The sequence below is a fragment of the Carcharodon carcharias genome, chromosome 3 (genome assembly GCF_017639515.1).
Source record: "Carcharodon carcharias isolate sCarCar2 chromosome 3, sCarCar2.pri, whole genome shotgun sequence".
Classification (NCBI taxonomy): domain Eukaryota; kingdom Metazoa; phylum Chordata; class Chondrichthyes; order Lamniformes; family Lamnidae; genus Carcharodon; species Carcharodon carcharias.
In genome coordinates this window covers 226,599,286-226,743,464 of record NC_054469.1, presented here as the reverse complement: position 1 = coordinate 226,743,464, position 144,179 = coordinate 226,599,286, and the positions used below count along the sequence as shown (strand labels likewise).

At 42.4% G+C, this 144,179-nt stretch overlaps 2 protein-coding genes across 5 annotated transcripts; one reads left to right on the top strand and one right to left on the bottom strand.

The window, feature by feature from the left end:
• Nucleotides 1-44,714: 44,714 nt before the first annotated feature.
• Nucleotides 44,715-58,537, bottom strand: kiaa1143 (KIAA1143 ortholog). The gene is made up of 3 exons (XM_041183677.1): nucleotides 58,305-58,537; nucleotides 53,829-53,973; nucleotides 44,715-52,779 (listed from the first exon to the last, which is right to left on the bottom strand). Exons 1-3 carry the CDS (start codon nucleotides 58,410-58,412, stop codon nucleotides 52,574-52,576), a joined length of 459 nt encoding a protein of 152 aa, XP_041039611.1. The 5' UTR covers nucleotides 58,413-58,537; the 3' UTR covers nucleotides 44,715-52,573.
• A 347-nt stretch (nucleotides 58,538-58,884) lies between these two features.
• On the top strand, nucleotides 58,885-143,810 carry kif15 (kinesin family member 15). Of its 4 annotated transcripts, none has more exons than XR_005942666.1 (36): nucleotides 58,885-59,024; nucleotides 65,157-65,193; nucleotides 67,221-67,407; nucleotides 69,469-69,545; nucleotides 71,481-71,518; nucleotides 73,317-73,417; nucleotides 74,090-74,269; nucleotides 74,946-75,155; nucleotides 76,217-76,342; nucleotides 76,653-76,775; nucleotides 77,480-77,603; nucleotides 77,996-78,096; nucleotides 80,205-80,414; nucleotides 81,866-82,043; nucleotides 82,255-82,396; nucleotides 91,287-91,428; nucleotides 93,265-93,462; nucleotides 97,503-97,610; nucleotides 99,819-99,924; nucleotides 101,446-101,611; nucleotides 103,722-103,881; nucleotides 104,889-104,974; nucleotides 106,439-106,517; nucleotides 109,799-109,885; nucleotides 112,470-112,574; nucleotides 113,990-114,112; nucleotides 116,502-116,648; nucleotides 117,836-117,937; nucleotides 119,179-119,343; nucleotides 120,712-120,809; nucleotides 121,964-122,033; nucleotides 122,258-122,295; nucleotides 134,516-134,681; nucleotides 139,947-140,078; nucleotides 141,601-143,000; nucleotides 143,453-143,810. XR_005942666.1 is itself a non-coding variant. In XM_041184950.1 (36 exons), the coding sequence occupies exons 1-35, from the start codon at nucleotides 59,006-59,008 to the stop codon at nucleotides 141,727-141,729; spliced, it is 4,260 nt and encodes a 1,419-aa protein (XP_041040884.1). In that variant the 5' UTR covers nucleotides 58,885-59,005; the 3' UTR covers nucleotides 141,730-141,732; nucleotides 142,847-143,810. The 4 variants fall into 4 exon arrangements, 3 of the variants coding, with proteins under 3 accessions (XP_041040884.1, XP_041040885.1, XP_041040883.1); XM_041184950.1 differs by having other exon boundaries at nucleotides 141,601-141,732; nucleotides 142,847-143,810; XM_041184951.1 differs by having other exon boundaries at nucleotides 121,967-122,033; nucleotides 141,601-143,810.
• Nucleotides 143,811-144,179: the final 369 nt, after the last annotated feature.

The window sequence follows — 144,179 nt, the reverse complement described above, 5'->3', positions numbered from 1 at the left end:
TAGAATAAAACGATGCTTTTAAGTCTAAATTGCTCAGTTTAGTAAGGTAGAGAAAATGTACAGGCCAGGAGGAGGGAATAAAAGCAGGCATATTTGTCAAAGTGAAGGGAAATTTTAAAGGATTATGTTTTTTTTTAATCAGGGTGCGTACTCCATGGGTGACCCCAAAGGTCACTGTTCCCTTTGTCACCTTGGTAACCAAAGTGAAAACTCAGCTTGGTTCTCGTTTCTCCAATTTTCTCTCATTTTCCACTTCCACACAGGAAGGGAGGGAAAAAAAAGGAAGAAAGACTTGCATTTATATAGCGCCTTTCATTGAAACCTCAAAGCACTTTGCAGCCAATGAAATGGAGTCACTGTTGTAACATAGGACAAGCAGCAGCTAATTCACGCACAGCAAGCTCCCACAACCAGCAATGTGATAATGACCAGATAATCGCTACAGCAATACTGATTGAGGGATAAATATTGGCCATGACATTGGGCATAACTCCCTTGATAGTCTGCCCACCTGAGGGGACCTGAGGGCCTCAGTTTAACATCTCATATGGGAAACAGTATCTCTGACAGTGCAGCATTCCCTCAGTACTGCACTGGAGCATCAAACTTGATTTTTGTGCTTAGGTTTCTGGAGTGGGACTTGAACCCACAACCATCTGACTCAGAGATACCACTGAGCACAGCTGACACACAAAAGCCATGTCCACACAAATGGGGAGAAAATTGGAACCCTGATCTTTCAAACAAAATTAATTATCAAACCAAGGACTCCATGAGGCTGCAGGATGGGGAGGGGCAGGAGAAGAAACGGAAAGTTTCTTGGCACTTTTGGGCTGATTTCTCAGGGCTAACTTTATTTTTGAATGGTAGGTTCCTTCAACAGCTCTAAGTTAAAATCTAGCCATACAGACCTGGAACACACCAGGTTCTCATCCACTGATCAGTGTTGAGTTATCAGATATCGCCCAGTCTGGGTTAACAATGTCAAAAATCATCCTGGGTTCCCCTTCCTCATTACTTGGAATTGAAGCCACTGATTACAGCAAGGTGCAACAGTCCCTCACGACTAGCAGTGAGCTCCTTCGTCAGGATTCACCTTCCTGATTGCTAGCAGACAGTCCTGGTGTTATTCTGTGCCCTAGGCCAGTGCTGGTCAGGGTTGTGATGCCGGCTGCAGTGTGATAGCCTGCCAATGCTCACCGGTAAAAATAGCGCGTACTTAATGGCATTTGGGCACAGTATCAGCGGGAGACATGCAGGGCGGAATTTTCTGGGCCCCTGTGCAGGCCAGTTTGGGGGCGGGGCTCAGGGCAAAATTTGAGAATTTGCTCACTGGGTCAGCTCCCCGACGCGTTCCTAACCCCCCAAGCGATCTTTTCGGAAGTGGGATCGCTGCACCAGTGGCTGCTCATCAAGCCGTAGCGGGTATCCACCCAAGCCAATTAGGGACAAATTGTGTGTTAGTTCCTGATGCCAGTGGGATCTTCCCAATGTCAGGCCAAGCCCCCTTCCCCCACCCCTTGAGTCAGGAGGCTGGCATCCACTTGGAGGCAGCCTCCGGACAGTCCCATGAATGCATTGCAAAAGTACAAAGGCCACAACGTAGGCCATAACCCTTCTTGTGGAGCGGTTTCCCTTCTGCACTGATGGTCCTGCGAACTGTTGGCCTTCCATTTCAGATTTCCGATGGTGACAAATCAAGGTGCCACATCAAAGGTTAATTCACGAAATAAGAGCTCGTGTATGGTGTAGGGGTAACATCTGAACATGGATAAAGGATTGGTTAGCTAACAGGAAACAGAGAGCAGGGATAAGTGGGTCATTTTCAGATTGGCAAAGCTGTTATAAGTGGGGTGCCTCAGGGATCAGTGCTGGAGCCCCAACTATTCACAATCTAAATTATTACAACCAGGTGAGGAAGGGTTGGATAGCTCCCCTCTTTGTCCTGTCCTCGTTTGACCGCAATGGACTTTTTTGTGAGAAAAAAATATACTTGCCAATTCAGTGACTACTTAACTGTTTGCATGCTGTGATCTTAAAAGAACCAATTTGACAGTGAGTTTAGCAATGAAAAAGGTTAGCTTTATTCTACTTAAAATGATCTAAGTAAAATAATGAAATATGCATCGACATTTGTACACCCACACACACACCCCACACACAACCACACACACACACACACACCTACACACACACACACACACACACCACACACAAATACACACACACATACACAAACACACACACACACACACACACACACAAATACACACATACACACACACACACACCTACACACACACACACACCACACACAAATACACACACACACATACATACACATACACAAAAACACACACACATACACACACAAATACACACACACACAGACACACACACACACACACAAATACACACACACGTACACACACATACATACACACACACACACAAACACACATACACATACACAAACACACACATACGTACACACACACGTACACGTACACACACACACACACACACACACACACACACCCACATACACACTCACATACACATACATACACACACACACATACACATACACACACACTCACCACACACACACATACATACGCACAAATACACACATACACATACACACATACACACACAAACACACACACATACACACACACAGACACACACATACATACACACACATACACACACAAATACACACACACACATACATACATACACACACACATACACATACACACACACACATACACACGCACACACATATTCACACATACATACACACACACACCATTACAGGGTGGGGATGGATAACATGAGTTGGTTGCTCTTTGGGAGATGATAGTATTGGGTTGGATCCTTTTAAGCAATCTTTGTCTGCAGCAGGGTTACCCTGGATGATCACAATCAGCAAACAGGGCTCGAAGATTACCAGGTGGGTTGGAGAATTAAGGAGGTGGGAGGGACCCCACTTTGGTCTTCTCCCTGAGCTGCTTGTCCTCAGTTCTGCTGAGAAAACATGTGTGTAAAACAAAGGATTGGCTTGTCATGTGACCTTCATCTCCAACTGCCAAGGGGATTGAAGAAAGACATCGTCTGTGCATTCCGAAGGTGATCTGATTAGTTCATGTCTGGAAGCTAACTTAGCCAGGGTCCCATTGTCCAAACGATGAGTCTTAATGGCCTGTCTCCAGCAGTTGAATACCTCAGGTGATTGCCATAGATGCCTTGCTAATGAGACAGGACATGTGAGTCCTTCACACTTTCCTGAAGTCATTGTATTTGTTGGATTTTGCAGACAGACTGACTCTGAATTAGAATGTAGAACATGTAGTAATGCAAATTGAGGTTAGCCATCTTGGGCTGTGAATTCAAATCACTTCTGTCTCTGTGTTTTTAAAAGTCTGTTTATAAACTTTCTATTCAGATTACCAGATACTGGATTAAAAGTCATTATTTGGCACAAAACACATCTTCATGATGGGAATATCAATGACTTAGATGAAGGGGCTGAAGGTATGGTAGCTAAATTTGCTGATGGCACAAAGATATGTAGGAAAGTAAGTTATCAAGAGGACATAAAGAGTCTCCAGAGGGATTTAGATAGGTTAAGTGAGTGGGCAAAAATTTTGCAGATGGAATATAATGTGGGAAAAAGTGAACTTGTCCACTTTGGCAGGAAAAGTAGAAAAACAGTATACTATTTGAACAGAGAGAGAGAGTGCAGAGTTCTATGGTACAGAGGGAGCTGGGTGTCCTGGTGCAGTAATCACGAAAAGCTGGTATGCAGGTGCAGCAAGTGATTAGGGAGGCAAATAGAATGTTGCTGTTTATTGTGAGAGGAATCGAGTATAAAAGTAGGGATGTTTTGCTCCAGTTCTACAGGATGTTGGTGAGACCACATCTGGAGGACTGTGTACAGTTTTGCTCACCTTTACTTAAGAAATGATATAATTGCATTAGAAGCAGTTCAGACAAGGTTCATTCAGAATGGAGTTGTTATCTTATGAGGAATAGTTGAAGAGTTTGGGCCTATATTCATTAGAGTTTAGAAGAATGAGAGGTGACCATATTGAAACATATAAGATCCTGAGGGGACTTGACAAGGTGGATACTGAGAGGATGTTTTCCCTTGTGGGGGAGTCTAGAACCAGGGGCCACAGTTTAAAAATTAGGAGTCTCCCATTTAAGACTGAGGTAAGGAGATTTTTTTGTCTCTCAAAGGGTGATTAGGTCTGTGGAATTGTCTTCTCCACAGAGGGCAGTGGAGGCCGGGTCATTGAATATATTCAAAGCTGAGTTAGACAGATTTTTGATCAAGGGAGTCAAGGGTTATGGTGGGGGGGGCAGACAGGAAAGTGGAGTTGAGGCCACAATCTGATCCACCGTGATCTTATCAAACGGTGGAGCAGGCTCCAGAGGCTGGGAGGCCTACTCCTGCTCCTAATTCTTGTGTTCTTCGGTGACTCCACTTTGAGGCATCCTCACACTTCCCTACCGTCCTCAGCCGGTGGAGCTGCCACTGGCACTGGTCCTCTTCCCTCGGCGACCTATCTGCTGCCCTTGGACAGTGAACATGGGGACAGCCTCTTAATAAGCCACCTCCTGGAAGGTTCCAACTTTCAGCGTACCTCTGACCTCTGCGGGTTGGGACCTGGAAACAATCCCGACGCCTGGAATTTTTCAAAGGACAGAAGGTTCCTCCTGCTGTGCGCACTCTACTGCAGTAACGATCTCGATGACATCGAGGGAGAAGAAGAGAGGGAGAAAATTAGAGGAAATTCATTGGAGATGAACAAAATTTTTAAAAGGAAACAGCAATAGTGCTCACTCCCCTTACCCCACGCAAGATGCTTATGAGACCAGTGATGCTTTACTTTGATGGAACGGTATAGGCGATACTCTCAAATATAAAGCAAGGCCCCTCTGGAGAACACCCTATTACAGATCACTGTCTGTTGTGTCATCTCTGATTCTGTGTTTAGCTCTTGTGCTCCTAGGTCAGGAAGGTTGCGGGTTCAAGTCCCGCTACAGTGCAAAAGTCTGGACTGACACTTGAGAGTGCAGTTCTGAAGGAGTGTGGCAGTGCCTCCAGTGCTGTCTTTTACCTGAAGCCTCAGAACAAATTCTCTCTCAGCTGGAGGGAATTGATCCCATGACACTACTTAGAAGAAGACTAGGTGAGTTAGCCCTGGTTTCTGCCCGATATTTTTTCTTCAATCAACATAACTGAAAGAAATTATCTGGACATTATTGCATTTCTGTGCGCAAAAATTGATTGAAACGTATAGAAGAGAGTTTCCCCCATCCCGGGAGGGTTGTGTGTGCGGGCGGTGGGGAGGGTGAGTTCCCTGAGTCAGGAGAGCGCTCTTTCGCCCACAGATGCGATAGAGCGCAGCAAACCTCATCCCGCCAGCGGATGAGGTTCCATGAAAATGCGAAGGCCGCCTGGGCCCTTCACCTGCCCTCCCGCCAACCTTAAGGTTGGAAGGGCAGTTTTCTCAATCGGCTTAATCAGGTAATTAATGGCCTTAACAGGCCTTTGACAGTTCGGTGGGCACGCAGCCAAGTTGGCGGCGCGCCTGCCAAACTGAAAATCTAAATGATGCGCAGTGACATCGGGGTGCAAGCCTGACATTATCCCGCGTCATTTTACGCCTCAGCGAGCGGGCCCTGCCCCCACTCGCTGAGCTGAAGATTCAGCCCGCAAGATCCTGAGGAGGCTTGACAGGGTGGATGTGGAAAAGATGTTCCCTCTTGTGGGTGAATCTAGTACCAGGGGTCATCGTTTAAAAGTAAGAGGTCACCCAGTTAAGACAGAGGTGAGGAAAATGTTTTTCTCTCCGAGGGTTGTGAGATTTTGGAATTCTCCTCCTCAAAAGTTGGTTGAGGCAGAGTCTTTGAACATCTTTAAGACAGAAGTAGATAGATTCTTGATAAATAAGGATGTGAGAGGTTATTGGGGGTGGACAGAAATGTGGAGCTAGGGTTAAAATTTGATCAGCCATGATCTTATAGAATGGCGGCGCAGGCTCGAGGGGCTGGGTGGTCTACTCCTGCTTCTAATTCATATGCTCGTAAATTGACTGCCCCATAACCTACAGTATACAGTATACCCCATTACAAAGTACCTCATTGACTGTAAAAAGCATCGGGACCTCCTGAGGTTGTGAAAGATGCTATATAAATACGTCTTTTTTTTTTCTGGGGGTCTTCCAAGCTGCTGTTGGCTGTCTGCTCACCTCTAAATGCACAGAGCCAGATTACACATTGCCTTTAAGCCAGAAACCGTGGGATTCCCGCCCTCAGTAGGCCTTTGCTTGAAGTGGAAAAACAGGCACATATGAAAGGCCAACACATGGACCTCTCCAATGAAGCACTGCTCCCCTGGGAGCCCTACTCAAATCTAAAAGTGCCTCGGCCCTTAACTGTATTCATTAGTGAGCGCTATTGACAAGACACAGCCCAGTACTAAACCCAAGTCTCAAATGACCTGATAATTGCTGTCAAACAGTACGAAGGCTGATAAAACCAGCTACACAAAGCCTCCAATTGGAGAACCTACTCCCCTCTGCTGCAAAACATGCCAAAGATTTTTGACATTAAAAATATAGAGTTTTTTTTTTCTCTAGTGTTTTTAATGGTTCAAGTTTCATTGCAAAGTCTCATGCTGGAGCTGTATAACACAGTTACAGCACATCCCTGCAAGCTGGTCACAGAGAGAATCTGACCTAAAATGCAATGTAAGGGGAAGAAGGAAAACAAAAACTTGTATTCAAACTGTATAGCATGACAACCTGACATCTCAAAGTGCTGTGCAGCTAATGCACTCAACGTAGTCACCATTGTATTGGAGGAAACACAGCAGCTAATTTGGACACAGCAAGCCCCCACAATAAACACCAATGTGATAATGACCAGATAATCTGGTTCTGTGATGTTGTTTGGGGGGATATATATATTGTCCAGGACACCAGGGATAACTCCCCTGTTCTTCCTTGAAATTGTGCCATGGGATCTTTTACATCCACCTGAGAGGGCAGACAGAGCCTCAGTTTAACCAAAAGACAGCACCTCTGATAGTGCAACACTCCGTCAGTACTGCACTGGAGTGTCAGCCTTGACTTTTGTGCTGAAGTCCTGGGGTGGGACATGAACCCAGAATCTTGTAACCCAAAGACAAGAGCAGTAATGTTTTTCCTGCCAGCGGGGAAAATAGGCCGAGTGGAATATTACCAGGGTGGGTGGGGGGGGTGGATGACTCACCCACTACCCCCCCCACATCCCACCTAAGCAAAGTTGGCGTGGAGCCGATCCACTCTGTACCAGCCCACCCGGCAGCCATAACACGGGAAGAAGTCCCACCCCTTGGAAGCTGTCAGCCAATCTGATTGGCCAGCAGATCCATCAGTCCCAGCAATGCCAAGAGATCGGTAGTGGGTGCTGCCAGGACTGCAAAAGGAGGAGAAAGAAGGCCCACAGATCCCTGGAAACAGAGACGCCCAGGGTCTTGGGCAGGGAGGGTATAGGCAGGTCAGGGAGGGGGGTTGGGGCTCGGTGGGAAGGTGGTAGAGTGGGCACCCACCCTATTTTATGTGCCCTCTGCCCCCCCCAGCCAAAACACACACCTGGCAGGGGCACGTAAAATGCAACCTGTGGTGCTGCTACAGTCTTGGTTTCTATAAAATGTGGTATTCATACATGCCAACCATTCACGTTTAACACAGACAGTCAGCATTTGCACAGTCTCCATGATGTCAACATCTGCCATTCAAAAACCAAAGAGGGGAATGGATGGAAATAATGAAGGGTGGGGAGGATGAACCCCAATGAAGGGGCAATTGATGGCAATGAAGGGGAGAGTACATTGGAATGAAGGGGTGCAGAGTGAACAGCAATAGAGAGAAGGGAGAAATAAAAGGCAATGGGGATGATGGAGGGGTAAATAGATGGAAGGGGAAAATCGATTGTAATGAAAGAGAGCGGGAACATGGCTGGAGTTTTGGGGGTGGGGGGTGGGATGCAAGGGAAGAAATAAAATGCAATATTGTGGTGTAAGGAGGAACAAGAGTGCTAGCACTAACTGAAAAGAAGTGTGGAGGGATTGTGCCAGCTTAAATAGTGGGAGGGAGGGCATAAGGGAATCGCCATGAACTGGAACAAGAAAGGTGCCAGTTTAACTGAGTTGGAGGGATAAAAGAGGGCAAGGTTGAACTGAAAGGAAAGAGGACAAGATTGCCAGAAGGAACTGGAAGAGTTGAAGAAGAATAGAGAATTGGATGAGATTCAGTCTCTCTGCAAACTTGGGCTGGAATGTATAATTTCTTTGTGATCTAGTGAGTGACCAGCAGTTAGATAGAGGAGTACTGGTATTGAGATGGTGGTGTGGTGTCCGTATCACTGGGTGTATAATCCAGTGGGCTAAGCTAATGTGCTGGGGGCATGGTTCAAATCCCACCATAGCAGCTAGTGGAATTTAAGCTTAATTAATCAGGAAAAAGCTGGACTTGAAAGCTAGGCATAGTGATGGTGCTGTGAAACTATAATTGATTGTCTCTTTAAAAAAAACCCTCATCTGGTTCACTAATGCCCTTTAGGGAAGGAAATCTGCTGTCCTTACCTGGTCTGGCCTACATGTGGCTCCAGACTCAGAGCAACGTGGTTGATTCTTAACTGCCCTCTGACGTTGCCTAGTAAGTCACTCAGTTGTGCCAAATTGCTAGCACTATGGGTGTACCTGCAGTGATCAAGAAGGCTGCTCATGACCACCTTCTCAAGGAAATTAAGGAATGGGCAACAAAGGTTGGTCTTACCAGTGACACCCACACACACACATTCCATGAAAGTTTTAAAAAAGCAACTTCTGGTTAAATGTTGGTGTGTTAATTTTCTTAGATTAGAAATCTATTAATTATGAGCTATAACAGTTCACAATTAATCAGAATGTGTCATTGTTCATGTAAATATTCTAATTATTTCCAGCAAAGTATGCCTCAGATCCTCACTACCCATTGTGCACCTTCAGTGTTTGACCTTCTACTTCAGGCTTTCTTGTGTTTGTACTTCTTTTGTCCAAGACATTTGGAGGAGTGACACCTATCATTTAAGTTACAAAGCGTGTGTGCAGTGTTAAATGACTTGTTTCATCTATGTTTGATTAAGCTAGTCTGATAACTGATCCTTGTATACTTGCTTGACTGCTTATGCCTGTAGGCACAGCTGGAGATTAAGAAATATGGGAATGTTCCAGAAAGGATCTGGGATCCAGCAAAGACCATGTAAGTTCTGAGATGTTTTAAAGTTCTGTAAATAAACTACTTGGATTTAGAACTAGAGTCATCTCTGCATTGCTCTGAGATAAATAAGATATGCAGCAAACCAGCAAATACCTAACACTGTGTAACTCCTTGATATGTACTTGAGCACCCTGATGGCTTACTAGGAGGTGGGGAGGGTGGGACCGAAGTTGAGAAAACTGGCAAGACCTGGGGATGTCTTGCCAGTCTTAATGACAGGGGCTCCTTAGCTCTGTCTCCACCTCCCTTTCCCTGCAGGGTTGCACAACCCTTTGGGACTTCATGCAACAGCAGTCAATTTCAATTTAATGCTTCCAATTCACTGTGAGAGTCTCATTTAAACACATCGATAAACATCCCAGCCTCTCTCTAGGGCAAGGCATGAAGACATTGCGGTGTCCTCCAGCATATATAACAGTGGTGGGTGCGTGTGTGGTGTGTCGAGTTGGAGTTAAGTAGATTTCGCAATTCAGGTTCAAGTCCCACTCTGGGGCTTGAGCCCAAAACTCAAGGCTGACACTCCAATGCAGTACTGAGGGAGTGTTGCACTGTTGAGGGCGTCATCTTTTGGGTGGGAGGCCCCATCTGGTTCCTTGGGTGGATGTAAAAGATCCTGTGTCACTATTTCGAAGAAGAGCGGGGGAGTTTTCCACTGTGTTCTGGCTGAGGTTTATGCTTCGATTAACATCACAAAAAACAGATTATCTGGTCATTATCACATTGCTGTTTGTGAGAGCTTGCTGTGTGCAATTTGGTTGCTGCATTTCCAACATTATAACAGTGACTACACTTCAAAAAGTACTTAATTGGCTGTAAAGCGCTTCAAGACATCCTGTGGTTGTGGAAAGCATGATATCAATGCAAGTCTTTTAAAAAAAAATTCTAGTTGGAAGGTGAGATCAAGTGAGATGTGCTCTCAAATGTCTCCTCCAACTACATCCAGCGGAAGGGAATATCAGGTGCATTCCCTGGCTGCTCAGTAATTCTATCTATTACACATGTAAAGCCTCCATGGAAACTTCACCAGCTGAGAGCTGGTTTGCCTTTCATGAAAATCCTTGGATGGCACCCAGAATTTACCACAGTAATCGAATACAGAGAAGATTAATTATCTTTCTTTACCGGCTTTATGGCTCCCTCAAGAGCCGGAGAAACATTTACCTACTTCTTTCATTGTTCCAGGAAGTGCCTTAGGGCCCTTCTGATGGAGTGCTGTGTGGTTACAGTCTCGTTCAGTTGAATAAGTTATGCAGTTAAGTGGGAGATCAGAGCAATTTACTCCCATATAAAACTCTGTAAAGTGTTCTGAACTACTCATGCATGCCACCTAGAAAACTGGCATAAACTAACTAACAGCTTGAAAATTAAAAGCTGGCACAGACCCGCCCCCGACCCCCGCCCCGAAAGCTGACAACTCAAGAACCACTCTGTCAGAGGGAAAGGAGTGGGATTGTAGTTTGAGGTACAGGCTGTGGCTGAGTGGGTAGCACTCTTATGTCTAAGCCAGATTCTGGATTCAAGTCCCACTCTGCCAGCCTGAGCGCAAAATCTAGGATGATGCTCCGGTACTGAGGCAGTGCCACACTGTAGGAGGTGCTGTCTTTCAAAGATGAGGCGTTAAGCTGAAGCCCTGTCTGCCCCCTCAACAGCACATAAAAGTTCCCATGGTAATATTTAAAGAGCAGGGGAGCCCTTACCAGTGTTTATCCCTCAACCAACATCATTTTAAAAAAAGCAGACTATCTAGTTGCAATTTCATTGATGTTTGCGTGACCTGGCTTTGCACAAATTGGTTGCTGTGTTTCCTACATACATCAATGGCTCTGATGTTAAAAGTACTTCATTGACTGTAAAGTGCTTTGGGATGCTCTGAGGTTGTGAAAAAGTGCTAGATAGATGCAAGACTTCCTTTTGAGTCTCTGGGATTTGGTCTGCATCTTTCTATGCCAGTGCAATAAAGTCCTCACACTTCCAGCAGTGAATGGGGTCATTGGAATCTTGGGGTTTTTGTCTATGCTCAGAAAGTCTGACTATTTTGATGAGGTAGTGGAAGACCACTGGCGCTCAAGATATCCCTGTTCTAAATTACCATAGCTCTTGGTATAGGCTATTAACATTTATCAGTCCCTTGATGCATAAGGCCAGCTCTAAGTCACTTCACTGCCAGGTAACATAGACAAATTTATGGGGAAGCTAGATAAGCACATGAGGAAAAAGGAATAGAAGGATATGTCAATAGGATTAGATGAAGAAAGGTGGGAGGAGGCACGACTGGACCATAAACTGTTGGGCCAAATGGCCTCTTTCTTTTCCACAGACGCTAGTTAATTCTATGCCTAAAAATAGAACAATTCTCTTCTTAGGATTAAAAGTCTTTTCCATCTGTTAGTTGCAGGCTGGGGAGGTCTTGTGGCACAGTAGGTCATGTCCCCTCCTCTGAGCCTAGAAGCTCTAGGTTCAAATCCCACTGCAGGACTTGATGGCCGAGGAAGGTGTATTCATTAAGTGGCCAAACAGATATTAACTTGCAAGGAGAGAAGCAGAGTTGACATTTTGAGCCTGTATGACCTTTCTTCAACAGACTCAAACTCTGTTTCTCTCTCCACAGATGGTGTCAGACCTGCTGAGTTTTTTCCAGCATTTGCTGTTTTTATTTCAGATTTCCAGCATCCATAGGATTTCACTTTTATCAACTTGTAAATCCTTCCAACACACGCCAATGGCAGGTAGTAAGAACCGGAGATTTTCCTGGTCAGCCATGTGATGGAAAGAAATTGGAGCCTCTACCATCACTACCCACAACTTCAGACCATAACATGCATGTAAAAGTGTAGGTTGCCACAGCAACTCGGACTCCTTGGGGAGTTGGTTGGACAGCTAGTGTGGATCAGATTGGTGCTAACAGTGTGCGATTTGATTTTTCTTCCAGCTTGGGTGGATTTGGGACCTGTAGTGTAAGGGTTAATATGGGGACTGGGGAAACAGTACCACCTGCATTATGCTGTAGAGAGTCACATGATAGTGGATTGCGTGCAGAAGTCAGCATGAGGACAGCACCTAGTCCGGGCTGTACCTTGGAGATGTATACAGTTACGTGTTACCAATAAACACTTAATATTCAAGCCTCTGAACCTCTTAGTGAGATAACAAACAACCTTACAACAGAAGCTGCCTCCTTGTCCTACCCCTGGTGGAGATCGTGGTGCTGTGGATCAGATCTGCCCTTGGGCAGAGAACTGAAGAAGGAGTTGTGGACTGATCTACATCAATGCAAGGTCTGGTTTAGTTGGAGTCTTTTAGTTGTGCCCATCCAGAGATAAGGATAGAGAGTACTAGATTTCCAAGCTAGCAATACCCATATCCCATGAGTGAATTAAAAAAGAAGTAGCTTGTTGAGAAAAGAAAGTTGGAGAATGCACGTGAACCGATATATTTCATGAGGATATGTCTCTGTGGAGGTCAATGTCACAGTATCTTGTATTCCTGGTTTTCCCGGTAACCACTCCAAATCCATGTTCCAGAGAGCAAAAGATGCTCTTAAATTGTGTCAACAAGTGATAGATCAATATGCAGTGCATTGATCCAACAGAATGAAGAAGCCAGCAAATCTAAATTTTCAGCTAATGCATGTTGCCACTTTTACCAGCATTTACAACAATAGAATCACATCTTTGGGCCATCTGGCCCCTCATAATTAACAGTACTATTTTCTGGCTGTCATAATAACCAATTAAGTGCTGTAGAACGTTATATATATCTTCATTTTGAGGTTTTTCAAACCAATACGTTTGCTGGTTTAAAATGATCATCTCTGTCCCAACATTTGTGCTTTACCTGCCCACAATAAGGTTGAACCGTATAAAAGCGATTTTGATTTTTATTCTGCTGTAATGGTTTAGGTATAATTTAGAATTGCCAATTGAAGCGTTTGGATGAGGCTCTCTCCCATCTGTCTGTTTCCGCTGCTTTGAACAAGCTGATTTCTCACCTAGAACAAATGTGCGGCTCAAGGAAGTGTAACTTTTAGAAAGAGTCTCTATTTTAATCTTCACACTGCTGGGATATGTTTGGTGAGGTTTCCAAATGTTATTAAATTTAGCATAAGTATTAAAGCAACGCAACAGCAAGGCTGCAAAACTGCATAAAGACACCATAAGGGTGAATGGAGAAGTAGCTAAAGGAGTGACGAGATTAAATTGGTTATTCAGTGCTTCTTCATTTGCACAGATGAGTTCTGAGGCCTGATTTTGATACGGACTGAGGAGTGCAACAAAGTGTTCGGCTCACCCCACCGCTGAGCTTGAAGCCCATGAGATTTTAACTCCCCGGTCTTAGGTAAATGACTGAAGTCACACTTATGGCCAAAACCTGGCGCGAATTCATACCTGGCTGGCTGATGGACGGAAGCAAGATTTTGGGCAAGGCCCCGAGGAAGCATGGAGAGTATAGCATTGGAAAACATGTCAAGGTGCTTTGCAGGAGGGGTATTGAACACAGTTTAACTCCAAGCCACATAAGGAGATATTAGGGCAGATGTCTAAAAGCTTGCTCAATGAAGCGGATTTTAAGGAGCATCTTAAAGGAGGAGAGAGAGGTAGAGAGGTTTAGGGAGGGAGTTCTACAGTTTTGGGCCTTGGCATCTGACAGAACTGCTGCAAATGGCAGAGCAATTAAAAAGATAGTCACTGAGAAATCCAGTAGGGAATTCAGAAGATACATCTTTACCCAAAGAGTGGTCAGAATATGGAACTCGCTACCACAGGGAGTGGTTGAAGTGAATAGTATAGATGAAGTTGAGGGGAAGATAGACAATGATATGAACAAGAAGGGAATAGATGGTTACGATGCTAGATTTAGATGAGGAAAGTTGGAAGGAGGTTCAAGTGGAGCACATACGGCCAGTTTCTGTGCAGTATTTCCTATGTAATATGTAATCCAATGTATAATCAGATATGTGTAAGAGGGCAGAATTGAAGGAGCACAGAGGTCTCAGAGGGTTCTAGGACTGGAGGAGATATGGAAGGGAAAGGCCATAGAGGGATTTGAAGACAAGGATGAGAATTTTAGCATTAAGTTGTTATTGGACCTGGAGTCATTGTGTGTCAGCATGTACAGGAGTGATGGGTGAATCCAGCCTGTAAACGCACTAATGTCCCAGAGTTTAATTGCCTTTTCTCTCATCAATCTTCTCCCTCTCCTTCCTCTCCTGGAAACTGCAGTAGGGTTTCACAAATACCAAACACTTTTGGATATCTAGGTCAAGTGGCCGTTATTTTGGTTCAGATGTCAGTACCCTCATTTCTAAATCAGAAGCTCGTGGGTTCAACTCCTGCTCTAGAGACTTGTACACAAATTCCTGGCGGACACTCAAATGCAGTACTGAGGAATGCTGCACTGTCAGTGACGCCATTTACTGGATGAGGCATTAAGCCAACTGACAGGTCAGTTTTACACAAGGGATGATCCTTGGTCTTGGAGCTGGAAGCTGCAATGCAGGAGATCAGATTTTGCAGTTGGATGATATCCAAAAAGAAACTTTTGCCAAAAACAAGTCATTCAGACCACAAAAAGGACAGAATACGTGTCTTATTATTTTATTCCCATATTTCAAGCAAAAAAGTGAGATGAGGTAAAGTAATCGTTCACTTGTTATCTTATATAGTAAGGCAGTTTAAAAATTCATATCAGGCCTTGCTCACTTAAGTGTTTCAGTTCACTTGCTGAAAGAGTCAAGAAATGTACATAATGGCTTGTGAAAAAGACACAAAATTCGGTTTAGATCATGGGGGCCGGGGTCCAGGGAGCGTTACTGTTGATACAACCTCTTTATCCTTCTCAGCCTCTGCTTGAATTCAAGGAAGCAACTGCTTTCTCCTCTACCTATCCAACATCGCTAGCTGTAAAGAGCTAACAGATTCTCCAGTTAAATGTTGGTCTGTGCACTGGAAGAGCTCCTGCAGACAGTCATTAGTGATATCTGTGAGTCGTGACATCTCATTAAAACAGCATTGTAATGTTTCCTGTCTGGCTTTAAGCTTTCATAAATATAAATCTACTTATCTGCATTAGGTTTGATTAAGTACCAGTAGATTAACAGCAGCATAAACGAAGCAACTGCATGTATCATTCATCTACACTTGCTATTTTGAATTTAAATTGTTCATAATATTCCAATATTTTAATTTATTCAGTGAAATCAATTATGCAATTCAGCTCGGTTTTCCAAACTAGATATTTCAGCATCATAAATATTTAATTTCCTAGTTATTTCTGTTGTTTTTATGCCTCCGATTTGTTTACACTTCATCGAGGAACGGTGGTAAAATGATAGGTTACTTTAATAGCACAGTACAATTTTCAATGAAATTTCATTGCAGGTGGGCTGCTGTCTTCAGAAATAGCATAACCTGTTAACAGTGCTAAAATCTCAGCACTGCAGTCTAGTTCTATTTTGATACTATTACCATGTAAGAGTAAACAAGGCCATGCATGTGACATTAAATCAGATGCACAAACCCAGACGCACCTAATTGGCTGCAGCCTGCATTTTACTTCACTGACATGCACAAGCCTCACTTATTAAAAAAAAGAGTCCATTTAAAATTAGGTCCCACATCAATGTTCCCTCTAATTTTTCTTTGTTGTGTGCAGCCTGCTTGTTGCACAGCGCATCCCTTTAAGACACGCAGACAGCTTAAAGGGACCATGGATTGTACATGGCCTGTTTGTTGCACTGTCTAGTGTATTCTGGATTGCTGCAAGACTGCACACCTGCGCAGCTTAGGGGGAACACGTCCCCCGTCAATTCCTGTAACTTAGAACAAAGTTCCGACTCGCCATGCACCTGCATTTCATTGTTTGTGGGACCCAGGTGTGAAAAAGAGCTTGCATTTAGTGACCAACAGATGTCTCAGTATTTTACAGCAAATGAATTACTTTTTGAAGTGTAGTCACTGCTGTAATGTAGGAAACGCAGCAGCCAATTTACGCACAGCAAGCTCCCATAAACAGCGACCTGACAATAACCAGATAATCTGTTTATATGATGCTGACTGAGGGATAAATATTGACCAAGGATAATTCTCCTGCTCTTCTTTGAAATAGTGCTATGGGATCTTTTACATCCACCTGAGAGGACGGCAGAAGGGGGGGCGGGGAGCCTAGGTTTAACATCTCATCCGAAAGTCAACACTTCTGACAGTGCAGCATTCCTTCAGCATTGCACTGGAGTGTTAGCCGAGAACTTATGCACGAGTCTTTAGGGAGACAGAAATACTTGCGTTTATAAAGCATTTTTCATGACTACTGGACATCTCAAAGTGCTTTACGGCCAAATAAGTACTTTTGAAGTACACTGTAATAATGCAGGAAATGCAGGAGCCAATTTGTGCACAGCAAACTCCAACAAATAGCAAAGTGATAATGATCGGATAATCTGTTTGTGTGGTGTTAAGAGTTAAATAACAGCCTGGACACCGGGGAGAACTCCCCTGCTCTTCTTTAAAATAGTGCCATGGGATTTTTTTTGCATCCACCTGAGAGAGCATACAGGTGCTTGGTTTAACATCTCAGCCTGAAGAAGGTACTGCCAACACTGCAGCACTCCCTTAGTACTACATCAGAGTGTCAGCTTTGATTTTTGTGGTCAAGCCGTGGGGTGAAATTTGAACCCAAAACCTTGCAGCTCAGAGAAGAGTGCTGGCTACTGAGCCAGAGTTTTTCCATGCAAGGGGCTCTGTGGCTGGTATGCTACTTTCATTAGACTGTGCAAAGAAGTGGTTCTGTACCTGGTGTACACCAGCAGGGTTGTCAACCCTCCAGGATTGGCTTGGAGTCTCCAGGAATTGAAGATCAATCTTCAGAACACTGCTGTGCGCAACACTGGAGAAAGATCACGGTGACATTGAAAAATTGTTGTTTTTGTCATTTTCTTCGAACATTTCTCTTTACCAGATAAAAAAATATTGAAAATGGGAAAAGAGAGGCTGTTTGGCTTGACAGTCAAGCATTATCCAATTGGGTTATGAGTCTTTTGTCTTTCTAATTAGCATAGGAATGCAGAGCGTGCTGGCCGACTAATGGCTGGAGTGTGGGGGCAAGTTGAAACCTCCAGGAATACATTAAATCACAGTAGGCAGCCTTTTAAAATCACACCGGCCATTTAAAAAAATCTGAACTATGGGCCAGCTCGCTTTGGGTGCGCTCCAAGTAATTGGCATCCAGGTGAACAGTGGGATTGGGGGTATTGGAGGTGAGAGGTAAGGGGAAAAGCACGACTGCTATGTTTGTACAGGGTTACTACCTACCCCACTTTCTCTGTGGAAAGAAGGCATTAACTAGAAAGATTGCACAGTTTTTATGGAGTGGAAGGTGGGGGTGGGGGTCGGGATGGGGGCGGGGGTGGGGGCAGGAGGCACACGTCACAGATTCAATTCCCATTATGGCAACTGGTGGAATTTTAAAGGTGGCATTGTGGTAATGTCACTGGGCTAGTAATCCAGGCTAATCCTCTGGGAATATGGATTCAAATCCCACCATGCTGGCTGGTGGAAATTCAATTCAATGTAAAACCAGCGTTCTGCACAGCAACCTTATAACAGCGTGGCCACAAGGGTTTGTGCTCAGTTAATGTTCAGGTGGGGATTTGATTTACTTGGGGCTGGAGGAGGAGGTTGGGATTGCTCCCCTTGGAGAATGGAAGGTTGAAAGGAGATTTGATAGAGACGTCAGAATCATGAGGGGGGTCTGGACAGAGTAGATAGAGAGAAACTGTTCCCACTGGCGGAAGGATTGAGAACCGGAAGGACACCAATTTAAGGTGAATGTCAAAAGAAGCAATGACAACATGAAGGATTGCATTGCCAAAAAGGAAGGTGTGGGCTGATTCAATCGTGGATTTGAAAATGGAATTGGACAAGCATCTTAAGGGGAAATAAAATGTTGCCCATAGTTCAGATTTTTTTTTTAAAATGGGCCGGTGTACACCAGGTACAGATGCATTCCGATGCAGGGTCTAATGTCTGGAAATTGAAAGCAGCATACGGGACCAACTATGGAAGTTGTGTGAAAAAGCTGCGGCTCAGTGGTTGGCACTCTTGCCTCCGAGCCTCTGGGTTCAAGCCCCACGCCAAGGCTTGAGCACTAAAATCAATGGTGCAGGACTGAGGGAGTGCTGCACTGTTGGTGGTGCTGCCTTTTGGATGAGTTGTTAAACCAAGGACCTGTCTGCTCTCTCAGGGCTACGGGGAAAGGATGGAGGAGTGGGACTAGTAAATTGCTCTTTCAGCGAGCTGGCCAGGGCTGTAACAATTCTATTATTCTAATATCACTGTTTGCATCAAAGGCTATATACTGTGATGTCTTTACTATTCAGTAGGCCACTATACACCATTCTTTATAGAAGAAGGAATGCAGTAACAGCAGATACCTATGGACAACTTCTACTAAGCTTTTAGCTCAGATGGGCCACTGTCCTTTGCATTACCAGGACCTCAAATTCTTCCCCATTGTAGGGAACAGGGTTGTCCACAAGTATCTGGTGTGCCATTGTGGGAACTTAGTTCAGCTTTCATTCAGACATCTCCTTCAATGGTGAGTTGCAGCCCTTTAACAGCTGCTATTACTCCCAAACCAAACACGTTATAGACTAAAAACAAAAAACTGCGGACGCTGGAAATCCAAAACAAAAATAGAATTACCTGGAAAAACTCAACAGGTCTGGCAGCATCGGCGAAGAAGAGAAGAGTTGATGTTTCGAGTCCTCATGACCCTTCAACAGAACTAGGTGAATCCAAGGAAGGGGTGAAATATAAGCTGGTTTAAGGTGTGTGTGTGTGTCTGTGTGGGGGGGTGGGGGGGGGGGGGGGGTGGGTGGGTGGGGGGAACACGCTAGTAAAGGAGACTATAAATTTGTATACAAAGAAGAAAGGAATAGTGTGGAGACAAGCCTCCACCTACACTAACTACCTAGAAAAATTCGGTCCTGCCATTTTTACATACAGGTATGGCTGTGAAGGTCTTGATGAATGGGCACAAAGCACCTCTCATGCACACTAATATACCTGCCATTTCTTAGTAGAGCCTCATTCTTTTTCCAATCATCGCAGATGGAGGCATTCTCATTGGAAACCCATTAAAGACAGCAATTGTATTGGTAACAAATAAAAATGAGCAATTGGTACAATAGTTAATGAAAACATAATTGCCATCACAAAAGTGAGGTGGCAGTGGTGGAAACCTGATTGGAAGGATTCAAACATGGAGTTCCAGGAAAGATAGGCACGGATTCGGTTGATGATGGTATATTCAAGGACTTTGGACAGAAAAGGGAGGTTGAAGTTGGGGCGGTACTTTATAAGGGCAGAGGAGTCAAGGGTTTTATTTTGAGGAGAATAGTGGTGATGGCAGGTTTAAAGGAGACAGGGATAGAAGCTGAGGAGAGGGAACCGTTAACAATGTTAGCTAACACAGGAGCCAGGAACTGAAGTTGGGTGGCTGAGAGATCATGAGGTGGGTGTCATGGACAAGATGAGGCCAGGGAGGGTATGACGAGAGATGAGAGAGAAACTAAAAAAAAACGATGGGAGTTCAGGACTAGGGCAGCGGGTGCCTTAGAGGAAGTTTGGTCAGCTGTGATAGTGGAAGGGAAGGAAGTGGCAGAGGCAGTTGATTGGATGGCCACAGTCTTGGAGATGAAGAAATATATGAGCTCCTCACACTTGTTTTCAGAGGTGATGGTGGGGGAAGCAAGGAGAGAGGGGTTTAAGAAAACGGCTTGCAGAAGAGAAAAGAAGCCAGAGGTTACCTGTGCATTCCATTGTCCGCCATATCCGTTCAAGTCTGCATCCCTTGGACTTAAGGGAGCAGAAATGTGGGCCATGCCAGGGGGAACAGCCAGATCGAGAAAGAGTAATGGTTTTAGTGGGGACTAGGGCATCAAAGGTAGAGATGAATTTATCAACTTACACAATATTAAGTAGACACAAAGTAAAAGTAAAGTTAAAATAATGAGAATAGAAGAGGAAAAGTGGAAGATGTGGCATATAAAGTTAGTGTTTTAAAATGTAATATTTTTATTTATAATTGTTTGTGGTATTTATTTTTGTCTTTATAATTAATGTCCATAAAGCTTCTCCTTGAATTTAGGTCGCTGATCAGCCAGACCCTCATTACACATGACAGACAGACAAACACACAGGGAGCGAGTGAGTGTGGACTTCATTTAAAACAGAGAGTGGGTGAGTGTGTGGACTTTATCTAAAACAGAGTGGGGAGACTTCATTTAAAAAGAGCGTGGAGAGCAGCTGATTGGTAAGCTGGATTGGTGAGTATTTCTATTCTTTAGATTAAAACTAAGGTCTATAGTTAGTGTTTAGATTTCTAGTCTTTATTTTCTCTTTCATAAAAATAGCTTGTTAAGTACAAGATCGATACTGGTGTAAATAATTAATTTCAATAAAGTATAAAGAGTAGGGATACTAGAGTAATTAATTAATAAATTAAGTAAAATAAGATAGCGATAGCAGGACGTGGCAGTGTTGCTGCTGTGGAATGTGGGAGCTGCTGGACACCAAGGTGATCTGGAGCAAACACATCTGTAATATGTGTTTGCAGGTCAAGGAACTTTGGATCCAAGTTAAGGAGCTGGAGTCTGAGCTACAGACATTGCGCCACATCAGGGAGGGGGAAAGTTACTTGGACACTTTGCTGCAGGAGGCGGTGACACCTCTCAGATTAGGTCATTCGAATTTGGTCTGTGATCAGGGGCAGGAGGGTGTGACTGCAGGTGAGACCCAGGAGGACCCAGGGGATAGCATTCAAGGAGCCTCAGGCCCTAAAATTGTCCAATAGTTACGAGGTTCTTGCAAGCTGCGTGGACAAGAGCAGACACTACAGGGAGGATGAATGAACTGACCACGGCACTGTGGTACAGGGAGCCATTCAAGTCGGGGGAGGAAATAGAAACATAGTAATGGTGGGGGACAGTGTAAATAGGGGGATAGATACTGTTCTCTGCAGCCATGAGCGTGAGTCCCGAAGGCTGTGTTGCTGCCTGGTGACAGAGTTAATGACATCGCCTCAGGGCTGGAGAGGAACTTGGAGTGGGAGGGGAAGGATCCAGTTGTAGTCATCCACATTGGTACCAACGACATTGATAGGACTAGAAAAGAGGTTCTGCTGAAAGAATTTGAACAGTTAGGAGCTAAATTAAAAGCAGAACCTCCAAGGCAATAATCTTAGGATTGCTACCTGAGCCACGGGCAAACTGGCTTAGGGTTAATGAAGTCAAGGAGTTAAATGCGTGGCTCAAAGATTGGTATGGGAGGAATGGGTTTCAGTTCATGGGGCACTAGCATCAGTACTGGGGTGGGAGTGAGCTGTTCCGTTGCAACGGGCTTCACGTGAACTGTGCTGGGACCAGTGTCCTGGCAAATCGAATAACTAGGTCTGTAGAAAGGGATTTTAACTAAATAGAGGGGGGAGGCTTCTGGAGGGGGGATAAGTAGGCTTACAAAGCAAAAGGATATGGGGGCATTGCAGGACAGCTACTTATGTAATGATTACACAGAGTGTGACAGGAAGGGACAAAGTGTGCAAACATAAAAAAAAAGCAGCATATAGGGTCAAAGGGGAAAAAAATGGTAAAAAGGCACAATTAATGGCTCTTTACTTAAATGCATATAGTATTCGCAACAAAATAAATGAATTAATGGCACAAATAGAGATTAATGGGTATGATCTTATAACCATTACGGAGACATGGTTACAAGGAGATCAAAGCTGGGAACTAAATATTCAGGGGTATGTGACAGGGAAGGAAAGGGTGGTAGCTTTGTTAGTATGAGATGGAACGAGTACGATAGCAAAAAATGATCTTGGATCAGAAGATTGGGAATCCATATGGTTGCAGGTAAGAAATAACATGGAGAAGACGACACTGTTGGGAGTAGTCTATAGGGCCCCTAACAATAGCTATGCTGTCGGACAGAAAATAAATCAGGAAATAATGAGGGCATGTAAAAAAGGCAGTACATTAATCATGGGGGACTTTAATCTCCATGTAGATTGAGAAAATCAAATTGGCAGAGGTAGCCATGAGTAAGAATTCATAGAGTGTAATCGGGACAGTTTCCTAGAACAATATGTTGTGGATCCAACCAGGGATCAGGCTATTTTGGTTTCTGGTAATGTGTAATGGGGCAGGTTTAATAAATGGCCTCAGAGTAAAAGATCCCTTAAGAAGCAATGACCATAACATAGTGGAATTTAGTATTCAGTTTGAGAGTGAGAAACTTGGTTCAGAAACATCTGTGCTAAACTTAACTAAGGGTAATTACAAAGGAATGAGGGCAGAGTTGGCTGGAGTGGACTGGGAAAGGAGTTTAGCAGAAAAGATGGTTGATGAACAATGGCAGACATTTAAGAAAATAGTTCATGACTCACAACAAAGATGCATACCAGTGAGGAGGAAGGATTGTAAGAAGAGGATAAACCAACCATGGTTAACCAAGAAAGCTAAGGATAGTATCAAAGGGAAAGAAAAAACATACAACGTGGCAAAGATTTGTGGTAAGCCAGAGGATTGGGAAAGTTTTAAAAACCAACAGAAGATGGCCAAAAAAGAAATAAAGAGGGAGAAAATAAATTTGAGGGTAAACTAGCAAGTAATAAAAAAAATGGACAGAAGGAGCTTCTTTAAATATATAAAAAGAAAGAGAGAGGCCAAAGTCAATCTCGGCCCCTTCAAGAATGAGGTTGGGGAAATAATAATGGGGAACCAGGAAATGGCAGAGGAGTTGAATAAATACTTTGCTTCAGTCTTCACAGTAGAAGACACTAATAGCATTCCAAAAATACTAAATAATCATGGGGAAGAAGGGGGCAGGGAAGGAAATAAATACAATAACTATCATTAGAGAAAAAGTACTAGAGAAACTAATGGGGCTAAAGGCCGATAAGTCATCTGGGCCTGATGAGTTGTATCCAAGGATATTAAAGGAAATACCTGCAGAGATAGTGGATGCACCAGTAGTGATCTTCCAAGAGTCCTTAGATTCTGTAAAAGTCCCAGAGGATTGGAAATCTGCCAATGTAACACCCTTATTCAAAGGGGGAGGGAGACAAAAAACAGGTAACTATAGGCCAGTTAGCTTAACATCTGTTATTGGGAAAATATTGGAGTCTATTGTAAAGGATGTGATAGCAGAGCATTTAGAAATACATAATATAATCAAGCAGGGTCAGCATGGCTTCATGAAGGGGAAATCATGCCTGACAAATGTATTAGAATTCTTTGAGGAGGTAACAAGCAGGATAGATAAAGGGGAACCAGTAGATGTAATATATTTGGATTTCCAAAAGGTGTTCGATAAGGTGCCACAAATAAGGCTACTTAATAAGATAGAGTTGGGGGTAGTATATTAGCATGGATGGAGGACTGGCTAACTAATGAAAGACAGAGGGTTGGGATATGGGGGCCATTTTCAGGATGGCAACCTGTAACTAGTGGAGTGCCACAGGGATCAGTGCTAGGGCTGCAATTATTTAAAATATATATTAATGACTTGGATGAGGAAAATGAATGTACTATTGCCAAGTTTGTGGATGACACAAAAATAGGTGGGAAGGCAAGGTGGGGATGTCACGAGGAGCCCACAGAGGGATATAGACAGGTTAAGTGAGTGGGCAAAAACGTGGCAGATGGAATATAATGTGGGAAAGTGTGAGGTTATGCACTTTGGCAGGAAGAATAGAGGAGCTGAATATTATATAAATGGAGAAACATTGAAGAAAGCTGTAGCACTGAGGGATTTGGGGGTCCTCCTACATGAATCCACGCATACAAGTTCAGCAGGTAACAGGGAAGGCAAATGGAATGTTGGCCTTTATTTCAAAGGGAATGGAGTATAAAATAGGAAAGTCTTGCTAAAACTATAGAAGGCACTAGTTAGACCACACCTAGAATACTGTGAACAGTTTTGGTCCCCTTTTCTAAGGAAAGGTATATTTGCATTGGAGGCAGTCCAGAGAAGGTTCACTTGGTTGATCCAGGGGAATGGAGGGATCTTCTTATGAGGAGAGGTTGAGTAGGTTGGGCCTGTACTCATTGGAGTTTAGAAGATGAGAGGTGGCCTTATTGAAACATCTGAGATTATTAGGGGGCTTGTCGGGGTAGATGCTGAAAGGTTGTTTCCCCTTGTTGGGGAGCCTAGGACCAGAGGGCATAATATCAGAATAAGGGGGTGCCCACTTAGAACAGAGATGAGGAGGAATTTCTTCTCTCAGAGGGTAGTCAATCTGTGGAATTCTGGGTAGTTAAGTATATTCAAGGCTGAGATAGACAGATTATTAATCAGCAAGGGGGTCAAGGGTTATGGGGAAAAGGCAGGAAAGTGGGGTTAAGGATTATCAGATCAGCATCATCTCATTGAATGGCAGAGCAGACTCGATGGGCCAAATAGCCTACTTCTGCTCCTACTTCTTATGGCCTAACAGGCTTGAGGGTCTGAATGACTTCTTTTTTATCTTTATTCTTTCATGGGTGTCTCTGGCAAGGCCAGTGTTTCCCTAATTGCCCTTGAACTGAGTGGCTTGCCAGGCCACTTCAGAGGGCAATTAGGAGTCAACCACACGTACGGCAGACTAGGGGAAGATTCCTAACCTTCAATTCTAGATCTTATTAATTAAATTCAAATTCCACCAGCTGCCATGGGATTTGAGCCCATGTCCCCAGAGTGATACCCTGGATCAAAAACAAAAATAGCTGGAAAAACTCAGCATGTCTGACAGCATCGGTGGAGAGGAAGACAGAGTTAACATTTCGAGCCTGTCTGTCTCTTCATCAGAACTAAAGAGAAATAGAAATGTGGCGAAATATAAGCTGTTTAAGGGGGATGGGACAGGTGGAGCTGGATAGAGGGCCAGTGATAGGTGGAGGCAAAGGAGAGATTGCAAAGATGTCACAGACAAAAGGACAGAGGAGTGTTGATGGTGGTGATATTAGCAAAGGAATGTGCTAATGGTGATATTAAGGGTAGAAAGCAGGACGAGCAAGATACAGATAGCCCTAGTGGGGGTGGGGTAGGGGGATGGGATCGAAATGGGCTAAAAGGTAGAGATAAAACAATGGATGGAAATAAATTTTAAAATAATACTAGAAATAGGTGGGAAAAAAAAATATTAAAAAAAATGATAATTATTAGAAAAAAGGGGATCGAAAAGGGGGTGAGGATGGAGGAGAGAGTTCATGATCTGAAATTGTTGAACTCAATGTTAAGTCCAGAAGGCTGTAAAGTACCTAATCGGAAGATGAGGTGCTGTTCCTCCAGTTTCAGATTTCCAGCATCCGCAGTATTTTGCTTTTATCTTAGTGATATCCTGGATCTCTGGGTTACTAGTCCGCTAACATTACCACTATGCCACCATCTCCTGTTCCTATGTATATGAATGGTTTATGACTGTAATATCACCATTAGTTTCAGTGCTGCAGTGCCAACTGAACCAGCAGGAAACATAGAGCTGCTAATGTTTTGAGTTAAAATTTTTCTGTTATTGAAAAAAAAAAGACCTAGTCATAAATTTGCCTTGAACGTTGAAGCAACTTGCATTGCTGTGACTTGTGAAACTATTGGGACTGATTGTGATTCATGGTAATGCATTTACAAGGAATCATTTACAACTCCCTACACTGCCAGCCTCATATGACTTCATCACTCACTTTTTGCCCTTATCTTTTATCCTCTCCTGAACCTATTAGCGTAGATTTTCAGTTGGCGTCCAGGTATAAAATTGCCTTTGTGGATCAGTCGTCAGTTATAGGAACTGTCCTAATTTCATCTCCATTGAAAACTAGCCGATCCCTCCTGGGGGCACTGACACATTTACATCAGGAGAGGAGGAATCTGCCAGTGCTCCCACTCCTGATCACTGTTCAGAGACATACACTGCAAGTGTGTATGTGTGTATAGAATCGGGATCTCTCTTCCAATAGCTCAAAAGCAGACAGGGACTCACAAGGTGCTGAAAGGGGAATGTTGTCTGTGGAACTGTCCCCCAGCCTGGCATCTTGAGGAGAGGAGGGAGAAAGACTTGCATTTCTACAGTGCCTCAGGACGTTCCAAAGTGCTTCACAGTCAATGAAGTGCTTTTTTGAAGTGCAGTCACTGTTGTAGTGTAGGAAATGACAGAATACATGAAAAATTAGTACCACTTTTCATCTGAAAACAGCTTATATATTTAAACGGTCAGCCATCTGAGTTAATTTTGTTGATTGTAAATGTCGCTCCGTACATTTCTCAAATTTGAATAGCTTAAATCACACAGATTTATTATGGAACTCAAATCTCTGTGAAAGGAATATACAATATCACTGGTGAGTTCTTGCTGCCTTCAAAGCTGCGGGTTGAAAGCACTTCTCTTTTATGTTTCACAATGCGCCAGCATGGATTGGAATAATTTAAACATTTTAAAATCACTGGGTTCACTCTTTTCTCGCTCTCATCCAAATCTCACAAGCATACTGGCAGTCAAAAGGGTCGAGAGATGACCTGTGACGTAAGCCTTTGAAAATGTCAGTCATCAAACCTCCACTTGGACAAGAACAACCATTTATAATTCCTGTTTGGATTTCCCCTCTCCCTGTCAGTAAGTATTGGATGGAGAACAGGACAATGACACAATGAAGACTGAGGCCTGAGAAAAATGCTCAAAGAAAAAAGACTTGCATTTATATAGTGCCTTTCATGACCACAGGACATCCAAAGCGCTTTACAGCCAATGAAGCACTTCTGAAGTATAGTCAGTGTTGTAATGTTGGAAACAAAACAACCAATTTGTGCACAGCAAGCTCCCACAAACAGAAATGTAATGATAAACACATAATCTGTCTTATGTGATGTTGATTGAGGGAGAAATATTGGCCAGGACACTGGGGAGAACTACCCTGGTCTTCTGAGAAACAATGCCATGGGACCTTTACATCTACACAGGCGTGCGGACCAGGATTCAGTTTAACATCTGATTCAAAAGGCAGCCCCTCCAACAGTACAGCACTCCCTTGGCACTCCACTGGAAGCGACAGGCTGGATTTGTCAATTCCTGGAGTGGGACTCGAACCCACATCCTTCCAACTCAGTAGACGAGAGCGTTATTCACTAAGGCATGACTATCTCACACAATTACAGAAATCCTCAGAACATTTATGGAGTGGATCCTGCAGTATTTGGAAATGTCATTCATCAACCTTTCACACGCTATGAATTGTTTGCCTAATGACTACATTTCTACAACAAAACAAAAACAGAAATACCTGGAAAAACTCAGCAGGTCTGGCAGCATCAGTGGAGAAGAAAAGAGTTGACATTTTGCGTTCTCATGACCCTTCAACAGAACTGAGTAAAATTAGGAGAGGGGTGAAATATAAACTGGTTTAAGGTGGGGGGCTGGGAGGAGAGAAGTGGCTTGGGGGTGGGGTTGTGGTTGTAGGGACAAGCAAGCAGTGATAGGAGAAGATAATCAAAAGATGTCACAGACAAAAGAACAAAGAGGTGTTGAAGGTGGTGATATTATCTAAACGAATGTGCTAATTAAGAATGGATGGCAGGACACACAAGGTACAGCTCTAGTGGGGGTGGGGTGGAATAAGACTAACAGGGCATAAAAGGTATAGATTTACAAATAATGGAAATAGGTGGGAAAAGAAAAATCGAAATAAATTATTGGAAAAAACAAAAACAAAAGGGAGGGGGAAGAAACGGAAAGGGGGTGGGGATGGAGGAGGGAGATCAAGATCTAAAGTTGTTGAGTTCAATATTCAGTCCGGAAGGCTGTAAAGTGCCTAGTCGGAAGATGAGGTGTTGTGCCTCCAGTTTGCGTTGGGCTTCACTGGAACAATGCAGCAAGCCAAGGACAGACATGTGGGCAAGAGAGCAGGGTGGAGTGTTAAAATAGCAAGCAACAGGGAGGTTTGGGTCATTCTTGCGGACAGACCGCAGGTGTTCTACAAAGCCGTCACCCAGTTTGCATTTGGTCTCTCCAATGTAGAGGAGACTGCATTGGGAGCAACGAATGCAGTAGACTAAGTTGGGGGAAATGCAAGTGAAAGGCTGCTGCACTGAAAGGAGTGTTTGGGCCCTTGGACGGTGAGGAGGGGAAGTGAAGGGGCAGGTGTTACATCTTTTGCGTTTGCATGGGGAGGTGCCATAGGTGGGGGTTGGGGAGTAGCGGGTGATGGAGGAGTGGACCAGGGTGTCCCAGAGGGAACAATCCCTATGGAATGCCGCTGGGGGGGGTGGTGAAGAGAAGATGTGTTTGGTGGTGGCATCATGCTGGAGTTGGCAGAAATGGTGGAGGATGATCCTTTGAATGCGGAGACTGGTGGGGTGATAAGTGAGGACAAGGGGGAACCTATCATGTTTCTGGGAGGGAGGAGAAGGCGTGAGGGCGGATGTGCAGGAGATGGGCCGGACACGGTTGAGGGCCCTGTCAACGACCCTGGGTGGAAAACCTCGGTTAAGGAAGAAGGAGGACATGTCAGAGGAACTGTTTTTGAAGGTAGCATCATCAGAACAGATGTGACGGAGGCGAAGGAACTGAGAGAATGGAATGGAGTCCTTACAGGAAGCGGGGTGTGAGGAGCTGTAGTCGAGGTAGCTGTGGGAGTCGGTAGGCTTGTAATGGAAATTGGTGGACAGTCTATCACCAGAAATTGAGACAGAGAGGTCAAGGAAGGGAAGGAAAGTGTCAGAGATGGATCATGTGAAAATGATGGAGGGGTGGAGATTGGAAGCAAAATTAATAAATTTTTCCAGATCCCGACAAGAGCATGAAGCAGCACCAAAGTAATCATCGATGTACCGGAGAAAGAGTTGTGGGAGGGGGCAGGAGTAGGACTGGAACAAGGAATGTTCCACATACCCCATAAAGAGACAGGCATAGCTGGGATCTATGCGGGTACCCATAGCCACATCTTTTATTTGGAGGAAGTGAGAGGAGTTTAAGGAGAAATTGTTCAGCAAGAGAACAAGCTCAGCCAGACGGAGGAGAGTAGTGGTGGATGGGGATTGCTTGGGCCTCTGTTCGAGGAGGAAGCTGAGAGCCCTCAGACCATCCTGGTGGGGGATGGAGGTGTAGAGGGAGTGGACGTCCATGATGAAGAGGAGGCGGTTGGGGCCAGGGAACTAGAAATTGTTGATGTGACGTAAGGTGTCAGAGGAATCACGGATGTAGGTGGGAAGGGACTGGACAAGGGGAGAAAGAAGGGAGTCAAGATAACGAGAAATGAGTTCCGTGGGGTAGGAGCAAGCTGACATGATCGGCCTGCCGGGACAGTTCTGTTTGTGGATTTTGGGTAGGAGGTAGAAGTGGGCCGTCGGAGGTTGGGCGACTATCAGGTTGGAAGCTGTGGGAAGAAGATCTCCAGAGGAAATGAGGTCAGTGACAGTCCTGGAAACAATGGCTTGATGTTCAGTGGTGGGGTCATGGTCCAGGGAGAGGCAGGAGGAAGTGTCTGCGAGTTGACCCTCAGCCTCCGCGAGGTAGAGGTCAGTGCGCCAGACAACAACAGCACCACCCTTGTCAGTGGGTTTGTTGGGGTTGGACCTGAGAGAATGGAGTGCAGTAAGTTCAGAGAGAGACAGATTAGAATGGGTGAGAGGAGCAGAGAAATTGAGATGACTAATGTCACACTGACAGTTCTCAATGAAAAGATCAAGAGAAGGTAAGAATCCAGAGGGAGGGGTCCAGGTGGAGTGAGAATATTGGAGGTGGGTGAAAGGATCCGTTGAACGGGGAGAGGACTCCTGCCTAAAGAAGTGAGCACAGAGATGAAGACGGCGGAAGAAGAGTTCAGCATGGTGCCAAGCCCGAAATTCATTGGGATGAGGGCGTAAGGGTATGAAACTAAGATCTTTGCTGAGCACTGAACGTTCAGCGTCGGAGAGGGGAAGGTCAGGGGGTATAGTGAATACACGACCGGGGCTGGGATTGGAAGATGGGGTGGGGACAGAGGGACAGGCAGGGGTGGAGGGTCCTAGATGGGTGTTGGTGTCGATGAGTTGTTGGAACGAAGCGGAGTGAATTTCGGGCTGGGCACGATGCTGAACTCTTCTTCCGCCATCTTCGTCTCCATGCTCACTTTTTTAGGCAGGAGTTCTCTCCCCGTTCAACGGATCCTTTCACCCACCTCCAATATTCTCCCTCCACCTGGAACCCTCCCTCTGGATTCTTACTTTCTCTTGATCTTTTCATTGAGAACTGTTGGCATGACATTAGTTGTCTCAATACATTTCTACGTCGTGTTAGAATCTCAAGGTTATCAACTCTCAGCCAGCAGAGATCCCCTGCAACATGCACAAGATTACAAGGATATAAAAACACCAGTGTCTCACCTTTACTCCATTCGTTTCCTTATTGCTTTGTCCTATTATCAGAAGCTTCTTCTGAATATCATCCTTTATAATGATGACTGTACAAAGCCCGACAGCACAATGTTAATGTGTACAGCAGATGGTCAATTCCATTAAGCATCCTCACACTGCAAGGTATTCATGAACTGTTAATAAGGGACACCTCTTCATTGCTTATAAACACTAATGCCACTGTTGTTCTGCTTTTGTGATTCAACCAATTTGCAGGCAAAATTTCCAAAGTCATTAGTAGCATCTGTATAACAAGCTCACTGCGAACAGTGATTGCTACCATGTGAGTTCAAACATTTTATTTTATTAATAGACCCACTGCTGTAAGGAACAATAGCTTGTATTTATATCACGTGTTTAACACAGAACAATGTCACAAGGCACTGCATGGAAGCATAAGGAAAAAGCTTCCATGGGTCGAGCCACAGAGGAAAAATTAGGAGGAGGATGGCCAAAAGCTTGGTCCAGGAGTTGCCAACATGTGGCTCCAGAGCTGCATGCAGCTCATTAAGGACTCATACACGGTTCCCAACCTTGATCAATCTTCTTTATCGACAGCTATCTAAATGGATTACCAATTTAAAAAGAATACCAGATACCTAAAATTCCCCTTGGCGATAGGCATTTTAACAGATAACAGCTAGAACTGGTGAAATGTAAAATCGCAAAAAATATGAAATGCTACCAAAAAACTTGCTTGGATCATAAGTTGCAGTTGCACGGTTTTGCCAAGCAAAATGATGTCAAGTGCCATCATGCTAATGGCTTATGTAACGCTGTAAGATAAGAATGTGAGTTGCTTATTGCTGTTGATGGTAATTAAAATGGCTTGTTTCATTTTTTTTAAACTTATGTTAACATTGTACTTGTGAGAAAGTATCATTCAATTAATTAAGTTCCCCTGCTTTTCTTCGAAATAGAGTCGTAGGATCTTCCACATCCACCCGCGCAGAGAGATGGGGCCTTAGTTTAATGTCTCATTCAAGAGACAGCGCCTTTGACACCACAGCATTCCCTCACTGCTGCACTGAAGTGTCAGGCTTGAGTTTTAGGTTCAAGTGTTGGGCTGAGACTTGATTAAACCCAAGAACTTTTAGAGATAGGGGAAACAGTGCTAACCTTCTAAGCCACAGCAACCCAGTATTTAGTTGCTTTTGTCTTGTTCTGGACCTGTGGCATTGGCACCTGATGAGTGAATTTTGTACAGCCGGTGGTAATCTAAAGGTAGACTTCCCTGGATTCGCTGTGGTCAGGGGCAATTAAAGTCTTAGTAATATTAATTAAAAAAAACCTTGCTTCATTTTGAACTGACATTTTTGAAAATTTAGACTAATTGAGTATGTGCAGAAGCCAATTCAAAACCTGAATTCCAGTCTCAAGAGCAAATTACAACACATGTGAGGGATGTCAGTGTAAGATATTTGACTGGATATTTTAGAAGATGTTCTTTTATGTGGGATGATTTGGGGTGTTTGGAGGACACTACATGATGGTGCTCTTCACATGGGATGTTGTGGTACAGCTTCAGACTCTCTGCCCTCAGGTTACAGGTTTTTGCACACTTTTCCTTCATATTATCATTGGACCATTTTCACATTTGAAAGGGAAAAAAACACCAGCAAGATTAGTTTCAAACTTAAAGTTTTGTCTCAGCATATGCTTTGACAGGGTGGTCCCAGCTGTGTTCTCCTCTCAGTGATTGTTCACACTGCTCCTTCCTATATAAACTAAATGGCATTGTGGTTTGGCAAGATGGAGTATTACAAAATTCATATTTTGATCTTGGGGGACTGTAACTTCCAGACCGATTTGTTTGTTCGTTGTCACCATCATCTTCCTCCTCCTTTGCCTTTCTTCAAGTCTTCCTTACTCCACATCTCAATGTTATCCACCCTTCCAATCTTTCTCCTTCCTCTTCTGTTTTTACCCTCCATTTCTACTTCAGTTATTACCAGGGCAAGGCTGTTGGGTCATTGTTTCCAATGTTTGTACATCGGGAAGCCCAAGAGACAAGAACTGGAGGGTTATATGGCTGGAAGAGGTTGCAGAGATAGGGAGCGAGGCCATGGAGGGATTTGAAAAGCGCGTTGAGAGTTTTAAAACCGAGGCGTAGCTGGACCAGGAGCCAATGTAGGTCAGCAAACACATGGGTTGTTGGGTGGACACCCTGCAGAAATGGTGTAAACGGCCATTTACATAGCTTCTCCAGGGTTTCCCAGGATCTGTCTTTGAACTTAGGCCAACAATCAGAGAACTAAAGCACATCTTGGAGGCCTGGCTCTCTCTATTGGAGCCTGTCTGGTCTCTCTACGGGTTGTGAGTCATGGAGAGCAGGAAGGTTGCCAATTCAATGTCTAATCTAGCAGTGGCTGGGGAGATGCAATTAGCTTCCATATGTTAGGCTTGGGAAAAAGAGAAAGAAAAGAAAACAGACATGGTTCTCAATTCAGATTCTTATGTGCTGACATTCACTGAAAAGTGCACCTGTGGATAACTGGTAAGGTCAGAGATGGACTCAGCTTCTCAGAGTTAGGTCTGGAAGTGCTTATGAGCACCATACTCCAACACAGTCATCCCTTTCTTGGCTGCCTGCTGGTAACCAGAGGATACAGCAACAAAGCCCGACATTAAAAGGTCACCCCACTATGTAGCTGTTAAATTCCCCTTCATGCTCCTTGAAACAAAGGAGTATTTATATAGGGCCTTTTAGGAGCACAGGACATTCCGAAGCATTTACAGACAATAATGTACTTTTGAACTGAAGTCACTGTTGTAAAGTAAGAAACACAACAGTCAATTTACACACAGCAAACTCCCACAAAGGTAATGTTGATTAGGGGCAAATATTGGACTGGATATGGGGGGGGTGGTGGGGGAGTAATTGCTCTGCTCTTCTTCAGAATAATGCCATGAGATCTCTCAAGTCCACCTCATGGGGCAGACATGGCCATGGTTTAACGTCTCATTCAAAAGACAGTACCTTTGATAATGCAGCACTCCCTCAGTAGGAATGATTGCCTGTGGGTGGGAATAGGATTGGGCTCATTTGTTAGACTTCCTGCAGTTGAACAGCTTGTCAACACTCCATGCAAGGGCAGCATTGAGTCGCTAATCGCTCAAAACCATCTGCTGGGTGGGAAGTGTCGTTCAAATGCCAGACTCCCGAAGCAACTGCTCTGCTTGAAACTCAGTTGCAGCAGGAGACTCCCAGGAGGCAGTGGAGACACTTCAGGGATACTTTGAGGTCATCTCTAAAGAGGTCAAATACCCCACCGACTCATGATAGACCCTGGTTTATGACTGATCAAAAAGGAGAAGGCGTTTTCAGGAAGGCACCCAACACATCGAGCGACTTAGTGGAGAAAGTGCAGAGGCAAAACCGAGGCTTTGGAGGGAGCTCACAAACCCTCTGAACAACCTATCTACCCGACCCTTCAAGTACCACCTGCCCTATGCGTGGCAGAGTCTGCAGATGGTCTTTTTTTCATTCATTCATGGGATGGGATGTGGGCGTCACTGGCTAGGCCAGCATTTATTTCCCATCCCTAATTGCCCTTGAGAAGATGATGGTGAACTGCCTCCTTGTACCGCTGCAGCTGCGATTGTGCATTGGACTTATCGGCCATCTCAGAACCCATCGAACCAGAGTGGAAGCCAGTCACCATGGATCCTGAGGGACAGCCTAAGAAAAGAGAATAATGGCCTCACCAGTGAAGAATGACTAACTAAGCAAAGTACCAAATAGCAACTGGCACCCTTACCCAGCAAGGCTGGTATTTATTGCCATCTGTAATTGTCCTCGAGAAGGTGGCAGGGGGCTGGCTATCTTGAGCTGCAGTCTGTGTGGTGTAGGTACACCTACAGTGGATTTTGGTCCAGCCACAGTGAAGGAACGGCTGTATATTTGGAGTGAGAGATGCAAATTTGGATTGCATCCAGCCAGAAGAACTGCACAAAAGCTAATGAAACATTGGAGTACATGCGTACGCACAAGGATATGGGTACGTGTCTGTGTGGAGAACAAATGGAAACAGAACTGCTGCAGTTCCCAATTTAACAGTCTGCTCAACTAGTCCCACTAGTCCCAAGATGCCTGCTCCCAATAAACAGCAAAATTCACAGCACACATTACTTTAAAAAAACCCCCAAAAATATAGCAAATCTGTCACAGTTAGATATTCTCAAAGAAAACAGCAATTTGAAGAAATGTTTATTTTAATATGTGAAACAATGGTATAAGTAGCCCATTGGACAGTTGGTTTCATCAGTTACTACACAGCTGTTACCTCCTAACTGAAATATTACACTGACCTCTGCTGGAGTTACGCATGAACCTCTCCTAGTTATACAACACTGTTTATAGGTTACCTTTAATAGTATGATAACATAGTGTTTATATTACCAGACTAGTAAGCCAAATAATTAACCAGTAACAAGCCAGACTAATAATGAATTAAATTTAAAAAAACTAATGGTAACCATGAAACAGCAGGATTGTTGTAAAAACCCATCTGGTTCACTAATAACCTTCAGATGAGGGAATCTGCCATCCTTACTCAGTATGGCTTAGGATGTGACTCCACCTCTTAAAAGGCCAAGTAAGCCTCTCAACTATATTCAAGGTGCTGCTTCCCCATCATCTTCTCAATTTCAACATCATTTTGGCTTATCACATTCCATAGGACGATTCAACATAGCTGGAGGCCATTCAATTCAGTCCATCATGCCTGTACTGTTCTTTGAGCTATCCAATTAGTGCAAGTCCCCTGCTCTTTCCCTATAGCCCTGCAATTTTTTTTTTTATAAAAGTATTGGTCCAATTCCCTTTTGAAAGTTGCTAATGAACCTACCCCCAATGACCTTTCAGGCAGCATATTCCAGATAGTTGAAGATATGTAGGATTTACAGAGCGAATAAATATGATTGAATAAAAATGAAGATACAAACACCAACGAAGAACCTGAGTGTGAAGGAAAAACAATGAATCATTTGTCCCTGGGAGAGGGTGCCAAGGAGCTTTACTGGAATGATGCCAGGGACAAGGGACCTCAGTTATGTTGAGGGACTGGGATTTTTCTTTTAAGTTCATGGGATGTGGTCACTGGCAAAGCTTCATTTGTCGCCCATCCCTAACTGCCCTTGAACTGAGTATCTTGGTGGCCATTTCAGGGGGCAGTTAAGAGTCAACCACATTGCTATAGGTCTGGAATCACATGTAGGCCAGACCAAGGAAGGGTGGCAGATCTCCTTCCCTAAGGAAACAGATGGGTTTTTAGGACAATTGGTGATAGTTTCATGGCACCATTACCAAGACTAGCTTTCAATTCCAGATATTTTTACACATTGAGTTTAAATTCCCCTGTCCTCCATCAATTAGCCTGGGCCTCTGGGTTGAGTCCAGTGACATTATGATATCACTTGCTCCCCTTACTCACCTTAGAACAAAGATGGTTGAAAGCTTCACCTGGGCTGCTGCAGAGGTCCAGGTGCCGTGGATAAATTCTGCGCAAGTTTGGGGGAAATAAATCATGGGAGCTGCAGTTTTCATTCTGCTCCTGTGGGACTGAAAGTGCACCACGGTAACTCGCCAGGCCATATAGGATTAGAACATGCTGGAGAGAAATAGAAATGAAATTGTTTTATGTCAGGCTGCCAGTGTGGACTGGGCACAGGAAACTATTCCTGCACCGGAAATTCCAGACCCAAGGCGCATGCAATATTGGGCCTCATTCACATCAAAGCAAGCAGCTTATGGCTGGCCTCAGGCAGCCAATTGGTGAGGAGGATGCCAATCATGGGCTGCTGAGTGGGTGGCAGTACCCCTCAGGTGGATGTGATGGCAGGGGGGGTGCGGGGAATGACTGAGAGTGGAAAGGGATACACAATCAGAAGAGAGGGGTACAATCTGGCATGGAGCCAATGGCCTCCTCCTCTTCTGTACTGGCTCAATGATTCTAGGAGGGGTGGTGGTCAGGATACTCAGAAAACTATCTCCTCAAGAAATCTTTTAGCGCCCACCTGGGCAGACAGCTGGGAACCCTGTTGAATATTGTACCCGAAGAACAGAAGTTATGTAATACTTATATCTTGTCAGCAGCGAGATGCATAGTTCCAGTAAATTTGCTGCACTTTAGTGCAGCATTTCAACTATTTTAGAAATTACATTCCACATCCCCAAAGTACCCAGCAGTAACAGGTTCACTGAAGATTTAGTGGAAAACTAATTGATCTCCCATGTTCATGGTATAATATCTGTGCCACTAATTTAGTTATTTTTTATTCAATGGCTTTCTGCAGTTACATATAAATAGTTCTGTTCTCAGTTACCTATCCCATTCTCCTTTTTTTTCCCCCACTTCTTTTCCTTACAAGGGGAGATTACACAAGCGAGGATTGCATTCCTGGGAATTTAGAAAGTTAAAGGGTGATTTGATCAAGGCTTTCAAGCTAATGCGAGGGACAGGCACAGAGTAACTATTTTCATTGGTTGGGGAGTCTAGGATGAGGGGGCATTGTCGACAGATTACAGTAAGACCTTTCAGCAGCCTACAGCCATTTCCCAAAATCAGCACCACAATCCCTGGGTGTATCTGTCCAACTGGCCAGACAGACCCACCAGAGGTGGCGACACAGGGGTATACAGTTGTAAGGGATTGTCCTGGGAGTCCTCAATATTTACTCCAGACCCCATGAAGTCTCATGGTATCAGGTCAGACAGGATCAAGGAAATCTCCTGCTGATTTACCCCTACCACCCTCCCTCAGTTGGTGAATCAGTACTCCTCCATGTTGAACACCACCTCCAGCCAGAAGTGCTGGGTTGATGACCTATCTCAGCCGCCTCCTGAGGTTCCCAACTTCACAGATGCCGTTCTTCAACCAATTTGATTCACTCTACGATATCAAGAAACGACTGAAGGCACTGCATGCTGCTAATGCTATGAGGCCGAATAACATCCCAACAATAGTGAAGACTTGTGCTACAGAACTAGCCGCACCCCCTAGCCAAGCTGCTCCAGTACAGCTACAACACTGGTATCTGCCCATCAATGTGGAAAATTGCCCGGGCCTGTCCTGTCCACAAATAGCAGGATAAAACCAAACCAGCCAATTACTGCCCCATCAATCCACTATCGCTCAGCAGCAAAGTGATGGAAGGTCCCATCAACAGTACTATCAAGTGGCACTTGCACAGTAATAACCTGCTCACTGACACCCAGTTTGGGTTCTGCTAGGACCACCTCGGCTCCTGACCCCATTATAGCCTTGATCCAAACATGGACAAGAGCGGAACTTGAGGTGAGATGAGAGTGACTGCTCTTAACATCAAGACAGCATTTGCCAGAGTGTGGCATCAAAGCACCCTTGCAAAAATTGAGACATTGGAATCAGTGGGGAAAACTCTCCACTGGTTGGAGTCATACCTAGCACAAGGGAAGATGGTTGGACGACTGTCATCTCAGGCCCAGGAAATCACTGGAGTTCCTCAGGGTAGTGCTCTGGGCCCAACCATCTTCAGCTGCTTCATCAATGACCTTCCTTCCATCATAAGGTCAGAAGTGGGGATGTTCGCTGATGATTGCACAATGTTCAGCACCTTTCGTGACTCCTCAGATACTGAAGCAGGCCACGTTCAAATGCAGCAGGACCTGGACAATATTCAGGCTTGGCAAGTAACATTTGTGCCACACAAGTGGCAAACATTCACCAAAGAATCTAACCATCTCCCTTGATGTTCAATGGCATTATCATCGCTGAATCCCCCACCATCAACATCCTAGAGGTTGCCATTGAGAGATATAAATACCGTGGCTAAAAAAGCAGGTCAAAGGCTTGGAACTTTGCAACGAGTAACTCACCTCCTGACTCTCAAGAGTCTGTCCACCATCTACCAGGCACAAGTCAGGAGTGTGATGGAATACTCTCCATTTGCCTGGATGAGTGTGACTTTAACACCACTCAAGAAACTCGACACCATCCAGGGTAAAGCAGCTTTCTTGATTGGCACCCCCCATCCATCAATTTCAACATTTACTCCCTCCACCATCAACGCACGGTGGCAGCAGTGTGTACCACGTACAAGATTCACTGCAGCAGCTTGCAAAGCCGCCTTTGACAGGGCCTTCCAAACCTGCGACCTTTACCGCCCAGGAAACCAAAGGTAGCAGATGCATGGGGCCACCACCACCTGCAAGTTCCCCTCCAAGCCACACATCATTCTGACTTGGAACCAAGCCACTGTCGCTGGATCAAAATCCTGCAACTCATGAGCTAACAGCACTGAGAGTGCATCTACATCACATGGACTTCAGCAGTTCAACAAGGTGGCTCACCGCCACATTCTCAAGTCAAATGCAGGTTCTATGATAGTGAGACCTTTACAAGAAAACTTTAATGAAGGCATTAAAATCCACTACCGGCAATTCAATGGATAAATTCAATCGTAATTGTGAAATTTGTGTTTTTACTTGCTTTGCATCCTTATTTTAGACAGTATAAATTTTTGTTGCTGAGGAAAATATTAAACATTTTCAGAATGTATTTTGTACAATTTGTAGAGAAAAATATATCACCACCTGGTGGTCTCAACCAGAAACTACAGGTAAACTCACGAGTTTTTCAATTTTACCATTAAACCACTTCACTCCTTGTGGTGAAGGTGCAACCAGCGATATTTGGTAGGGAGTTGCTGTATTTTGGCCATGGGACGATGAACGAACAATCATATATTTCTAAGCTGGGATAGTATGAGACTCTGAGGAGATGGTGTTCCCACGCACTTGCAGCGCTTATTCTTTTAGGTGGTGGAAGTCACGGGATTGGGAGAATACGCTGAAGCCTCAGCAATTGCTGCAGTGCACCCTGTAAATATTATGCAATGCAACAATGATTAAAATATGAAAGAATGAATGAGAATTCCTGAAGAATGGCTGGCTCCCCACCAGGGTTGGGGTGGTGGGGGGGGGGTGGTGGTGGTGTTTGGGAACCAGGGAAACAATCCCTCCCCCCCAAAAGCAAAATTCAGCCCCAGATATGAGTATTATGGAATATTAAGCATTAGTCTCTACCCAACAGTGCACACGGTCAGTTTTCTTTCAGGACTACCCAGAGTTGCAGCAAATCAGTGGTGTCTTATTTTCTTCCTTCCTGTGTAAGCATCTGACCATAATAATTTAGTACTCACCTTTGATGATCAAGCTTGTGGTGAAACTGCAGCTACAACCCGCTCCCTTGCCGCTCTCTGGCACATGGCATTGAAGCAGTGTGCTACAACATAGCCCAGGAACACGGTCTCTCCAGTGAGGATGTAAAAATCAAGCTGTGGCTAAATGCTCAAGTAGAGCAAGTTTATGTAACAGGGTAAAATAGGGCTGAACATCAAAACTTGATAGACCGGCCAACATCCGCAATAAATGCATCAATTGCACCACGTTAGTTTGGGCATTTAATGTACAAGCTAAAATAATGATCTGTATGCAGCTTACCAGCATGGGTTATTAGCAGGGGTTATCAATTAGTTTCTAAATGTCTCAAAAAAAAAACAGCTCCAATTTATTGATCAAAAGAAATAGACAGTCGCTGGATTAGATGCAGTCTATAGGGATTTGGACTCTATACTGAAACTCCAGAGTAAGTAAATTCTTGTCGAGGAATAACCTTATTAGTAAAAAGAGCAATCACTAATTTAGAATACATACTAATGAGGTTTATTGGACAGTAAAGCTCAATGCTTAACATTTCATTAGATGAGACTTGGCACAATACACAAGTTCAACATTTCTTTGTCCACCTTCCTGTGGATCCCGAGACATCTGGGGTCTTCTCTTCTTGGTTCCTTGAACCTGGTGTCTTGACTCACAACATCCTTCGAGATTTTAAACTTAGTCAACTCAATTCCAACATACATACAAATCCCTTTGCAGCTTTAAGGCTTCAACTCTAGTTTCCCACTCTACCTTAACTGCTAAAGCTTCCAGTCCACCTTAACTGCTGAAGCCACACACTTCACAACTGCTTGCTGAGTGCTTCTCTCTCTCAAGCTATACTTCAACTGCTTGAACGATTCCTCAGCAGCTAAATGGCTATACATTCTATGTTCACTCTCTATTAAGACAATTACTTTTAGCCCTAATACTGGGTTCTAATACTGATCTCTATACTGGATTCTTACAGCAATCCTCAACCAGTGACAATTATTTCAGTCTCTTCCGGGATCTTATGGCAACCCCAAATCCAGGACAAATACCTGTTGATTGGCAATGTCCTGTGCAAATGTTAACTTCCTAGCAAGTGCTCTACTGCTAACTCCTAACTTTCTCGTTCCCGATATGTGCCGCCACCACCGCCCCCCCCCCACCCCCTTCCTTGAGCCAATGAGCATCACAGCCCTGATGTCCCTTCTAAATGTTAACTATATTTTTTAGACAGGAGATCCTGGAGCACCCGGTGCTCTGACCACCTTCCTGACCATAACTTAAGTTTTTTTTCTTAAAGATATGTGCTAACTTCAAGAATTAACATATCCAAAATTCACGAATTATCCCAACAGTAGATACAAATTAAGATTTTTCATCATTAAGTTTATGTACAGCACAATTTGATCATCTAAGCCTTATTAATTACACAAATTTCCAACGAGGTGAAGTCTAACAACTTGCTTATAGTTTTTGAGCTACATTAGGAAACCTGCTCCATTCCCATTCACGTTCTGACCATGTTGAGCAGAGTTTAGACCCCAGATTTTGCATTGACAAAAATACTATGATACTATTTGTGCTCATCATTATTGTGGAGTAAATCAGATAGCAACTCCCGGTAAGCACATTAAAATGTGGAAATCAGGAAGTTGCAGTCCAAATTGGCATACTTCACAAGTTGCAATACTTAACATTAGATACCTACTAAACATGCCTGAAAAAATTAAGGCTTGTCCATGTAAAGTGCAAGAGAACTTTTAACAGTGCAATAAGTCTTAATTACTGCCAAACAACTCTGGCACTAAAAATTACTTTAACAAATGTGGACTCTCATTCCTTCAGCTCATAATTACTGGAGATTTATAAAGAAAAATCATTTAAAAAATGATTGTCTTTTTTTCCCTCTATTTGCTTGCTGTACATGATTTTACATAGAATAAACGTTCTAACTTACACTTCACATCTTAGACATTTCAGTAAGGGTTCTACAAACTGGTTGGTTGAGGAGACATGCCATTGCTTGTCTTGTTCGCACATGTGCCAGATCTCTTGTAGAGGATGTTACACTGTTTTGGAGTCCTGACGATTATAAAGTGCAATTTGTTTACTGCAAACTGCAAAATCAGACTAGTTTCTCTGAAATGCAGCATACTGCAGGATACTTGCAACAGTGCAAAAAGATTTCTGATTCTGGGAATAACTAAAGAAAATCTTTGAAGTTCAGGAGTCAACATTTTTAAGGCAGGTACTGATCAATTAAATTGCCCTGTGATCCTGTGTGTTGTGGGTTATTAGAATAAACATCACAATAAGGGCAAGCTCCTTTGGTACTTGGCTGAAGTGTTAGATGTTATACCTCACAAAAGGAAGTGTCTAAAGAAAATGATGAACTCCACAGTTTATTAACTGAATGCAGAGACTTGGGGAGGTCCTCCTCATGAAAGTGGCTGCATGAAGTGAGACTTTATGGAAGGAAAAGGAAAATGTAGAGGGAGACAGGCATGCTAAGAGCAGCAAAATGCGATCTAATTTTTAACTCATTTTTTAAACAATAATCAAGGCTCATCATATCTGCCAAAATACTCACCTGTGCCAGCTGGCAGCCTATATTAAGCAGATTGAGATCATGCTGATGTGACAACTCCACAATATGATACCAAACAAGCTAAAATATCCTTGTGTGCACTCAAAACCCTGAACCTAGGTGGAAACACTTTGCCATTCAGGGGAAATAGGTCTTTTGCTCTTTTTCCACCAAAATAAAAAAACTTTTCTTATGCCTTAACTCTGATGACATTAACACATGTCGCCACAACATAAGACATACATGAGATGCCTCCATTTAAGCCACAGAACAAGACAAAGAGCAAACATACTTGGATTTATTTTGTATCTTTCATTACTTCAACATGCCTCAAAGCGTTACACAGCCAAGAAAGTGCTTTTGCAGTGTAGTGACTGTTTAAACGTGGGGAATTGCGGCTGGCAATTTGAACGTAATAGGCCCCACAAACAGCAACGAATAGTAACTGTTTGAGTCATGTTACCTAAGGGATAAATATTGGCCAGGATACCAGGGAAAACTGCTCGAGTGGTGCCACGGAATCTTTTGCATATAGCCGAGTGCACAGGCAGGGCCTCAGTTTAATATCTCACCCAAAATACAGCACCTCAGACAATGCTGTGCTCCCTCAATATTGCACTGAAGTGTCAACATGGATTGTCCTCGAGACTTTAAAATAGGGCCTGAACCCTTGGCTATCTGAGTCAGAAGCAAACGTATAGCCTTGAGTCAAGGCTAACACCTAGTACTGTAAATCAGGAACCTCCACGCTGTAGTTTGTGAATCATGTGCAGTCCCCGAGGACTAGTGACCTGGCCCTCAAAGTTCAGGCAACTTATTCCTTAGGTATTTTTATATTCCTCATGTGCTAGTTTGTCATATTTGAATTTTCTAAGCCTGAATATTTGAGAAAAGTTGGTTTTAGCAGGATAGCCACATTAGTGAATAAGTCTAATCCAGAATGCAAAAATGTACCTTCCGTTTACCCAATATGCAGTGTGCTCTATTATAGGGACACGCATAACTGATCCATGTTCAAAGAGCTTAGATGTAGGATGGCAGAGCAAAGACTGAGTACACCCAAGGGTTCAGCTGGATACTGCTGAAGCTTCACCACCTAAAAATGCACAGCCTACTACAATTGTGGATAGAAAATTAACTTTTAAAACCATGGGTAAATATGTCCCACGTCTGCACAATGACTTATTTCTATACCCAGCTAAATGAATCTATCTCTCACACCGGCAACAGTCTGAGGCTGAATCAGATTGTTCACAATATCGGTGTCATATTTGACCCCAAGGTGAGCTTCCGAACATGTTTTTGCACCATCGCTAAGAACACTTATCACCTTGCATCTTCCAACTCCACCCGTGCCTCAGCTGAAACCCTCATTCAGGCCTTTGTTACCTCTAAACTTGACAACTCCAATGCATTCCTAGCCAGCATCCCACATTGAAGTCATCCAAAAACTCTGCTGCCTATGTCCTTGCTCCCACAAAGTCCTGTTCACCCCTGCTACTGGGTGAATAGCAGAGGCGGTGGGATGAAGCCCTCAATTGCCCACTTAAGAGCCTCAATTAGCATGTGGGAATAGGGTTACCAACCCTCCAGGATTGGCCTGTAGCCTCCATTTCTGTGTTTGCTGACCCACACTGGCTCCTGTCAAACAATGCCTTGATTATAAAATTCTCATCCTTGATTTCTTTCAATCCCTCCATACCTCCGTGATCTCTGTCACCCCACAGCCCTCCCAGATATCCGAGCTCATCTACCTCTGGCTTGAGCATTCCTGAATTTAATTGCTCTAGTATTGGTGGCTGTGCCTTCAGCTGCCAAGGCCCCAAGCTCTGCAATTTCCCCACCCCCTTTAAACCTCTCCATCTCTCGTTCACCCTTTTAAGACAATCCCTAAAACCTAACTCTTTCATCAAGCCTTTGGTTATCTGCCCTGATATATCTCCTTATGCAGCCCAGTGTTAAATTTTGCTTTAAAACACTCCTCTGGAGTGCCTTGAGATGTTTCATTACATTAAAGGTGCTATATAAATAAGTTGTTTTATCCCCTTCTTCCTGTGGAGAACTAACTAGCCTCTGCTTGGTTCTTCCTCCTCATAACACACCACAGATTGGGAAATAACTGTGCGTCAAATTATGAATAGGACACTGCATCCTACCAGAATTGTGCGCCTTTTAATTAGTGTACTATTACCATGCTGAAATGATAAATGTCGCATTTTATTAAGGAAAGCTACAGTATAATTCATACAGGTTGTCCTACAAAGATGTAAAATACATTTCTAGTTGGAAAAAAGTCGACATTGTATCAACTTACATGTACTACTGTACAAAATACACAACAACCAACATTTCAGTCCAAACCTCATGAAGGATAAAACCAAGGATGCAGCCACATCACTGTACAAACACATCGCTCAGCTTCCAAAAAGAAGCTTATCACACACATTCCTACATGCTCCATCTTCTTAAAGAAGATGTTAGTAAAAGCTCAGTTATTAAATTATGCAAACCAATGGTATTGTGCTCATCTCTTATCCACAAGACACACGCGCGTGCGCGCACACACACACAGGGTAATTATTTAAATAATGTATAGGGATTCTCAATTCTTGGAACAAAACCTACTTAAATGCACATTAGTTTAATGTCAGTGGGCTCCCCAATTACTTACTATGTGAACCTTTGTGCTGGAGAAGTGGAAAAATCAGCCAGGAATCCCAAATGTAAATCGTTTGTTTAGTGGCCTCTGAAGGGAAGTGGGTTTGCATGGACTCAGCTGTAATGCTCCCATGGTTCATTATCCTTCCACCATTCACAGTAAAGGCTCATACAGGAAATATTGAGCATTTGGGCAGCGTGTTGGGAGGGCGAGCAAAGAAGTCGAGGAGAAAACTGGTATCTGTCCGTCACTTCACCAATGAAACGCACACTTTTTCCAGAAACCCAATCCTTCTGTGGGTAAGTGAATGATAAATATTCTGGCTAAAAATGCACTGGCTCAATTTTGGATGGGCCATTAAACCACCTTAATAGGTAGATTCTTCCTTTTTAAAAAAAAAGTTCATTGTCATATGCAAAGTATTTCATACCTTTTATGACAAAACAATCAGAGTTCAGAGTTCATCAGTGTTCAGCTGCCTACCCAAGGTGGTGACAACAGCGCATAGTAGGATCAGTCCATTTCCAGGGGACATCAATGGAAACCTTAGCTACCCTTCTTTTCTCCATTTCTAATGAAAGGTCGTCAACCTGAAACATTCACTCAGTCTCTCTCTCCGCAGATGCTGCCTGATCTGCTGAGCATTTCAAGCATTTTGTAGTCAGTCATTATGGCACTGGAGGCTGCATATGGCCCACTGATTTTGTGATGTCCCCCTGAAAAGCAATCCATTCAGCCCCATACCACCCCTGCAACCTCTTAAATTTATTTTCCTCAAGCGCCCATCCAATTTCCTTTTGAAATCATTTTCTCTATTTTTCAGATTTCCAGCAATTGCTTTTGTTGCACCTTATTGCCCTGTTTCTTTTGCTCTCTACATGTCCGCACCTTTTTACATACTGCTCTGAATCAGTTTGACTGCATTCATGGTGAAGTTGAGCACAGTGACAAATTGGAGCAGAAAACCACAGGTGTAATTTAAAGCTACCTGGCTGTGACTTTCTGGTGGGAATAAACTATGAATCTTTTAATGGTGGCCTCGCCAGAGAGTCCGTCCGGATAGTGGTTACACGACCCGTGGTGTTTGGTGTTCTCGCCATCCACAGCATCGGTCGTGCCTCCTCGTGGCATCCGCTGGTAACAACGTCACCATTACCCGTTTTGGCACAGAGAAAGATAAGGTTTCGTTGGCCAAATGACCTTCGAAAGAACACCGTGTTGGTTGTGATCCGCGGAGATCAGTGTTAACGTATAAAAACGGTTGACCGTTGGTGGTCAGAGCGGCCCAGATGTGAAGCGACCCGGAGAAACAATGTCCCCACAGTTGCGCCCGTTGGAGCAGGCCACCGAGAAAATTGCAATTGCTACACAAGCGCTGGTTCCGAGCTCAACGGATGAGAGAGAGAGAAAAAGTCCACCTCAACACAAACTGCCGAGGTGGAAACGAGGCCATACAGACACTTTTACCTGCCCTACTGGGAACCGGTGAAACAAGCCAGACTAGAAGAGAAAAAAACCCCAAGTAGTGAATGACGAACTACACGAGAAGGTCTCTGAGTCAAACCCTCTAGGCGAAAGGGATGACACGAAAGCCATTAAAACGCTGACCTTTTATAACAAGAAGTTCAAGGGAATGTTAACTTTGGACAATAATGGGGTTGAGTGGCCCCAAGATGAGACAGGTATTCTATCAAATTATACATCGAGCCTGTGGTGCTGTGACCTAGTGATGACGGAACCATACAGAGCCAAGTGGAAATCCAATACCCCCTTGATGATCTGCTCTGCGATCAGTGCAATCTGCTACTCCCCAGGGTAGGTGAGTTTTGCAAACACATGGCCGTGAGACATCAGATTACACGCGTACTTACCATTTGTTCCAAATGCAGAAAATCTGGCGAGTACCATTCGATTGCTTGTCATTATAGCAAACGTAAAGGGGTAAGGCCACCTCCAACTGGTATGATCTATGCATGTGAACACTGAAATGCGATTCACATCGCAAACTGGGCTCAGCCAGCATGAGCATCATGGGCACGCAGAAGTACGCAACGCGAAACGATTAGCAACTCACCTGTCACAAGCAAAACCCGGCCGGATAGACTGCAAATGGACAAAAAGAGGAAACGGAGCTCCTCAGAGAATTAATGAAGCGGTACGAAGGCCACGCAGATGTCAACAAACAAACAGCAGTGTAAACCTTGAAAACCAGCAAGCAGATCGCAACAAAGAAAAGATCACTCCTGAAAGCAGAGCAGAACATGGAGAGTGTACTATCATCACATGGCAGCTAGACTTAGGGGGGGATGGAAGCTCCACAAGAGGGGGATGACGCACTGGTGGCCAAGGGGGAACAGTCCCCAAAGAGAAATGAATGTGCGACCCCCCAGCCAGTATCCCCAGGAAAAGGGATCTGGATGATCAGCTGAATACAGCTGAAGAACTAATGGCGGTACGGGACAACCCAGAGACGAGAGCCAGCGCCATCGGCCTCGTCGAAAGCATAACAGAAACTCTGTTAACTGAGGAAAAGGGAGAGGAAACTGGCAGGAGGCCCAGGAAGAAAGAAGCCCGTCCCGAAGACGGAAGCCAAAATGCGAAATCCAAGAAAAAGTGGCCAGCTAAAAAAGCCAAGTTCAAGGCAACTCAGTGGCTATACAAAATAGACAGGGGAGAAATAGCACGGCAAATCATGGGTGCACCGTCCACCCTAGAATGTCCACTCAGCAAAGCTGAACTCAAAGAGAGCTTCACCAATAAGCTCTCTAAACCAAATAACAAAGCAAACCTCCAAAAGTTTGCAATGTATACTGGAAGGAGAGATTATGACTCTTTAAAAAGAACCCATACAGAGGGAGGAGGTAGAGGCTGCAATCAAAGGCATGGATAAGAGTATGGCAGCAGGACCTGATGGAATGAAGGTGGAAGACAGGCAGAGTACGAAGACAGGCAGAGTACGAAGACAGGCAGAGTACGAAGACAGGCAGAGTACGAAGACAGGCAGAGTACGAAGACAGGCTCCCACGTCTCTTCTCCCTTTCGCTCAAGTCAAGTTCCATCCCATGGGTCTTGAAAAAGAGTCGCACTGTTCTCATTTCCAAGTCAAACGATGCTGAAAAACTAAAAAGCATAGACAACTGATGACCAATCACGATCGGCCCGATATTATTACAGCTCTTCACTAAAATCATTGCCAAGAGGTTAAGTGAAGCAGTACAGATCAACCCTAGGCAGAAAGGGTTTCTGGTGGCGACCCCTGGCTGTAATGAAAATATCGCCGTTCTAAGTAACATCATGAAAGGGGCCAAATGCAACAGGACAGAGCTGGTTGTTGTCTTTGTGGCTTTGGCTAAAGCATTCGATTCTATAGGACATAAAATGCTCATCAAGCCACTTCAAAAAGAGTGGGGCTGCCAAAAGGATTCATATCACTGAGCACAGATCTGTACTCGGAAACTAGCACATTTATTGAAAGTAAAGACGGTCAAACTGAACCTATCAATATCATGACAGTGGTCAAGCAAGATGACCCATTATCACCAATTCTGTTTAACATTGCTAAGGACCATTTGATCTGTTCCTTACAGGAGGCACAGTTGGGCGTCCACTTGTCCCTTCAGGGAAGGCAGATCAGTTGCTCAGCTCTGGCATTCGCTGATAACATTCTTTTACTCAGCGACTCCCATGCAGGCATGGCCAAGAACTTAGTCATCGTACAGGACTTCTGCCAGAGTATGGGGTTGGAGATGAATGTCGGGAAGACCAAGGGCTTCCACTTCATCCACAAGAGGAAGACATTTCTGTAAAATAGTATAGCAAACTGGCAGCTGAGAGGAGGTCCGATCTCATATATAACACCAGGAGACGTGGAGAAATATTTGGGAGCCAGAATCGACCCCTAGGCAGGAGTAACTGAGGAGCAGTGGGGATCCAAAATCGATGGCTGGATAGAGAGTTTGAAGAAGGCAGCACTTCAACCTATCATGATTCCAAGAATCTTTCATTGAATCCTTGCAGAGGTATCTCAAAACACATTGATAAAACTCGATCAGAAATGCAGCAAAAGAAATCCTCCACCTTCCTTCGCACATTACGGATAGAATACTTTAAGCAGCAACCGCAATGGAGGTCTAGCCACGCCAAGGCTTGAAGCACAAATCCCTTCAGCTATTATCCGGAAGTTAGAGGCATTGGAGAGCTCACCAGACGTGGTGATTCAGGCCTCGTTTGAGTACAGTGGTGTTAAGAACAGAGAAACAATCAACTCCTTGAGGAATTTTAAAAGTGTTCAGCGAGATTGCAGAATCCCTTGAGCAGAAGTGTGGTGCAAGAGGGACGCATGAAGGAAATGGCTTACAGGAAAACATCGATTTGGGATGGGTGGGTATTACCCAAACGTCCAAACCAAAATCAGTCAACAGATATGTGGCTTGGAGGGAGGTTGAATATTTAAAGTAAATATTTAAAGCCAAGGAGCGGGCATAGAGTACTATGGCAATGACTATACCTCAAATTCCTGGCTCAGAACTTGTTTTAGTCTCAAGCAATCCAGGCTCATTAACAGTATTTTATTACGGTGTAATCTCTACCCAACAAAATCCACCATAACCAGGGTGCCATGCAAACAAGTCTTGCAGACGATGTGAGGCCCCTTTCGAACCATTGGCTCACTTCTCTGGTAACTATCTGTTCGTCAAGAACGCCTGGATCAAAAGATTTAATAAAATCCTGGATCACCTGCAACAGTTTATTTCGAAGTCCGGCTGGGTATCCCACTTGCAACCGAGACTCTTTGGAAAAGACGGAATACTATGGAAGCCAGACCTGGTACTCTTCAAGGATGGAGTGGTTGCGGTTGTCGATGTCTCAGTGCGTTTTGAAGATAACAATTCATTGGAGAAAGCTCAGACCGAGAAAGAATGGAAATATCAACACCTGAAGGAAGAAGTAAGAGAGCTGACTGGGGTACATCTGTGAACTTCTTTGGATTCATCATGGGAGCAAGAAGAAAGTGGCTCGAATTGAACAAGAGCCTCATGCGATTCCCGAAGATCCAGAAATACAAGTCCTTTGCCCAACTTATCTCAAGACTGACGATCTCTCTGACCTTGGAACTTTTGCAAATTTTTGGAGGCCAGTAATCAGAGAATCGTTCAACAGAGCTCACCTGGTCCCAAGATGAAGGATGGGACGTTGCTACGAGATGGGCATTGTAATTCCCCAGAGTGAGAAGTCCAACTCCCGATCCCCGGTGGGTGGGTAGGGTGGATAGTTTGTTTATATTAGTACAATGATTATGCTAGTCTATCGTTATGGTTTTGGCAATTACCTTTGTTCATTATTTTGGTGGTCGGTGCATGTTATTAATTATAAATATGTTAACTGAATTCGGCTTTTCCTATGTTAATGTAATTAGTTAACAAAGACGGCATCACAGATCATATGATGTATTCAGGGTAGGTCTTTGGACCACTAACTATCCGATTGGCTACCTGGTCATTAGTACCTATGTGACGAATTTCAATGCTTAGTCGACATCGAGGATCACGGTCAGTTAGTCCTGTGCTCTGCTTTCACCTGAGTCCCTTCCCCTGGTTGTGGTCACTCCTGGAGTTAAAGCACAACGTGGACGAGGCATGTAAATACTTGGATTGGGCGCTACAATAAATTGTGTGTAATAAATAAGCCGGGAGGTAGAAAGTCAATCTGCACATCTTTTCACTTTAAAACAAAAACTACTAAACAGTTGGATCACTTAGCACAGCAATTACAAGAAAATGCTCTGAAAACTAGAGTTGCCGTTTCTGGATTACTAGTCAGTGACACAGTGGCACTGTCGCTGATCACCCTGCATTTGAAAACTAACACTGTGTCTTCGGATCATGTTTCCAAGGAGCAGCATGTAGATGAGAAATAAGAGAAGGCCAATGGACACCAGAAGTAACGGTGTGGGAACAGAAAGAGAAGCCATTGCAAGTGATTCTCTGGCGATGATTAGATAGATCAGAATGGAACCAGGTAGACCCACCTAGCAGGACAAAGTTGGAGAGGTTTTTGAGCATGATGGTGTGGTCAACCAAGTCAAAAGCTGCAGACAGATTGAAAAGGACGAAGAGGGATAGTTTACCTTTGTCACCGTCACACTGGTACGGTGTTTCGGTACTGTGGCAGGGGCAGAAACCTGATTGGAGGGATTCAAACATGGGGTTCCAGGAAAGATGGTCATGGATTTGAGAGGTGACAGGTTTGTGGATTCCATGGATGTTGGCATTGGTGATTGGGGCAGGAGAGCTACCTTAAGAGAAAGGGTGGAGAGGGTGGCACTCTAACCAGCAAACGCATTGCCATACTGAGACCTGGAAAACAAGCCAGTTTAACTTCACCTGCCCAGCAGGAACTGGCAGGATTGGATCATCTATCCGTTTTAACACCCCATCTAATTGTTTTTTTTTTGCATTGGGACGAATAGAAAGTGGAATCCCATCGAGGTGTAAAATGGGATCTTCTTCTGCCAGTTTCCCCATTGGACGGATCATGTTAAAATCACCCTTATGCGCATTATAAAGAAGAGACTGCTGCTGGTTGGTTGTTTATGATATGCATTCATCAGCTTATGCTCGGGAGTTACCAGCAGGAGATTACTGCCTTCATACAGCACTGACAGCAATACAGCAAGTGTACAAATCTGAAAGAAACTGAAAATACTCAGCCAGTCAGGCAGCATCTGTGGAAAGAGAAACAGACTTAACGTTTCAGTTCAATGACCCTTCATTAGATCCAGAATTTTCTTTTCTTATTTCAGTACATGTACAACTGTGCGTTAGATTTTAAAGCCAGATATCCAGCAGGGTGTCACTTGACAAGTGCATTGACAAACTAAAATGCTGGCAACTAATTTATATTTGTTATTTTCTTTTGGACTAATTTTATTTCTCATTCATTTTACTTTAATTTCTCACCAACCTGATTTCATGCAACACTTGCTCTTGTAAAAATTCACTCACCAAAGCCTCACCCATTGATTTCAATGACAGGGAGATTAAACGCAGTACTCAGGTTACTGCATATTCTGGCTGCAAAAACAATATGCATTTAAGTAGGCTTCAGTGGACAATGATTGGTATCTTTTTTTCTGAACCTCCTCCTATTCTTCTCAATGCACTTATAATAACTTAACTGAGCTCTCTACCATGATGGAGGGAAGAGACAACATTGTAGACTGGGTTAGCTATTACAGTTATATGGCAATACCATGCCAGCCCCAGCTGCATCACCATGTAACTAAATCTATTTAGAACTGTAAAGGACTGATGAATTCAGTTCATCCAAAGGCAGGATGTTGATATCATTAAATTCTTATTAATGAGAATTAAATGTAGGTAGCGTGTCTACTGCTCTCTAATCATCATCTTCATCGTCCTCAAAAGACAGCAAGCTGCTGTTTTTTACTTGCTTTGGTTTGTTCTCTGGATTTTTGGGTTCTATCCGCTCTTCTTTCTTCTTTTTGCTGGAAGTGGCAGTCAGACCTGCAAAGTTGTCATCTGATGAACGCTTTGCTGGTTTTCTAAATACAATCTTTCCATCCTCAGGTTCTAGCTCCTCAGCTTAAACACAAAATACAACAAAATTAAAAATAATTAAGAGAATTCTTTCCTCAGGAGAAAAAGAGGCTCTGTTCATTGCTCAGAACTTGCATACGAGTATTTTTGGTGACCTTTCTCCCCTTGCCTTGTTTCCGCACTGCTATTCAATTAAAAGCATCTGGCTTTCCTTGATGGTCAACCCACATAATACATTCTGAAAAAACATATCAGAGAGCAGAAGACGGAGTGGGAGTGAATAAAGAAAAATAGCCTTGCCAATAGATTCAGAGGATTATACACAAGGAGGAAAGGGTTTAATTGCCTGATCCTCGTGACATCATCATGAGATTACAGGAATTTGATCCCAAAATTACCACTCTCTACAACTTAAATGATGCTCTGCTGCATCCCACGTTGGCTTTTATTCATTCAGGGAAGGTGCACGTCATTGGCAGGACCAGCATTGCTTGCCCATCCCTCAATGCCCTTGAGCCACTGGTGAGCCTGCTTCTCGAACCACAGCAGTTCGTGTGTTTAGGCACACCCAGAGGGCTGTTGGGGGGAGTTCCAAGATTCTGACCAAGAGACAATGAAGAAACAGTGATATATTTTCAACATGGTGTGTGACTTCACCACAAACAATAAAATGTGCCAAGTGCATATTTAGCCATTACGCCACTGGAGGACACATTAGGGTAAATGCCTTTCAAAGCACTGTCAGTAGTTGAATCTTGTACAAGGCAGCTCATAACTACTCCTCATAGCTACTTTCTAAAATGTTAAAACTGGACATGATCTTTTAAAATGACTGCAGCTCTGTCTGGCAGTGACCCTTGAACAATAAGAGCTATTTGGCATTATCGTAGTACCTTGCACTTCGTTATCTCTGGAGAGATGCTAACGAACCCTGTGGGCTGCAAAAACCAAACTCTAAAGAAATTATACAAAGACCATCTACATTTCATAAGTTGTTATTTTAACAACCTGCTGTATAAACAGATTGCACACAGCTACAAAAGGAAAAGCTGTTAATTGAACTTTCAACGGTCAAATACTACACTTTTACATACATTTCTTTGCGCTTTCCGTGATCTTTTTGATTTTTGCCGCTTCATCAGCTGTCAAATCCCCCTGACGGAGAACTACCACCTGTGGCTGCTCATCTTCTGGATCACTCTCTCCACTGTCGCTGTCAGCAGGTGCAAGCTGCTGCCTCTGAAAGGGCAAAAATAAAATTAATTCAATTTTCAAATTAACATTACAAAATTTCTAGAGCAACTTTTCGCATCCCTTTTAAGTTTGTCAATCAAAAATGGTTAAGGTTTCACTCCACGACACCTCTAATCTTTGGTAAAAGCAAAATACTGTGGATGCTGGAAATCGGAAACAAAAACAAAAAAATGGTAGAAAAACTCAGCAGTTCTGACAGCATCTGTGGAGGGAAAGACAGAGTTAACATTTCGAGTCCGTATGGCTCTTCGTCAGAGCTTAGCAGACCTGCTGACTTTTTCCAGCATTTTGAGTTTTGGTTCTAATCTTTGGTGGTCAGCAATGAAGCAATGGCTGGCCTCAAAGAAAGCTCCCCACAAAAATCTAGCGTTCTGTGGCACAGATATCTCCATCTCAAATATCAGTTTAAATCTGGTGCCAAGCCAAGGGAACTACCTGGCATCTAGCACCAGTCAGGTCATCAAGCAAGGTAAGCAGCTGTTAGGAACAGGAGGTGGTTTAATTTAAACAGCCCTGATTTCTCCTCTTGCCACCCATCTGTAAACAGAAAAGTGTTTTGATTTCCCCCTTTATAAGTGGCGGCATTTTTCCCAACCGCTCAGTTTTGGTCTGATCCAATTTCTATACATAAACCCACAGCAAACTCGAGATAGGATGAACTCAGAGGGTTAATTTACTCACATACACACAAAAAGAGGAAGGAAGGTGCCACTTTGTAACCTGTGCATGTATACAGTAAACGAGGAATAGAAAAATGAAGATTTACAGGGCAAAGACCACAGAGTAAAGATTGTTTCATGAGAGTCCAGAATCAAAAGTCCAACAGTGAATTCCTTCAGAGGCTGGCAGGCTAAACTGGTGCTGGGTAATTCGCCTTTCCAGTACAGTTGACTTCCACAATGAGACAGGCACACAGAGATGAATTAGTTTTGTAGGCGATGGTATAGAAGTTTAGAAGTTCCAGGGGAAACAATGTAAATGGGGGCCAGGCATTCAAACCTGGGGAGATCCATTGTTCTGTGCTGCTGCTTGGTAGATGAAAAATGGCAGACTGATTTGCAGTACAGTCAGACAGAATAACTGGTTCTTCCAGCTAGGGGGTCAAGTCACATGACCCACATCACTCCACTTCGGTTTTGACAAAGGGTGTATACTCCTTTGGGTTCCTGAGATTGTTAATGCTCTAACCATTAAGAACTTGAAAGGAAGGTGGCAGGCCTCTTTGTCCTAGCAGACTAGTGGACTCCAGTGGCTAGGCCTGGCTTATGAAATGTAGATGGTCTTTGTATAATTTCCTTTGAGTTCATTTTTGCAGCCCACAGGGGTCATTAGCGTCTCTTCAGAGATGACAAGGTGCAAGGTGCTGCGATCGTGCCAAATCGCTCTTATTGTTCAAGAGTCACTGTCAGACATAGCTTCAGTCATTTTAAAAGGTCATTGACCAGTTTTAAAAGTTTAGAAAGTAGTAAAAACTACTGAGGCTCACAGATTGGATTTAGGCAGAAGATAAAATATAAGTAAACTTAAAAAATGTTAAAATGTGGACATTATCATTATGGAGAAATGTGACTTCCAACATATATAAAATTATTCCTAGACCAGAGGGGCTGTTTAGCAGCAATTATGAACTTATTAGAGCATTAAAAAATCCTGTTGCAGCTTATTGAATGGGGTATAACTTTTCCTGAGGATTTTTACAGTGAGATTAAGAGCCAACAAGTGGAAATTCTCATTAGTTCAGTGGTTTCCAATTGGTTATGGCTGTTGGGGCCTCAGCAGCCCACCTTATCAAGAAGCAAAGAATCACTGACAACAACTTCTGGATTTCCATGTTTAACTGTACATGAGAATTCCAGGAGTTGAGGTCAGTTTCAGAGGCGTAATGACTGCCATCACTGATGGTTTCACTGCAATTACCAATGTAAAATCTAGGCTCATCCCTCAGTGGCTCAATTTTTGGTCAAAGTTAACTTTTTGGTATCTCGGAACTGGGAAGAAATTTCTGGTTCCAACAGGTTTATGAAGTAAATATTACAAGATTTGAAAAAATAAATAAATCTACCGTGTAAAGCTAAGCAACCTACTTATCATACAGATGTAAAGGTTACCCATTTTTCAGGCTGGAAGTTGTTGTGGAAGATGATAAGCAGCAACCACTTGATGCAGAGTTGCATACAATCTGATCTGAAGCACTTGGCAGAGCACAACCCTTATTGCATTTTGTTTTTAGTTGTCCCTGCAAGGGTATTGATGCTACAACAAAAGCAGCTTTGGCTCAGGCTTTTAGCTACCCCTCTGAAGGAGCAACAATTTATAGTTTTATATTTATACTTTAATCATAGTAAAGTGCCCCAAAATGCATCTTCTTTCTTCTTCAGCTCTCTGTCCAATCCACAGCGCCACCATTTAGGTCAAGGAGGCAGGTCCCAAATCCACCCCAGCTGGATCAATCTGATCCACACCGGAAGTCCAACTGCTTTTACCATGCACATTATGGTCTGGAGTTATGAACAGTGATGATAGAGGCTCCACTTTTCTTTCCATCACATGGCTGACCTGGAATCTCTCCTGCTCTTATTTTCTTCCACTGGTGTGTGTTGGAAGGATTTGCATGTTGATACTCAACCTGTTTGGCTGCGTCAGGAACACACCTTCATTGGCATCAGGTCCTGGTGTGGGATTTGAGCCCCAAGCCTCTGGCTCAGATGGAAGGGACGTCACCCGCTGCACCACAATATCTTCACAGGAAAAATTAACAAAATGTGAGCCATATAAAATAGATATGATCAAAAGCTTGGCCGAAGAGATAGGTCCTAAGCAGTGTCTTAAAGGAGGAGAGAGGGCTAGATAGGTAGAGGCGCCTGGGAATGGAGTTCCAAAGGTTAAAGCCCATCATAACTGGGTAAATGGAGATGAGATACAGATCAGTCATGATCGCATTGAATGATGGAACAGCCTAAGGGACTTCTGTTCCTATGCACAGGATACTAAGTTTCCAGACAAATATTCAGCCTTCGGGGAAAAGAGAGAAATGAGGAAGCCACATCGGCAAACAAAACTGAGAGATTTTTTACATCTATCCAGCAACACTTGCTGGGTCTACAATGGCCTGCTGCATTGGCATCAGTATAAGGAACTGAGAGGAATCAGACTTTATGATTGAACAATTTTAAGAAAAAGAAAAATAAAGTACTGCACATGCTGAAAATCTGAAATAAAAAGTTAGGAGGACTCTTGCAACAACAGCGATGTCAATAGTGACTTCCAGTCCCAAGCCCAAATGGTATGCCATCAACAGTGAGTGGAATATCACTGTTGGTACAGGTCAGCTGCACTGCCAATATTAAATGGGAACAGAAAGTCAGGAAGCATCTCTGGAAGGTTAGATGAAGCCCTTGGGGCTGGGATCCAAGCAGGTTGCTGGCCTCTTGTTTGTGCCTGGATAATCCTAGAGAAGTGATGCCCACTGGCACGTTTCAGGCCTTGCGTGACTGGTGTGCACCAGTGAACAGTGTGAGTAATACTATTAATTTTTAAAAATGTTTTAAAAACCAATTTAACTCAAGTTGTGTCCTTCTACAAAAGGAGCACTTTCACTTACTGGGTTATTAAGAAAAGGCATCTCTGGAGAGGGTAGGATCAATTGTTCAGGTCAGTAAACCTTCCGTCTAAACCCAACCATTAACCTCACCTTTATCTCTTTACCGACAGGAACTGACCTGCTAAGCGCTCGCAGAATATATAAATTTTTAAGGTTTCATGATCAATGGATTCTGACTGGTCACAACAGTGGTTCTTAAACTGCATCCTTGAAATTTGAAACCGAGCAAGGTTGACTGAGAGGTGGCTTGGAGGCAGGAGGAGTGCAACCATGCAGCGCAGAGTGGGCTAGTAGCCTCATCAGGGAGCGTGTACATCAGGACACAGAGTGGCACAAATGCCTACTTCCTTAAAAAAAAATCATTAAAACTCTTTACATGCATCACTTCCATATTATGGAGTACAACTTAGATGCAGGGAGACTTGATTACTAATCCAGTTGAAAAGGGATTCTTCCACCATAGTAGATGGAGAGCCACAGGGTTACAGGTACCAACCAAAGAACAGTACAGCACGGTAAGCGGCCATTCGGCCCACTGTGCCTGTGCTGGCTCTTTGGCAGTTGATCCCTATGCCCTTTTCCCATTACCATCTAATTGTTTTCCTTATCTGATTCAACTCAGGTGTTATGAAGGACATCAAACAACCCCTCCCCTCCCCTCCCCCCCCCCCGGTCAGTGAGATTGGGCCTGGCTCACTCAAGGTGCTGGACTGACCTTCGTTTCCACCGTCGGCCCGGGCTTGTAACCCACAGCTTCCTTAAACTTCCTGAGGAAGGCGGGCTCGGCCGGCTTCACGTACGACACATTGCTCCGTTTACTCATGGCTCTTGCTCATATATTTTTAAACAACACACGCTTCCATCGAGGACACTCACAGGTCAGGTTCGCTCCCGCTCCAAGCCATTGGAAGGAAATGAAATGAAAAGGGGGGGGGGGGGGGGGGGGGAAGGAAGGGCACAGAGAAACCGTTGCGACACCGCCTGTGTCACGTGACGCGGAGCCGGCTTATTCGGTCACGTGCTCCACGTGGTATCACGGGCGATTCTTCCAACGACGCTTCCTTATCGGCCCCGCCCCTCGACGTACGACGTGACTCGCGGACTGCACCGTCAGATACAATCACACGTGTACTTCGCTCATGGCCCACTCCACCTGGCACGACGTGACTCTGGCGATACGTCAGAAACTGTCACGTGCTTCGCGCCTCTCCCCCCCCCCCCCCGGGTCCCCATCCGCAACCACGTGACCCCTCTGCCTGGCGCCTAAATTTAAACCAAACCGGAGGCCGCCATTTTAGAGCAATGTTTACAGCGAGAAAGTGAAAAATATCAAGTGTTTTTAATTCGTTTAAAAAAAAATCAAAAAGCGTCCCGTTTTTATTCGTTTGACTATTTAAACATAAAAAGACGGGACAAATGTCTCCAGCTGGTAAAGGTTAGTGTTTGATCTGCCTTCCTCTCCCTTTGTTTGCAGCAGCTTCTCCCTGTCCCGTCCCCGGTTGTTGTTGCCGTGACAGGATTCATCTATAAACTCGGCCCCAGAAAAGCGCTGAAACCCTGGGAAAATTCATCCTCCGCCCACTACGCAAAAATAGCGTCAACTTAAAACCGCTTGCATTTGTGTAGCGCCTTTATCGCCGTATCGCAGAATTGTTAGGGTGCAGAAGGAGGCCATTTGGCCCGTCGTGTTTGCACTGGCTCTCTGAGCATTTTAACTTAGTGACAATCCCCTGCCTTTTTCCCCGTAACCCTGCACATTGATTCTATTTAGACACTAATCCAATGCCCACTTCAATGCCTCGGTTGAGTCTGCCTCCACCACACTTCTAGGCTGTATATTCCAAACCCTAATTATTCGCTGAGTGAAAAAGTTTATTCTCAACTTGCATTTGCTTATTTTGCAAAACACTTTAAAACTGCCTTCTGGTTCTCGATCCGTTTGCAAGCGGGAACAGCTTCTCCCTATCTACTCTGTCTCGACCCCTCGTGATTTTGAAAACTTCTGTCAAATCCCCTCTCAGCTGTCTCCTCTCCAAGGAAAACAACCCTAACTTCTCTAATCTTTCCTCATTACTGAAGTGTCTCGTCCTTGGAACCATTCTCATAAACCTCTTCTGCACTCCCTCCAATGCGTTCACAGCCTTCCTGTCGTTTGGCACCCGGAACTGTACAAAATACTCCAACTGAGGTCTAACCAGTTTCACTTGCATTTCCCCCAACTTAGTCTACTGCATTCGTTGCTCCCAACGTGGTCTCCTCTACATTGGAAACGTGGTCTCCTCTACATTGGAGAGACCAAACATAAACTGGGCGACCGCTTTGCAGAACACCTGCGGTCTGTCCGCAAGAATGACCCAAACCTCCCTGTCGCTTGCCATTTTAACACTCCACCCTGCTCTCTTGCCCACATGTCTGTCCTTGGCTTGCTGCATTGTTCAAGTGAAGCCCAACGCAAACTGGAGGAACAACACCTCATCTTCCGACTAGGCACTTTACAGTCTTCCGGACTGAATATTGAATTCAACAACTTTAGGTCTTGACCTCCATCCCCACCCCCTTTCTGTTTCCCCCTTCCTTTTGTTTTTTCCAATAATTTATATAGATTTTTCTTTTCCCACCTATTTCCATTATTTTTAAATATTTTTAAATCTTTTATGCTCCCTCCACCCCCACTAGAGCTATACCTTGAGTGCCCTACCATCCATTCTTAATTAGCACATTCGTTTAGATAATATCACCAACTTTAACACCTATGTGTTCTTTTGTTCTATTGTTGTTGACATCTTTTGATGATCTGCTTCTATCACTGCTTGTTTGTCCCTACAACCACACCCCCCCTCCACTTCTCTCTCTCTCTCTCTCTCTCTCTCTCTCTCTGCCCCCCCCCCCCCCCACACACCTTAAACCAGCTTATATTTCAACTCTTTCTTGGACTTGAACTCAAGTTCTGTCGAAGGGTCATGAGGACTCGAAACGTCAACTCTTTTCTTCTCTGCCGTTGCTGCCAGACTTGCTGAGTTTTTCCAGGTAATTCTGTTTTTGTTTTGGATTTCCAGCATCCGCAGTTTTTTTGTTTTTATCTCAGTGTCTTATATAAGTTCATTATAGCCTCCTAGGCCGTTCACAGGAGCATTGCCAAAACAAAATTCACCAGCCAGTCGTAAAACACGATATAACTGAAAAATCAGCCCTTTATCAAGTCCTGTGATCAAGGTCAGCGCTTCAAATTGACTTTGGTAGTCAGTTTGTTGGTGATATGTGATTACTTTTCACAGTTATTCTGTGCAGTATTTCTGGGATTCGGGTGGTAATGGACAGCTTCTATATTAAAGATCAGATCCAGATTTGTTCAACATTGAGTAAGAGCCTGCACTTGAAAATAAAGCTAAATGATCACTGCTTAAACGATGGAGAGAGGCATTAGCTTTGCCTTTATTTGTGACAATTTATGGGCCATTGTGTCTGAACAAATATCAAACTGTTGTGGCTTAGCCCACTTGATAAACACAAGCCCCAGAGACATTTGTACATTGTGTCGAGGTACTACCACTACTATGGTGTGATGGCGAATGCTTATAATGGGATATCTAGTTTGTCCATTTGATGCTCTCTTGAAACGTTGAATGGAGAAATGAGGTGTCACCCACAACAGATCTCTGGACAGGTTGATATGATGTGTTCTGTGGTTTGGGACTCATGACCACAATCATGCTTCGGGCCATGCCTTATCTTCTTATGATGCAGCAACACTTCAAGCTGCCTTCAGCAGCGCCTTCCAAACCTGCAACCTCTGCCACCTAGAAAGACAAGGGCAGCAGATGCATGGGAACGCCATCACCTGCAAGATCCCCTGCAAGCCACTCACCACCCTGACTTGGAAATATATCGCCGTTCCTTCAGTGTCGCTGGATCAAAATCCTGGATTGCTAACGGCAGTGTGTGTGTCCCAATACCACATAGATTGCAGTGATTCAAGAAGGCAACTCATCACCACCACCTCAAGGGCAATTAGGGATGCCCAGCAAATGCTGGCCTTGCTAGCGACACTCATCCCGTGAAAAAATCAATACAAAAATAATGGAAAATTAATCATGCCTTGTATAAATTCAGTTGATGCAAGTCAAAACCAGGAACCTCTGTTGTTAGCTCTGTGATGTGCTGTTATTTCTTTATGCTGCATGCATCCCACTATTCCATCCATTTGGTTAGTAAGTTGAATGCATGAATGTGAGCTGCTGTTTTCCAGAACGGCTGGTGTAGTTTTTAATTGCTTTCCTGATGGTTTGGAGTTATCGTAAATGAGAAGGTTGGTTTTACTCATGACTTTTTCCATCTTGGAGCACAATGGCCTCAAGGTGAGCGGCAGGCAGGAAGATGTGAGAGAGCACCAGAAACCATTATGTTGGAGAGTGGACTTAAGTATCCCTGACGCTGTCTGGAAGGCAACTGTATGTGCATGATCAAAATCCACCTGGCTTAAATATTGCAATGAAATGTTGCATTAAAAGCTATATCTGTAAGACAATTTGATGAAATAAATATGCAGAAGTCCTGTGTGTTTGAAATAATCCGATCTTGCTCCTATGTTTCCAATGCATAAAAGGGACTGACTTTTATCCTTTTCCCTGCATACTAAGTTGGTGCATGGACTCGAGCAATGGGATTAGTTACAGCATTCAAAAGGAATATTCTGTACAAATTGCAATGCATTATTTTGCATTTTATACCCATACTTAATTGGCCTAAATCTCTTTTGAATGCTATCTTTTATACAATAATCATGTGACAATACAGAAGTATCTTTGCCTATATTTTTAAATGGTGGCAGCACGAGATCCTAAATGCATGCTAACCAAATTTTCCACCTCCAGTCCCTGCTTTTAATCAGTCATTTCTGTTTTCTGCATCTGGGACAATCCTAGGGTTAAAACAGAGTTGAAATTTTAATGAGACTGTACTTTACCTGCTGCATGCCCTTTCACTTGAAGGAATTAAAGGCCAATGAAATTATGCTGTTGCAAAATAAGTTTAATTTTAAAATGCTACACGTTGAAACAAAAGTCTGAGCATTGTATCGTTTGTGTAAGTCTGCACAAGGTTTACTTGTGCTCTTGAAGAGCTTGGAACATTTGCAACTTTTGATAATTATAATTGATGGCTACTGATGCAAAGGTGCACTTTGGAAATCATTCACATCTACCAGGAAAAGTAAAACTGCTGAATAGATACGTTGAGATTTTATTTGGAAAACAAAGTTGAATGGTGATCATTATTTCAATAATTTATTTCATACGCCATGATAATTCCAATTGATTTTGTTAAAACTACCTAAGACTGTAAAAGATGCAGATTGCACACCGGCTAATGTCCTTTATAATTGAGGAAGCCTGATAGTTTGCTGAGGAATAATATGCAACCTCAATGGCAGACATATTTGTAAAACCTCTCCCTGGCTTCTCTCACACTTTCCTATCTGTGAAACATCTTGGGTAAGCTTTGGGCTGAAGATTCTAGACAAGTGTAAGCTTTTGTTGTTTCATTATTTCCTCTTTCCAAGTACCTCCCAACTCTTTACCCATAACAAATATCCAGCTCTGTTGCCTGTAGTTACTTGGGTCATCCCTCTGCCTCCCCTAAAGACAAATGGAAAAGGGAAGTATCCACTTTTAGAAAACCCAATTTTGAAGGGCCAGTCAGAGAAAATGGGAAAAGCAGGAAGTAAAGGGTAGATGTGGGCAAAAGAATTGAGAAAATGAAAATTAGAAATAATATGTTGGATTGGGGAAAAAGCTTGTTTCTGAAGTATTAAAGAGAGCTAAAAAAAAATTTAAAATTGTCTTAAACAATATTGGATTAATATGTGAAACTATTGGACAAGCAATCCACAGGAACTCAGGCTGCTGGTGGACTGATATAAAAGACAGCTTAGAAATGGTCCCGCTTGTCCATTTCAGGAAATTCCTTGTAGTTGGAGTGTGGGACTGCATGCTGTTTCAGATTGATTGGAGCCTGTCTGGGCCAATTAGATGTTACTTTCTCCTATTGGTAGACTGAATGGGTTGAATGGCCTGCTTTCTGCTGGACTATTCCAAGCCGAATGGATGCTGAGAGTAATGGAATATGTTTGTTTAGTATTTTCTCCAAGAGAAATTGCCATTTTCCTTTGAAGACGCTTCTTGGACATGCTTAACTGTTTTATGTGAAGTTAATTTAATTTGTTAGTTGCAACAGTTTTTTAAAAAAACAAATCCCCTGTGAATGGATTAACTACCTTTTTAATTTGGGTAATTCTGTCGCTGCACTTGTGGAATTTTCAATATTTTGAAACCAGATAGTTAGGTAGTTGGAATGAATGCAGGATAATTACAGTTGAGCGTAGCAATGTGTCTCATCTAGTTCATTAATTCAGAAAGACCTTGTATTTTACCCTCTGCCGGTTTTAATTGTTTCCTAAATGATTGCAGGGTTTTTACATTCCACATGCTGATCATCTTTGTGTGAAATACTTCCTGATGTACTAGTTTTAAAAAATTATTTTACAGACCCATGTGCAGAAAATTGGCAGGTTGATTTCCTGCTAGTAATTTTTTCTGGGTGTTGATCTGTTTTGAGATTAATATAGAAGGAGCTCTGTGGCTCCTTGTTCTACTCTTCTGGTGTAACATACCCTGCTTTTCCCTCTCACGCTGCTGCCCAGTCCAGTTTCTTTAACTGACACTTCAAAATCTGCTTTTCTAAAATTGGATACTTCCCTTTTCCATTTGTCTTTAAAAGGAGATGTAATGATTCTAATTTTACCCACTTAATGTTTTAACTGTCTTGATTGCCTCTATAAGCTCACCTCTTGCATTCTTTGTTTCCGTGCTAAATGCCCAAATTAGTCCATCTTTCCCCAATAACTTGACATTTTACAGTCGAGGTCAACCTTAAGATTCTGTATCATCTGATTCCAGTGTCTGAATGTCACTTTTTTACCTTGATGAACAGAGCTGGACAGTGCTCAAGATGGATTTTACAGCAGTTACTGTTTTAATCTATTAGTACAAATAATAAAATGAATTAGCAACTTACTAAAAGTCATAGTATTTTAAATTTCTAAATTCTAGTTCTACACTTCCTCCCATTGAAACTAAAGCAGCCCTTTTGAACTTCAGCTATAACCTTTTATGAAGTCCTGTTTTTTTTTGAAAGCTCATTTTAGATACTTGTTGGAGGAAATATTTGTTGAATGGGAAATGGTTCACAACTTGACACCAAATTTCTTGTCTCCGCAATTACCCATCAGTAGGTCAGGAGTGGAGGGAGAAGAGTGAAATACTTTAATATAAAACCCCAACCCCCCTGTAAGCCTGAGAAGACATTATTTTCATTAGAAAGCTTCACCAAGTGCGGGCAGAAAACTTAAAAAAAAAAGACAGACCAGTAAAGTGGAACTCAGTAGTTGGCGTTGTCTGGGCCAGCCCTATATAAATTTTGCCAAACTCCTGGTGATGAAGTGGGACAAAATACTGTGGTTTGTTTTGTAATAATCTTCACAAAGTTACAGCCAACTTATGTGTTTCTTCAGGGGATGCTGTTGATATGCCTTCCGTCCAGTCACCAAGGTAAGAAATTATTTCTGAATTAAACAATGCAGTGTCATGGGGAGAAACCACAGTGGCTTGCAAATCATACACCTGTTCACTTAATACTTTAAATTGAGTTGCTGTGGTCAGTGTTGCATTGTCAGTAGGATCTAAATGAAGAGAAATTTTCATACAGTATCCACTAGAACTGGAGAAGAAGACAATTGCTCTAAAGTGGTTGCATTTCCCTTACTTGGCACCCTAGGCTGATTCATGAACTAACTTTATGAACACAAAAACAAAATACTGTAGATGCTGGAAATCTGAAATAATAGAAAATGTTGGAAACACTCAGGTCAGGAAAGAGAAATAGAGTTAATGTTTCAGGACTGAAAGCCTGCGTCAGAACTGGAAAAAATTAGAAATGCAACAGGGTTTAAGCATTGGGGAAAGGGGAGGAAAGAACAAGAGGGAAGATCCGTACTAGAATGGAAAATGGGAGAGATTGAATGGCAAATGGGATGACGGTGCAAGGCAAAAGGAGATAGTAATGGGATAAGTAAAGAGACCAGATGGATTCAGAAGAGGTGTAAATGGGAATAGCACAGATGCTATTGAAAGAATGGGGCAAAGGTTATGACCTGAAATTGTGAAACTGTGTTGAGATACAATTTAACATAGAAATGTGAAGTTATACATTTTGGCAGGAAGAATGAGGAGAGGCAATATAAACTAACAGGTACAAATCTAAAGGAGGTACAGGAGCAGAGACCTGGGGGTATATATGCACAGATGGTTGTAAGTGGCGGGGGGGGTTGAGAAGTATTTTAGAAAAAGCACATGGGATCCTGAGTTTGATGCATAGAGTATAAAAGCAAAGAACTTATGATGAACCTTTATAAAACGCTGGTTCGGTCTCAACGGGAGTATTGTGTCCAATTCTGGGCAGCACACTTCAGGGATCATGTGGAGACTTTAGAGAAAAGATTTGCGAGAAATGTCTCCAGGGATGAGGGACTTCAGTTACTTGGATAGATTGGAGAAGCTCAGGTTGTACCCCTTAGAGAAGAGAAGGTTGAGAGGAGATTTGATAGAGTTGTTCAAAATCATGTGTGGTCTAGACAGAATAGATGGAGAGGTACTGTTCCCATGGGCAGAAGGGGAAAGAATCTGAGGACATAGAATGAAAGTGATTTGCAAAAGAGCAAACGGGATGTGAGGAGGAACTTTTTTTATGCAGTGAGTGGAATTGGAAAGCACTGCCTGAAGGGGTGGTGGAGGAAGATTTAATTCAAAAGAATTAAATAAGCACCTTAAGGAAAAAATTAGCAGGGTCACGGAAATAGCTGTTGAGTGGGACTAACTAAATTGCTTTTGCAGAGAGCTAGCATGGACTCAATGAGCCAAATGGTCTTGTGTGCTGTAAGCATTCTATGATTCTAATGAGTCCAGTAGGGTCTAAAATGTCTAATTGAAAGTTGAGCTGTTGTTGTTTGAGATTATGTTGGATTTCATTAGAACAGTGTAAGAGGCCAAAGACAATGGGTGGATAATTAAAATGGCAGGTTTACGGAAGTTTGGAGTCACGCTTGCAGGCTGAACAGGGATTCTGGATAACTTTATTAAGACATGTTTTACCCCCAACCCTCTCCAGCCCTTTCACTGAGGGAAATCTTCTAATTTTAATGAGCTTATTACTAATTTGACAAGGCCAGATTGGCAATTGAGCTTGGTTTTTTCCTGGACTGTGTGGCTCAGCATTGCACAGAGCTGTTCATTTGTGCACTGAGCAAATGAACTGCTCACTGGACTGAAACTTTAATTAGACAATGAGCAACTTTTTTTTTCATTTTGTCACTTTCCTTCCATTCAGTGCATTATTGAAATTATGTCCTTGTGCTTTGATTTTTAAAACCATTTTCATTCCAATTTGTTCTTAAATCAGCAAAAGCTGAAACCCAAACTAAATGTGGTTTGGCAATATCGGGGGGGACTGTCGGATCACTGTGCTGTTGGCAATAGTTGAATTGGAGGATGCTGTTTGATCTGAAGTTTTGTCACTGCAGTGCTGAAGGAGATTCCATCAAGGTCTATGTGAGAGTGCGACCGCCAGCAAAGAAAACTGAATTGTTTACTGATGGAGACCAAGGGCTGTGCTTGGCAGTTACCTCACCAAATACTATCTGTCTCAGTTCAAAACCTGAACCCAAGATTTTTACATATGATCATGTGGCTGATATGGATACTACTCAGGTACAGTAGAAATAAGATGAAACTTGGTGTTCTACAGTGAACAGTTATCTATTTTAATGCCGTGTTGTGGACAAATATAGAGAGGAAGCATGATTGCTTCCTCCAAATTTTTTTTTGAGTTCTTTTACCACCCCTGACCCATGTCTTGTTGCTTCTCCTGACTGAGGGGCCAAGTAGGTTGCTGATTACATGCTTTGGTTGCAATTGACCTGACCATAGCAATGTTGGTGAATAATCAGTGTTGATTTTTTTCAATTTATACGGTTGTTCTTTTGCTCCACCCACGCACTCTGTATTTTATCATCTAGTACCAAACGTTGGCTTTACTTCAGCCAATGATAGTATTGCTGAGGTCAGAAATGCTGTATGAGGACAATTACTACCCACATCTCAATATGGAGTAGAGTATTGAACCACAATATTGTGTCCTCTCTTTCTGTGCATTTTGTGGGTGTTTTTTAAACCTGTTCAATCTTATTACGCATGTCAGCATGCTTAAGGATGGTATTGCACTATGCAAGTAATCCAGCTTTTCCTACAGCCAAAAAATGTATATTGCAGAATCAATATATATTGCAACATGCTATAACTCCTATACAGTCTAAAGTCTGGGATATGACCAAAAATGTGTAATGTTGGTTTGGCATGTAGCAAATGCTTTGCAAGTTGAGTTTTATTTTCTGCTTTAATATATTTGGAAATATGAATATGTACAGCAGTAATGTAAGTAACAATTCAAAATTCCAAAGAGAGAGGGAGGGAAACGCCATTGGCTTGGCAGGCAGCAGATACATACCTGTGATGTGTTCTGAAAGATAGTGGTAGACATCACCTTGCATTAATTGTACTGCTTTCTTTTTTAGTTTTTGCTCACAAATTCTGATAAAGACTCAGTTCAAACTTGTGTTATATCTACATGTAAAATTTCAACTTAATTAGTTTACATTTATTCATTAAAGAGCCAGAAATAGGAAAATATCCAATAGACAGAACTGGCATTTAGGTGTCCTTTTTTGTGTTGGCATGATTTAAAAAAACATACGCACAGTATGCTTTGACTGCCAGACTTAGAGGTTGCACTGATGTTTCTCGCTGATATATTTTTGCCATATCTTTTCCCTTTGTTTTTTTCAAATCGGCTGATGAATTCTCTGCTCCATAAGCTCCCACACCATGATCACCATCATAATAGCTGAATTCAAACATGGGCACCTTTGGGTAGGCCTCCGTAGGTGAAAGGTGGAAATGCTGTTAACTATTTTACTATGTTTCAAAAAAAACTGAGGCTTGCATTTGTATAGCACCTTTCACGACCTAAGAATGTTCAGTGTTTTACAGCCATACGGACAAATGAATTAGGAGCAGGTGTAGGCCATTCAGCCCCTTGACCCTGCTCTGCCATCCAATAAGATCATGACTGATCTGATGTGGCCTCAACGCCACTTTCCTGCCTATCCACTATACCCTTAGGTTCCTGTCTAAAAAGGGAATTGGTCTAGTACCTTGAAAATATTCGTTGACCCGCCTCTGACGCTCTCTGGGGAAGAGTTCCACAGACTCTCAACCCTCGAGAGAAAAAAATTCTTCTCATCTCTGTCTTAAACGGGAGACTCCTTATTTTTAAACTATGTCCCCTACTTCTGCTCTCTCCCACAAGGGGAAACATCCTTTCAGCATCCACTTTGTCAAGTCCCCTCTGGATCTTATATGTTTCTTTATTTTTCTGAACTCCAATGGATACAGACCCAACCTGTCCGACCTTTCCTTATAGATGGCCTCCTCATCCCAGGAATCCCATTGAGTGAAGTACTTTTTTTAAATTGTTATTTGTTGCTGTTGCAGCACGGGGTCATGCAAAAGCCAGGCCCCAAAAACAACAATGTGGTGATAACCAGTTTTTAGGTGTTGAGGGATAAATATTTACTTGGTTTTGAGTTTGTGACAATTTAGTCTGTGATGTTTTAATAATACATAATAAGAAGAATGCACAGTGTTGTAAAATGATCCATGTGCCTGGAAAATGTTGATTAAATATGCATTTTCTTACCCTCCATTCTGCAGGAAGCCGTATTTTCAGCCGTGGCTCGGGGCATCATTGAGTCCTGCATGAACGGATACAATGGTACCATTTTTGCCTAGTAAGTATTTTGTAAATTATTTTACAATGCAATAATTTGTTTGTTAAAAAGAGTTGTAAAGGTGTTTCTGCATAATTTTTAAATTACAATGAAGTGGTGAAATAAGATATCAAGGAGGTTGCTGGGGTTCCTTCAATTTCTGTTCCCATGGATTAAAGCTTTTAATTTTTGATGTTAAATTTGATTCCATTCAAATCATGATGTGGTGTTGATAATACGTATTTTGGCGTTCCCAATGGTGTTACCGATAGGTATGTGCCTGCAGTGCACATCTATGCTGATTTAATACCAGTTGGTACCAAATTGGCATTGGTACACTGAGGATATCTATTGTAAGAGGTGGATGCTGATCCAACATGGAATGTTTTTCTAGATTGGGATAAATTTGAAGGAGTTCTGATACGCAGCTAGCAATGTGGATCTGACCTTGGAATGTTGATGTTGACATTGGAAGCTTCAAATGGAAAAGTGTTCTGTTTCTAATGCAACCATTCTTTACCTTTAGCACAAATATTTGGCCATCCCACTGGATGATTGTCATACAGTGTGTTATTTGTGTGCTTTGTGAATGCATCAAATGTTCTTTGGATGGTATTCCTGAGAACCATCATTTTTTTGCATTTCATAACATGCCTATCCTATATTGTAAACTGGACAAAGTTGTTGTGTGATGTTGCAGGTTTAAAGTAACCGATTGTTATGCTCGAGGCCCTTGGAGCTCACAATGTCATTGACTGCCAGCTTCAAGCCCATCTCTACAGAATCTCCAGTCCAGTTTCTGTCAATGTCACAAACTGATATTGTTTGACCGAGATCCTCACGAATGACATCCTTTGTGACTGTGACCATGGACCGTGTCCTCCTCAGTCTTTCTGCAAAGTTCAACGCACTGATCATGTCCTCTTCTATCAAGACTTTCAAGTTGCCGAACTGCTTTGGACTGCTTTTGCATGGTTTCCACTTCTAACCATCTAAATGTGGTCAGCACATCTCTGCTGATATCTTCAGTTCCCTTCCTCATGGAACAAAAAAGATTTACCCTCTCCTTTCTTAAGTATATGCTGCCCCTTGGACATCATCTGCAGGCTTCTGTAGGTACTGCTGATGACATTTAGCTTTAATTCTCCGCCACATAACCACCTCTGTGCTACCAGACTGCAAGTTCAATGTGCCACAATTTTTCAGCTGAATGTTGGTTTGATGACACTTTTTTGCAACCTGGCACAAGATTTTCTGCTTTGGTGTTGATTTAACCCCTTCTTGGATTTTTGCTCAAGCTGAATATGACCATGTGTAACTTTTGACATCGTATTCAACTTCAGCTGAACCCCAAACACCACATCCTTGCTCTTGTCAAGAGCACTTTCTTCCATATCCACAATATTGCTCCATTGCCACTGGTGAAAACCTTATCCTTGTTCTTCTCATCTCTAAATACAATAGTTTCCTTGCTATCTTTTGTTCATCCACACTGTGCATCTAATTTGTTCAAAATGAAGCTGTCTGATTCTTGTCGTGCTCCAAGCCTTTTTTGCCCATCACTCCCATATTTGCAACACTACATTGTCTCCTGTTCCACAGTGTATTAAGTTCAAATATTTGGCCTTTAAGTTACTTCAAGGCCTCAATCCATCCTTTCTCAACCACCTCCTTTTTGCTGTCCCAGCTCTGACTTCCTTTTGAGACCATGTATATCTCTTTTTTTTAATCTGAAAGAGGAATAATTTTTCAAATGCTTGTTTAAAAATGAATGTTCAGTGGAATGTGATGAAGTAGGTATTAATTTTCAGGTTGTTCTACTGAACAAGGAAGGCAGACTAAATTTTTAGTCTGCCTTTAAAGTTTCTCACTTGTTTACTCTCACCCACCCAAAATATTGCATTAAAGTCAACATTGTGAAGAATGACTTATGAAAAATGGTATTTCTTTTTCTAGTGGACAGACTGGTTCAGGGAAAACGTTCACAATGTTGGGTATGTACTCAATTTTAAACTCTTCTTTATATTTTAATTGCTTAATCTGTCAGATGATGAAAAACCTGATGGATCAATAGTTAGGAAGCTTTGATTCAGTGAGAGACATTGCATCTGGAAAATCTGTAGTTGCCAATTTAACCTAATATTGGGTATAGTATACAAAAATCATCTTATTAGAAAACGTTAAGATACCGTTTTGAAATGTTAATATATGGTGACACATTATTTCATGATTCTTTATATCTTACCTATAGATAAGATATAAATAAAAGCTACTAATGAAGTGTGCAAAGAATTGTTGCAAAAATCTTATACAGAGATTGGCTTGTTCTTGGTTTTAAAGTTGTTGTTTTGGTCTCTTATTCCCTGCTGTGTTTCAGTTGTGGTTCAGTTGCTAGCACACTTGCCTTCGAGTCAAAAGGTTCAAGTCCCATTCCAGGACTTGAGCACAAAAATCGAAATTGACACTCCAGTGCAGTACTGAGGGACTGTTGCACTGTTGAAGGTGCCATCTTTCGGATGAGATGTTAAAACGAGGCCCTGTCTGGACCTCTCGGTGAACGTAAAAGATACCATGGTGCTATTTCAAACAAGAGCAGAGGAGTTCTCCCCTGTACCTTGATCAATAGTTACTCCTCAATCAACACTAATAAAATACATTATCAGGTCATTATCACATTGCTGTAAGTGGGAGCATGCTGTGTGCATATTGATATATTTCCTACATTACAACAGTGACTACACTTCAAAAGTACTTAATTGGCTGTAAAGTAGTTTGGGGAATCATATGGCTGCGAATGGAGCTGTATTAATGCAAATTAGTAATATAGGGCATTGGTGAGACCACATCTGGAGTACTGTGTATGGTATTGATCTCCTTATTTAAGGAAGGATGTAACTGTGTTGGGTCAGAGAAGGTTTACATAACTAATACCTGGAATGGGAAGGTTGTCTTATGATAAAGAGTTGGACAGGTTAGGCTTTTATCCAGTGAAGTTTAGAAGAGGAAGACGTGACCTGATTGAAACATTTAAGATCCTGAGGTGATCTTGACAGGGTGGATGTGGATAATATGTTTCCTCTTGTGGGAGAATCTAGAACTAGCGGGTCACTGTTTAAAAATAAGAGGTCACCCATTTAAGACATGAGAAATGTTTTCTCTTAGATGGTCATAAGTCTTTGGAACACTTCCTCAAAAGGTGGTGGAAGCAGAGTCTTTGCATATTTTTAAGGCAGAGGTAGATAGATTCTTGGTAAGCGAGTGGGTGAAAGGTTATTGGGGGTAGGCAGGAATGTGGAGTTAAGGTTACAGTCAGATCAGCCATGATCCTATTGAATGGTGGAACAGGCTGAAGGGGCCGAGTGACCTACTGCTAGTCTCAATTTGTATGTTAGTATGTATGTTTTTTGTTTAAATTTATTTTTTTTTTTATACCTTCATCTACTCAATTCCACCAAGGTTGGAATTTTCTGTTGGGGAATGACTTATATGGATTTCTGTGCTAAAATTCCATAACTTAATGGATTTAGACAATGGACTGTAGGGGTTATTTTGAGAAGCTCAGCTTTCTAACCTCATTATCTATGAGGATGTTGAAAATAAAGTTTGAATACTATAAGATTAATTATGGAATCCTCTGCTTCTGCGCAGCATGACTCTATGCTGGATGCATTGCCATGCAAAATTATTCCTTAAGGGATCATGTACTCGTTTGTTTTCACGCATGTTTACAAAAGTACAAAGCTCAAACCTTATTTTTATAATGGTAATAAATATTGTGTTTTTTGTTTTCAGGTCCCTCTGATGATTCTGATAACTTCACTCACAATTTGAGGGGCGTAATCCCTCGCAGTTTTGAATATCTCTTTTATTTGGTCAATCGAGAAAAAGAAAAGGTATCTCTTAGATTTCAGGCTTTTTTTACATTTCTTTTTATAATGTAACATTTACAATTGTATAAAGTGTTGGACTTGAAATATCGCAAAGCACTTCAGTGAATTACCATAACTTGGGTAGACAAATGCAGCATCTGTGAATGACTAGTTAATCTGTGTTTTAATGTTATTAATTGAGGGAGGAATGTTGGCCAGGACACGGAGAACTCACTGTTCTTTGGTAGTTCCTATGGCTCAGGTGGACAATATTTCAACATAACACCTCATCTAAAGCATGGCATCTCTGAGACTGCACCCTTATTTCAATACCGCAGTGGTCTGCAAACCTAGATTGAACCTAAGTCCGATATTGTGCCTGATTGTACAGCTTTCTGAACCACGTTTGTTTGTTTTGTATCTTCCCACTATCCCCCAAAAGGAAAAGTGTGTTTGTAAGTGTTGGAAAGAATAGCAGGCTGTTTATCAACCTGTTGAGCCAAATCATGAAAGCTCCTTCCATGGCCAACAAGTCCTGGAGTGGACTTAAACCTGGAGCTTCTGGCTTAGAGGCAGGGATGCTACCTACTGGGCCACAAGACTCCAGTCACAGGTGAAAGATAACCAGCAACTGAGCCAAGCTGTTCAATGAGATTTTCTTGAAATTTAATAATCTACTTCTATATCCCTTTATAGGCTGGTGAAGGCAAGAATTTTCTGTGCAAGTGCTCCTTTATTGAGATTTACAATGAACAAATATTTGACCTATTGGACCCTGCTTCATCCGGCCTATTTCTTCGTGAAAACATAAAAACTGGGGTCTTTGTAGAAGGGGTGGTCGAACAAGTTGTAACTTCAGCAGCTGAGGCCTATCAGGTAATTTAGTACCACTTCACTTACAATGGTCCAAACTTAATGTAGACACTTGGTTTAGTAATGATCACACAAGATCTACTGTTTTATTTTACCAGTTGGCCAGGTCACTTGCTGTAGCATTTTTTTGAAAGTATTTTAAAGAGGATTTTGTTTTGTATTCAGGTGTTTTTCCAGTGGTTCATTAAAGTATCAAAAATGATGTATTCTGAAAATGCATCAAATTTTATCACACTCTTAACTGCAATGAGCGGTGCTGCAGTAGATTAGTTGTTGATGTTTAAGCTTCTGTGCTTGTTTAAAACTCTAAATAAAATTCTCATGGCAAATGAAGTAATGGCATCAATCTACTGATTGTGGCCTTGAGCAAGACTATTTACCAAATTGCTAAAGTGTTTTTAAGATTTGCATGTTACCTTGTCCTTTTTTTAGTTTATGAATTCAACCATAATTAACCGTTAACTTGAATTATCCTGTTTGTCATGAAAACCTGTGTTTTAATTGAGCAATGTGATGACCACAGTTCTAAAAATGGTATTGGATGTTAATGAGTCCACTAGATTAGGACCCAAGGAGAAAAAGAAACTAGTGTATTTAAAATTACAGTTGTAGTTCGTTAATATGCAGGAATTGTGGGCAGGTGCAGAAAAGGAATAAAACATTTTCTAATTTTTGATAGGTGTTATCCATGGGATGGCGGAACCGAAGTGTAGCTTCCACTTCAATGAATCGTGAGTCATCACGGTCTCATGCTGTCTTCACAGTTATCATACAATCAAAGGAAAGCATCAACAACCTAGTTAACATCCGAACGTCGCAGCTGAACCTGGTTGACTTGGCAGGGTCAGAACGACAGAAGGATACACATGCTGAAGGGCTTCGGTTAAAGGCACGGACGATTTTACATCTTCTGTTTAACAATTGCAAATTACAGGGACCAGTTACTGCATCATACAACTGGAGTCTTTCATATTCAAAAGATGCTGCAGTTACAATAACTAGGGGCTGGATATTATGTTCTCCCACTGTTGGGTTTGAAGGAATGGGGGAATGTAAAATTTAATGGGTGGCCTTCCCACCACCCACCTGCCCCCCCACCCTTGCCCCTTGATCTATCTGAAATTTTATGGGGGGCAGGGAAAGCATTGGGTGGCCCATCTACCCTTGGGCCTGTTGAATCCCTTCAGTGGAAGATTAATAGCCACTTAAGGGCTCCATCCCACTCCACCAGCATTTTAGCCACGGTTGGGGAAGGTGTACGCCGACCGGGAAACGCAGCAGCTTTAGCTGCATTGGCTAGTGTCGGGCAGGGATGGTGGGGGTGGGTCCTTTCCGGTTCCACTGAGCCCATTGGATGCACACGCCTCAAGGTCAACCATCCCTCTCCACCCTTAACCTTTTCCGCCCCCAAACTCCCCTCACTGAGACTCCCCAACCACAGATTGCCTGGGCTTCTCAGCATGGGACTACCTGGCCATCCAATTGGACAGTAGCTCTCGAAAGTGGGACCTCCCAAGATAAAGGCAGAAGTCTCATCTGAAAGCAATTAACGTTGCTCCCAGCGTTACCTTGTCGGGGGACAGCTGTCGGGATCATGGGTACTTTTCCCCACGTACTTGCTATTATCTTGAGGGGGCAGGGACCTCCATGGTGCCCTGTGAAATCCAACCCTAGGTATTAAAACTAGTTTGCCTACATGGATAGATCAGGGCTTTTACTAAGTACAGAAATATTTCAGTGTATGCATGTGATTGAATTCACATGGCATCTGGGCAAATCTTGATTCCAATTTTAAAATTCTTAAAATTGTTTCTCACCAATCTCATGGCTGATTGAGCACCATACAATTATTTTACTTTTATCAAGCTACATTATTTGAAAAATTATGAAAATTAAAGCAGAAAAATTCCATGTTTTTTTGTTATCACTTCTTTTTTCTGTATGTTTTAGGAGGCAAGCAGTATAAACCGATCACTGAGCTGTCTGGGCCATGTTATTATGGGCCTTGTTGATGTGGCCAATGGAAAAAACAGACATATCTGTTACCGAGATTCTAAGCTGACATTCTTGTTGAGGGTAATGTAACTGTTAGATTGTTAAATATTTGGAGATTTTAAACAATTGAAGGATTCTTTTATTGCTCACAGGTTAACTAATATCATTTTGTAACATTAAAAATGATGTATCATTCATCATAAACTTTATTTTGGAAGTGGACACCATGCTTTTGGATAAGTGGATCTTAGATAATATTTTAACAATCCATACTGATTAATAATATAGGAATATTGACAAATCAATAGATAGCATAACTTGAGGAAGTTGAGGAAGCCTGTTTGCTAACAGCAGCTTAGCTATAACAGATTAATGAATAATTTTGTTGCAGGACTCTCTTGGAGGAAATGCGAAGACTTACATTATTGCAAATGTTCACCCTGGGTCACGGTGTTTCGGTGAAACACTCTCCACACTTCAGTTTGCTCGTAGAGCTAAGCTAATCAAAAATAAAGTGAGTTCAAGTTTTTGATTTGTTCAGTATGTATCTCCTAATGTTGACTAACCAGGTTACGGTTATGCATCTTTATCATGTAATTAAGAACATGTAATAATTTGGCTGGTTATGGAGCAGTTGAGCCATACAAACCAGAAAAGTTCAATCTTCAGTGTAAGTTAAATCAGCTGGGGCATAGTAGAAGCCTTACAGTTGGCCTCAGCATCCAAGCTACGGGTGAGGGAAATGAGGGTTCGAGCTTCTGATTGTTCTCCCTTGATGGAAGTGTTTGTACGTAAGCATGGTGCAAGAAATGTAGCAAGCTTGGTTGTAGTGTCTTCAGCCAAATAGCCTGCTGACATCCATTGTCTAGGATCACACGTTAGATAATGTAGGACCCCTGTACCCTTTCAAGAACTAATATCTTTTTAGAAGAGTACAGGGAAAATAAAAGTTAATTTTTGAAAACCTGAATGTAAAGGGTTATATTTCATTCTGTAAGCTTTATGATCTCTTTGTAGTTTTGATTTAATTTTTTTTTCTTTTGAAACTGAACCGTAATGATCCATGTGGATGCTGTCTTTTAAATAAAAACATTATATCAGTCAACCAAAGGCAAGATGGCTAATGCTGTGCAAGAACATCTTATAAAATTGTTGCTTTGTGATTATTTGGTTACTGTTAGATTGATGTAGCACCAACTTGTTCCCTCTTCTTTGTAGGCCATAGTAAATGAAGATACTCAAGGCAACATCCACCAGCTACAGGCAGAAATCAAGAAGCTGAAAGAACAACTTTCTGAGCTATCTAAAGGACAAATATCACAGGGGGAAGAGGCTAAGAGAGGTAAGGAATCCAGTTAAGACGACAGACTTTGAGGAATAAGGGATTGGAAGCAGCTTTAAGAAAGCTGCTGAACTTCATGAAGGAACTTTTATGTTAGTGGACCAAATGCCTGCTACAACCAAGTGGCTTGCTTTGGGGTCTAACTGATTCATAAGTTGGCCACAGGAAGCATACAAAGACTGTACAAATCCATAAAACATCAACCAGTTAATTGCTGTTGAGCAGTTTGCCTTGGCTTGTTTTACTTAAATTGTTTTGGGTTCAAGCAAAAACACTTTTGTGCTAATGTGAAGCTTGCACTCTATTGAGTAAAGCTAATGTAGCTTCATGGTGACTGAAAATGTTTTTGAAAATCCTAAAAGTTTGATGAATGCTTTCTTTCACTCTATCAGATGCTGTTTCTGTGGATGAGCATGAAGTAGATGATAGTGAATGGAAGAATCGTTTTCTGGAAGCCATGCTTCTCTGGGAGAACAGTGAAAGTCAAAATCAGGTTAGATCCCAGCTAAATTTCTTTCCCTTGGAGGAAAGGGCAAAGTAATCTCAAACTGAAGCAGTACGTATCAGCAGCAAGACTTAAAAGTGGCAAGTAATATTCGTACCACACAAGTGCCAGGCAATGACCATCTCCAATGAGAGATCATCTAGCCATCTCCCCTTGATAGCCAATGGCATTAACATCTCTCACCATTAACATCCTGGAGGTTACCATTAGCCAGAAACTGAACTGGACCAGCCATATAAGTACTGTGGCAACAAGGGTGGGTCAGAGGCTGGAGACTCTGTGCTGAGTAACTCACCTGATTCCCGAAAGCCTGTCCACCATCTGCAAGATGCAAACCAGGAGTGTGATGGAATACTCTCCACTTGCCTATATGAGTGCAGCTTTAACGACACTCAGAAAGCTCGGCACCAACCAGTGCAACACAGCCTGCTTGATTGGCACCCCATCCACCACTTGAAATTTTCATTCCCTCCACCTCCAGCACAAAGTGTGTCCCATCTACAAGATGCTCTGCACCCAAGGCTCCTTTGACACCATCTTCCAAACCCTTGATGTCTGCCACCTAGAAGGACAAGGGCAGCAACTGCATGGGAATACCACTACCTGCAAGTTCCCCTCCAGGCCATATACCATCCTGACTTGGAGCTTTATTACTGCCCCTTCTGTTATGGCACAGTGGATGGTAGATGCCGAACTGCTCAAATCCCAGAGGGAAACTTGAAACAGCTGCCACAACTGTTTTGCAATTTGTATTTTATTTCGAGATGTGTGCCTTGAATTCAGTAGTAATAAGTCCACCAAGACTTAGAGGCTTTTTATAAAACTAAATTAAACATTTATTAATAAAAGAAAAGGTTTTAAGCGCATATATATGTTTACAATTTACTACTATAATAACTCCAAATTTCCCTAATTAACTTGGCTCCCAGCTACAGCTCTGTTAAGGCAACAGTAAAAACAAATAGATTTAACAGACCCAGGCAACGCACACTACACTCTGGACAATGATATTCAAAGTGAGTTTTTTTTTAGCTTCTGTTCCTATAGACAGCAACTTGATACCCAGAGGCTGGAGGTTGTTTACACTTGTGTTATATCTTAGAATGCCTTCTCCCTTACACATAACCTAACCTCCTTCATACGTGTTTCTCCATTTTTAATGTAAATTCCATTGTTCCAATATGCCTTTGCAACTTTACCTTTCTCATAATATAAATCTTTCATAGTATTCATATTATCAGTAACTTTTGGGAAAAATAAACACACTATTTAGCTTTGCTTCTTCTGGCTATGTGTAACATCTTACCATCGCTTTGAAATTCAAACTAACCTAATTTATCTATAAATGAAAATGTTCCTCACACCTCACAATCTGTAACTTCAGCCACATTTACGTATTTAGCATTTCAAACTTAGCTTCCTTTTTGATAACTCAAAACCTCCAAGCCAGCTGTCTCCAATTCAATTAAATCCCCCCCCGCCCACCACCCACACACACACACACACACACACTAATCCAAACCCCACTATTAACCTACCTTTACAATAAATCAGAATATTATGAAAATTATTATATTTTCATGGCACATCACTGTTGCTGGATCAAAATCCTGGAACATTCTCCTGAAGAGCACTTTGGGTGCACATACAGAACCTGGATTGCAGCAGTTCAAGAAGTGGCTCATGACCATCCTGTTGAGGGAAGCTAGAGATGAGCAGTGAATGCTGACCTTGGCAATGATGCTCATAACCCAAGAACAAATATTTAAAAAATAAAGCTGGCTGATTTTCAGCCATTTTAATTAATTCAACCAATTTGGGTTCATTTGATTGGCAGTGATATTGACTTTTCTCTTTATAAATGTGACAGAATCCACTGCAGGGTGGAATTGCAGTAGCACTTAAAGTAATATTGTCCTAGACCTGTTGCACAATGTAGGAATCAATGACTGCATGATCTCTGCTGGTGCTACTCATATCCCAGAAAGCAATTGACTGGAGAGACAGAAAATTAGGGAATGTGGAAAAGAAAACATTCCTCCTATTGCTGCAAAAGCTTTTGTGTCTTGTTTCTTTATCCCATTCTTGTGTTTCAGAACCTGAAAGAAAAAATTGGTCAACTTAAAGATGTGTGCGCTAAAAAGGAAAAGATACTTCAATCAAACAAAATGATTGTGAAGTTCAGGGAGACGAGCATAGCACGACTGGAAAAGTTTCTGAAAGAATCCCAAGGAAACCTACCTCCTGATGAAAAGGATGCAGAGATCATTGAGCTGAGGGAAGAAATTCAAACTTTGAAAAAACAGGTAGGATATCTAGAAAGAAAGTGGCCTGCTTAGAATTTTAACTTCAATATTTATCTTGAAGCATCTTCAAATAGAGTAATTCATTTGAATTGCTAACTTCTTAAACTATGAAATCACTATCTTTCAACTCGGTTCAGTGAAGCAAGAGATTGAACCAATATATTTGGCTAACAGTTTGAGATGAATTTAGTGCAGTTGGTTGTTATAGTTCACTCGGAGTCCAAGTTAATGTGGCAGCGTGCACTTTTCCATGCATGTTGTAGACCGGAACTGTGGATAGTGATTTATCCAATGTTTTTTCCATTACATGGCTGACCGGGAATACTTCCCACTCTTACCACCTGCCACTGCCTTGTGTTTGAAGAATTTCCAGGTTGATACTCAAACCTGTTTGGCCATGTTATGAACACACCTACCTTGCCCATCAAGTCCTGGAGTGGGATTTGAATCTAGAGTTTCTGGCTTTGAGGTAGGGACGCTATTCACTGGGCCACAAGATCCCCAAATGATTCGTAACTTCTGATAAACTATGCAGTTGTAGTAAGGTGCTACCTATGTTTTTTTTTAAATAAAATGGAATACCAAAAATGTAGCTGAATTCCACATATACTTGGAGCAAAGGAATCTAAAAGTGCATATCCGTAGATCATTAAAAGTAGCAACACAAGTTAAAGTAGCTGTAAACAAAGCACGGATTCATTTTTAGAGGAACAATTGAAAAGCATGTAAATTATGTTAAACTTATGTAGAACCTTACTATAAAAGCAAAATGCTGGAAATGTCACAGAAAATAAACACAGAAAATGCTAGAAATACTCAGGAGAGAGAAACCAACTTAATGTTCAGATCTTTGACCTTTTGTCAGAACCTTGGTATAGTTTAGAAATTTGGTTAGACCCTACTTGGATTGCTGTGTATTTTCTCCTTTCTGTATTATGAGAAGGATATGCAAGCATGGAGATGGTGCAAAAATGATTTATAGGCATGTTACGGAACTAAGAAGTCATAATTATCAGGAAAGATTGAACAGATTGGGCTTCTTGTCTTAAGAAAAGAGAGTGACCTAATAAAGGGCCTTATATAAATCCCCTTCATAATTTTAGAGAGGGCTTCCACTTGTGGGGAATCCAAAACTCAGGGCCATAATCATACAATAGTCTTTAATAAATTCAATAAATAATATAAAGTAGTTAGAATTTGAAACTTGTTTATCACATGAAGCAGTTGAAAAAAATAGCATAGATGCCTTTAATGGGAAGCTAGGTGAACACACGAGAGAGAAAGGAATAAAAGGATTTGTAGACAGGGTTCGATGAATAGGGTGGAAGGAGGCGCATGTGGAGGATAAATGCTGGAATAGACCAGTTGAGCCAAATGTCTTTTTGTGGTGTACACTCAATGTGATTCATATAAAGTCCCTTGTAGTAATTTATAATATCTTGTGCTACTAGATTGAACAAGACCCTCGGGTTGCCAGTTATGCAATGGAGAATCGTGCACTGCGGGAAGAAAACAAACACCTAAACGCCTTGGAGAGTGTGAAACGTGCTAAGGAAATTACTTTACACATGGCAGCAGAATTGGAAAGAGCATTTTTGGAAGCCTCTATTTCTGATAAAAATACTGGAGGTAAATATATTTCATTTTTACAATGTTTGTAATTTGACATGCAATTTGCTCGACAAAGCTGCAGCCTGAGAAGTGACTACTAACATAGTGTTAGTATAATCAATTGCCATACTTGTATTCTTTTTGCTGTTCCTGATTTAGCACTAATATCTGGCGTGTTGTTCCCTTGAATTGTAATTTGCAAGAGATGCTTTGTCAATTCATTTATAAGGTCAGACCTTGTACCAGTCACCTGTCAAAGTTGAAAACGTCTCTGCAGTATCACAAGAAAGACTTAAAGCTCGACTTCTGCAAGCACAGAGTGACTTATCTTCTGTGAAACAGGAATACGAGGAGTTTCAGGAGCTGACCAAGTAAGTCAACTAGTATTTATTTGAAAATTTCTACCAAATAACATAGTGCTATCAGTCTTAACTGTAGTTATTTTGTTATCGTGTTTATTCACTTACTTCTTTCATGAGCTGGCCAGGGAGGTGAAGTAGACAATGTTCAGCAAACCTTTCCTACCCCCTGCCTCATATTAGGGAGGTGAGCAGTGTGGTCCTGAAAAGAGCTGCTCAGGGGCTGCTGAGTTCCACTTCTTCCATCTAGTGAAAAATGACCCTAAGGCCTGAGCTGCTGTCTGCAGGTTTACTGCCCCAGTGAATCCACACCTGCTGCTAGGTCATTTGTCCATCGCTGCAGGACTTGAGAGATAGATAATAGATTTCAGATAATAGAAGGATGATAAACATGACTTGTGTGAGTTGCATTGTAGCAAGGGAGGGTTGCACATCTTCAGCCTCACTCTCTTGTCCTGACCTATTTTGGTTCAGTTGCAAGGCAAATCTAGATGGCTGGGGATAGATCCGGATGCAATGGATGACCATGACGTCTTGTGTGCCTTGTCGAGTTCTATGGGTTCCACAACATGGTGCTTCAAGACCATTGGAACTTAGATTGGTCTCAACTGCCCAATCTGCTGTAATCTGTCTTCACGTGCCAGGGTGGACCAATCCCTAATTTGCCACCAGTAGAAGGCCGATGCTACGCTCACCTGGTTTGGCCCGCCCTTTGAAGCAGTTTATTGGGGTGTGGCCACTGTCATGTGCAAACAACTGCTTGGAGCTACAGATGAGAGCTGAGTGAAGGTGAAGTCCAATACAGGATGAGCCATTCCAAAAAGCCTGCCTGTGATAGATGCTACCCCTCCATTTTTCTTTTGTTCATTCACGTGATGGCTAGGCCAGCATTTATTGCCCATCCCTAATTGCCCTCGCTCAGAGGGCATTTTTAACAGTGAACTACATTGCTGTGGGTCAGGAGTCGCCAGGTAAGGACAGCAGATTTCCTTCCCTGTAGGACATTAGTGAACCAAATGGGCTTTTTTTCACAACGATTGGCAATGGTTTCATGGTCATCATTAGACTTTTAATTCCAGCTTTTTGTTGAATTCAAATTTCACCATCTGTCATGGTGGCATTCGAACCCGGGTCCCCAGAGCATAACACTGTGTCTCTGGAGTACTAGTCCAGTGACAATACCGTATGCCACTGCCTCCCCATTACACTTAGTTGAATCAGAAAGCTGTTGACCTTTGATCCTATGCAGACTGCAAAGCCTGGAAGAGATTCTGCGATGCTCTGAAATTTGCCTAAGGGACCCAGTCTAACTTGGTCATCATCAATCCTCAGTGCCGACAGGTCAACACTGCTCGCAGAAAAAGCCCAAATTCTAGAAAGATAAGCAGTGACTTTAACCACATCCTCAGTCGGCCTTCAACCATCAATGAAGAAGCAATCCACGAGTGCCATCAATTGCTGTCTTGACCCTCTCAAGCTGTTAGAAACAATAAATGTCGTCAAACTCCTGACTAGCGACAAAGCTGTAGGAGCTACTGCTTGTCCCAGCTGAAGACTACAAGGCTGGAGGTCAATGTCTGCTCAAGAAGCTCACTGAACTCTTTCAGTTATGTGGAAGCAAGGAACCATCCCGCAAGTATACTAAGATGCATTATCCACCTGTACAAGTGAAAAAGAGCTGCCCAATCTTGTGACAATCATAGAGGAATCTCCCTCCTCACCATCACCGGCAAAATCGGCGCCAAAATCCTTCTGAACCGCAAGGTACAGGATCTGATGCCAGAGAATCAATGTGGTTTCAGAAAAGGTCAAGGAACCACTGATATGGCGTTTGCAGTTAGACAGTTCCAGGAGAAATGCCTAGGCAGAACATGGACCTCTACACCACATTTGATGGAAGCTAAATCCATAAATAATTTTAAAAGGCATTTGGCTTGGTGCTCTGGGGTGAGGTACTTTGAGGATTGCAGACAAAAATAGGGAGCTTGAGACTAAACACCCCTGCGTTTTCAAAAAGTCAGCACAGATACAATGGGCTGAATTGCCTCCTCCTGTGCTGTAAATTTCTTGACACAGTTAGCTGGAGGGCATCAGGAAGTTAATGGAGAAACTCGGCTGCCCTGAGAAATTCATCACAATGGTTCATCAGTTCCATGACCGTGTGCTCATGCGTATGCTGAATGATAGTGAGTCTTCTGACCCATTCCTTGTCACTAATGGAGTTAAACAGGGCTGCATGCCAGCCCTCCCCATGTTTTTCTCTGCCGTGCCCTTCAGTAATCTCCATGATGGCGATCCTGGTATTGAAATCTCATATCACACAGATGGCAAGCTGCTCTGTCTGTGAAAACTCCAGGCAAAGACCAAGGTCTCCAAGGTCATAATTCGCGATTTCCTGTTTTCCAATGTGCACGAGCTGCTGGTTCAGAGTTGACATGCAATGCAGCATGGACTTGTTCTCCAACGCATGCAACAACTTCAGCCTTGTGATTATCACGGGATAAAAACTGATGTAATGGATCTCCCTGTTCCATGAAAGCCCTATCTCAACCCCAGAGGGCAGAATTTTCTGGCTGACGTGCTGGTGGCAGAGCCCACATGTCAGCGCTTAAAATGTTGTGCGCTGACATCTCGCGAGTGTCCTGACGTCAGTGTGCGGCATCGTGATATTTAGGTTGGCAGGCGCGCTATACAGTGGGACCCACGCCCGCCATTAATTAAAGGCCTCGTTAAGGCCCTTAACTTGTCAATTGTTGACGATTTTGAGGGGCCGTGTGAATTTTGGCTTGGCACATGGGCCCAATAGGCAGGCGGGTAGGTGATTTTTTATTAAAACTCATGCACTGGTGGGATATGTGGACTCAGGGGCTGTTCATGTTTTTCATGAAGTATTTAATGCAGAAAGTTTTAAACTTGCCTGTGTGATTTGTTAGCAGTTCACATCGATTTCCAAGAGCTTTTTGTGTACTTTAAAACCAGTCAGCAGACAGTTATCTTAATCGGGCCTGCAGCTTTTGGAGGCCTCCATTTAGCCTGGTTATGGGTTCTGACATCTCCACTGGAGGCAGCTCCTCTGAGGAAGAATGGCGGGATAGAATAAGGAGGAGGCCAGGAGTGGACAATCAGCCTCCAGGGGAGCCACCTTTGGAAGGCCGGGCGCAGGGCGAAGAGGTTGTCCAAGGTGGAAGGGGCTGCAGAAGATGCCACTATCCTGTTGTCAGGGTTTACAGGCGGCGAAGCAGCTACCTCAATATGACTGAGGTGCAGTGCCAAAGGAGGCTCCATCTCTCAAGGGAGACAGTCAACTATATCTGACAGATGATTGCCCCTGAGATCTCCCCTAATTGTGTGGGTAGACACCCCATGCCAGCATCTCTGAAGCTCACAGTTGCTCTCCAGTTCTATGCCTCTGGCTCCTTCCAAGGCTCGGTGGGTGATCTTTGCGGTGTCTCCCAATCAGTTGTCCAGATTTGTGTCAAGCAGGTTACAAACGCTCTGTTCAGACGGGCATTGACCTTCATCAACATCCACTGGGACCAGGCAAGCCAGACACAGCGAGCCAGAGGCTTCGCTGCCATTGCTGGCTTCCCCCGTGTACAGGATGCAATAGACTGCACACATGTTGCCATCAAGGCGCCAGCAGGTGAGCCCGGTGCCTTCATCAACAGGAAGGGCTTCCACTCCATGAGCGTGCAGATAGTGTGTGATCACAGGATGCAGATTCTGCAAGTTTGTGCAAGGTACCCAGGCAGCTCCCATGATGCCTACATCCTCAGACACTCCCAGGTGCCGGGGCTTTTCAATTCTCTGGCTCAGCTGGATGGTTGGCTGGTGGGCGACAAGGGCTATCCCCTCCGAAGGTGGCTCATGATGCCACTCCGCCGTCCAAGAACAGAAGCTGAGGAGTGCTACACTAGATCCACGGCACCACAAGGGTTGTGGTGGAGAGAGCCATCGGTGTTCTCAAGATGCGCTTACGTTGCCTGGTCCGCTTGGGGTGCACTCCAGTACCCCCAGATCACGTCTCTGGTTGTGGTAGCATGCTGCGCTCTGCACAATGTTGCGCTGGAAAGTGGGAATGCAGTTGACGATGAAGAGCTTGACACCCTGGATGAGGCTGCACATGATGAATCCAGCAGTGGCTCAGAGGATGATGAAACACAGGGCGATGATGAGGGGCAGCGCGCCGACCCGCTATTACACCAAGGAAGCAGGGACACCCGGGACAATTTAATCCAACGAACCTTCAGCTAGCTGCACACACATCAGCAGGACCAGCATTGCCTGGCGCTTCCACACGTGGCACTTAGGTGCTAAATCTTCCACCTCCATCAGCTGCAACTAAGGACTCAGTACAGAAACATCAATGTCCACTCAAACACTCATGAAATGTCTGTGAAACATACAAATGCAGCACAAAGGGAACACCCTCAGCCATGGTCAGAGAAGTGGACTTTATTCTGTCCAACATAAAACAGAAACGTCTCTATGACAAACATAACTATTTGTTTCCTAATCTAAGGCCAAAACAAAATCACCAGTGACATACCCATGGAGTGCCTAATGTGCCTTATGCTTTTGTTTGCGAGTGCTACATCTAGGTGCTGCCCCATCACTTGGAGTGGCTTGTGAGACAGCCTGCTGACTCTGCTTTCCTGTTGGCCTCGATGACCTTGGTGGGTGTCCTCTGGCCTGTGGAGCCTGTGAGGGCCCCGCCTGGGAGGGAGTGGTCAGTTTCAGAACTGGCACCTCCCCAATTGTCGCAGCCTCAATGGATGCAACATTGACTGGCAGAGGGGCGGAGGAGTTGCAACCCTCATCCGGAGCACCCTGAGAGGAGCTCGCAGCGACGACAGGCACCTGCTGTGCCCACGTGAGGTCACATTGGACCTCCCTGCTCACCGCAGATGCATGGGCACCGAGCGCTGACATTTAGTGCCCAGAACACCTCCCACATTGGGAATGACCACCCGTGGCTATTACCGCTGTGAGGGCTTGCAGGTCAAGCGTAACCCAATCAGAAGAGTCTCCATCTGATCGAAGCCCCTCTCCATGAGAGTCACCAATCTCTCAGTGGAGGAAACGTGAAACTCTGTCCTGAGATTCATGCCTTCACTTACGCTCTGCCTGGACTCCTCCACTGCAGAGACCAACTGAAGCATACCCTCATGCAACCCTGCCAGATGCAAACTTGAATTCCTGCCGCTAGTCCTGCAGCTGCTGCATTGGTGACAACTCCAGAGGCACTTAATCACTGCTGGACTCAGCGTGTGCCTGGTCCCCTGCAGCCCTCCAGCTGCTGGCGCCATCAGCACTCTCTGTCCCTGCCATCTCCTCCAGCGATTGTGAAGTGCCCTCTCCACTATGACCCAGGACACTAGCTGACGTTAAATTCCCCACCGAAGTGTTTGTGGCTGTGTTGGTGCCTGGCTGGCTGAAATGATGTGCCGCAAGTTACATGTCTTGGCCCTCAGGTTTGGAAGGGGGACTCCGGTATCGTTGGGCATGGCCATGTAGTGGTGATGTTGAAATTAACAACAAGGACAGTGCATCAGTTAGCGTTCAGTCAGCTAAACCTTTCATCCCTTTTTCCCACCCCCCCCAGCCTCATAAGTCGCTCGCCTTCAAGACCCTAAGGAAACGAACATTGGTGGGGTGGAAAAGAGTCAAGAGGAGGCCAAACATTAGATGTGCATGCAGACAGGCTGGTCAGATGGCCTAAGGAATGCCACAAGGATGTTATGTGCCATTGGAATGGGGAGAGTGCAGAGGTACCTGACCTGGATGCATGCTGGCCTGGAGAGTTGTGGTGATGAGGAAACATTGCAAACGTTTGCGACATTTGCCGTGGAGCACAGGAGATTGACAGGTCACATTATTGACCTTCATACCGTTATGAGGGGCATAGAACAGGTGGGCAGAAGGCAATATTTCCCCTTGACCCGGGGATGAGTAATGTGGTGGCATTTATTTAAGTTGAGTGCCATGAGGCTGACAGGTGAGGTGCTGAGGGCCTTTTGGACAGAGTAATGTGGGGCGCACTGGCTGAAAGGGTGCTGGAGGTACCAACCCCGCTAAGATTCAAAACGTCTTTGGCTGTGCAGCAGCAATTCCGTGGCATGTTAGGCCATGGGGACAGTGGTCTCAAACGGATACAGCGACTTTGGAAGGTGCTGGAGATGCGTATCCTCAAGGGGAACCACACGTCAGAGTGTCTCAGTCTGTCAATGAGCAGTGTTTCAGCATTAACGATTGCAGCAACCATCAGTGGTTTGGATGGTGGGCAGACGGAGTGGATGGGACTGTGGACCTCAAGTACCTGGCCGCTGCACTCCAACCTCACTGCCACCTGCCGACCTGCCTCCTCCCCAGCTCTATGGCCTGCTCCTTGAAGGTGGTGAGGCACTGGAGAAGGGCATACCCACCACCAGTCCTCTGGTGCTCCCTTAGGTTGTGCTCAGTTTTTGTCTGCGGGACAGAGAAGAGGATTTATTGGGGCTGATTGTTCATGTACTCTGCATGCGCACCCCAACCACAGTGGCCCATCTGAGGCCCCCAGTGGCTCCTGTCCACACTACTGGTGATCAGTCCCCAGAAGATAGTATGGCTGGTCCCAACCCCCTCCCCCTATGGCCACCTTGGACACATTCGGCGTCCATCACTTTGAATAACACACAGGTCTTAGCGCCCATGGCAAGGAGGTGCAACTAGGTGCGGCGCCGAGGCCAGCAGATGGCTCTTGGCCACGATACCTTGAGACTCCCCTTCCACTATCTCGTCACTGTCAATAAGACATGTGTTGGAGTTCTGAATATGTGTCCAGCTGCCTCTCCTGTAGGTTGGCCCAGACTACTCAAATGTGACAAACACCAACATATGCTGCGGGGAGAACCCATCTTCTCCTCAACCACTAAGGCTGATGTAAGCATGGTCACTATCTGTTTGCCCACCTAGCGTGCGCCAAATGCCCAATGCAGTAACGACACCAAGACGTTGTGGGGGGGTGCTCAAAGGCTAAGGCTACCTGCTGGGTCAAATGACCAAGGCCGACATGGTAGTCACCCTTCCAGAGCGCAGCAAATCATTGAATTGTTTGTGGCACTGCATTCCTGTGCGCCGCAGATCATTATGGGCGCTTACTGCTCCACCCACCACCTCCCATCTGCCTGGTGACTTGGGGGGTCGTCCTCCTCCTCCTCCCATGCTCCGGATACAAAATATCCTGACGGCTGGGCACCTCTTGGAGGAGGACAGCGAGGCATGCATCTAGAAGCGAGGGGCACACTGGCCCCCCCACTGGCCTCTCCTGCAGCCTGCACCCGCCCCCCCCCGGCTCCTGCTCCTGTCCTCTGAGAGCAGCCTGTCTCTCTCTCTGCGAGTGGCCTTGGTGCACTGCCTCAATGAGGCTGCCTGGCCACTCTTTATACAGACTGCTGGTTCCCCATTGGAACTGGTGGTCTGAGCACGCCCGTCTTTGCAACGATTTTCCCGTTCTATATCGGAATCCTTAACCTGCTGGGCGGGCCTTAATTAGCCTGCCCGCGCAAAATTGCGGCGTGGCCCATTTCGGCAGCGGCAATTGGTTGGGCCGCCTGTACGTCAAGGGCAAAATTCTGCCCATAGTTTCAGTCCATGACCAGAAGTGGGTAAGTTCACTTATCTCGGCAGCACACTTTTCCTGAGATGTCCATATTGACAACAAGACACACACAAGAATTTCCAAAGCAAGTGTAGCTTTTGGCAGACTTCAAACATCAATCTGGAACAAAGTCTGCCTCCCAAACTGAGGCAATAGTCCTGCCCACTGCTCTATGCTTACAAGACTAGAACTTTGTGCCAGTGTCATGCCAAGAAGATCAATCACTTTCACCTGAGCTGCTTTCAGAAACTCCTGGCGATCAGATAGAAGGACAATATACCAGACACTGAGGTGCTCTCCCGAGCTGGCATGCCAAACATCCACACCATATTAAGACAGTCAAAACTGAGTTGGCTGGTCATGTAACCAAAATGCCTGACGCTCACTTCCCAAAGTGAATATTCTATGGAGAGCTTGAGCCTGAGGTGCATTATCATGGTGGTCAAAGGAAATGCTACAAGGACACTCTAAAGGCTTTCCTTAGGAGTTTTGATATCAACTTTGACTTCTGGAAGAAACTCGGCCAGGATTGCTGCACTTGGCACAACCAAATAAAAAGCGGTGTTACCTCGTTCGAAAGCAAGCACATATCAGAGAGAAAATGCAAGGAGAGGAAATCCTGAGCCGATAACTTATCCAAAGTTCAATTGTCAGTCTTATTGCAGCAGGACCTTCCAGGCACAGATCAGCCTTAGCAGTCACCTTGTACCCACCAGAACCCTACCAAATACGCCAGATGAGGCACATGGTCATCTTCAGCTCAGAGGATGAACAAGAAAGACCCCTGCTTTCGTGGGAAAGTTGCTTACATTGAGTTGTGCCACTTCTAACTTAAGCCTACTCTGCATCACTCAACCGCTTAACTGCTGCTGTTTATTCATGTAGTATGCGGACGCACTAACTTGGCCAAGATTGCACGTAAAATTTTAGTGAATGCTATCCATCTCTTCTTTGTAATTTGAAGGTGCAACAATATAGAGATCCTTATTTGCCCCTTAAGAGTTAAATGAACTTATTTAGCGTTACCCTTTTTAATGCCCCTATAAAGAAAACCCATGAATCTCAATTTTCACCAGCCTCCCTGTTTCTTTCCAATTTCGTAAGTTTTGCAGAGATCATCATAATTTGCATAGGAGGACAGTGTGTTGTGATGAAATACTGGAGTTGAGGTTAACTTGTAAATTCCAGCAAATCCTTGTAAAGGATTCTAATGCTGATTTTTGTGTTCTGATTTATATAAACTGAGCTTTGTGTTACCATTAGGAAGAGACAAATGGAGTTGGAATCAGAGGTCCACACCCTTCAAAAGGCCAACCATCATCTAGAAAATATTTTGGAAGCAACGAAAGCTCTCACACGTCAGGAGGTCTCCCAGCTAAATAAGATGCATGCTGAGACAATTAAGGTACATATTCCTTGACACACATTCATTATTGAAGTAATGGGTGATTTTAAACACTCCAGATTCAACTCAGGTTTGTTGAAAACTAACAGATTTCAGTGGAGACTTAAATGCTTGGGATTTGATCCTATCATTCATTTGCACCATTTTAGCAAAAGGTTTTATTTTTGATTCCTGTGGAATTTAGTACCATGCTCCAAGAGGCAATGAGATTACAATGGAAGCAAATTGCACCAATTGCTGTTCTAGTTAATCCTTTTGAAAAAATTATCCTTACAACATGAGCTGATGCTGTCATTTTTTAAGGAGCCAGTGAATGCACCAGAACAACACCTTATTAATTAAATTAAATTTTGTTTATGCAAACTGTATTAAAGAAAAACTCTTGTTCCTGTTAAGTCGTTGAAAGCATCTGGCATTTTTTTGGTTATGTTGAAGGAATTTAGAAGTCAAATGAGTTCTTGAGCATGATTGCTGTGAAATTTCTTGTCAGCATTTGTTGCTCATCCCGAGTTGTCCTTGAGAAGTTATTGGTGAACTGCGTTCTTGAATCACTGTGTGTGTGGTGAAGGTACATCCAGTTTTGTTTATTCTTTTGTAGGACGTAGGCATCGCTGGCTAGGCTAGCATTTATTGCCCATCCCTAATTGCTCTTGAGAAGGTGGTGGTGAGCCGCCTTCTTGAACCACTGTAGTCCATGCGCTATAGGTATGCCCACAGTGCTGTTGGGAAGGGAGCTCGCGGTTTGGAAGATGCTGTCGGAGGAGCCTCGGTGAGTTGCTGCAGTGCATCTTGTAGATGATACACACTGCTGCCATTGAGTGTTGGTGGCCAAGGGAGTCGATGTTTAAAGTGATGGATGAGGTGCCAATCAAGCAGGCTGTTTTGTCCTGGATGGTATCCAGCATCTTGAGTCAGGTTACAGCTGCACTAATCCAGGCAAGTGGAGAGTATTCCATTATACTCCTGACTTATGCCTTGCAGATGGTGGACAGGCTTTGGGGAGTCAGGAGCTGAGTTACTCGCAGCAGAATTCCCAGCCTCTGGCCTGCTTTTGTAGCCACTGTATTTAGATGATTGGTCCATTTCAGTTTCTGGTCCATGGTAACCCCATTATGTTGATATTGGGTGATTCAGTGATAGTAATGCCATTTAATGTCATGAGGAGATGGTTGAATTATCACTTGTTGGAGGTGGTCATTGCCTGACACTTGTGTGGCACGAATGTTATTTGCCACTTATCAGCCCAAGCCTGAACGATGTTCGGGTCTTGCTGCGTATTTACACGGACTGCTTCAGTATCTGAGGAGTCACGAGTTGTGCTGAACATTGTGCAGGCACCAGCAAATATCCCCACTTCTGACCTTTATGATGGAAGGAGGATCATTGATGAAACAGTTGAAGATAGTTAAGCCTAGGACACTACCATGAGGAACTCTTGCAATTATCTATGTCTGCAACAATTGACCTCCAACAACGTAACCATCGTCCTTCGTGCTACGTATGACTCCAACCAGTGGAGAGTTCTCTCCTCCCCCACCCCAGCCATTCCCACTGCCTCCAGTTTTGCTAGGGATTCATGATACCACTCTAGTCGAATGCTGCCATGATGTCAAGGGCAGTCACTCTCACCTCACCTCTGGAGTTCAGTTCTTTTGTTTTATTCTTAGCAGCCTTGATGTTGTAAAACAAAGCGCACCCAGCTTTTCCTTGTAGAGTAATGCTTTTCTGAACCAGCTTTTTTTCCCCTTTGCTGTCCCACTGTGTTTGGATTTTGAAGAAACAATAGTGTTCCCTATTACAAGATTGGACCTTAATACCTATCTTATGATGCATTAGAATATGACCACTCCAACAAAGTCTTTTTACAATCTACGATCTCGACTTATTCTACGAATGAGTCCTGAAGGAACTCCTGGTGTCTGTGCGGAGATGGAGCCTGGGACTCAGGAAGGCGATATTATGAATGAGCCTTTGCCACCTGAAATGAATGAGCAGGCTTACGAAGCAATTGCTGAAGAGCTTCGAATGGTACAGGTTAGTGTTTTTTAGTTAACCTTTCTTTCCCTTCTCCTCTGTAGGGGCCTGTGTATAGTCCCACCTGATGCTGAATTTAGAATGCTAGCTCTGTAATTCAGAATAGGAAAGGATGCTTCTCTGTACTTCTGCAATGAGCGATGTTTGATGATGGAAGAAGAAAGACATTTTTTTTAGAATGCCTTACCTCTCTTCAGGATGTCTCAAAGTAAGTGGCAGCAAATTAATTTGCTTTAAGTGTTGACACAGCAATGCTGTAGACAGATGCACGGATTAGTGTCGTCGCTGAATTAGTCTCCTTCTGACTTTGATGCCCAAGGCTGCCAGTAAAAGAATAAATAACCAATTTTTTTGGCAGTTGGGTGAGTCAGTTAATGATTCCCATGTTTTGTCCAAAAATCACCACATAATTTTGTGTTGGAAAACTGTTTCCTCGATTAATAACTTCTGGTGCACTGTGCAGTTCATTCTTTGCTCGTGTCAAATAAGTTCTTTGATGATGTGCTTTTCAATTTAAAATAAGTGTGTAGGATATGAGAAGTAACATTGTGGTATTTGGATATGAAAGAGAACTCGAATTTATAGAGTGCTTTAATACATCCTTGGTTACTGCATGACCAATTAATTAGTTTTGAAGCACAATAATTTAGTTATGTAGGCAAACACTGCAGCTGAATTTGTTGAGTTTTCCCCAAACAGCAAATGAGATGAATGACCAGAAAATCATTACTTGGTGGGGGACAAATGGTGGTGATGGTAACGCCAGGAGAACCCCCTGCTTTTCACATAGTGCCATGGCAGAGGCCTTGTCTGAAAGCTATTTCTTCCAACAGTACAGCAGTCTCTTGGTATTGCACTTCAGTGTCTTGGAACTGCAGAAAAGTTATGTTGAAGAAAGAGGCCGGTCGGCCCACCGTTTCTGCACGGCCAAAAAAAGAGAGAAGAGAAAGCTAGCCACTCATTTTGATCCCACTTTCCAGCACCTGATCCATAGCCTTGCAGGTTACAGCACTTCAGGTACAAATCCAGGTACCTTTTTTAAATGAGCTGAGCATTTCAGCCTCAACACCAACTCAGGCAGTGAATTCCAGGCGCCCACCACCCCTGGGTGAAAATACTTTTCCTCGTGTTCCCTCTAATCCTTCTACTAATCACCTTAAATCCATGCCCCCTAATAATTGACCCCTCAGATAGGGGAAGCAGGTCTTCCCTGTCTACCCTATCTAGGCCCTCATGATTTTGTATACTTCAATTAGATCACTCCTCGGCCTACTCTGTTCTAAGGAAAACAACCCTAGCCTATCGAATCTTTCTTCATAGCTGCAATTTTCAAGCCCTTGCAACATTCTTCTAATCTCCTCTGTATTCTCCAGAGCAATTATGTCCTTCCTGTAATGTGGTGACCAGAACGGTACACAAAATTCAAGCTGTGGCCTAAACTGTAGCCTAACCAGCATTTTACACAGTTCCATCATTACATCCTTGCTTTTGTATTCAATACCTCGTCCAATAAAGGAAAGCATTCCATATGCTTTCTTTATCACCTTATCCACCTGCCCTACCATCTTCAGGGACCTGTGGACATGGTCTCCAAGGTCTCTCACTTTCTCAACCCCTCTCAATATCCTCCTGTTTATTGATCTTACATCTTAGATTACACGCTCAAGCCATAGACTGGAGCTTTAACCCAAAACTTCTTCCCTAAGGCAACTCCCAACTGAGTACTAAATGAACCCTCATGGAATTGAACTGACCTTGCACAGCAATATGCTAACAGTTTCTATAAATAATTTAGTCCTGTTCCCAGAGCATATTCTCTAACATAGTTCTGTGGGCTTCTTGTGTTAGAAGATAGGGCAGAGCAACCAATGGAAATATTTTTCGTTAGGATTGCCAATACCCTGTTTCCAGTTGAACTGTCATCTCACTTGCAGAATAAATTCATATTCTGTGCAGGAGTATCTCTGTTGACAGTTGATGAGCAAAGGTTGTATGAATGGTGTTGCCTCCCTGTCTCTCACTAGAGCAGAGACTCTTACAGGCACATCCGATACAAACAAGTGTTGAAAATTAAGAAACAGTTTGATAAGGTAAATAGAGTACGTAGGCTTGTTAAGAGTTAGAATGCCACACCAGAAACAACAGTGGAAGCGGAATCCATAATACTTACAAAAGGGAAGCGGTTAAATATATAAAAAGTAACATTTTTTGAAAGGACAGAGTAAAAGGACTAAGTGAATACGTCTGCTAAAGGTATCAACAGGTGTAGCATCTGCTCATTGCAACATGAAATTTAAAGGCCAGTCTGTCTAACCTCAGTGGTGGGGAAGTTACTAGAAAGAATCCTGAGGGACAGAATATATCTGCACTTGGAGCAACACGGATTAATCAGGGATAGTCAGCATGGATTTGTTAAGGGAAGGTCATATTTGACAAATTTGATCGAAATTTTTTGAGGAGGTAACCAGGAGTGTTGATGAGGGTAATGCATTTGATGTGGTCTACATGGACTTTAGTGAGGCTTTTGAAAAGGTCCCTCATGATGGACTGGTCAAGAAAGTAAGAGCCCATGGGACCCAAGGCAAAGTGGCATGTTGGATCCAAAATTGGCTGAGAGGCAGGAAACAGAGCGTGATGGTAGAAGGATGTTTCTGTGACTGGAAGTCTGTTTCCAGTGGGGTTCCACAAGGCTTGGTGCTCGAGCCCTTGCTGTTTGTGGTGTACATAAATGAGTTGGACTTAAATGTAGGGGGTATGATCAAGAAGTTTGTGGATGACACAAAAATTGGTAGGGTGGTAAATAGTGAGGAGGATGGCTGTAAACTGCAGGAGGATATCAATGGACTGGTCAGGTGGGCAGAGCAGTGGCAAATGGAATTCAACCTGGAAAAGGGGAGGGCTAACCAGGCAAGGGATTATACTATGAATGGTAGAACCCTGGAAAGTACTGAAGATCAGAGGGACCTTGGTGTGCATATCCACAAATCCTTGAATGCGGCAAGGCAGGTAGATAAGGTGGTTAAGAAGGCATATGCGATTCTTGCCTTTCTTTATTAGCCGAGGCATAGAATACAAGAGCAGGGAGGTTATGCTGGAACTGCATAAAACGCTGGTTAGGCCACAACTGGAGTACTGCATGCAGTTCTGGCCATCCCATGAAAAAAGAAGGATGTGATTGCATTGGAGAGGGTGCAGAAGAGATATATCAGGATGCTGCCTGGGCTGGAGAGCCTGAGCTATGAGGAAAGATTGGATAGGCTGGGGTTATTTTCCTTGAATCAGCAAAGGTTGAGAGGGGACCTGATGGAGGTGTGTAAGATTGAGGGGCACAGATAAGGTGGATAAGAAGACACTTTTTTTCCATTAGTAGAAGGGTCAATAACCAGGAGACATAGTTTTAAGGTAAGAGTTAGAAGGCTAAGAGGAGAGCTGAGGAGGAAATATTTCACCAGAGGGTGGTGGGAGTCTGGAAATTGCTGCCTGAAAGGGTGGTTGAGTCAGAAACTGTTGTATTATTTAAGAAGTATTTAAATATTTACTTGCATTTCCATAGCCTCCAGGGCTGTGGGCCAAGCGCTGGAAAATGGAATTAATGTAGTCAGATTTTTATTGACTGATGCGGACATGATGGGCTGAATGGCAGCCTCCTGTGCTGTAAACATCTATGAGTCTAAAATGAATGACCAATGCTCAGTTTGGATTCAAGTGGTATTTAACTTTCACTTGCACGTTGTTAATTCTGTGTTAAAGGAGAGTACTGTGTAGGGAATTTTCTGTAAACAGTGTTCTCTCTTCTCTTTATCTTCCATTGCTTGCCCATTTAAGATTTCAGGAAGAATTCAGTGTAATACTGTCATCCTTCTTCTAAAATATGGCAAGGTTCTAGTGAACCAGATGACGACCTCTGTGCAGATAATCAATACTACTCTGTTTGCAGAATATTATTTGAAAATTAGTTATTTTAAAAGATTTTTTTCCATTATACCTAAAAATGGTTTAAATACATCAACAAACTGAAGCTGGCTTTGGTCTTGTTGTAGGAACAATTGTCTAATCTCCAGACTAAGTTGGATGAAGTGGAGAGCAGAAATGTAAAACTTCAACAAAATATTGACAAACTGGAACATCATTCTACTCAAATGAATGAGGTAAACAATGTTTTAGACACCTGCTTAAAGTGTAAATGTTTCAGATCTTTTGTATTTTTGTGTCCCCTGTTGTTTTTTCCATTTTAAAACTTCTAATTTCCATGCATCTATGAAACATGAAGGTAATTTTTATATAAAGCAAAGAAGTATGTTTTTTTTCATCCTCCCTTTTATGTTGCAGTCCATGTAAAAACACTCCCGGTCCTTACCATCTCACATGGTCTCTCTACTCCCATGGTTTCAATCAGTGATAAGGCCATCTCTGACTATTTCCTTGTATCCCTCACCACCCAGATTTCCCTGCTCCCTTCTAATCCCACTTCCATAATACTTCTGCAGCTGTCAATTTGCTCAACTACTCGTTCTCCTCCACCTTTGATGCTCTTTTTCCCAGCAAACCCATTACTCTTGTTCATCTCAGCTTTTCTCCCACAATGGACCCTGTCTCTGCTCCCTTATGTCTAAGAAATGCAAACTTAAGTGTATTTGGTGCAAAACTGGTTTGGCCATCCATTCACCATTAGATCACACCAACTCTGTGCAATCTCACTCTATACTAAAACTGCTCGCTAATCAAGGATCATCCTGGCAAGCAAACATAAGCTGTGACTTATCTCCACGAGAACACAAACAGGAGCAGGAGTAGACCTTATTGCCTGTCGAGCCTGCTCTGCCATTCATTACGATTATGGCTGATTTTGAACTTCAACTCCACTTTCTCACCTCCCCATATCCCTTGATTCCCTGAGAGACCAAATATCTTTACATATAATTGACAATGTACCCTGCCCCAATTATAATCCTTAAACTCCTCTTCCCCTCCTTTCCAATACATGTGGGAAGCTTATTGCCACTATTTTAACTGCCTGTGCTGCTTCTTCCCAATTCCCACCTAAGCACTACCTGGCTGCTGTGCTAGCTGATAATGTAAATAGTTCCCTCACCTAAGATACTTCTTCCTCTCAAAACTGCTGTTATCATCCCCTCAAAAAGAATGCACCCTCGAGTCCATTGTTTTTGCAAACTGTTGCCCTATCTTTCCGCTCACTTCCTTGGGTGTGTTGTCAGATATCAAATCTGTGCCCATTGTTTCTGAACTCCATATTTGAATCTCTTCAGTGGAGTTCCATTGTTTGTTGCCACGGCACTGATGTAACCCAATCAAAGTTGCAAATGGCATCCTCCTTGATGGTAACAATGGTGCACTAAGCACCCAATCCTTTAAAATGGTGAAGCATATTATCATCCTCCAACATCTCTCCAGTTCACTGAGACTGCCCTTGCAAGGTTCCATTCTTACCTATCCCGTTGTAGCTTCTCCTGCCCCCACACTATCATCCCTGGATCCCCAAGGGTCTATCCTTGGCTCCCTTTTTCTCACCCGCAGAGGTGACATTATCTGAAGATATGTCAGCTTCCGTAGGTATGGTGACAAATTCAGTGGGTTTGAAATGGAAACAGAAAATGCTGTCAAATGCAGTGACTTCCATACATTTAAGACCTGTGTATTTACAAAAGCATGTGCTGGTGTTTTGAGGTGGATCTGTTGATGTTTGGGGAGGGGTGGCTGGTTCATTTGTTATGCACAGACACTTTGTCATAACATGGGGATTGTGGGTGTGTGGAAACTATGGTGGGACCCATGGGATTGATATGCTTTTCTTCTGTTTGCTAAAAGAATGTTGTGCCTGAACTTTGTATTAAGCCTGGTTGGAACAGTGCAAGAGGCAAGAGATTGAGCAAATGATGGTCCACAGGCAGGTTAGGCTGTTATCCATAGAATGAATGGAGATGTATGACAAAATGGTCACCTAACCTTCATTTGGCCTGTGTGGAGGACACTGTGATCTATTGGATTGGAGAAAATGCACATAAGCTGCAGTCTCATGGAAGTAATGTTTGGGGTTCTTCCATCTAATTAACATGTAAATATCCAGTAGCATTTAACTTGCAACTTGTTGTAATGGTTCAGATTCTCAATTCATACGAGAACCATCTTAAGATTTGTCAGGCAGCTCTAGTAGCTCAATATCTCGGTGGCGGGAGGGAGAGAATTTGGAGTGGAGTTCTTGTTCTTTTTAGTGTGCACATTTTTTTTCTTTAAAATACACAGTCCTGTTGATAATGAGTAAGTATGTAATTATAGTTTTATTTAAAAAAACATATAATTAACCTACAGTAAAATTTTATTTATCCCAATGCTCTTAGCTCATCGTATCTGAACGGAATGATAGAAACAAGGACCAACAGGAGCTCATTATGAAGAATAAATCTTTTGAGAAAGAGTTGCAGGATTGTCAGAATAAAAATGATAGTAGGTGAAATACTTAATTGGTTGTAACAGTGTAATGCTTTGTGTATTTCCATATTTGTGATAAAGTTTCTAAACTCCAGGTCACGTATTAGCTGTAGTCAATTTTCTGTGACCCATAATTGAGCTAACTTTTAAAGTGCCTGTAGTGATCAGGTACCTCACTATTTCAATAACTGCCTGAATTCATTACTATCTTGGTTTGACCTCAGTTGCAGCCAAAGTAATACTGCAACCTGGTGCAGGCCAAGCAGCATTCAAAGAACCAATTTACATAGAATGTACAGCACAGAAACAGGCCATTTGGCCCAACTGGCCTGTATTTATGCTCCACATGAGCCTCCTGCCTCCATACTTCACACTACTTCATCTTACCCCATCAGCATATCCTTCTATCCTATCTTCCCTCATGATCTAGCTTCCCCTTAAATGCATGCAAATAGGCCTGTTCAAATTTTCAATTATGTCTGAACTGAATTTCTAATATTAAAACTATTAGATGAGTCCATAATGTAATGCAGCTGAGGTGTAATCTGATTTCTATTCAAAAAACAGCCTGTTATTCTGAGGGTGATTTAAAAACATAAGTAAGGTCTGACATTGCATTAATAAACTGCAGCATAACTTGCACTTCACTGTTTTGGCTTTTTGTCCCACCATTCTGTTTTTTATTTATTTTTCATTAAATTGAAATGGCTGAGTCTGCTGTTGTTCTCAAATTTCTTTCAAAGTGTCTATGTGCTCATTTTCTCATTCTTCCAATATGCAGTATGTTGCATTTGTCAGTATTGAGTTTCCTTTGCCATTTATTTGCCAAATTTTATCACTGGTTTAAATCTTCCTGCAAAATATTTGACTGAATGGCCTCACACTTCTTTGGCTATTTACTCACCCGACACACCATTTAGTTTTTTGCTGTTTCTAATTGTTACTTAACTGAAGTTATTTCATTCCACGCAAGGTTCCTCATGTCTTTTTTTAATCTTTTGTCTCATCCTCTTTCCTCATTTGTGTTACTACATAATTTTTCAGTTTTGAGGGAGGAAATATACTAGAAACAATATTTTGCCTCCTGTCATTTATGTAGATGTTAAACAGCTATTCAAGCATATGGAAAAAGCTAGGGATCAGGCATTTATTGATTAGACATGTGGGTAAATTCAGTGAAGCTACCCTATTGTAATTGAGAAAGTTGGTTCATAGAGAGGGCTATAAGTCTGTAGCACTGATTCTTTGTCCTGTACTTCCTCCTTTGACCTGCAGTTCCTTTGAGTCTTGTTCCCTGTCGGGATTACTGAAGTCACCTGTTTTTCTTTTTGTGAGCCTGATCTATGGAATTGTGAATCTTGCAACTCAGCTCATGAACTTTACTGTTTTAACAAGGTGCTGAATCAAAGTTGATCGTCTTTCTTGCAGTTACTTCATTTGTATGGTGTTATTTTTTTCTATTAATTTCAAAACATTTATGCTGCTTGGTTCTAAAGTTGTGAATCAATGACGGCAGCTACTTTTCTGTTTTGACAGTATTACAGAGCGAAGTAAATGACTTGCGTGTGGTGCTGCATTCAGCTGACAGGGAGCTGACAAATGTAAAGGGGGAATACAGCTCCTACAAAATTAAACAAGATGCAGAGCACAGTCAACTTTCTGAGCAGTTCATCAATGTCCAGTTACAGCTGGATAAGATCAGGTATAGTTTATGGCATATCTACTAATGTGGGTGGGTGTTCATAAACTATCTGCTAACCATATTGGCTAACTTTTGTGGTCAGCAACAAAGTGATGTGCTCACTGTTGACCTCGTGTAAAGCTGCCCACAAAGATCTAGCGATCTCTGTAGCATGGATTTCATCTTTCCAAACATTTGATTTGAATCTGCTGCTGAGTCAAGGGGTCCAGCTACAGCGGTATCATCAAGCAGGTTAAACAACCAATCACAGTAAACCAGAAAGTAAAATGCAGTGATTATCCTTCAGTTTTGTAGAGAGCAAATTAAATGTTTGGGACATACACATTATAAGCTGAAATATCAAACTTGGAAAAAAAAATTACTATTAAAACTTTGAAATTTTATCAAAAACATTTGACATTATACAAATATATAATTAGTTTTTTAGGGTTCGGGGGGGTTCTTCAACAGTAGTGGAGGCTTAGACTGTCATTAAAAACGTTGTTACATCTCATCTAACGATACATTCATTCCCATCATTCTCGGAATTCCGTGGTTGAACCTCTCCAATCAGGCTTCCACCTCTGCCACAGTACTGAAACGGCTCATATCAATGTCACAAATGACATCCTATGTGACTGACATATGTTATTCCCCCTGGTCCCTCTCTCCTAGTCTGCAGCCTTTGATATGAATGATCATGTCATCCTCCAATGCCTCTCCACCATTGTCCAGGACTGAGTTCATTCTCATCTATCTAACTGTAGCTAGAGAATCATCATCAATGGCTTCCTTTCTGTCTCCTGCTATGTTAGCTCTGATGTCCCACAAGAATCTATCCTTGGCCCCCTCCTATTTCTCGTCTATATGCTGCCGCTTGGCAAGATCAACCAAAAACACATCTGTTTCCCGATGTATGTTGACAGTACTCACTTCTCTCTCAACCCCTCCACTGTTTCCAAATTGTCAGATTGCTGGTCCAACATACGGTACCGGATGAGCAGAAATTTCCTCCAATTAAACATAGAGGAGATTTAAAAAAGAACATTGTCTTTGGCACCCACCACAAACTCCACTCCCTAGCTGAAAACTCTGTACTACTCCCTGGCAAATGCCTGAGGCTGAACCAGACAGTTTGCAATCTTGGTGACATACCTTGCTGAGATGAATTTCCACGATGGTATGTTCCCACCTCTGTAACATCATCCTATTCTGTCCATGCCTCAGTGCGTCTACTGCTGAAACCCTTATTCATGCCTTCGTTAACTCAGGACTCGATATTCCAATACACACCTGGCCAGCCTCCCAACTTCTACCCTCTGTAAACTTGGAGCCATCCAAAATTCCCTTGTGCTAATTCCCACCAAGTCATCCATTAACCCTGTACTTGCTGACCTACATTAGCTCCTGTTAATATTAACACCTCGATCCTTAGAATTCTCATCCTTGTTTTCAAGTTCTTCCATGGCCTCACCCCTCATTATCTTTAAACAATTCAAGCCCTAAGACCCTGAAGAATCTGCACTCCTCTAATTCTGGCTTCTTGAGCATCCCAGTTTTAATTGGTGGTCATGCCTTCAAATGCCAAGGTCGTGAGCTCTGGAAGTTCCTCCTTAAACCTCTCTGCCTCTCTATCTGTCTTTCTTCCTTTTAAAACCCGACCTCTTTAACCAAGCTTTTGGTCATTTGTTCTAATGTCGTCTTATGTGGTTTAGTGACATAATGATCCTGTGAAGTGCATTGAGATGTTTTATTACATCAAAGGCACTATATAAATGCAAATTGTCAATGAAGTGTAATTTTCATGGGTTTTAATAGCGACATTATAAAGTGAAAGAACAAGTTCTCAGTTCATTGATTTCTAATTGATTTCAGTCTGATTGGATTTCAACTACGCACCTTATGGAAAAGCGTAGAATTGCTGATAGCAACTTCCAGATTTCCACATTCAGCTGTGCACATGTGGACTGCAGATAGCTGTCATTTTCATAAAAGTAATGACTGCGAATACTGGCAGTTTCACTATCATTACTACAGTTAAGTTGAAGAGCTGTTATTCATAATCTTTGGTGGTGTGGTAAATGTAAGAATAGGGTTCTGATCTAATACACATCTTCTCTTTCAATACTAGGCTGGAGCATGAGAAAGCTCTGGAAGAGAAGAGGTCACTCCAAGATGCTTATGATAATCTACAGGAGGTCGTGGAGTTTAAAGCATATGAAACTGATCAGCTGCGACAAAACCTGGAACAAATGAAGGAGGAAGGTGAAGCGTTACGGACTGAAATTAGTGTAAGTAAAGTGAATACTTGATTATACGCAAATGACATTGTGTATAAGGGGTCATTGTAATTGCCTTAATTTTTACTTGTGTGTGGTGAGAGGATGATATTCACCTATTAAGCTCATTTGACAATGGCACTGATGCGGCAGATTATCCTTTCCCACCTCGTAGCTGGCCATAATGCATGAAGTCAGGAGACTTTGAAAACAAGGACAAAGTGCATCCTAATAAAGTGATGCACTAAATTTTATGCTTCATTGTTTTAATATTGCAACTTCATGTTTTGTTGATGAGCATTTTAAATTTTAAGCTCTGTGTTGGAACATGTTAACTTTCCCTCTAAGATTTATCTTAAAGCAGAGTTTAGGCATTGGTGGTAAAGATCTTCCCTCAAATATCTGGCCAAAATTTCCAATTAGCTTGTGAAATCTCAAAATTTAACTTCCAGCAAATATGATTTCAGTATGGAACTCAAGCTAGCACTGGCTGAGAATGTATTTATTTTCCTTGTTGACCCTACATAAGAAATATGATGCTAAAAACTCTAGATTTGTGTTTGACCACACACAATGTAGAACTGTATATAGTTAGTGCTTTATTATACTGACAATTGAATCCAGTGAGAAAAGTAGTTTATTTTTTGCAGTACGTGATTTAAGTAAAAATTAATTGTGCTCGCATATACAGTTTGAATGGCAGGTTTGATTTATATGGAAAGCAAAAGATAAACCTTCAACTGGCTAGTTGCAACCCATATGCTAGGAAATGGATGCTGATTTCTCCCATCGCGCTACCAGCAAACTTGTTCACTGTTGTAAGCTATTCCCTCTCAGAACTAAACACATCCAGCGTGTAAAGGAGATATCAAACCCTAACTAACCATCCATATCGTCCACATGCCAATGTGTTTTAAAAATTTACCTAGAAATGTCTGAATTGTTTCCTTTTACCTAATGTATTTTGGAATCCATTTTGAAATGTTTCCTTAAATCATTTTATTTTGCATTAAATGTAGTCTTTAATGGAGCTTTTAGAAACTGAGAAAGAACGAAACAAAAAGCTTACTTCACAACTTCAACAAGATATAGAAAACAACTCCAAGTAAGTTGTTTTTTTTGGTATCTATATTTAAACAGCAAGCTACAAAGGGAGACATTTTGTACTGGTTCTTTGGTTTGTTTTCATCTTGCGGGAGACTCATTGTTCGAGTATGTCCAAGCTGTAAATGATTTCATTGTCATCTGTGGGTCTTTTCATGACTGAAGAATCTGATGTGAGCTTAGCATGCATGTCCACAGAACTTGGCAGTTCATGTTATCATTGTTGATCGGGCAATTTCTGCAGCTGCACCACCTCTAGCCTTTCTCTGGGCACATTGAGTTTTGCAAGTTTGACATAGGTGGCCTCCGAAACATACCGAACCCATTTTCAGTTTTTGCCTCCGCGTGGGCTGGTCGGCTGCATTGTTTTCCCAAGGGAGACGGCCTGCAATGCAGAAATTTGTAAGGCTCTTTCCTGAGTGTCCTTTTTTGTATGTGCTGACCACCTTGATATCATTTGCACTGAGACGGTCTTCCGTAGAAGATCTGCTTGCGGATTCAGTAGTCATCCATGCAGGAGGCATGGCCTGCCAATCAAAGTTGGATTTTCTGAATTCCATGCTGTTCAAACCAGCATGACGAATGCCCTTGTTTGTGCTTTATGTGTTGCCATCAAATTCTCATGATGGATCTTCGGTATCTTTGGTGAAAGCATTCCAGAACTTTGATGTGGTTCTTAGAGCAGACCCAGGATTCTGTGCCAAACAGATCATGTCTGGAAGCAACATGGCATTAAGCTGAAGGTTTGTTTTACACATATGAGTTTTAAATGCAAGCATGGGAATTTTTTCCTTCCTTAGCTCCTTCAGCTTGTTCATGCACATTGGGAATTTCCTCAATTTGGAAGATTTATCATCGCAGTGATCCATAGGTACATGTCCTGTGCACTTCAAGGTGAAACTTCTTTGTAGTCAGTGGAGCCCAGATGTGTGATGTGTTGGTGTATTATGCGGTGCTTTGAAGGAGCATGATACTGGATATTACTTCGTATGCATTTCTCTATTTGGCATGATTGATGCGAATGTGGGCCTCAAAGAAAGTGCAGGTAATTGCTCAGCCTGTGCAATAGTTGGCTCTGCACTCAGTCTACATGTGCTTCAGTCTAGCAATTTACATTTTCAGACACTACCTCTTTCTAAAGTCTATTGGGTTGCAGTACATTGGAGAACTGTGAAAAATTTTCACTATGCATTTCCTTTATATATTTACATCTAACAACATACATTCAGCTAGATATCTATGTAGATAAATATCTAATAATGAATTTCCAATAGATATTTACGTAGGTCAAATGGTATTGGAGTAGCCATTTTAACTGTTTACTAAAAGTTGCAATAAATATTTTAATATCCTTATTGAAAAAGGTTATATTTGTGTTTTATTGCTTTTACAATAGCTGTGAATGAAACTATTCTAAACTGTAACTTTGTTTTTTTCACCAAGTCATTGATATATCTTTATGCAGGGAGCTTTTGAAGGCTTTAGATGAAAAAGACCTGCTGAAGAAACACTCTTCTGGGCTATTGTTGAAGTCTGAGCAACAGGTATATAGGATTCTGGAAGGTCTGAATGGAAACTGGGCCTGCCTTTTTATTACTAGTCCCTCATGCTTTTTTTTTGTAGGGTCGAATATCCTAGTGTTTTGTTCCTGTACAGCACTACCGTTAAATGTGTAACTTGGAATTCTGAGTTCAGCTCACTGCCTCCCCCTTCCATACTCTTTCCTAGCATCTCTACTGCAATCCTAGCTGAGTTCCGTTAACTGACCTAAACTGGAGATCAAGCCTGCAATCTTCCTAGAGTATAGTATTCACTTGCACACTAGTTAAAGTTGATTTTCCAACAAGAAGCAATCTTCTTACTTGTGGCACTTAACTGGCTGGGGGAAAAAACTATCTTGGAGTGAAAAGTGACTCCAATCTAAGGTAGCTGTTGTCAAGTGGAAACAGACTGGGAGAGAGAGAGGCCATTTCAGTCAATTGGAAAGAAATATAATCCAAGGATTAATAAGCGAAAACTAAACAAGCTTGATTGTTTAAATCTACCTATTTTACTTTTTAAAGGTCTTGTAACAGGTATATGCTCATGTATGTCTGGCATGAGAAAATGTCCATAGTGCAAAACAAAAACCAATTGATTCTAAGGAACTTTTGAGTGAATCCAAAAATATTCCCACAGTATGCCATCTCTGAGTGCATTTCTTACAAAGATCTTTCCAAAAACTTTTTGGTGACTATATTGCCTCCTGATATACTCCAATGAATGCCTTTGCAAGTAGTAACATGCTACCTCAAAAATTAACTCGCGGACATATTAACATTATCGTTCTATCCTAAACTTACCCATATACTTAGAGTACAAATAGTCGTTTGGCAGTACAGAACTTGACAAAATGTCTTTTTTCAGCAATAGTCAAAGCTTTTTGTCTTGCCCTTATCAGGACAATTGCACGAATACCAATGTCAGGGGAAGTAACAACTTTATGTTGTATGAGAAGAGAGTGCTGATTGGTTGGCAAGTGAACTCTGATTGGTAGAGCTGATGACATGGAGAATGCATGAACAGGCCTAATGCTGTCACTCTCAGCCCTGAAAAGTGCACAGTGTACCTCAGATTACCCTGGAAAGGCAAGGTGTCTCAAACATTTGGGCAACAGGTGAAGCTAGCTGTTTCACTATCAGGATGCTGTCATCAAGCCAAAAAAACGTTCTGCCTATGACACAAATGAGTAATGTGTTTTATGAATTTCAGTGTCAATGTGATGCTTGGTTTGAAGGCCGTTCTTCCCAAAGATTGGCAGATCGTATCAAACAGCATGACCCTTCTACTGTCTGCAATGGACAAGGTACAGACCTTACCCAACCAGCCTGTGCTTACAAAACTCAAAACCATGTTCAACATTAGATGTGATTCCGCGATTGGTCAACATTTGTCAAATAATCCACAGTGTGCTAAAAATTATGCTGACAACTAATTTAGATTGTCAGTCGCTCGCAGTGTGGCACATTTGCCTGCGCTGGAAGCTATGTATATTAATACACGAGGCCCTGTTCTTTGGCGACAGAAAGAACATACACACACATGGTGCCAGTTTCAGCTAAACAGAATAAGTGATAGCCATTCGCTGACTCATTCCTCAGGACAATGCCTTGACCAATCAGAGTCGAGCTGCCTGGTTTAAATTTCAAAAAGTGCTTGGCAGTTAACCGTCAGTCACTGTCCACTGGTGCATTCTCAATGGCAATGCCTCTACCAATCAGAGTCTGCTTGCCAACCGATCAGCATTCTTTTCTCGTACATTATAAAGGTGTTGTTTCCCCTGACAATGGTGTTTTTGTGATTGTCCTGACAAGTGCAAGATGAAAAGCTTCAACAAAATGTCTTTTTTCTGCAAAGATTAGAGTAATTACAAATTTCTCCAGCAATTTGTTTGCCCCCCTCAAAGGGGTGGAGTTTTGCAAACTTTGCCATTTCTGTATATTGTGCTTCACCTGAAGTTATTGCTATATTGCTTCTTTCTGCAAGGTTTCTGCCTTTACTGCTACACTTGTGGACTTGTGCCTACTTGGTAGTTTTGTTCTCCACTGCGGGTATTATCCAAGCTTATTTTTGCCATCCTGAAAAACCGGGATCATTTTTATGACATAAAAAAAATTAAAAGTGCCTTTTTTCAAAAGCGAAAGCAAAATTTCTTCCCTGTTAGACTAACAGATTTATCCAGTGAGCAACTGAATCTTGTACTCCAGGAAGATTACAGACTTGATCTCTAATTTATGGCAATCCTAACGTGATTCTGTTTTCTGTCTGCAATATCAGGATTCAGCTTGCATCTCAAAACTTAGTTAGGATGTCTGTCCAGTTGCAAATGAAAAAAAATCACAGACTGATTCACTGCGGCTGACACTGTATCTGTGCTCCCCCTGGTGTTGCATTACAAATAAAAGCTGCCTTATACAAACGGTAATCCACACTGCAGCTCACATTGTATTGGCATGCCCAAGATCCCATAAGGATGTGTGTTGGTAAACATCCTCTAACCGAGTGCAAAAAGCAAGTGGCTAAATGGATTTATATTTTAACACACACAACACATGGTTTCCATTTCTGCATTTTTACGGCATGTGTTAAATCTCTTATTTGATGAAGTGTAAACAAAATCCAGATGGCACCGTCCAAGATTGTACAAAAACTTCACACTAGCAGAACACATTAAACGGACCACTAAAACTTTTCCAACACCTCGACTGCAACCCAGGCTTAGTTGCCAGCCATTATTATTAAGATTCCCATCAGAAATACTTTGTGGTGTCGATTTTTTTAAATAAGATTGTTTGCCATCAAAAGAGTTGAATCTATTTTCTACAAATTAATGTATTCTTCAGCAAATAAACAATAAATAAATGTTATTAAGTAAATAAAAATGCCCAATCTGGAGTTTGAGACTATGATTTTGGGCTTAAGAGCCCCATTAACTACCAATTGAGCGACCTGGGAATGCCTCCATTAAGCCTTCCCGACTTGCGTCAGAAGACTATTACTTAAACCTGCAATCTATTTCCATTTTGTATATCTGCAATGCATTATGAATTCAACAAGTCTATCCCCAATTTGAACAATGGAAAAGTTATGGTGCAGAAAAGGGCCGTTCAATCCTTCAATTATGAAGCAGAAACCCGAAATCGGATTTGAAAGTACAGTGCAGGCCAAGTGTAGATGCACAGCTGTTCCTGATGCCTTTCTGGTTGGTGGCAGGCGTTAGTGTTAGTATAATTCTTGTACAGCTTTTGGATTAATGATTAAAGTTGTGTTTTCTTTACCTTTTAAGGCAATAGAGCTGAAAAATATGGAACAGAACCTGGCTGAAGCAAAAAGGACTGTTTCTGATCTAGAGAAGAAGAATGCTGCTGATCAGGTGTGAGAGTTGTAACTTCAAGGCAGTTGTGCAGTATCACATGGGAATATTTCAGCAAGCCAATAAAACTCAAAAGCAAAGATTGAAGGTGTTAAAATCTAGGCGAGAGCCTAGAGGTAATCCCATTGAGCTTGTGCAGTCTACCTGGAAACGTAATAGCAGTATTTCTTACCTGCTATTCGAAAAGAAAACCAGACCCAATACTCCTTTCTCCCTCTTGCTTTATGCAATCAAAATCTGGTCAACTTTTCCTGGCAAACAACAATAAATAATTTGGCAACCATCTGTTTCACATCCCGACTAACATTTATTTGAGGAAGTTACTGCTTAATGCAGTTTAGCGTACGTTTTTTTTGCCCATGCTCTTTTTATATCTGCTAATTTTCTCCTCGTTTTCTGAAGACTAACTTTCCTGCAGAAAGCTTATCACAGCCAAACTTGATCTTGTATTCCAGCAAAGTTCACATCTGTAGTCCGAACAAAACTGTTGGATAATGGTTAGAGGTCCTCACTTCTCCCTTTCTTCCTTCCCACCCGTGCTAAGAGCTCATGCACCACAGCATAGCAATCGAATTTAGAACTTTCCTAGCCTGTATGACTTAATTACTTACTGGCTTAACCAGCTGTGCCATCAAAGTGGCCTCAGCGCATGGTTTCCTGATTTCAAACTCAAAAAGCTTTTGAATCTGGCTTATGTAAAAGGGTTTGTTGATGTGCATACTGAGTCCATTACCTTAAAAGAAATTATTTGCTTAATGCCTGGTTAAGCAAATATAATATAACGTGCGTCAGTTTAATTCTTTAAATCTTTATCGAAAAGGTTGATTATTTAACATTACAGTTGTTCTTTTGATTAAGAATGATCTGCGTTGAAACTACACAGGTATGTATGAACGTGTTCAAGGCTGTTAGAATGGATGTTCAAATTTGATATGGACTTTAGGGGTCATTCTTTACACATCTTTGTTTGCCTTTATTTTACAGTAAACTAGCCAAGGCTACTCTTAATTCAGTCCTTCATAAACAGGATCCATTGTGCACACATGACCTCTGACTTTATCTCTGCACATGATAAAATCCCAGTTAGTTGCACTACCACATTTGTACCTAAGTTGTAATTTTGCACAATTGTATTTTAAAGTATATTTTGAATCCTATTACATTCTTTATTGTGCAATTTTGTATCCCCTTGTACTAGAGGGTGCAAAAGTGACAAAGATGTTTGAAGGTAATGTGATCAGAACTGCAAATGGTTTGCCACATCTCCTGTTATTTTGTACATTATGATTTATGCACCTTGGGAGGTTGTATGATTTATGTTCTTTTTGTTGTTATGGTCATGTGGAGTTAAAAAAAAATTGTTTGTGTGTGCTGTGGATAAAGGGGAGCTTTTGTAGACGTACTGTACTTAGATTTCCAGTAGGCATTTGAGAAGGTGCCTCATCAAAGGTTATTGCGGAAAATATATGCTCATGGCATAGAGGGTAACATATTAACACGAGTAGATGATTGGCTGGCTAGCAGAAAACAGAGAGTAACCATAAATGGTCCTTTTCTGATTGGCAGGATGCAACGAATGGAGTCCTGCAGGGGTCTGTGCTGGGGCCTTAGCTTTTTACATTGATGACTTAGCTGAGTGGAGTGAAGGCATGGTAGCTAAATTTGCAGACGACACAAAGATAAGTAGGAAAGTATGTTGCGAGCAAAACATAAGGAGTTTGCAGATGATATAGATAGGTTTTGTGAGTGGGCAAAAATCTGGCAGATAGAGGACAATGTGGGAAAATGTGAAGTTGTTCACTTTGGCGTAAAGAATAAAATAGCAGAGCATTACTTAAACAGAGAACGACTGCAGAATTCCAAGGTACAGAAAGATCTAGGTGTTCTATGAGTCACAAAGTTAGTATGCAGGTGCAGTACATAATCAAGGAGGGTAATGGAATGCTATCCTTTATTATGAGAGGAAGTGAACATAAAAGTAAAGATATTATGCTTCAGCTATACAGGACATTGGTGAGACCAGATCTTGAATACTGTCTGCAATTTAGGCCTCCTTATTTAAGGAAGGATGTAAATGCGTTGGAAGCGGTTCAGAGGAGGTTTACTGGATTTAATACCTGGAATGAATGGGTTGTCTTATGAGGAAAGGTTAGACAGACTGGGCTTGTTTCCATTGAAGTTTAGAAGAATGAGTGGTGTCTTGATTGAAATATATAAGATCCTGAATGGTCTTGACAAGGTGGATGTGGAAAGGATGTTTCCTCTTGTGGGTGAGTCCAGAATTAGGGGGCACTGTTTTAAAATTAGGACAGAAGTGAGGTGTAATTTTCTCTGAGGGTTGTGCAACTTTGGAACTCTCTGCCTGAGAAAGTAGTGGAGACAGGGTCATTGCATATTTTTAAGGGAAAATTGAAAAACACCTAGATTCGGTTAGTAGGAATGAAAGTTGAGAATTCCGTAGTATCATATATGGTAATTAATAGTTGGCAATACCAGTGAAAATTAAACATTTGCATTTGATGAGTCATCCATGAGTAATATATAAAATATTAAATTTGACCAATTCATCAATTTCTTTTCCTAGGAAGTGGTAACAGTCCTGATGAATCAAATACAGGAAATGAGAAGTTCATGTAATCAGAAAACTGAAGCTGTTTCTGTTTTGACCCAAGAATTGGAGGACATCAAGGTGAGATAAATAACAGACCATAAGTGTGTACACAGCTGAATCTTGATATAACCTTCCTGATTTTTAGCTTTGTTGACAGAAGAATACTAGAAATATAAACTGAATTCCTTTGTCCTCTACTGGAGTCATTAACAGTACCAAGCAGTGTGCCTCATTGTTGAATTGCTACTGCATCATTATACTTTGCAAGGGAGTATTGGATGTGGATTTTAAAGCACAAAATGAAAACCAAGTGCTTTCCCACAAAAAAGAGTTCAAGATATTCACAGAATATTTTTTGCACGGCATCTAGAGGGTTATCCTCAGCACAATTTTGGACACATTCCTGGGAAGTTGCTATGAGGTCACATCTTTTTATGGAAACATATGGAAATCACTGCTCTGGAGGGGACCATTCAACAAATCAGAAATGTATTCGTGCTAGCTCTTCAACTGAAACTACCTACTGTAATTTATTTTCCTTGCCCTTTCCCTGTGACTTTAATTCAGTTTTCAACTCTTAATCCAATTCTCTATTCAGTGTAATTGCTGTCTAGCTGATCACTGTAGGGAGCAATTTCATGTTCTAATGACTAATATGTATGGAATTCTTCTTCTCCTTCCTTCTTCTAGTAATTTTGAATTTATGCCTCCTTATTACTGATTTGCTATTTTACCATGTATCCTGAAAATTGTCCATAACTTTCAAACACTACCAATTTTTCCTCATGATATGATATTTCATCATTTGAAAAGTTGTATGATTCTTTACTGTTCCCTCTCCTATTAGGTATTTGAACTCATTTGAATTACTAGTTCACCAGAACCATTATAGTACCAAATTCCATCATGGCATGTTGTGAAATTCATTTCAAGACATCTGACAACTTCTGGCTGGCAGCAGGAAGAAAATGACCACAAAGCCTGCCAGGTTACCCATTAAGCTAACCGATGCCTGGGGCCTGATGGTGTACTGTAGCCCTGCCCTCAGAGGACAATGTCTGTCTGTTTTTCCTCCTCCCAACAACACCAAGTATGGTCTTCTAAAAGCTCATTGATACATGTTTAATAAATGTGTTTATTCTGAGCTCATGCCCACCTGGAGCTGCATTAAATTGTCTAAATCCTTTTTACACAGAGCTCTTGTAGCTAAGTCAAAAGGTACTTTCACCCAATTTCTGTGGGCTGAAGTAAAACTCCAAAAGCCTGTTGTGTTAACCTGTTGCACTATGCAGGTCCATAGATTGCTGGTTTCAATGGATTTGCTGAGTAATAGAAGCCCAGTGTTGTTTCCTGGGAATTGTATTTGAGATGTCCAATTGCTTTAGGAATCTCACTAATGCCATTACTGCATGAAATAAATTGAGGGCAAGTTTCAAATTTCATTTTTGTTTTTGCAATGAATGCTCAAAAATTGTAATTTTCTGTTGCTTTAGTTGAAGTACAGTGCTGCTGTGGCTGCAAAGGAGGAAAACAAGGTCTTTATTGAAAGAAAAGAGAAAGAAATCATGGAGATGAAAGAGGCTGTGGAGAGAAAGGAGAATTCTTGTAATGTGCAGGTGGGACCATAAACATTCATCCTCTTCAGATTTTTACACTGAGTGCTTTTTTTTTATTACTCAAGTTAAAAAGTTGAACTTCTTTATCAGTAAGCTTAACATTAGAAACATTCTTTTCAGAGGAAACAATGAATGAAACATGAGCTGTTTGAATTCACAAACTTTTTTATGCATATGAAGATTTTTTTATATCAATGACAAGAACATAAAAGCCCCTTGAATATCATAATTGCTAATTTAAGTATTTTTATTAAATTTTTGCGGGAAGATTTGTGACTGCCCTTCGAAAAGAAAGGGCATTTTAAATTGCCACAAAATCCTAAATTATTTTTTTTAATGCCTGCATGCTTATTGGTGTTGCTCTGTTTTTATACTTTCAAGCTGCTATCAAGAGCAGCTGTGAAACCTTCCTTCAGTGATTTGAAGTTCTGCTTCATGTTTGATTGGGACTTTTTGCCTAAAGCCCATTGTGATGTTACTGGTGAGAAAAGAAAGTTGGAAGCACTGGGATTGAAATAAGCCAAAACAAAGACTCCAACAAGTTTCCCTTTCTAACCTGTCTTGTTGCTCTGCACTGTTTCTACTTGATTTGCACTGCCTTGCATCTAACACCTCATGTTGTCTACCAGAACAATGTACTTTTACGAGTTCTTGCTGATTTATTTTCTCTCATCAGTGCCCAATGTTTATGCTGTTTTCCTGAGTGATTAGAGATACTTGATTTATTTTCAGCATGATATATTAATGAGTTTCAGCAAGGTTTTGTTTCATTTTGGGTTCTCTCCTAGCACCCTCAACAGTTGTTCATACATTTCATTTTATTTAAAGTTTGCAAAATTGTAGAAAAGTGTGGCGCATCGTGTAGTTAGGATTGAATCAAGCCAACAGAAGTTCTATTAGAGGGACATGGTTCTGCTTATTTTGCCACTACACCATTGGCTGGAGGGTTTGTGTTGCACTATATCTAACAAAATTCATCAAGCAGATGGAGGCTCATTTAAACACCAGTTAATACTAGAATTTGACCCAGGGGCCCTGTACTTGATATTCTACAGCTGAGGCTATTGTATTCACAATGAAAATTAAATATACAATTTAAAACTGTTGTGCTCCATTTTGTCCGATGGTGACTTCTTTGCAACTCTGAAATGAGCTGTGACTGTTTCCATTGTGCATCAGTTACAGTGATATTAATATTCAACAACATTTAACAAGATTTTAAGACCTGTATCTAGTTTCTTGACTGATCAGAATTCCTAGCTAGGGAATGGAAGGGTCTCCGCAGCACATGTGCAAGATCCTGGAGTGAGCTGTAAAGTGGATCTGTGACAGAATGATTACAGGGGTTGGCTTATTGTTCAGTGACCTAGAGTGGGGGTCCAACAAATGTAGGTTTCTCTTGTCAAAGCTACTTGTGAGGACATAAATTTAAACAATTAAAAACTAGTGAACTGAGGCGTGGGGGGTGGCAATGGTGGCGGGAAAGTATAGACAAAGAGAGTTTATTTTGGAGTCAAGGTAGTTTAAAGACAAGAACTACCTCCTATGGAAATTAAGGATGGTGCCAACCCTTGGTAGCGTGTTAATCTGATACCTGAACTGATCAAGGGCACAATACTCCAGGACACTGGATTTGATTCAACAATAGAACATGGAGAGCTATACCTGTTGCTTTTGCTGCGATTCTCTCCATAGCTCCATAAAATACTGAAACTTCATGGGTGGTCCTGGCTGATCAAGTAGCAAGAAGTGCACCAGTATTAAATGCTGGTAGACCACACAGCTTTAGCTGGTTAAGTTCCGGATCCTTGGCATGACCTCTGTCGACCTGTGCTGAAGTTCTGTAGAGTTGGATAAATGAGATGTGTGTGTATATGGGGACTGTGTGCATTGGAAAACAAACTACACCAATGTGGCTTTCTTAACTTGGTTTGGAATGACAATGGCACATGTCAGACACCTGGCTAACCAGAAAAGTAATTGTTTGTAAATAGGCTACATGAGAGGCTTTTTCTTTCTTCCTGTGAACAGAGAGAGATAAAACACAGGTACAAACACCAGGAGTGCGATGTTCGAAATGTTACTCCTGTAAATTGAAGAAGTTGTTAATAGCAAATACGAATTTTGATTAATCGCACTTGTTTTCACTGGTAGCTTTTGTGAAGTGGCGGGGAGGGGGGAAGGACTGTTGGGTAGTGTTTAAATAGAAATTACTAGGATATGCTACCTGTGATTTAATTCTATCCGACCCGAGAACCATGGTTTCTATTACTGGGATTTTTTTTTAAGTGCTTATCCTTCTAACTGAAATCCCAGATGCAATGGCTAGTGTCCTAATATTAAATTATACTATTGCCCAATGTTCTCACACTTTGTTTTAAATCCTCAGATGGAGATGCTTTCTGAAGATCTGATCAATGCCACCCAGCAGCTTGATCAGCTGACAGAGGACTTTGAAAAACAGGCAGCGATATTACAGATAATGCAGGAAGAAGCAGAAAAAAATGCAACCACCATTAAAGAACTTCTGGATCAGGTAATGAAATTGGAAGTTGCCGCTACTTTAGTTGTAAAACTATAGTCAGATATTGCTGCTCTGCAATGATCTTCCTGACTGCTTGGAAAGTTTTCTGATCACTTTGTGCTAAAGATATAGATTCCAATTTGCTGTGTATTTTAATTCGGTTAAAAAGAAATAAGTAAAAGTAAAGTGGTCAGTTACTTGGGGTAGGGTTTTTCGGATGGTGAGTCCCACCCCTCACTCTTAGTGAATATATATTGAATGAGGCAATCTCTTTGCTCTTGTTTTGACTTGAAGTTTTAAAATTCAGCTTCTTGTTGACCTTTACATAGAAAAATGCCTTTTTTAAATGTTGGGGCTATTGGAAAACTATAGGGAAGAAATTTAAGGCCCATTTTCAGGCATGAACTGATTAGAGAATATTTATATTAGGGTGGGGGAGTGAGGTGCCAGTTTGAAGCAACCCAAAGTATTGCTATGGAGCCAGGAAGTACACCCTGGTCCCACAAGCAAGGTAACTTTTAAAAACTCAACACTTGCAGCTTGGTTAGCAGAGTCCTACCAGCCTCCTGCGGACACTTTTTAAAAAAAATACCCTGGTTAGACCACAAAGAAACCCAAAAAACTGGAATAGCGTGCTCCACTGAATTTCTGACTAATTTTGCAGAAGGGTACATGAACAGGCACAAGTGAGGGGCCGAATGCCTGTTTAAAGCAGCTGCCTGGCAATTCTGAATATCATCAGAGCCATTATAACATAACCTTGATGGGCCGAAGGGCCTTTTTCTGTGCTTAGACCTCTATGACTTTAACCTATATTTTAGATGGCTTTTGTGGCATTGGACATTGCTCTGAGAAAATGATCCTTTCGTCCATTTCAGTACTGATGAAAGGTAGCATATGAGGGCATGTATTAATTGCTTAACTGTCAACATAACTCTGTTTTCCTCTCCACAAATGCTGCCTGATCTAACTTTCCCCAGCATTTACTGTTTTTAATTCAGATTTCCAGTATCTGCAGTATTTTGCTTTTGTAGAATATTATACCTCATAATTTATACTTGAATTTCATCCATCTTAATATAAACCAGTTGAAGGTAACTCAATTACCACAGAATGTGTGATTACATGTCCCATATGGTTAATGTGTTACTTTTTTTAAAAGAAATGTTTACATAAATGTCATTGTATGGATTTTCCAGCTGAAGGCAAAAGATGTTGAAATTCAAGCAACAAAAAGTGCATACGAACAGGAGCTTAGGCAGATAGAATCCTTCAGAGACATTTCTGCTAACAGGCCACAGGTGAGACCACTGAAAGCTTAGCATTTCTTTCCCCATCCCCACTCCTCTTGCCATTCCTTTTCTAGAAGCAGCAACGCTTACTGGAGGTCAGTTCCCTGGGTACCACACCCAAGTGGTTGCTCTCCATATATGGGCTGAAGCAGCATTGTGCTCAGGCCTTTAGCTTGTGGATAATGGGCTGGATTTGTGCAAAATCCTAGAGTTTTAACAAAGTTGAGGTTCTTATTACAATATTGACCACGGTGCATTATTTTCATCTGACCCTTTCTTGCGAAGGTGCTTTTCCCCTTCAACCAGCTTTCAACCTTTCAGCTGGGTGTTGAATGCATTTCTTCTGCACAATAGCTGCAGGGGATCATGAAGGAATTGAGTGCAAACAGGTTCATTGCTCTTTTCAATGGTGGTGAAGCTCACAACATGAGGTTGGTTCAGATTTAGAGCAAAATATTGTAGCAGTGTATCAGATGTAGAGAATCTTTTAAACTGAAGAGCAACGTAGTCAGCCTCTTAATTGAAAATTTATCATGGAGCTATCATCGTGATGGTCTATAGAGAAATTTGGATGGTTGCAGTTAATAGTGATCCTTTTGCTCAACTGGAGTACTTCTGCCAAAACTCCATTTGAAGTTGAATTTGGCCAGGAATCCAGTGCTACCCTAGACTGGGATTTCCTGCAGGGCCTTGTAAATCTCTACCTGAGCCTTTCAAAGCCAGTGTTGCCATGGGGGAAGAGATTTTACCAGTTCCCTCACTCTTGCTCTTGCTCAGGACTTGTACGCCAGTTCTCAACAAGCATATGAATTAGAAGTAGGAGTAGGTCATTTGACAACTCAAGCCTTCTCTGCCATTTGATACCAGTCTGATTGGTGGAATTGGGGCCTGTCTGGAGATCCAGACCAGTGGTGAATGCAAAAAATAATTAGTGGTGGGGAAGTGGCTGCTTGAGGCATCAAAATAGTTTTTTTTTGGTGGGGCGGGGCTGAAATCCCGCTACATTTCTCTTCTCTTTCTACTTATGCTGGGCCCTGCTCCTTCACGGCACGAATTCAGTGGTGGGTGTGGTCCTGGTATAACTGTTGGGGATTGCACAAGTGCTAATCTAAATATTCAGATCCCCTTAACTTAATCAGCGCGCTTATATAAAAAGGTATAGCAATAGCTAACTGTTTATACTGCTATTGCAATGCGATAATCTTATTTTTAAAGACATTATTTACAAACTCTTTTTTTCTACTCCACAGACTCCAAGGACCCCTTCTACTTACCAAATGGATTCTGTTAGATTCTTTGAATTACAGCAGGAGAAACTGGATGATCGAAGGGCATCCGAAGCCACCTTAAAAATGTTGTTGAATGAGATGGAGTTAGAAAGGGCAGCCAAGAATGAACAAATTCTACAACTAAAGGTAGCTTACAAGGACATGTGTTCATTGTTTGACTGTTATAAATTTTAAAAAATGTAGTTTTAGACATTTTCAGATAGCTCGGTAAAATGATTTATTGAGAGTGTTCTACATATAGAGTAACTTATAGTTCAGGGCAAGTTCTAGGCAGATAGACTATTTTTCACTTACACTAATCCAAAACTAACCAGCAAAATAAATCCAAACTTGCTTGTAAACTAGTTTACTTCCCAGAACGTTCAGGAGTCTCCCAGAATGGTCCTTGAATCTCCTGGGCTGAACTTTTCTTCCTTCCCTGCTGATCACATATGATCGATCAGCAAGAAGACCTATTCACTAATCTTACACCGGTTAGCTGAGAGGAGTTATGGCTCACTTGCCATACTATCCCAAACAACATGACCCTTCCGCTGCTTGCAATGGACAAGGTATGGACCGTACCCAACCAGCCCATGCTTGCAAAACTCAAAATAGTGTCCAACATTAGATGTGATTTTGCGATTGGACAACATTTGACAAATAATTTCAGTGTGCTAAGGGTTACGCTGACAGCCAATTTGAGAATATCGGGCTCACAGTGTGGCGCGCTTACATATACTGGAAGCTACATATATTAATACACAGAACCCTGTTCTTTGCAGACAGAAAGAACATGTCCACACATTGCATCAGTTTCAGCTAAACAATATAAGTGACAGCCGTTTGCTGGTTCATTCCCCCAGGGCAATGTCTTGACCAATCAGACTCTAGTTTCCTGGTTTAAATTTTAAACAATGCTTGGCAGTTATCCATCAGTCACCATCAACTGGTGCATTCTCCATGGCTCTACCAATCAGTCCACTTGCCAACCAATCAGCACTCTCTTTTCATACAGTATAACCCTGACGTTGGTGCTTTCTTGCAAATTGTCCTGATGAGTGCAGGACGAAAAGCTTTGACAAAAAGTCTCTTTTTTCAGCAATACTAATAGAATAATGTATATAACCAGACGTATTTTACAAAGAATTTCTAGGTTTGCATATAAGCACGTTTTTTAATTTTCTAATTATTTAGATTTTGGTTTGTCCACTTGCAGTTAGGACTGGTTTTAGCTTAAAACTAAACTAATCAACTGGAAATTTAAAATAATATTCTGGTGCTCCTCTTTCTTCACTGTCTTAATGATTAGTGTAAAATAATACAGCCAATTAACTGGTTCAGAGTTTTATCTCCTGTTCCTGAGGGAAATGATATGTTTCAGGCTGAAGCAACCTGGAAATTCAATGTTGTTCCACATGCAGGTCCTTTTGAAATGTATGATTGAAGGCTTAGAAAATGAATGATATTGGAAATCAAATTTTTTTTCCTTTCCCCACTCAAAATACATTTTAGATGCAGTTATGTGAATCAAAAAATCTGCGATTAGAAATGGATGCTTTGGAGAGGCATTGTTGGAATTTGGAGAGCTCCCTAGAAAAAGGACAGAAAAGGTAAAAGCTATGATAACAAGTCTGTTTTATTTTTATTTAAAAAAAAGTCAAACCATTTTAAAACTTTTGAGCCCAGATGTGTGAGGAACTTCTATTTTACGCCCTTCTGCCTCGTCGTCTTTCACTGGAAGTACAATATATTCTCACCTATTGTGGAGCTAATTTAATCTTTGCAGCAGTACCCTGTAATCCATTAGTAACCCCCAGAAATAATTTGGTTGTTGTGCATCAGTTGCCCTTCCTCATTATGTTGATCCTGCTCCTTCAGGCTGGGTCCCTCCATGTTCCTCAGCACATGTTATTTTTTTAAAAATGTACACTTTTAAAAATCAAGGTGGACAAATGTCCTTAAGACATACCATTGACTCTTTTAAAAATGCAGTGCTATTTATGCCTCTCATAATTGTAAATTAACTTAAAACATGCAACACTAAAAAAGGACTGCCCATTACCAATTTGTAGTTAACAGAGCAACCAGATTTGTAAAGTATCTTTTAGTATTTTAGTACGTTTACCAAATAGACTGTATAAATAAATATGCAAACATGAGAGTGTTTAATACAAAGGAATAATTCTCCAGTTCTGATCTCTTATACACTGTGTATCTAAGGACCAGTTACTGAACCATTAAGGTCCAGTGTTCTCTCTCTAATTTTTCCTTGCCTGGGCGCATCCCATTTCTTGCGCTGCGCAGTTTCCTGAAGATTCTCCCTCATGGATGCATCTTAATGGGTACCCTGCCTGGCACATTTTCGACTACTGCAGTGGGAACAAAAGCAAAATACTGCAGATGCTGGAATTTTAAAATAAAAACAGAAATTGCTGAAAATACTCAGCGGATCTGGCAGCATCTGTGAAAGAGTTAACGTTTTAGTTTTGTGACCTTTCCCATGAACTAGATTTCCTTCTCGAGGATGTTTAGGGATGGACAATAAACGCTGACCTTGCTAGCAACCTTTACATTCCATGAGTGAAAAAAAATCCTGTAATTGTAATGGTTACTAATGTGCTTTAAGTAATCTAAAATTACTGAAATAAACTACTAGACTGCAACTAATTTTCTTAATCACTTTCAGTTCAGCTTTATTTTGTTTCAAATTTTCTTTTGTATGGCATAATTATATAAATTTGTTTGGATTTTTTTTTTTATAAAGCAGTGATATAACCGAGCAGCAGCATCTAAATGAGGCTGAGAAGAAATTAAAAGAAGAAATGAAGGCCAAGGTATTCCTATTTTCTTATGAGATTTTGGTTTGGAAAAGTTGGGCATGATCTTCAGTTGTACTCAATTTGGCATTCTGTACATTTGTATGATTGGACAACTTGTAAACATTAACGTTATTATTTCTGTGTACTTTCTCACATTGACTCGGCTACAAATCCCAAAAATCAAATTTTGTTAGAGTTTATTGCGATTACGAAGTGATTTTCTTCATTTAAAATTACAGGAAGCAGCAATAGAAAAACTGGCTGCTGTGGAAGCTGAGTGAGTAGATATTTTTAATTTTAATACGACCATAATATGGTAATATTAGCTTACATTGAAATTTGATGACCTCAGTTGATAAAGGTGCCATGTGACTGAGTTATACAGACCAAAAGATAACTAGTTTGATTCCTGATTTGTGCCATTATCTGATGACAGCTGTGTTGAGGTTCCTGAAAATGGCTAGCGCCATAGCAGTGCCAAAATTGATCTCCACATCCTTGGGTTAGAAACGGAAGACCTATTGGGATTACTATCCAGTGATATCTGCTGGGAAGTATGTATATGTCGACTTTGTGTGGGGATGAAATTGATCTTTTAGTTATGATTCCGCTGACTACTGGTGCGAAGGCTGAATAACTACTAACCTGCACTGCCTGGGCTTGAATGAGCAGGGTACTTGTGCTTTTGGAATCATATTTGTGTATATATTGTGCCTTCAGTAGAGGAGAGTGATGATGGTGATTGGGGGGGGGGTGGGGGAGGGTTAAGCAAACATTCGTGCGCACCCTGGCTCCAACCTGCCAACTTCCAGGTTTTACTGATGTGGTGGGAGTCAACAGCCTTTCCAGGAGGCAGGCTGGCATTTTAAACACACTGATGAAGCTGGCATCCTTCTATTAACCTGCTTGGCAGCTTTAACTGTGGCCGACTGGGTTTCCCACACCTCTGGAAATCTGGCAGCTGCAGTGAAGCAAGGACAGCATCAGGGAGAAGGCCAATGCCGTTACAGGTACCTGGAATGGGTATCACACCTATTTGGTCCCATGGCAGCCTCTGTAGCTACTGACTGGAAGCCAGTAAGCCTGTAATTGTAATGGTTACTAATGTGCATTAAATAATCTAAAATTACTGAAATAAACTATTAGACTGCAACTAATTTTTTAAGTTAATCCTGCAAATGGCTTGTGCCATAGCAGTGCTAAAATTGATTTCCACATCCCTGGGTTAGAAACAGAAGATCTATTGGACTTGCTGAAAGTCAGTAAGGGGTGTGCAGGGAGACAGACGACTACTCCGTTGTGAGATGGAGACTGAGTGAGTAGCGAGTTTGGTGCACGGGGAAGAGGTGTAGTATACATAGCAATTACTCTGTTAATTTAGTGAGTAATCAAATTAAGTTAACTAACATGTAACAATGGCAGAACAGATGTTATGTTGCAGCTGTGGAATGTGGGAGCTTTTGGACACCAAGGCGATCCACGACAAACACATCTGCAGGAAGTGTAAGAAGCTAGGGGAATTCACGATCAGTTTTATTGATCTGGAAGCTGAATTGCAGACACTGCGCAACATAAGGGAAAGGGAGAAATACCTGGACACTTCGTTACAGAAGACAGTCACGCCTCTTAGAAGAGGGTCGTCAATTTTGGTCAGCAGTGAGGGACAGAAGGATGTGACCGTGAGTAAGGCAGACAACAGAACCAAGCAAACAATAGTGGAGGAGCCTCAGACTTCACAATTGTCAAATAGGTTTGAGGTGCTCACAGCCTGTGTGGACGAAAGCGAGGTCTGTAAGATAGATGACCAGGCTGGCCATTGCACCTTGATACAGGAAGCCATTCAAGTGGGGGAAGCATGCAGGAATGTAGTGACAGTAGAGGGTGGTATAGTGAGGGGCATTGACAGTGTTCTTTGCCGCAAAGAACAAGAGTCCAGAAGGCTGTGTTGCCTGCCCATTGCTAGGGTTCGGGGACATCTGCTCAGGGCTGGAGAGGAACTTGCTGCGGGAAGGGGAAGATCCAGTCATTGTGGTCCATGTACGACATGGGCAGGACAAGGAAGGAGATATTGTATAATCAGTATGAGAAGCTAGATACCAAATTCACACAGCAGAACCTCAAGGTAATAATCTCTGAATTACCTGAGACACATGCAAACTGGCATAGGGCAAATAAGATTAAATGCGTGGCTCAAAGATTGGTATGGGAGAAGTGGGTTCCAGTTTGTGGGGCACTGGCACTAGTACAGGGAAAAGTAGGGGCTGTACTGTTGGAACAGTCTACACCTTGAAGCCTGCTGGGGCATGTGTTTTTGCTAGTCGCATAACAAGGGAAGTAGAGAGGGCTTTAAACTAAATGGGGGTGGGTGAGGGATCAAGCTTGGGCAGATGTAGCAAATTAAGGGGCAGATTCAAAGCAGGACACCATAATAGAAATATGAGAAACAAGGGTCATAGAATAGCGGGAAGGGACAGAGAGATAAAACCTAAGAATACACCAATTATCAAGACTAGATGTTACAAAGATAACAAAATGTCAAAACTAAAAGGCTCTTTATCTGAATGTGCGTAGCATTCATAACAAAATAAATGAATTGATAGCGCACATTGAAGTAAATGAATGTAATCTGATAGCCATTACGGAGACATGGCTGCAGGATGACAAGGATTATCATATTCAAGAAGAATAAGAAGCTAGGTAAAGGTGGAGGGGCAGCACTGTTAATCAAGGATGGCATTCGTGCAATGGTTAGACATGACCTTGGTTCAAGAGATCAGGATGTAGAATCGCTTTGGGCGGAGATGAGGAATAATAAGGGAAAAAAGTCACTAGTGGGAGTGGTCTACAAGTAGGATGAAGTATACAGGAAGAAATATTGGGTGCTTGTGATAAAGGGACAGCAATAATCATGGGTGATTATAATCTACATATAAACTGGAATAATCAGATTGGCTATAGTAGTCTTGATGAAGAGTTCACAGATTGGTTTTGCGATAGTTTCTTAGAACAGCATGTTCTGGAACAAATCAGACAGCAGGTTATATCAGACTTGGTAATGTATAATGTGACAGGATTAATTAATGACCCAGAGCGAAGGCACACCCAAGGTAGCAGCAACCGCAATATGATTGAATCTTATGTCCAGTTTGAAAGGGAGCAGAGTGGGTCTAAGACTAGTATTTTAAACTTAAACGAGGGCAATCATGTGGGAATGAAAGCTAAGCTAGCTGAAGTGAACTGGGATACTAGGTTAGGGGATAGATCAATAGAGAAGCAGTGGCAGACATTTAAGGGGATATTTCAGAATACACAGAATAAGTATATTCCTACTATGAAGAAAAATTCTAAGGGGAGGGCCCACCATTCATGGTTAACTAAAGAAATTAAGGAAAGCATCAAACTTAAGGAAACACACATAACTGTGCAAAGGTGAGTGGCAGGTCAGATGATTGGTCAGAATATAAAGAACAGCAGAGAATGACTAAAAGTTTAATCTGGAGAAAGAAATTAGAGTATGAGAAGAAGCTAGCTAGGAACGTAAAAACGGACAAAAAGATTTTCTACAGGTATTTAAAAAGGAAAAGAGTAAGTAAAGTGAATGTTGGTCCTCTAGAGAGTGACAATGGGGAGTTAATAATAAAGAAATGGCAAATGAAAGTAACAGATATTTTGCTTCTGTCTTCACTATAGAAGATACAAAAAATATTCCAGTAATAGTTGTAAATCAGGAGGTGGAAGGGGAGGGGAACTTGGTGAAATTACAATCAATGGGGAAGCGGTACTGAGCAAACTGATGGAGCTGTGGGCTGACTAGTCTCCACGTCCTAATGGACTACGTCCTGGGGTCTTAAAAGAGGTGGCTAACGAGGTTGGTGTTAATTTCCCAAAATTTGCTAGATTCTGGAAAGGTTCCATCAGACTGGAAAGTAACAAATATAACCCTCTATTCAAGAAGGGAGGGCAACAGAAAACAGGAAACTATTGGCCACTTAGCTTCATTAAGGAGGTTTTAGCTTGGTACTTAGAGAAACTTGAGGTAATCGGGAACAGTCAGCATGGTTTTGTGAAAGGGAAATCATGTTTAACTAATTTGGAGTTCTTTGAAGAAGTAACATGCGCTGTGGATAAAGGGGTGCATGTAACTGTGCCATACTTGGATTTCCAGAAGGCGTTTGATGAGGTGCCACATCAAAGGTTATTGTGGAAAATCTAAGCTCATGATGTCGGTGGTAACATATTAGTATGGATAGATAGGCTGGCAGGCAGAAAATAGAGAATATACATAAATGGGTCCTTTCTGATTGGCAGGATTTTTTTTTTAATTCATTCACGGGATGTGGGCTTCACTGGCTGGGCCAGCATTTATTGCCCACCGCTAGTTGTCCTTGAGAAGGTGGTGGTGAGCTGCCGCCTTGAACCGCTGCAGTCCATGTGTTGCAGGATGTGATGAGTGGAGTCCCTCAGGGGTCTGTGCTGGGGCCTCAACCTTTTACAATTTATATCAATTACTTAGATGAGAGGAGTGAAGACACGGTAGCTAAATTTGCAGATGACACAAAGTTAGGGAGGAAAGTATGTTGTGAAGAGGACATAAGGAGGTTGCAGACGGATGTAGATAGGTTGAATGAGTGGGCAAAAAACTGGTAGGTGGAGTATAATGTAGGAAAATGTGAGATTGTTCACTTTGGCAGAAAAAATAAAAAAGCAGAGTATTACTTAAATGGAGAATGACTGCAGAATTCCGAGGTGCAGAGGGATCTGAATGTTCTAGTGCATGAATCACAAAAAGTTAGTACGCTGGTATGGCAAGTAATTAAGAAGGCTAATGGAATGCTATCCTTTATTATGAGAGGAATTAAACATAAAAGTAAGGATTACCTGGAAAAACTCAGCAGGTCTGGCAGCATCGGCGGAGAAGAAAAGAGTTGACGTTTCGAGTCCTCATGACCCTTCGACAGAACTTGAGTTCGAGTCCAGGAAAGAGCTGAAATATAAGCTGGTTTAAGGTGTGTGTGTGGGGGGCGGAGAGATAGAGAGACAGAGAGGTGGAGGGGGTTGGTGTGGTTGTAGCGACAAACAAGCAGTGATAGAAGCAGATCATCAAAAGATGTCAACAACAATAGTACAATAGAACACATAGGTGTTAAAGTTAAAGTTGGTGATATTATCTAAACGAATGTGCTAATTAAGAATGGATGGTAGGGCACTCAAGGTATAGCTCTAGTGGGTTTTTTTTTTTATATAATGGAAATAGGTGGGAAAAGGAAAATCTTTATAATTTATTGGGAAAAAAAAAAGAAGGGGGAAACAGAAAGGGGGTGGGGATGGGGGAGGGGACTCACGACCTAAAGTTGTTGAATTCAATATTCAGTCCGGAAGGCTGTAAAGTCTCTCAGGTCCAACCCTGACATTGTCATCAAACCCGCTGACAAGGGTGGTGCTGTTGTTGTCTGGCGCACTGACCTCTACCACGCGGAGGCTGAGCGTCAACTCGCAGACACTTCCTCCTACCTCTCCCTGGACCATGACCCCACCACTGAACATCAAGCCATTGTTTCCAGGACTGTCACTGACCTCATCTCCTCTGGGGATCTCCCTCCCACAGCTTCCAACCTGATAGTTGCCCAACCTCGGATGGCCCGCTTCTATCTCCTACCCAAAATCCACAAACAGAACTGCCCCGGTAGACCGATCGTCTCAGCTTGCTCCTGCCCCACAGAACTCATTTCTCGTTATCTTGACTCCCTTCTCTCTCCCCTTGTCCAGTCCCTTCCCACCTACATCCGTGATTCCTCTGACACCTTACGTCACATCAACAATTTCCAGTTCCCTGGCCCCTACCGCTTCCTCTTCACCATGGACGTCCAATCCCTCTACACCTCCATCCCCCACCAGGATGGTCTGAGGGCCCTTAGCTTCTTCCTCGAACAGAGGCCCGAACAATCCCCATCCACCACTACTCTCCTCCGTCTGGCTGAACTTGTTCTCACGCTGAACAATTTCTCCTTCAACTCCTCTCACTTCCTCCAAATAAAAGGTGTGGCTATGGGTACCCGCATGGGCCCCAGCTATGCCTGTCTCTTTATGGGGTATGTGGAACATTCCTTGTTGCAGTCCTACTCCGGCCCCCTTCCACAACTCTTTCTCCGGTACATCGATGATTATTTCGGTGCTGCTTCATGCTCTCGTCAGGACTTGGAAAAATTTATTAATTTTGCTTCCAATCTCCACCCCTCCATCATTTTCACGTGGTCCATCTCTGACACTTCCCTTCCCTTCCTTGACCTCTCTGTCTCAATCTCTGGTGATAGACTGTCCACCAATATCCATTACAAACCCACCGACACCCACAGCTATCTCGACTACAGCTCCTCACACCCCACTTCCTGTAAGGACTCCATCCCATTCTCTCAGTTCCTTCGCCTCTGTCGCATCTGTTCCGATGATGCTACATTCAAAAACAGTTCCTCTGACATGTCCTCCTTCTTCCTTAACCGAGGTTTTCCACCCACGGTCGTTGACAGGGCCCTCAACCGTGTCCGGCCCATCTCCCGCGCATCCGCCCTCACTCCTTCTCCTCCCTCCCAGAAACATGATAGGGTCCCCCTTGTCCTCACTTATCACCCCACCAGCCTCCGCATTCAAAGGATCATCCTCCGCCATTTCCGCCAACTCCAGCATGATGCCACTACCAAACACATCTTCCCTTCACCCCCCTTATCGGCATTCCGTAGGGATCGCTCCCTCCGGGACACCCTGGTCCACTCCTCCATCACCCCCTACTCCTCAACCCCCTCCTATGGCACAACCCCTTGCCCACGCAAAAGATGCAACACCTGCCCCTTCACTTCCTCTCTCCTCACCGTCCAAGGACCCAAACACTCCTTTCAAGTGAAGCAGCATTTCACTTGCATTTCCCCCAACTTAGTCTACTGCATTCGTTGCTCCCAATGTGGTCTCCTCTACATTGGAGAGACCAAACGTAAACTGGGCGACCGCTTTGCAGAACACCTGCGGTCTGTCCGCAAGAATGACCCAAACCTCCCTGTCGCTTGCCATTTTAACACTCCACCCTGCTCTCTTGCCCACATGTCTGTCCTTGGCTTGCTGCATTGTTCCAGTGAAGCCCAACGCAAACTGGAGGAACAACACCTCATCTTCCGACTAGGGACTTTACAGCCTTCCGGACTGAATATTGAATTCAACAACTTTAGGTCGTGAGTCCCCTCCCCCATCCCCACCCCCTTTCTGTTTCCCCCTTCTTTTTTTTTTTCCCAATAAATTATAAAGATTTTCCTTTTCCCACCTATTTCCATTATATAAAAAAAAAACCCACTAGAGCTATACCTTGAGTGCCCTACCATCCATTCTTAATTAGCACATTCGTTTAGATAATATCACCAACTTTAACTTTAACACCTATGTGTTCTATTGTACTATTGTTGTTGACATCTTTTGATGATCTGCTTCTATCACTGCTTGTTTGTCGCTACAACCACACCAACCCCCTCCACCTCTCTGTCTCTCTATCTCTCCGCCCCCCACACACACACCTTAAACCAGCTTATATTTCAGCTCTTTCCTGGACTCGAACTCAAGTTCTGTCGAAGGGTCATGAGGACTCGAAACGTCAACTCTTTTCTTCTCCGCCGATGCTGCCAGACCTGCTGAGTTTTTCCAGGTAATTCTGTTTTTGTTTTGGATTTCCAGCATCCGCAGTTTTTTTGTTTTTATCTCTGTGTTTAATTGACTGCCACTGCTCTTCAAGAAATGCCTACCTCCTTGAAGAAGTTCTGTTCCTCTCTGCGACAAGATTTCCGGATTTCTCTGTTGCCTTGTTCACCTTCATTGCTTTCCATTTCTCTCCTAGTGTTTGACAAGGTGTTTACTAAAACCCGCTTTCACAGCCATATCTCCTTTCTCAGTGACTGTCTCCGTCTCCGACTTACCCCACATGGATTTCAACTGAAATTCCACCCCTCATGTTTCGAACCCACCCAGGATTACAGGTATCTCCGGGACATAAAACGTTTCTCGGACTGCTGTTCCCGTCACATTCTGAAATCCACTCTCAGTGCCATGCGCCGCCATATGAACACACTCGACCTCTCCCTCCAGCAGCACCGCCGTACCCTTTTTCAAAGCTGCGCGTGCCCCCAGTTTCATTTTATCCTTCGGCTCATCCGACGCCTCAACAAGAAACTTTTTCTCTTTCTTTCAAGTGCTAAGGAACGCAAGCTCCAACAACTCATCGACACCAACACCCATCTAGGACCCTCCACCCCTGCCCGTCCCTCCGTCCCCACCCCATCTTCCAATCCCAACCCCAGCCGTGTATTCACTATACCCCCTGACCTTCCCCTCTTCTTCCGCCGTCTTCGTCTCCGGGCTCACTTCTTTGGGCAGGAGTCCTCTCCAAGTTCAACGGATCCTTTTACCCATCTTCAATATTCTCCCTCCACCTGGACCCCTCCCTCTGGATTCTTACCTTCTCTCGATCTTTTCATTGAGAACTGTCGGCGCGACATTAGTCGTCTCAATTTCTCTGCTCCTCTCACCCATTCTAACCTGTCTCTCTCTGAACTTACTGCACTCCATTCTCTCAGGTCCAACCCTGACATTGTCATCAAACCCGCTGACAAGGGTGGTGCTGTTGTTGTCTGGCGCACTGACCTCTACCACGCGGAGGCTGAGCGTCAACTCGCAGACACTTCCTCCTACCTCTCCCTGGACCATGACCCCACCACTGAACATCAAGCCATTGTTTCCAGGACTGTCACTGACCTCATCTCCTCTGGGGATCTCCCTCCCACAGCTTCCAACCTGATAGTTGCCCAACCTCGGATGGCCCGCTTCTATCTCCTACCCAAAATCCACAAACAGAACTGCCCCGGTAGACCGATCGTCTCAGCTTGCTCCTGCCCCACAGAACTCATTTCTCGTTATCTTGACTCCCTTCTCTCTCCCCTTGTCCAGTCCCTTCCCACCTACATCCGTGATTCCTCTGACACCTTACGTCACATCAACAATTTCCAGTTCCCTGGCCCCTACCGCTTCCTCTTCACCATGGACGTCCAATCCCTCTACACCTCCATCCCCCACCAGGATGGTCTGAGGGCCCTTAGCTTCTTCCTCGAACAGAGGCCCGAACAATCCCCATCCACCACTACTCTCCTCCGTCTGGCTGAACTTGTTCTCACGCTGAACAATTTCTCCTTCAACTCCTCTCACTTCCTCCAAATAAAAGGTGTGGCTATGGGTACCCGCATGGGCCCCAGCTATGCCTGTCTCTTTATGGGGTATGTGGAACATTCCTTGTTGCAGTCCTACTCCGGCCCCCTTCCACAACTCTTTCTCCGGTACATCGATGATTATTTCGGTGCTGCTTCATGCTCTCGTCAGGACTTGGAAAAATTTATTAATTTTGCTTCCAATCTCCACCCCTCCATCATTTTCACGTGGTCCATCTCTGACACTTCCCTTCCCTTCCTTGACCTCTCTGTCTCAATCTCTGGTGATAGACTGTCCACCAATATCCATTACAAACCCACCGACACCCACAGCTATCTCGACTACAGCTCCTCACACCCCACTTCCTGTAAGGACTCCATCCCATTCTCTCAGTTCCTTCGCCTCCGTCGCATCTGTTCCGATGATGCTACATTCAAAAACAGTTCCTCTGACATGTCCTCCTTCTTCCTTAACCGAGGTTTTCCACCCACGGTCGTTGACAGGGCCCTCAACCGTGTCCGGCCCATCTCCCGCGCATCCGCCCTCACTCCTTCTCCTCCCTCCCAGAAACATGATAGGGTCCCCCTTGTCCTCACTTATCACCCCACCAGCCTCCGCATTCAAAGGATCATCCTCCGCCATTTCCGCCAACTCCAGCATGATGCCACTACCAAACACATCTTCCCTTCACCCCCCTTATCGGCATTCCGTAGGGATCGCTCCCTCCGGGACACCCTGGTCCACTCCTCCATCACCCCCTACTCCTCAACCCCCTCCTATGGCACAACCCCTTGCCCACGCAAAAGATGCAACACCTGCCCCTTCACTTCCTCTCTCCTCACCGTCCAAGGACCCAAACACTCCTTTCAAGTGAAGCAGCATTTCACTTGCATTTCCCCCAACTTAGTCTACTGCATTCGTTGCTCCCAATGTGGTCTCCTCTACATTGGAGAGACCAAACGTAAACTGGGCGACCGCTTTGCAGAACACCTGCGGTCTGTCCGCAAGAATGACCCAAACCTCCCTGTCGCTTGCCATTTTAACACTCCACCCTGCTCTCTTGCCCACATGTCTGTCCTTGGCTTGCTGCATTGTTCCAGTGAAGCCCAACGCAAACTGGAGGAACAACACCTCATCTTCCGACTAGGGACTTTACAGCCTTCCGGACTGAATATTGAATTCAACAACTTTAGGTCGTGAGTCCCCTCCCCCATCCCCACCCCCTTTCTGTTTCCCCCTTCTTTTTTTTTTCCCAATAAATTATAAAGATTTTCCTTTTCCCACCTATTTCCATTATATAAAAAAAAAACCCACTAGAGCTATACCTTGAGTGCCCTACCATCCATTCTTAATTAGCACATTCGTTTAGATAATATCACCAACTTTAACTTTAACACCTATGTGTTCTATTGTACTATTGTTGTTGACATCTTTTGATGATCTGCTTCTATCACTGCTTGTTTGTCGCTACAACCACACCAACCCCCTCCACCTCTCTGTCTCTCTATCTCTCCGCCCCCCACACACACACCTTAAACCAGCTTATATTTCAGCTCTTTCCTGGACTCGAACTCAAGTTCTGTCGAAGGGTCATGAGGACTCGAAACGTCAACTCTTTTCTTCTCCGCCGATGCTGCCAGACCTGCTGAGTTTTTCCAGGTAATTCTGTTTTTGTTTTGGATTTCCAGCATCCGCAGTTTTTTTGTTTTTATTTATAAAAGTAAGGATGTTATCCTTCAGTTACACAGAACATTGGTGAGGCCACATCCCAAATACTGGTCTCATTTAAGGAAGGATGTAATGCATTAGAGGCAGTTCAGAGGAGGTTTACTAGATTGATACCTGGAATGAGCAGGTTGTCTTATGAGGAAAGGTTAGACAGACTGGGTTTGTTTCCACTGGAGATTAGAACAGTGAGTGGTGACATGATTGAAATATGTAAGATCCTGAATTGTATTGACAAGGTGAACATGGAAAGGATGTTTCCTCTCGTGGGTGAGTCTGGAACTAGGCCCACTATTTTAAAATTAGGGATTGCCATTTTACGACAGAGATGAGGAGAAACTTTTTCCCCCAGAACGTTGTGCGACTTTGGAACTCTGCATCCGAAGGTGATGGAGGTGGGTCTTTGAATATTTTTAAGGCAGAGGTAGATAGATTCTTGATAGGCAAGGGAATCAAAGGTCATTGAAGGTAAATGCAAGTGTGGAATTCGAAACAGAAAGAGATCAGCCATAATCTTATTGAATGGCAGGGAAGACTCCAGCCGAATGGCCGCCTGTTCTGTTTCGTATGCTTGAATGTTTGTAAGGTTGTCAATCAGGCTGATTTCCAGGCAGGGAACCTTTCAAGGAGAAATGATGCATGCTGCAGAGCATTAGAACGTAAAATTCCCCTTTGTGTAGGGAGAAGATGGTGGAATCAGGCTTTAAAAAGTGCTAATAAAGAAGAAAGTCTTTCCCATTTTCAAAAACATCGGTAATTCATATACAAAATGATAATCTTGCAAGATGCCATTTCACATTCAGCTCTCCTGAAAGCATTCGCTAATCATCAAGTATTTTTGTTATTTTCCTGGTAGGTTCCATATTCTGAGGTAATTTTGTTTTAAGATGGATGGTATATTCCCCTAGCCAGCTCCTGTTTTCTCTTTCCTGAAGGTACCGTGTTGACTCCTGTTGGGATATAATTCCACATCCATCTTTGAATACCTTGTTCAACTAAGTATTCTTCAACCATTCACCTTGAATATCAGTATGTCATTTGATCACTGAGGCCTCACAAGCTCAATATTGGCTCCACATCCATCGACTTTTCACTAAGAATCATTCAATGCTTACTTGGGCAGGGGGAGGGGAGTGGTGGGAAGCATGGCTGATTTCTTAACCACACTGCACCCCAAATCGCTGTAACCCATAGCAGTGAGGCTATCTGATACCATAGCTGTTTCTCTAGCTGAGATTGATGAGATTGGCACATAAGACATGTGATTTTTCTGCTCTATTATACGAGACTACATGGTGCATTATCCATTAGAAAATTGTTCTTCATCTTATTCTGTCTTCTGCTTATATCACTTTTGTGTCTTTAATTAAAGAAAATTGAAGTACCTAAGTCCTAAAATAAAAGAAACCACTTGGCAAAATAGTTTTATATACGGTGCACACTTTTTAAAAAAAAAACTTCAAAACTGCACAGTTTGATTTAGCGTCTGTACCAGCAATTACACGTGTTAAATTGTGTAAATCAATCTCTTCCATCTATAGATTAGCAGAGAAAAAAACAACACTGGAAGCTATTCAGTGTTCCATTAAAACGTTTCAAGAGGAAGCAGAGCGGACTAGGAATTTAGAAGCAAAAGCTTTCATTGACAAGGAAGAGTTTCGGTCAGCGCTCGAATCTGCTTGTGAAGAGAAAGAGAGACTTACTTGGGTAATGAATGAATTTGTCAAGTTAAGACCATAGAGAAATGAATGCAACAGTTTAGTTGGATTCACCCAAGATTAAATGCTTGAATTACAGGAAGAGGAAGCAAAAACTTGTAAGTGTGAAATTTTTTGTCATTTTAATTTGTCACATCATTGAGATGAGATGGGGGAAAGCAGGACTGACAAAAAACTAGCAATTTATTGATGTGACATCTGATGCATAAATCAGACCTTCATAGATTTTCATGGCTACGCTGAGGCTTTTTATGTGCGGTGTATTGAGTTATGGATGTAATTGTATACCAGCTTTAAAAGTACAGCCTCCTCTAAGTTCAACTTAACCTGATGATTCAAGTTTTAGCACAAAATTCCCACTTTATAGCACTTAATTCAAGTTATTGGATAATTCAAATCTTTAGTACAAAACAACTTGTAATCCTCAGAAGTGTAAGTAATTTAATAAATATTCCTCTATAACTATTTTAATTGAAATTTGGGCAATACTGTATATTATTGAGCTGTATTGGGACTGAAGAATGATTTGAAGCTGTTGACTTGTCTTCAAATAGTTTGAAGGTGTGCTTAATAGCACGGTATATATGATCTATATGATGTACACCTTAAACAATTAAGTGTCTTTTGGGAAGAACTATTCATAAATGTGACTAGCCTGATTAACAATAAATGTTGTTCACTTTTCAGGAAACAATTTCCAGAATTTGACTAGCTTCCCATATGGAGACTTCCTGCTGAAAATTGGTTTAAAGTTATCAGGATTGTTTTAAGAATATTTTTAAATAAGTTCTCCATTGAGAGAGCACAAAACAGCTAGCACAGGCATGATAAGCCAAATGGCTGCCTCTTGAGCTCTGTCATTCAATGATGAACTGTTCTTCTGATGGTGTAATGATAATTGGATACAACATTTCTAAATAACTGAAATTTTACTAGGTCGACAGATAAACTAAATGTTGGCTATAAAAAAAGGCAAACCATATTAGCATTCGCTAGTGTATTTCTAGGTAGTTTACTTTTTTTTACTGGCTAATGTAATGGGTATTAGCACTGGGAAGCACAACATCTCAGGCAATGCCAGATCATTGACATTTTACTCTGCAGCTGAACGTTCTTTGTACAGTGCTCTAATCCCATACTTTTATAGCCTGAGATGTTTCCGTTCCCATCTCCATTTTGTGCACACATCATCTTTGTGGCTTTCCTGAGTGAGATGGCAAATTAGGGTTTCTTTTTTCATGGAGACACATGACCACTAAGAAGTGAGGTGTTCCTACCTCTGTTCATATAGGATCCTTACAGCCAGCTTACAAGAAATTTTAAGAACATATGAAATAGAAGCAGAGTAGGCCATTTGGCCTCTCGAGCCTGCTCTGCCATTCAATAAGATCATGGCTGATCTGTTTGTGTTTTGAATTCCATATTCCCATCTACCCCCATTAACCTTAGGTTCTTGTTAGGCAAGGGAATCAATCTACCTCCACCTTAAAAATATTCAGTGGTCCAGCCTCCACTGCCTTCTGAGGAGTGTTCCAAAGTCGCACAACACTCGGAGAGAAGAAAAATTCTCCTCCTCTCTGCAGTAAAAGGGCGACCCCTAATTTTAAACCAGTGCCTCCTAGTTCTGGACTCACCCACAAGAGGAAATATCCTTTCCACGTCAACTTTGTTGAGACCGTTCAGGATCTTATATACTTCAATCAAGTCACCACTCACTCTAACTCCAGTGGAAACAAGCCCAGTGTGTCCAACCTTTCCTTATAAGATAACCTGATCATTCCAGGTATCAATCTAGTAAACCTCCTCTGAACCGCCTCCAACACATTTACATCTTTCCTTGTACAATGATACCAAAACTGCACGTAGTATTTGAGATGTGGTCTCACCAATGCCCTGTGTAACTGAAACATAACATTCTTACTTTTATAAAAACAGAAATACCTGGAAAAACTCAGCAGGTCTGGCAGCATCGGCGGAGAAGAAAAGAGTTGACGTTTCGAGTCCTCATGACCCTTCGACGAAGGGTCATGAGGACTCGAAACGTCAACTCTTTTCTTCTCCGCCGATGCTGCCAGACCTGCTGAGTTTTTCCAGGTAATTCTGTTTTTGTTTTGGATTTCCAGCATCCGCAGTTTTTTTGTTTTTGTTTTTATTCTTACTTTTATGTTCATTTCTTCTCATAATAAAGGATAGCATTCCATAGCCTTCTTAATTACTTGCCGTACCTGCATACTAACTTATTGTGACTCGTGCACTAGAACACCTAGATCCCTCTGCACCTCGGAATTCTGTAGTCGTTCTCCGTTTAAGTAAAACTGTGCTTTTTTTATTCTTACAAAGTGAACAACTTCACATTTCCCACATTATACTTCGTCACTCACTCAACTTACCTATATCTGGCTGCAACCTCCTTATGTACGAATGAAATAGGAGCAGAGGTAAGCCATTCAGCCCCTCGAGCCTGCTCCACCATTCAATAAGATCATGTGTATTTCGAGTTCCACATTCCCGTCTACCCTTGATAACCATAGATTCTTGTTAGGCAAGGGAATCAATCTACCTCTGCCTGAAAAATATTCAGTGCCTTTTGAGGCAGAGAGTTCCAAAGTTGCACATGTTCTCTTCACAACCTACTTTCCTCCCGTTTTTTTAGTTATCTGCAAAAGTAGCTACCATGCCTTCACTCCCCTCATCTAAGTCATTGATATAAATTGCAAAAAGTTGAGGCCACAGCACAGGCCACTGCAGGACTCTGCCAATCAGAAAAAGACCATTTATGCATATACTCTGTTTTCTGCCAGTCAGCCAAACTTCTATCCATGCTAACATGTTACCCCCTACACCATGAGCTTTTATTTTCCGCAATAACTTTTGATGTGGCACCTCATCAAATGCCTTCTGGAAATCCAAGTACAGTACAACTACAGACTCTCCTTTATCTACAGCACATATTACTCCTTCAAAGAATTTCAATAAATTGGTTAAACATGATTTCCCGTTAACAAAACCATGCTGACTCTTTCCGATTACCTTGAGTTTTTCTAAGTGCCCAGCTATAACCTCTTTAATGATTGATTCTAATACCATCCCGATGACATACATCAAGCTAACTGGCCTATAGTGTCCTGTTTTCTGTCTTCCTCCCTTCTTGAATAGAAGGGTTATATTTGCTACTTTCTAGTCTAATGGAACCTTTCCAGAATCTAGCGAATATTGTAAAATTAACACCAACACTTCTACTATCTCATTAGCCACCTCTTTTAGGGTCCTAGGATGAGGTCCATCAGGACCTGGAACATGTCAACCTGCAGCTCCATCAGTTTGCTCAGTACTGCTTCCCTAGTGATTTGTAATTTCACCAAATTCCTCTCTCTCTTCCACCTGATTTACAGCTATTACTGGAATGTTTTTTGTATCTTCTATAGTGAAAGCAGAAGCAAAATATTTGTTCATTTCATCTGCCATTTTCTTATCCACTATTAACTCCCCATTGTCACTCTAGAGGACTAACACTCACTTTACTTACTCTTTTCCTTTTTAAATACCTGTAGAAACTCTTGCTATCTATTCTTACATTTCCAACAAGTTTCCTCTCGTACTCTAATTTCGTTTTCCTGCTTAACCTTTTAATCATTCTCTACCGTTCTTTATATTCTGATCAATCACCTGGCCTACCACTTACCTTTGCGCAGTTATATGCATTTTCCTTAAGTTTGTTGCTTTCCTTCTTTAGTTAACCGCGGATGGTATGTTCTCCCATTAGAATTTTTCTTTACTGTAGGAATATACTTATTCTGTGTATTCTGAAAAATCCCCTTAAATGTCTACCACTGCTTCTCTATTGATCTATTCCCTAGCCTAGTATCCCAGTTCACTTCAGCTAGCTCAGCTCTCATGCCCACATAAATGCCCTTATTTAAATTTAAAATCCTAGTCTTAGACTCTCTGTTCTCCCTTTCAAACTGGAATAAAAATTCATTCGTATTGTGATCGCTGCTGCCTAGGGGTGCGTTTATTCTGAGGTCATTAATTAATTCTGTCACATTACACAACACCTAGTCTAATATAACCTGCGCTCTGGTTGGTTCCAGAATGTGTTGCTTTAAGAGACTATCTCAAAAGCATTCTATGATCTCCTCATCCAGGCCACTACTGCCAATCTGATTTTTCCAGTTTATGGGTAGATTAAAATCACCCATGATTATTGCCTTCCCTTTATCACAAGCACCCAATATTTTTTCTTGTATACTTTGTCCTACATTGTAGTTACTGTTAGTGGGCCTGTAGAGCACTCCCACTAATGACTTATTTCCACTACGATTCCTCATCTCCACCCAAACCGATTCTACATCTTGATTTCCTGAAACAAGGTCATCTTCTCTAACTATTGTAGAAGTTCCATCCTTGATCAACAGTGCTGCCCTTCCACCTTTACCATGCTTCCTATTCTTCTTGAATGTCATATACCCCTCAAAATTCAGGACCTTGTCATCCTGCAGCCATGTCTCTATAATGGCTTCAGATCATAATTGATTACTTAAATGTGTGCTGTCAATTTATTTACTTTGTTATGAATGCTATGCACATTCAGATACAGAGCGTTTAGTTTTGCCTTTATGTCATCTTTATAATATGTAGTCTTTACTGTTGGTGTATTCTTAGGTTTTTTCTCTGTCCCTTGCTGCCATTCTCTGACCCTCATTTCCTATATTACTATTTTGCTCTCCTCCTTTTACTCTGCCCAAGCTTGATCCATCACCCCGCCTTGTTTAGTTTAAAACCCTCTCTACTTCCTTAGTTATGCAGCTCACTAGAACATTGTACCCAGCACGATTCAAGTGTAGACTGTCCCAACAGTACAGCCCCACTTTCCCCAGTACTGATGCCAGTGCCTCACTAAATGGAACCCACTTCTCCAACACCAGTTCTTGAGGCACGAATTCATTTCACTAATCTTATTTGCCCGACGGTAGTTTGTACACGGCACAGGTAATAATCCAGAGATTGTTACCTTTTGAGGTTCTGCTTCTTAGTTTGGTACCTAGTTCTTCACACTAACTATGCAGAACTTCTTTCCTTGTCCCTCCTATGTCGTTGGATCAATGTAGGTTTAGTTCATACCCAGATGCCACATGCAAAAATACAGTGCATCACCTATTTCCTGGGGGTGAACTATTTCATATAAAATTAAAGCTAACGAGGTTTTTTTCCTCTTTAGTATAAGCTTTCTTAATTCTTTATTGTCAATCTGCAGGAGGTTGAAACTCTTAGGGAACAAGTGGCCAGCCTTACTGAAGAGAATGGCAAATTGGTAGGACACCAGAACTTGCAGCAAAAAATACAACATTTGGTTAAAGTCAAGAAGGAACATGTTCGTCTCCAAGAGGTACGATATTTTAAACACAGGAAGTCTTATCTTTATTAGATTTTTGATTAGGAAATTTTGTTCTGCATAGAAGTCACACAGTGAGCATAATAATTAAACTGTTTTATATGCCTTTTGCTCTGTTCTCATCTCCATTTTTTTTTTATATAGACAAAATTACAATTATATAATTGTTTTTTCTGGCATAGTCTTCAAACTGCCAGGGAGAGATTGACTGACTAAAATAGGGGTCAGTAGGCATCATGTCACCTTCCAATACCCTGCCCAAGTTGCCATTATTTACATGAAGAGCCTTTAATGGGACTAACTGATCACTGTGGGGCGGGGAGGGATTTGGAGCAGGTGTACCATCCAAGCCCAATTCGGACCTTACTCAATATTATCATGAATGACCAATGGATAATCAATGACTAATGGATAACTATCAGGAGCAAGAACCCTGATTTTATTTACTTTCTCTTTTCCAAATTTGGGTGTGCTGAAGCCAATTGTAACAGCCCCCCAACACGATTCTACCTGAGTTCAACTAAATCAGCATAGAAGAAGCATTAAATCTTTTGAATCATTGACCTTTACCTTGGCAAGTTCCCCAACCTGGCAGGGTACATTCAAGTTTCCGGGATCTGGTGTACATACATCCTTCCCAAACAGATTATTTTGTGGGATGTAGGTGTCACTGGTGAGGCCAGTGTTTATTGCCCATCGGTAATTGCCCTTAAAGGTGATTGTGAGCTGCTGCTTGAACTGCTGCAGTCCATCTGGCGCAGGTACACCCACAGTGCAGCTGGGAAGGGAGTTCCAGTATTTTGATCCCATGACAGTGAAGGAACAGCAATATAGTTCTAAGCCAGGATGGTGTGTGGATTGGAGTGGAACCTGTAGGTTATGTTGTTCCCATGTGCCTACTGCCCTTGCCCTTCTAGGAGGTAAAGCTTATGAATTTGGAAGGCATTGCTGAAAGGAGCCTTGGTGAATTCCTGCAGTGCACCTTGTAGATGGGTGCACATTGCTGCCACTGTGTGTCGGTGGTGGAGGGAGTGAACATTTAAGGTGGTGTATGGGGTGCCAATCAAGCAGACTGCTTTGTTTTGGGTGGTGCCGTGCTTCGAGTGTTGCTGGAGCCACACTCATCCAGGTAAGTGGAGAGTTTTCCATCGAATTCCTGACTTTGTTTTGTAGATGGTGGACAGGCTTTGCAGAGTCAGGAGTTGAGTAACTCTCCACAGAAGTACCAGCCTCTCACCTCTAGCTACCCAAGCCTCTGACCTGCTCTTATGTGTGGCATGTATGTTATGGCTGCCTCACTAGCTTCTGATTTCCGCCTTTTCTTGCTCCTATGGACTTAATCCTGTACATTCAGAATCACCTTATCTCTGCACAAAACTCCTGTTTAGGTGAAATGTGCTTCCATACTAGGTTAGCAACTAGGTTAGCTCCCACAGCTGCCTCTTTGCAGTTCAATTTACATTATTCCATGGCTGTAGCACATATAATATTGTTAATTTGCATTTTTTTGTTTTAGGAAGTGAACATGCTGAAAATGGAGAACATGAAACTGAAAGAACTTAAGAAGCATGACTCGAATAAGTTTCATTTGTTCGATACATCAGACTGTGCGCTGAGGGAGCAAGATGAAAATGTGCAGCAATAATGTGTAAATGTAGTTTTTCAATTTTGAGTTTTAATAGATGTATCAAACTTACTCTGGTCTTTTTTTAACCTGTTGACAGCAATCTGATTTGAAGCACTGTATCAAGTCTTTGAGAAAAGCTGATAGTGTTGAAATTGATTACATAATGATTGCTGCGATTCTTATACTTGTGTACAATTAAGCTCCAATGAGATGTTTGTTTTTAATATAAACGTTGACTTCAATTACCAATTGCTAAAATATCTTTGAAGCCTATACCTTGTTGTATGATTGTCTCCATATCTAGTGAACAGTACATCAAATGTCATTTTTTTCCTTCACTAGATTACTGTCCTGAAGTATTCATTAATTAGCATTAGTATCAGTCGGTATTGTGGTTTTATTTTTATATATCTTTGCACGTCAGTAACTTTTTGTTGATTGAGTTGGGATGGGGGGATTTTAAATTTGGGTGGTAGATTTCTACCAAGTTAAAGTACTACAATAACTTGCAGTTGACTCTCAGCAGCACCACAATCAAATTAAAATATCCCAAGCAGGCACTCAAATAACATTTTTGAGCCTCCATCCTCCTCTTTCAGTGAAAACTTTCAGACAGCTTCAGTGCTCCCACTTGGAGTCTTGAATTCTCAGAGCACTATTCCTGACTTTAGTGTTATGCAAATAAAATCTTTTACTGGCCTTGCCTTTTTTTTGTTGGATTTCATCCCATATTCTTGCCCCCCCTCCACCAACCCCCAACATTAGCCCCTGCCTCCTGAGAATGATGAGTGCGAGGATATTATTATGAAAACTAGCAGCTCTGCAGTAGGCTATCTAAGTGACCTGGACGTGTGCCTGATATCTGCTCATAAAAGGCACAGGTGAAGAATTTCAGCACTGGTTTCCAGCTGGCAATCAGGAGTAGAAAGTCTTTTCCCGCTCCCCCACCATCACCCCAAATCCAAGGATTTAAAGTAATTTATAGCATCCTATAGCAAACTTGTTTGAGACCTACTAATTATCATAAACTAGGGAATCAGAATAGTACAATGCTAAACATTGATATTCCTGAAAGAGAGAATGTGCTTTTGTTTTGTGTGTGTGTATATAGTTAAATATGTTTGTGTACAAATAGGTAAACAATGTGGGATTGTTATTGGGCTGTCATTTTGGGAAATAACATCAGACAAAATGCCTCCTACCTCTCGTACAGAAACAAACTAGCAATTGTGTGAACTAACTTCTCTGCACTTCTCAACTGATTCATTGTTCACCTCCATCTGAGAAACGTAAGTGAGCAAAAGGTTTGCCTGTAACATGTTTCATAACATTCCTCATTCCATACAATGTGAAGCTGGAAGCAATTGTAAATTTTTGTGATGCAGCACTTAGTCAGATCTGGATCATTCTGCCCAAGTGACAATACCCTGAATTTACTATCTTGGTCATATTATCTGTGGGAGAAGTGCTAAGTAGAGACCAAGAACTTTCCATCAGGGAGAGAGAGAAGTATCAGTGTGATTCAAGTTTGCTCCCTATCTTGCATTTCTCAGTAGCTGAAACAAGAATAAAGCATATTAGCGAAAATTTAAAGGACTCAATATTGAGTGTAAATACTTGAAAAGGAAAGTTACACATTTCAACATTCTGCCAATGGATTATGACTAATCTGTATGAAATAAAAATATATTGATTCTTTTTTAAATGAACTTCTGAAACTAAACCATATCTATTTTTAAAGGAATAATGATGAGTCTGGCTGTACTGTGTCTTCGCACTTGCAAGTCAGATGTGTGCATCCTGGCCAGGCAAGCAAATTTGAGCAAGGATTGAAGTCAGCAATGGCTCATATTTTGTTTTCAAGTACACAAGATTGTGCCATCAATGGTGCAAGGCTGTTGGAATAATTTGTTGCTGATGTAAGCCGCTGTTTTAAACACCTTGATGGACATTGAAAGGGATTCTATTCCTTGAAAGACTTCTAAATGGAATCAAAAATGAACCAGTGCAATCCAAGCTCAGCATTTTACTGTTTTTATTAGTCACACAATGCAAATAAAATGGCAGCTCAAACTGTAAATGAGCCTTTTTTAAAGTTATCTTGTCCTTGTCTATATTATTCAACTGCAGATAGTTCGCTTACAAAATTAATTTTACTGTACCAATTTCAAATGAACATTTTTAGGTTTCACAGAATTTGTTTAAGATTTGTTTGTTTCAGTGATTCTGATTGGTAAGATTGAGCATCTTTTCCTTGAATATGTTTAATTTTTTTTATATCAAAGTGCAAAATAATTGATCATTACAGTGGAAACTTGTGCCAACCAAAATCAAGAGTGTTGCAAGCTGCTTAAAAAGTTGCAGCTTTCTAACCTTCTCCAAAGTACTGATCTGAAAAGATTGAGTCAGATTGCACAAGAAAGAAAAGGTGATGGGATTGAATTTTAGTGTGTATAAAATGAGATTTC

Coding starts and splice junctions, on each gene's coding strand:
- kiaa1143 (XM_041183677.1), bottom strand. CDS start 58,412: ATGAGTAAACGGAGCAATGTGTCGTACGTGAAGCCGGCCGAGCCCGCC. Junction 53,974..58,304: donor GGCCGACGGTGGAAACGAAG/GTCAGTCCAGCA, acceptor TTGCCCTTTCAG/AGGCAGCAGCTTGCACCTGC. Junction 52,780..53,828: donor CACGGAAAGCGCAAAGAAAT/GTATGTAAAAGT, acceptor TTTGTGTTTAAG/CTGAGGAGCTAGAACCTGAG.
- kif15 (XM_041184950.1), top strand. Junction 97,611..99,818: donor ATTCTACTCAAATGAATGAG/GTAAACAATGTT, acceptor CAATGCTCTTAG/CTCATCGTATCTGAACGGAA. Junction 117,938..119,178: donor TTTCTGCTAACAGGCCACAG/GTGAGACCACTG, acceptor TCTACTCCACAG/ACTCCAAGGACCCCTTCTAC.